The sequence below is a fragment of the Typha angustifolia genome, chromosome 12, assembly GCF_048772165.1.
Source record: "Typha angustifolia cultivar Huaian chromosome 12, ASM4877216v1, whole genome shotgun sequence".
NCBI lineage: Eukaryota > Viridiplantae > Streptophyta > Magnoliopsida > Poales > Typhaceae > Typha > Typha angustifolia.
In genome coordinates, this window is record NC_133250.1 from 10,701,902 (window position 1) to 10,837,148 (window position 135,247).

General features: G+C 37.8%; 21 protein-coding genes across 32 annotated transcripts; 10 read left to right on the top strand and 11 right to left on the bottom strand.

Annotated features, from left to right (window-relative positions):
* Positions 1-728: 728 nt before the first annotated feature.
* Positions 729-4,487, top strand: LOC140771662 (uncharacterized). The gene is made up of 4 exons (XM_073113246.1): positions 729-1,155; positions 1,334-2,530; positions 2,766-4,076; positions 4,152-4,487. The coding sequence occupies exons 3-4, from the start codon at positions 2,796-2,798 to the stop codon at positions 4,173-4,175; spliced, it is 1,305 nt and encodes a 434-aa protein (XP_072969347.1). The 5' UTR covers positions 729-1,155; positions 1,334-2,530; positions 2,766-2,795; the 3' UTR covers positions 4,176-4,487.
* Positions 4,488-5,598: 1,111 nt separating this feature from the next.
* LOC140771661 (protein RRC1-like) lies at positions 5,599-18,623 on the top strand. The gene is made up of 18 exons (XM_073113245.1): positions 5,599-5,715; positions 5,845-5,950; positions 6,048-6,183; positions 6,324-6,369; positions 10,369-10,423; positions 11,212-11,364; positions 11,715-11,834; positions 11,926-12,091; positions 13,499-13,611; positions 13,771-13,842; positions 14,450-14,671; positions 15,339-15,397; positions 15,577-15,661; positions 15,825-15,962; positions 16,151-16,375; positions 16,466-17,253; positions 17,356-17,531; positions 18,007-18,623. The coding sequence occupies exons 2-18, from the start codon at positions 5,891-5,893 to the stop codon at positions 18,267-18,269; spliced, it is 2,877 nt and encodes a 958-aa protein (XP_072969346.1). The 5' UTR covers positions 5,599-5,715; positions 5,845-5,890; the 3' UTR covers positions 18,270-18,623.
* A 408-nt stretch (positions 18,624-19,031) lies between these two features.
* LOC140771931 (uncharacterized) lies at positions 19,032-23,527 on the bottom strand. 2 transcript variants are annotated; one of them, XM_073113769.1, is made up of 6 exons: positions 23,283-23,527; positions 22,960-23,019; positions 20,712-21,881; positions 20,062-20,220; positions 19,696-19,968; positions 19,032-19,460 (listed from the first exon to the last, which is right to left on the bottom strand). In XM_073113769.1, the coding sequence occupies exons 3-6, from the start codon at positions 21,877-21,879 to the stop codon at positions 19,231-19,233; spliced, it is 1,830 nt and encodes a 609-aa protein (XP_072969870.1). In that variant the 5' UTR covers positions 21,880-21,881; positions 22,960-23,019; positions 23,283-23,527; the 3' UTR covers positions 19,032-19,230. The 2 variants fall into 2 exon arrangements, with proteins under 2 accessions (XP_072969870.1, XP_072969871.1); XM_073113770.1 differs by lacking the exon at positions 22,960-23,019.
* Positions 23,528-23,585: 58 nt separating this feature from the next.
* On the bottom strand, positions 23,586-33,512 carry LOC140771929 (uncharacterized). Of its 3 annotated transcripts, XR_012106237.1 has the most exons (15): positions 33,043-33,512; positions 32,253-32,321; positions 32,005-32,112; positions 31,809-31,874; positions 31,503-31,649; positions 31,090-31,137; positions 30,820-30,926; positions 29,219-29,290; positions 27,808-27,859; positions 26,607-27,217; positions 25,785-25,991; positions 25,564-25,684; positions 24,725-24,838; positions 24,388-24,446; positions 23,586-24,062 (listed from the first exon to the last, which is right to left on the bottom strand). XR_012106237.1 is itself a non-coding variant. In XM_073113768.1 (13 exons), exons 1-13 carry the CDS (start codon positions 33,403-33,405, stop codon positions 24,776-24,778), a joined length of 2,034 nt encoding a protein of 677 aa, XP_072969869.1. In that variant the 5' UTR covers positions 33,406-33,512; the 3' UTR covers positions 24,453-24,775. The 3 variants fall into 3 exon arrangements, 1 of the variants encoding a protein (XP_072969869.1); XR_012106236.1 differs by lacking the exon at positions 23,586-24,062 and having other exon boundaries at positions 24,108-24,446; XM_073113768.1 differs by lacking the exons at positions 23,586-24,062; positions 24,388-24,446 and having other exon boundaries at positions 24,453-24,838.
* Positions 33,513-34,146: 634 nt separating this feature from the next.
* Positions 34,147-37,507, bottom strand: LOC140771848 (uncharacterized). Its single transcript, XM_073113614.1, has 6 exons — positions 37,087-37,507; positions 36,328-36,591; positions 35,648-35,821; positions 35,464-35,570; positions 34,956-35,287; positions 34,147-34,836 (listed from the first exon to the last, which is right to left on the bottom strand). The coding sequence occupies exons 1-6, from the start codon at positions 37,243-37,245 to the stop codon at positions 34,268-34,270; spliced, it is 1,605 nt and encodes a 534-aa protein (XP_072969715.1). The 5' UTR covers positions 37,246-37,507; the 3' UTR covers positions 34,147-34,267.
* A 1,411-nt stretch (positions 37,508-38,918) lies between these two features.
* On the top strand, positions 38,919-40,699 carry LOC140771849 (aspartyl protease family protein At5g10770-like). Its single transcript, XM_073113615.1, has 2 exons — positions 38,919-39,215; positions 39,322-40,699. The coding sequence occupies exons 1-2, from the start codon at positions 39,020-39,022 to the stop codon at positions 40,593-40,595; spliced, it is 1,470 nt and encodes a 489-aa protein (XP_072969716.1). The 5' UTR covers positions 38,919-39,019; the 3' UTR covers positions 40,596-40,699.
* Positions 40,700-41,124: 425 nt separating this feature from the next.
* LOC140772136 (CMP-sialic acid transporter 2) lies at positions 41,125-45,973 on the top strand. The gene is made up of 15 exons (XM_073114054.1): positions 41,125-41,246; positions 41,769-41,832; positions 41,954-42,017; positions 42,121-42,232; positions 42,382-42,461; positions 43,198-43,273; positions 43,356-43,456; positions 43,774-43,845; positions 44,116-44,164; positions 44,251-44,292; positions 44,413-44,534; positions 44,651-44,710; positions 44,783-44,831; positions 45,282-45,376; positions 45,507-45,973. Exons 1-15 carry the CDS (start codon positions 41,220-41,222, stop codon positions 45,562-45,564), a joined length of 1,071 nt encoding a protein of 356 aa, XP_072970155.1. The 5' UTR covers positions 41,125-41,219; the 3' UTR covers positions 45,565-45,973.
* On the bottom strand, positions 45,592-49,279 carry LOC140772135 (nuclear pore complex protein NUP43). Its single transcript, XM_073114053.1, has 5 exons — positions 48,410-49,279; positions 47,910-47,979; positions 47,160-47,394; positions 46,651-46,724; positions 45,592-46,507 (listed from the first exon to the last, which is right to left on the bottom strand). The coding sequence occupies exons 1-5, from the start codon at positions 49,057-49,059 to the stop codon at positions 46,436-46,438; spliced, it is 1,101 nt and encodes a 366-aa protein (XP_072970154.1). The 5' UTR covers positions 49,060-49,279; the 3' UTR covers positions 45,592-46,435.
* A 611-nt stretch (positions 49,280-49,890) lies between these two features.
* Positions 49,891-52,838, top strand: LOC140772543 (uncharacterized). Its single transcript, XM_073114667.1, has one exon. It carries the CDS (start codon positions 50,002-50,004, stop codon positions 50,632-50,634), a length of 633 nt encoding a protein of 210 aa, XP_072970768.1. The 5' UTR covers positions 49,891-50,001; the 3' UTR covers positions 50,635-52,838.
* A 123-nt stretch (positions 52,839-52,961) lies between these two features.
* On the bottom strand, positions 52,962-54,706 carry LOC140772542 (probable GDP-L-fucose synthase 1). The gene is made up of 2 exons (XM_073114666.1): positions 54,222-54,706; positions 52,962-54,154 (listed from the first exon to the last, which is right to left on the bottom strand). Exons 1-2 carry the CDS (start codon positions 54,238-54,240, stop codon positions 53,187-53,189), a joined length of 987 nt encoding a protein of 328 aa, XP_072970767.1. The 5' UTR covers positions 54,241-54,706; the 3' UTR covers positions 52,962-53,186.
* Positions 54,707-54,845: 139 nt separating this feature from the next.
* LOC140772541 (uncharacterized) lies at positions 54,846-59,838 on the bottom strand. 7 transcript variants are annotated; one of them, XM_073114663.1, is made up of 16 exons: positions 59,439-59,838; positions 59,215-59,333; positions 58,633-58,913; positions 58,463-58,542; positions 58,290-58,390; positions 58,074-58,196; positions 57,386-57,455; positions 57,144-57,230; positions 56,970-57,035; positions 56,727-56,819; positions 56,579-56,635; positions 56,368-56,496; positions 56,188-56,278; positions 55,967-56,055; positions 55,360-55,553; positions 54,846-55,224 (listed from the first exon to the last, which is right to left on the bottom strand). In XM_073114663.1, the coding sequence occupies exons 3-16, from the start codon at positions 58,865-58,867 to the stop codon at positions 55,128-55,130; spliced, it is 1,512 nt and encodes a 503-aa protein (XP_072970764.1). In that variant the 5' UTR covers positions 58,868-58,913; positions 59,215-59,333; positions 59,439-59,838; the 3' UTR covers positions 54,846-55,127. The 7 variants fall into 7 exon arrangements, with proteins under 7 accessions (XP_072970764.1, XP_072970761.1, XP_072970765.1 ...); XM_073114660.1 differs by having other exon boundaries at positions 59,211-59,333; positions 59,439-59,837; XM_073114664.1 differs by lacking the exon at positions 59,215-59,333.
* A 307-nt stretch (positions 59,839-60,145) lies between these two features.
* Positions 60,146-75,094, bottom strand: LOC140772095 (tRNA ligase 1). Its single transcript, XM_073113989.1, has 27 exons — positions 74,812-75,094; positions 74,300-74,719; positions 73,710-73,760; positions 73,464-73,546; positions 73,265-73,364; positions 72,838-72,916; positions 72,156-72,279; positions 71,838-71,944; positions 71,596-71,724; positions 70,282-70,346; positions 70,028-70,192; positions 69,745-69,905; positions 69,568-69,599; positions 69,271-69,452; positions 67,982-68,061; positions 66,708-66,773; positions 66,299-66,588; positions 65,214-65,321; positions 63,878-63,975; positions 63,709-63,769; positions 63,020-63,096; positions 62,856-62,927; positions 62,689-62,765; positions 62,293-62,373; positions 62,107-62,209; positions 60,904-61,062; positions 60,146-60,828 (listed from the first exon to the last, which is right to left on the bottom strand). The coding sequence occupies exons 1-27, from the start codon at positions 74,962-74,964 to the stop codon at positions 60,424-60,426; spliced, it is 3,528 nt and encodes a 1,175-aa protein (XP_072970090.1). The 5' UTR covers positions 74,965-75,094; the 3' UTR covers positions 60,146-60,423.
* A 1,844-nt stretch (positions 75,095-76,938) lies between these two features.
* Positions 76,939-79,958, top strand: LOC140772731 (tetraspanin-7-like). Its single transcript, XM_073114939.1, has 2 exons — positions 76,939-77,559; positions 79,349-79,958. The coding sequence occupies exons 1-2, from the start codon at positions 77,059-77,061 to the stop codon at positions 79,652-79,654; spliced, it is 807 nt and encodes a 268-aa protein (XP_072971040.1). The 5' UTR covers positions 76,939-77,058; the 3' UTR covers positions 79,655-79,958.
* Positions 79,959-80,918: 960 nt separating this feature from the next.
* On the bottom strand, positions 80,919-84,412 carry LOC140772093 (very-long-chain aldehyde decarbonylase GL1-2-like). Its single transcript, XM_073113987.1, has 11 exons — positions 84,255-84,412; positions 83,946-84,160; positions 83,607-83,839; positions 83,298-83,517; positions 82,907-83,028; positions 82,385-82,641; positions 82,174-82,281; positions 81,833-82,039; positions 81,642-81,752; positions 81,394-81,567; positions 80,919-81,287 (listed from the first exon to the last, which is right to left on the bottom strand). The coding sequence occupies exons 1-11, from the start codon at positions 84,303-84,305 to the stop codon at positions 81,132-81,134; spliced, it is 1,854 nt and encodes a 617-aa protein (XP_072970088.1). The 5' UTR covers positions 84,306-84,412; the 3' UTR covers positions 80,919-81,131.
* Positions 84,413-95,360: 10,948 nt separating this feature from the next.
* On the bottom strand, positions 95,361-98,864 carry LOC140771736 (GCN5-related N-acetyltransferase 7, chloroplastic). The gene is made up of 5 exons (XM_073113382.1): positions 98,499-98,864; positions 97,775-97,930; positions 97,553-97,648; positions 96,818-96,938; positions 95,361-95,690 (listed from the first exon to the last, which is right to left on the bottom strand). Exons 1-5 carry the CDS (start codon positions 98,817-98,819, stop codon positions 95,530-95,532), a joined length of 855 nt encoding a protein of 284 aa, XP_072969483.1. The 5' UTR covers positions 98,820-98,864; the 3' UTR covers positions 95,361-95,529.
* A 598-nt stretch (positions 98,865-99,462) lies between these two features.
* Positions 99,463-103,005, bottom strand: LOC140771734 (tRNA-specific adenosine deaminase TAD3). Its single transcript, XM_073113380.1, has 9 exons — positions 102,787-103,005; positions 102,658-102,709; positions 102,486-102,559; positions 102,094-102,215; positions 101,760-101,842; positions 101,561-101,663; positions 100,550-101,014; positions 100,255-100,367; positions 99,463-100,033 (listed from the first exon to the last, which is right to left on the bottom strand). The coding sequence occupies exons 1-9, from the start codon at positions 102,845-102,847 to the stop codon at positions 99,871-99,873; spliced, it is 1,236 nt and encodes a 411-aa protein (XP_072969481.1). The 5' UTR covers positions 102,848-103,005; the 3' UTR covers positions 99,463-99,870.
* Positions 103,006-103,395: 390 nt separating this feature from the next.
* On the bottom strand, positions 103,396-106,254 carry LOC140771735 (glutamyl-tRNA reductase-binding protein, chloroplastic). Its single transcript, XM_073113381.1, has 5 exons — positions 105,757-106,254; positions 105,543-105,623; positions 105,159-105,263; positions 103,945-104,094; positions 103,396-103,769 (listed from the first exon to the last, which is right to left on the bottom strand). The coding sequence occupies exons 1-5, from the start codon at positions 106,165-106,167 to the stop codon at positions 103,545-103,547; spliced, it is 972 nt and encodes a 323-aa protein (XP_072969482.1). The 5' UTR covers positions 106,168-106,254; the 3' UTR covers positions 103,396-103,544.
* Positions 106,255-110,002: 3,748 nt separating this feature from the next.
* Positions 110,003-113,758, top strand: LOC140772631 (probable xyloglucan glycosyltransferase 5). Of its 2 annotated transcripts, none has more exons than XM_073114791.1 (6): positions 110,003-110,155; positions 110,378-111,534; positions 111,681-111,989; positions 112,071-112,361; positions 112,456-112,569; positions 112,651-113,758. In XM_073114791.1, exons 2-6 carry the CDS (start codon positions 110,791-110,793, stop codon positions 113,290-113,292), a joined length of 2,100 nt encoding a protein of 699 aa, XP_072970892.1. In that variant the 5' UTR covers positions 110,003-110,155; positions 110,378-110,790; the 3' UTR covers positions 113,293-113,758. The 2 variants fall into 2 exon arrangements, with proteins under 2 accessions (XP_072970892.1, XP_072970893.1); XM_073114792.1 differs by having other exon boundaries at positions 110,010-110,139.
* Positions 113,759-114,572: 814 nt separating this feature from the next.
* Positions 114,573-119,212, top strand: LOC140772620 (preprotein translocase subunit SCY1, chloroplastic). Its single transcript, XM_073114775.1, has 8 exons — positions 114,573-114,840; positions 115,535-115,704; positions 116,034-116,419; positions 116,577-116,876; positions 116,958-117,047; positions 117,934-118,057; positions 118,494-118,657; positions 118,770-119,212. Exons 1-8 carry the CDS (start codon positions 114,626-114,628, stop codon positions 118,995-118,997), a joined length of 1,677 nt encoding a protein of 558 aa, XP_072970876.1. The 5' UTR covers positions 114,573-114,625; the 3' UTR covers positions 118,998-119,212.
* A 244-nt stretch (positions 119,213-119,456) lies between these two features.
* Positions 119,457-121,666, top strand: LOC140772187 (protein transport protein Sec61 subunit gamma). Of its 2 annotated transcripts, XM_073114119.1 has the most exons (4): positions 119,462-119,488; positions 119,523-119,648; positions 119,792-119,907; positions 121,410-121,666. In XM_073114119.1, the coding sequence occupies exons 2-3, from the start codon at positions 119,555-119,557 to the stop codon at positions 119,905-119,907; spliced, it is 210 nt and encodes a 69-aa protein (XP_072970220.1). In that variant the 5' UTR covers positions 119,462-119,488; positions 119,523-119,554; the 3' UTR covers positions 121,410-121,666. The 2 variants fall into 2 exon arrangements, with proteins under 2 accessions (XP_072970219.1, XP_072970220.1); XM_073114118.1 differs by having other exon boundaries at positions 119,457-119,648.
* A 6,316-nt stretch (positions 121,667-127,982) lies between these two features.
* Positions 127,983-132,048, top strand: LOC140771738 (protein SMAX1-like). Its single transcript, XM_073113385.1, has 3 exons — positions 127,983-129,787; positions 129,877-130,168; positions 130,248-132,048. Exons 1-3 carry the CDS (start codon positions 128,553-128,555, stop codon positions 131,814-131,816), a joined length of 3,096 nt encoding a protein of 1,031 aa, XP_072969486.1. The 5' UTR covers positions 127,983-128,552; the 3' UTR covers positions 131,817-132,048.
* Positions 132,049-135,247: the final 3,199 nt, after the last annotated feature.

A 135,247-nucleotide genomic window follows, 5' to 3' on the forward strand; every position in this document is an offset into this window, starting at 1 on the left:
GAATTAAATTGTATAGTATTATTTACCCACAAAACATAGGTATCCCTTTTAGGACTCAAAATTCATAAAAAATTTGGTATTTATATACTATACTAATATTTTTTAAATATTTAATATATTAAACTCGTTTTTTTTTATTTTATATTGCTATGATACTCATTTTAGAACTAATTTTTATTCACGATTCGAATAAATAAATTTATGATAATAAAGTACTGTTTCAACTAAATTAATTTTACTATTAATTTATTATTAGTAATGTGTTGTCTCTGGTTAAAATTTAGTTTAAAAATAATAAAAATTTAGGTCCCGTGATATTTTCAACATGTGTACGACTAGGAAGACAAGTCCACACGCACATCGTTCAGAAAAAAAAGAGGAAGATCACCGAAAACGATGCATCATACTAGAAATCTGGCACCTGAAAATAACCCTCGGAACGACAGCACTCAACAAGATTATAATATTGTGATGACGTGCAAAAAGACAACAGACCTGCCCATTTGATAACCTTTATCGTTCACATTTATCTTGTCTGTTTTTCTTTTTACCCCAATTGATCTCTTTCTTGTCCCCGGTGTTGTCAGAAAGATGCCTAACTTTACTTAACTTACCACAGCCCTTGTAAGTAATTGACACTATTTGCCATTTCTTGTACACCAGGTAGCAGGGATCTTTTTGGTTGGTGCATGAGTAAAATGTGAACATTATACAAAATTAATGCTATCTGTTTCGATTAGAGAACAAAATCCTTCTATGAAAATAAAAGGGAACTTCTTCTCTCCTAGTGTCGGAGTACTGGAATTATCCACAATATATATACACATGACGAAAGGAGATGTTGGATGACATTATTCTGTTGCACATCAGAGAGCTAAGAATGAAGAATCCATATCAATTATGCTGCCAGTTGTTTCCGATGGCATCTTTCCCCACCAACTGCTACAGCCTACAGGGAAATTTCTATAAATCCTAGAGGCCGTGGCAACGTTTTGCATCATAAATTAACAGTCAATCTCCAGATGAAGGTGCTCAGTCTTCTCGAGTGTCTTCTCCTCATCCTCATACTTCAAGCAACCTGGTGCATAGCCAACCAAAGCACCAGCAATGAAGGAGTTCATCCACTGCCACAACACCAAGGCCAAGATCTGCAAGGTTAATGCTCTAACTCCATTGTCGTTCACAAAATATATAAATATCTGTTTTAAATTAGTCCGATCTTTAATCTTTAAGAAATAATATATATATATATATTATTGGTCAATCACTAAACGCTTATCATTTGAGTAGGACTATTTACTATAATTTGCTTAACTCTATTTGGTGCTTGTAGCAAGTGCCATTGGAGGAACTGACGAAAGAAAAGAGGAGAGAAGTATAAGCTTCTCACAGAAGACCGGTCACGGTGGAGGAAAAGGTGGGCGGGCTTCCGCCGGAGGCGGCAGCTCCGCCGCTCGCCCTCATACAAAAAGCAACAATGCGCAGCCTGCAGCTCAACCTTGGATACCCATCCTGGCGCAAATCATCGCCAATTCCATCATTGTCTCTATTTTTATTTATTGATGTCATTCGTTGCGAAATGGAACTTCCATACCATCCTAATACTGTAATGAGAGAGGGTGTCGGTTTGGTTTGATGAGAGTACGTGTGTTGGTGTTTTCTGGATATGATCTAATCAATTTAAATGAAGATTCGCATATAGTTATAGTTGGGGAAAAAGAAATTATCTATCAATTTAAATGGAGACCCATATCAAGAATAGAATATCTTTTATCATTTTGGGTAGTTCAAAATGCCTAACTTCCTGTATTTGATAACCTATTTGAGATGCTTAAGTTTCTTTTTCTGACGCATTGCTTGTGGAATCAACTTAAGTATATATAAACATATAAAGGGGTTGATTAGGCGACCAAGTAATTAGAGCAAAATTTTGACTCGGCTCGAATCTAAATCCTTTTTTGGGACCAGGGATAGTGATGCCTTCTGTTTGTGAATTGTCTTCAAAATAAGGACAACTAATGAAATAGCATTAATATAAATAAAGCCAGCTTATTTATTTATTTTTTGTTTTATTCACAGACTTGGATAATCCAAGCAGCAGCAATGCAGCATGGCCGACACCATGATTGACTCTAACAAAAGCTCTCTACGACGTGGTACGGCCCTATTGGCTCGTCGGCGCGTGCATGTGGATCCTCCGGCGTTCACGACCGTTGTTTCTTCGTAACACTATTTTGAAAAGAAGTTGATAAATGTACTCCTTCGTTACCCAAATCTACTTCCTATTAAAAGATCTCTCTCTAAATATATGGCGACAGAGAGAGATGACGGAGGACTCCATTGTCCACGAGGCTAAGTTTGGTGTCAATTTAGGGATCAGATTGTTTCTAAAAGCTGTCTTCCGAAGGTATTATTGTTCTCCTTTTCCGAGGAAAATTAAGAAGAAAACAAAAGAGGAAAAAGGAAAAGAAGGTTAATTTCTCATTGCGAAAATGGTTGGGGGTTCAATCGTCCAATTGATTCCACAAAGGTAGGATTTTAGAGCAATTAATGCAGCCTTTTACGAGGTTGGTGTTGCTGTTGTTTTCTTGCATTCAGGCCTCTTTTGATGTGAGATGCAATATTTTCTTGCTTGGCCGATGTGAAATCTTTCGCTCATTTACTCGTAGACCATCCTTTTTTGAGCTCATATTCCAGAGAGATCATATAAGAATCACAAGCTTTTCTTTTCGATAAAATTCTGAGGCCTTCTTGATCTCTTCTAGTGTTCCTCGGTGAATTGAAGCGGTTCTGCAATGGCTGAACGCGAGGTTATTGCTCTGAGGAAAGCCCTGCACGACCAATATCTTGCAGTGGAGAAGCTTCAAACTGAGATAGAGGAGGAAAGAAAAGCTTCAGCCTCTGGAACAAATGAAGCTCTTTCCATGATCCTTCGTCTCCAGGAAGAGAAGGCCATCGAGAAGATGGAAGCATCGCAATATAGAAGAATAGCCGAGGAAAAGATACGGCATGCTGAAGAAACTTCAAGGATTCTCAGGGAAGTTATATTTCAGAAAGAATTGGAGATCAATGCTTTCAGGTATCAAGTGCAGGCATATAACCAAAAGTTGCTCAACATCTTTGCTAAAGATCCATGGTTAACTACAAATAGCCTCTTTCTCGATAAGGCTAGCTTCGATTGTACTGTTAGAAGGAACATCTCTTTACCCACCGTCCGGTTGGAGCAATTGTGCTCTGAGATTAATGGCAATGACTACGCAGAGAAGCGATGCGAGAATTGCAAGGAAGGAAAATTGCAAGGCTTGTCTAGAAAATCTACATGGGAGCACATAGAAGGCAACAACAGAGTGAAAGACTGTATAAAACTCAAGGCGTTTGTGAACGACGACGTGTGCAAATTACCATCCAGAATAAGGTTGAATTGTGGAGAATTTTCTCGTTTACCGGCTGAAGCTAGATTTACTAAGAGACGTGATGGCTTTCCAATGCGTAGTAGTTCTTGTTTGGAAATGGATGCAGATAGTTATGTGCGCCCAGTCGACGTTCAAGACATATACGAAGGTCCCAAAAATAATTCGAACAAAGTGTCAAAAGAACTTATCTTGGAAGCTGAGGACTGCATGGAAATGCCTCATCCAATGTCTGAAAAAGCTACAAGCTACTTGTTAAGAGATCGAGACAAACTAGACAAGGGATCCACATATATTCGGCAGGGAAAGAGAGCATTCACACCAACCAAAGATGCTCAGTTGGAATCTCTTTCAGAGACTCCAGAACATAAGATTCGAAATGCCACAAAGCAAACTGATCTTGAACAAATCAAATTTCAGATGAAGCATCTTGAGGATGAAGTAAGAAAATTGCGACAAGTTCATTCTGAGAGAGAGAACAAACAATTGGATAACTTGATAGAAGTGAACACAAAGGTTGATATGACACAACAACATATACAGCAGCAGCAGCAACAACAAGTGCAAGAGATCTTAAGTTCCCCGCTAATACAATCCAATATGAAAGACAAACAGATCAGAAAAAGCCCTCCTCAGGATGACTACTTAATTACTAATTTTATAGAGGTATATCTTGTTATTTCTTCTTTGTTAGTCTAGTTTGTGCTTCTTCCTTGACAGTTCTTTTGCTTTAACAAGCAGGCAATGCTGTCGTTTTCGATTTGATACTCACCTTCAACTCCAAACTCACCTTCAAATGTGCTGAGACTTATACAGATTTCAAGATTGTGCTAAGAGCCTCCTTTCGGTTATCAGCGACGAGAACTTTATGACACTGAGAATAGACTCATTTTCTCTGGAAGAAATGAGAAATGCCATGGTCTAATTATGAGAAATTCATAATCTTTTTAGCTCCTTGAATTCTGTATCTGAATTGTAAATTATGTTCTTCGCTCTGTAATCTTCATGAAAGTATATGTTCAGAAAGATTCAGACTGCAAATTACTTTGATGACATCTTTAGAATTTTGAACTGTAATGCCTTGTAAATTCCATGATTTGTTTGACTGGATTTTCACTCGAATCGATCAATTTAAACGGCGAAAAATTCAACCAAGTGTAGATGATAAATAACAACAAAGATGATGCTCATTACCAAGTCTTTCTTACTATCTGCTATCAAATAGATGGATCTATTGGTACACACATTAAGTATCCAACTAAAAGAATGACCAAAAGTAGAAGAGATTTGTATTGATGCAAGACTTAATCTGACAAATTACTCAAGTATATTAAGAAAGCTATCATATCAGTCCTTAAATATAGAAGTCTTTGGATTTACTGGTGACAGAACTTATACATATGTATAGTGGAAGTATAAGAACTTGTGCATGTACTAAGTTTATTTATCATTTAGTGTTAATTCAACCTATCTATATAGTAATTATCCATTGAAAAATCTAATGACCGGTGGTTTTGACTTTTGAGGTATCACGAGCTAAATATGATAAATACCAATACAGTAGAGAGTATGATTGATAATAAAAACAAATTCCAAAGTGTTTTTAATAAATTCCCACTAAATTTTTTTAAAATATTACAATAGCTGCTACGTTCTCTAAAATATTATAATTACCGTTAAAATCTTTTGACTCTTTTAGAATTCCTATTATGATTAATTTTTAACAAAATATTTATACAATATTTCTGACATATTATTGTTAATATATTAATAATTAGAATATCCTTCTTTCTTGGATTTTAGAATATAATATATTTACCAGTAATTTTACCTGGCATAAAGTTTTTCATTTATTATAATGTTAGGTTAAAAAATATATAAAAATAGAATGTTCTTTTTGGTTCTAATCCTGAGAGTTAGATTGAACAAACATAATGTATTGGAGAATATAATGATTTGATTTTGGTTGTAATTATGATATTTTGAAGAAATAAAGTAGTAATGATGTTATTTTAACAATTTGTAAAAAAATTCCTAATATTTAATTAATAAATACTACTAGATATGTTATCAGATTCGGATGCGGATTTAGCAATCCGACCCGGTTTGCACGGCGGCTCCGACCTCCACGTTCACGTGCATAGCGGGTGCACGATATGACGTAATTCCACTTTTCATAAATTAAAAGAAAAATAGAAACTCGAGTGCCCTAGTACTTCTCTCTCCCTCCTTCGTCGTGCGCTCGAGAAACCCTAGAAGTTTCACCCCTTCGAAGCGATCGATACATCTCCAAACCAATCCCGAGGTGAAGTATTCGTTACGCTGCATTTCAAGCTTGTTGATGTTTTTTTTTTCGCGTTCATTTTTTCTTAATCTATTATCAAATGTTGGAATCTTGGTGGGAAAACCTAATTCTGAAGATTCGTCCTTTTAGGGTTCTTTTGAATCTTCTTATGGGTTGTTAGTCCTTCGGTGAGACGATGAGTTCGAAGAAGGTCCCATTTCATAGGCACAGGGAGGCCGAGGAGGCCAGGAAGAAAGTAAACTTCTACATTCTTTCGGTTTCTTTTATCTATTTAGTATAGGATGGTTCAATTTGTTTGTAACTTCTTTACTTTGGGATGTTGTGAATTGAAGAGGGAGGAGGATGAAGCTGCTCGGGTCTATGCGGAGTTCGTGGAGTCATTTAAGGGCGACAGCACGCCCGGGTCGAAGGCGTTCGTTCGGGGAGGGGTTATTGATCCGAACGAGAAGCTCAAGGCTAATTTAGAAGGTTAGTTTTAAGATTGGGTTTCCCAATTTCTAATTAGTGTGAGATTTAGTTGTTGTTTTTCATAATGGATGCATGAGTTTTTTTTCTTTATTGTTCGATTTAATAAAAAGATGGGCCTTTTATTCATTCGGCAATGGCAGGTGGAAAGTCCAAAGATGGTGTATCTGTTCCAAAGAAGGGAAGTAGGTAAATGAATGTACTTGATTCTTAAAAAATGGTATCTGGTGGTGCCCATATTCTACAGTTGGAATAAAGAGACTTATCATCAATTTTATCTGGCTATAATGCTAAATTGACCATGCTTTAAATGAAGCTTTTGGTGTTTTAGTTTGATATCAAAATTTATATCTGTATGTATAGATATATGGTTGCTTTCGAGTAGTGTATTTTAACGAATCAAGTTGTTAATTTATTCTCACTTCATTCATACTCATCTAGTGCAGCAGATGCTTTTGTTTCTGTTTGATCAAAGTTAAAGCAAGTAGTTGTTAAGGATACCTGTGACTGAGTTAATCCATTATCTTTGATGCTACACATTCTCTTGCCAATGTTCTTGACTTAAGATATAGGATTATCCACTAAGACCCTATCAATAATAGTGAATTAGTCGTAGACCTTCCTCAAACTTTAGTTTGATGAATTTTAGCACTGTATTCAGGGTGTCACATTGTCATATCAAAGTGCTGCCCTTCTGTGTTTCTACATGATCTGAGTGTTGTTTCAAAAGTTCAGCTTTCTTACACTATTTGTGAACAACAATTGATGAAATTTGAATTTTGTCAAAAAGGTTCAGCTCTTTTCAAATTTCCCTGTTCTTTCTCCATTTGTCATACAATCTCATGTAACTAAGCATTATACATTCTTTTCATTACAATGTTTGGACAATGAGAAACTGACTTTTTTTTTTTCAGATATAACTTTTTGATGCTTCTTACATTTCTTATTTGATTTGATATAAAATCACTAAATGGTCCGATTATATCACTCCATCTTTTTCTTGATTATGTATCACATTTCATTTAAGGCTATAGTTTTGGAGATCCAAGAATTTGAGGTAGTTTCTATTGATTGTGGGGTAATTCAAGAGGTAATCTTCGGACAGGACGGATTAAAATATTCCAGCCTATTACCACTTACTAGCTTGTGAGATATCAGATTTGGGTTGGGGATAACAACCCGAATGCAACCTGGTCGGGCTTATCAAAAATATTAGCAATATCACCAATAGGTTGAGCATAACGGGCTAGGCTTATGAAACAATTTTATTATCTTTCATAGGGAAACAGTATATCAAACTTTCTGTGTTGGACTAAACAACCATAGGAAGCGAGCGAGCATAATAGACTGGGACGGGTGGGCAAAGGCCTTAACTGTCCTTGCTTTTACTATTTCGGGTTCATGCATGGCTTAGCTCGTTAAAGTCGGATAGGTTTAGGCTAGGCGGGCTGAATGATCATGTCTAGATAATTATAAGTTATACTTATTGAAGAACAAAGAACTTTATCCTAATTGATTTTGATGAAAGGAGGAGATTACTTGGTGTGATATAAGACTTGACTCTTGGATCCTAGAGTTCATGATTAATGTTATGGAAATGATCTCTTTAGTACTGAGGGTAAGGTTGTGTACAACTTTTCTCTTTACACCATGCAAGAAAAGAGCCTCATGCATTCAAGTTACCTTATAATTGATAGCTAAAGCTTGCTGTATGGAGCATTGGCTCAAATTATTGTAATTGTTTTAACCATCAATTTTGGTGATCAAGTCCATATTCACTGATTAAGACTTAGATTAGGAAAAAGATGAGAAACAACAGTCACCTTCAAGAAGTCCACAGACAACCAGATAAAATAATCCAGCATTTGAACTTCTTAGGGGCAATGAATTCCCTAAGCTGCAAATTAAGCGGTAAACTCTAAACAGTGCAAGCAATCTTTGGTTGGTTAAAGCTTTTGAATAACCTCAGTTTTAGTGAGATGGATGCCGTTCTTATTTTGTTTCTAATGACCATATATTATTGGTGCAAATATCTGCGAAATAAAAGACCTTAAGTATCTGATGACTGTTGAAGGCATAAATGAGATAACAATCATATACCTGGAATTCCTTGGTGATCTGGTAAGATTCAAGTACCAAGCTGGAGAAGATTAAGTAGATGTGCTTGACTGTCTTGAGATCATGAGAACATGTCAGGGATGTACTGGAGGTGGCAGATTCAGCAAGAATTAATTTTAACAGACCATCACCGTCATTCATAAGATGCTGTCATGCTGGTTTAATAATTGCAAAAAATAAGGTCGCAATGTTTACTTGTATAATCAATTTAGTTGCTCTGGCTATTTTATGAGGCACCTCCATATGGATTCTACTTTTCCAAGTATCTCTTAATAATATTTTTAATGGACTATGAATTTAGCAAGTGCATTTTTTGGTAGGCACACTTGAAACTGCCATTAATAATAATTCATGCTGCATAGTGCTCGCCCTGCAATTGACAATCAGAAATTTTTAACTTTTAGTAAATTTTTCTGATGGTGATTAGCCTTTTGTTTGCCCTAAGGGAAGATATATAATGTTTTTCCTTTTTTGGGTACAGAGAGAAGTTGAAGGAAATATCTAGTATGAAAGAATAAGCTTGGGCTCTAGGTTTTATATGAGAAAGTGGAGATCTAGGAATATCAAGTGGAACTTCAAGATGCTATCTGAAAGTGACCTTAGTTTTGGACAACAAAGTATATACTATCTAAAGTTTCATGAAGATTTCAACCTTTTCTGTTTCTCGCTTAATTTATGCCAGCTTAGGAATTTGTGCAGCTTATCAATATTCTTAGATAATATGCAAAACAACTCTCTTGTAAAGCTAACAATCATATGACATATATCAAGGGATCTTGAAACTGAGAACAAAACATCAGATGTCACTGGACTTTGTTTATAACAAGTTTACAACCACTGTAACAGTTAGATTTTTCTGCATGCATTTGTTTTGAAGCATTGCTAATACTCCTGCATACACTGTTCATGGTTCTTCTGAACTTTGTGTTCAATTAATATCTTGCTTTTATAGGTTGCACTGTCCGAATAATTTATCTTTTCAAAACCTGATAGTTCTGCCGTCAATAATCACTTTCCTCATTAGCTGTTTGAGCTTTCTTTCTCATGCAGTGTATCTATGTTTTGACATTGGCCTACAATTTTTTATCAGGACTTAATAGCCACCACTGTGATTTACAAACAAACCTGCACTCATTATTTTAAGGCCAACATTTCCAAGCCACAAATTGGGTTTTGCCTATTTGATGCCCTTTTTCACCACCTGACCTCTCCAAGTCCATCTGCTTCTAATTTGTTTTTTTGTTTTTCCCTTTAACTAGTTCTTATTGAGAAAAGAACAGACAAGAGAATTGTATGGCATGAGAACAGAATTTATTGATATTATTCTGGCACTAATGACCATAAATATCTATTTCAGCTTTCCCAATAACATGGTACATCCTTATTTTCCATTATTAAAGGAACTGTAGTTTTTAACAGGAATTTGGTTTGCAAATTACTTTTGCTATTCATGATCGATCCTCTCTTAAGTATAGGACAGTAATTGCAACGTTATTTTTAATCTTATAACCCATTAAAGCAATATAATAAACACTTTAAGATTGCTGCCTCCTGATAATTAACTTGTATAAAGAGTAGTGTATCATTCATATTGTAACTTTAAATCTCTTCCTGAATAAGATTTGATCTCATCCTTCTGAGACATCTTTTTTTTTCTATTTTCAACATTGTTAAGGCCAAACAGTAACAGGGATAATGATCCCCTACTATTTCAACCCTTTCCTACACTTGGAAAATTTTCCATTTCTCCATTTGTTGTGGTGCACTCCTAAAGATGTCGACAACCTCATTCTGTCCACATCTCACTAGGATCCAACAATGTTCAGCATATCTTTTACATAGTCACACCTAAAACTGCCATGAAATTTCTGAAAAATGTAATTAAATTAAGATGTAAATAATATTAATTTATTGAACTTACACATATATCTGGACAAGGACTGAAAAGATATGTAGTTTGTAATGACTTTTTCTCTCTAGGTATAATGCTAGATGTTTATTGCGATATTTTTGGTTTAGTGATTAGTTGTCCAAATATATATCTAGTTGTCTAAAACGTCTCCTCACCAGGTATGTCCCTTCCTTCTTGCCACCTGCATCTCAAGGAAGAGAGCCTGAAAAAAAGGTTAGTATTTGTAGGCCGTTCTCTTTCACAATATTGATATAGGAAAATTGCGCCTTTGTTTTCTTTAAGAGTTATAAGCACACACGTCTATCTTGTACAATTGTTGGCATCATATCCTTGCACAACCTCTGCTTTCTTTCATACATTTATACAGTTGTTTAAAAGGGTATGATGTTCCAAAATATTATTTTGTTAGACATTTTATCTACTATTTAGATATTCTATCCAAAAAATTATGTTGTTAGATAATGTTCCAAAATATTATGTCTTTAGCTGAGTGAATGTATTTCACCAATTAAGGATATCTTTATTATTGAGAGAGGAGGATTTTTTACATAAGTGAGTGAGCGTTTCTAGTGCCCCAATCTTTTTTCACTTGATCTAGTTGTTTCTAAGGAATACAACCTAAATGGTAAATGGTTACATATTTTCCATCCTATGTGATCAATTATAGCCCTAGATAGAAATAATAAGCTGGATGTAGGTTATGGACAGGCCTTCACTTTTAATTTTGATGATAAAGTTATCCTTAACAGGTTGACATTTCTTTTCTTATTTCATATTCTTATATTATCAAAAGTTAACTGCTAATATAGTTCCGGAGAAATATCTAGTTCTTCTACTCATTCAATGATCAGATGCTACTTTTTAGGCATTAAAGGAATCAAAACACTTCTAATGTTTTGTTTCCTTTGGAATTTCATTCTGATACTGTCTGTGCTGTTAAATATTTATGGATACTTTTGAAGTTTCTGTGATTTTTCTCTCAAGCTTTTCTGTGATTGCAGAAGGAGGATGAGAAGCCAAAGGAGAAAGAAAAGGGGAAGACACGAGCCATTGATAAATTTTTGGAGGAGTTGAAATTTGAACAAGAGCAGCGGGAGAAGCGTAATCAGGAACGCGAACATTGGCGTGACGGGCGCCATACTGAGAACTCTGTTGTAAGTATATATTAGCATTACATTAAATTCCAGTGTCCTTTTGAGAAGATTAGAATTTCATTTGATTAAAGGTGGATTTTCAAAGGGGTCTTTTGGGAGAGCAAGTGAAATCATATTTTAAAGAGTATAAAAAATGGTAGTTTTTATGAGTAGTAGAAATCAGTTTGTTACCTAGATGTCAGAGTTTATTTCTCTATTAGTTATTAGTTTGACATTTATTCTTGGTTCAATTTTTACATTTATAGTCTGTTTCAGTCCTCTTTTCCATTTTTTTTACCTGATATTGTTGCAGTTATTACATTTTACAATGACTTTCTTTCTACTCCAATTGAGCGAGCTTCCTTATGCAGCCACCAAGCCGTTTTGATGAGCTGCCAGATGAGTTTGATCCAAGTGGAAAATTTGCAGGCTCATTTGATGACGGGGATCCCCAGACTACTAACTTATATGTTGGCAATCTCTCACCAAAGGTTCATGACTTCTTTGCAATTGTTTTATAATTTTTTTATCATATTTTTCAATTCTTTTGTAATGCTAACAGTTATATATTATTCTGGTTAGGTGGATGAAAATTTTCTTTTGAGGACATTTGGTAGGTTTGGTCCAATCGCCAGTGTGAAGATTATGTGGCCTCGCACGGAGGAGGAAAGAAGGCGGCAAAGGAATTGTGGTTTTGTTGCTTTTATGAATAGAGCAGATGGACAAGCTGCGAAGGATGAAATGCAAGGTTTGCTGAATCAGCTGTTATTGGCATGCATTAAAAAGATATCTTTAGCTACAAAATTTCATTATTCTTCTTCCTACAAGCTTTGGTAGTCCTATGCACCCCCTGTTAGGTGGATGAGTTCAGTACTAACTTTCTTTCTGGCTCTTCGGCGAGGACTTTGACAGAGAGTCACTTGTATTGGCAACCATGTTTTGTTATGAGTAGCTTGTATATAATTCATTACGAAACTAATTTGATATTGTTCATTCTGGAACAGTCATTTTTTTTTTCAATTTGTGAGATTGCGATGTGCATCTTTCAATGTAATACGATAATATCATAAGGTTCTAGCTTTTGTTGCCTGTTCTGGGATATTTGCTACTGAAAGTCACACAACCTTTCAAGTTCACTCTCTGATACAATCTTTGACATATCTAGCTGTTTGTCATCTTGTTTAAGAGATGCATTTATGTTTTCTATTGATTAAGACCTCCTTTTTGCATCTTTCGATGAGAAATGCATTGCCTGTTTCAGAGACCCTTCTATTTTATGGTTTTGTCTGGAGGTATATCTAATATGGCCAAAAACAAAAAACAAAAAAAGAAAGAGGAAAAAGGAAAAACTAGTCACTAGTGAAGATACTGCTATTCTTAAATGTGGCTCATGCACTTGCATATGCGGCCACATATGATTTTGCAGTCCCTATGTTGCCTTTGCATAGGACCAACCCACACAGGACTTGCATATGACTTATTGGAGCTGTTATATATTACTGGACATTTCTATGGATTTAAATTTCTCTCGTCCATGTTTCTCTTCAAGATCTTCTTTATTTCTTTTATTTTCTTACTTGCAATTGCATATAATTATCAGTTTTAATATCATTAAATATTGAATGCAAATGCACCCACATATGTGACCGCATAGTCGCATACCCATGTAGGTACCCACACGTGTGACCGCATAGTCACAACATATCTTGGCGACTCATTATTCCTGTGAAACATATTTTCTTTTGCCAAACTGGCAAGCTATACATTTGGGCTTGCAATTCATTTAGCATGAGAAGATTGATGGTTTAGTACATTTTCTGTAATGCAACTACATGATCATAATCATTATGTAGCTTGTTCTTATTAGTTGAAGCTAATGATGTGCAAATCAGCTGATTTCTTTTTTGCAATTTAGTGCTTATATGTTGGCATTTCTTTTTGCCATGTCATGCTGTGAGTAGTGCTGTGGTTTCTTTTTGTTAACATTAGCATGAGTAGTTGACTTCCATAGATCAGTAACTTAACCTATGGCCCCTCTGATCTTTCAAATTAAGTGCTGGTCTTTTTCCAAAGTGAAGGAGCAGAGCTGCGGTCTTGAATGTTGATTTGAAAATTTAGCTGTTGATGTTCATAACTGGGAAGATTTGTTTAACAGGTGTAGTTGTTTACGAATATGAATTGAAGATTGGATGGGGCAAATCTGTATCTCTTCCAGCACAGGCACTCCCTGCTCCTCCACCGGGACATATGGCGATCAGAAATAAGGAGGTTGGTTGACTCTTTCAAACTTTTTGATACATTTATTTTGTCCTTCTCATATTTCTTTCTACATTTGTTGTCAATTGACTGTTATATTTGTAATTTGCTGCAGTGTGATCCTCTTAGTGCGCTTTCTTTATTCTCAATGTTTTGTTTAATTTGGAACAGGGTGGTACAGTGATTATATCTGGACCTGATGCTGCACCTGTTACATCTGTTACAACTCAAAACTCAGAGTTGGTAAGCTTTCTTTGAACTTGGATTTTTGTTCAAAGCATGCTAGCTGAACAACATTTGACTAGTCAGCCATGTGGCCTGTTAGTAAGCGATGCATGTTACATGATATATCCAAGTATGGATATTGAGAATATTGTAACTGTCTCAAATTATTGGGAAAAATGCTTGGTTGATGATAATGGTTTAGAATAGTGGTTGGTTAAGTCATCTTTAGTCAGGTATATAATCATAGTTATTTTGTTAAATTATTTATCCATCTTTCATAAGCAAAAGTTACCTGGAAAGTTGTCTTTTTCTTTAACATAATTGAATATACCATGATCAGAATTTCCTGGTATAATGATGTTTATGTGTTTCTTCTATTTAAGTGTTTCCTTTTTTCAATCATGTGTACCACTACACCCCAACCACCAGTCACTTCAAGGCTATGCATTGTGCTGTTGCAATAATATTTCCAATATATTACTGTATACCATTATTTAGAAGATTAATATCATGACTGTCATTAGGTATACCTTTGTTTGAACATGCCCTGAATATTTGTAATATATAAAGTGGGGTGGACTAGCTATTTTATGCTAAAATTACTTGGTCTGTTTTTCTTCTCTAGGTGCTTACTCCAAATGTTCCGGATATAGTTGTTGTTCCTCCAGAGGATGGTCACCTTCAGCATGTGATTGACACAATGGCTTTGCATGTTCTTGATGGTGGATGCTCTTTTGAACAAGCTATAATGGAGAGAGGTCGTGGAAATCCACTTTTCAGTTTTTTGTTTGATCTCAGGTCACAAGAGCATACATACTATGTTTGGCGGCTATATTCATTTGCCCAGGTTTATATTGCCTATCTTACAGATCTACTTTTGTTTCAGGCTCTTCCAAATAGTATACAAAATCTTAAAATTCTACCCATACTTTATCCAAAACTGCTCCTAGCATTTATTTTTTTGCTTTGGAGCTTGTTTGGTTACTCTCTAATAGTTCCTTTTGAATCTTTAATCTTTTACACTGTAAACAATCCTCCCACTAACTTGGTAATGTTAAAATTGTTTGGCTACTATGATCTTAGCTTAGCTTTGATTTTTATGCCTATAAAACAGTTGTCACGGTCTTTGGTGGCCTAATCTTACCCCCTCTTCTAGAAAGAGTTCCATAATATGCTTTATTCTCATCCTGCCTTCATGGGCTCGAGTATTTCCATCAGATCTGCAGCAAACCCATACTTTCTATAACTTGATAGGAAAACACTTTATTGCAACTTAATGTTCCATGGACGAGAGGCGTGAACTAATTAACAGATATGCAAAATGAAATGGTCCCAAGCGAAATACCTTTGAGACGAATTGAAGTTGGGATTGGCAAGCTGGAAAACTGATGGCCATCTATGGTTTCATCATTTTTTGCCTCATGAGATATTTGTCAAAGTCGTACAGTAGGGGATCCTGAAAGGGTACTGCTATTCTACTTGCTGATTTGGTTGCTCCTTGCTGTTATCCACAGGGTGATACTCTTCAGAGATGGCGGACAGAGCCTTTCATCATGATTACAGGCAGTGGGAGGTAACCTACATTCAACACTATGTCTGCTTCCTGGATTCTCAGAGCACAGACTTGTTTAAGCTAGAAAGTTTGCTCCCCTATTATTTAATATTTGTTACATTCTGTTAATTAATTTTTAAGCATGTAGATTACTTGGGTACTGAAACTTTCTTTCTTATGTGCTCTTTTGCTATTCCTAGATGGATTCCACCATCTCTTCCACCTAGCAGAAGTCCTGAGCATGAGAAAGAATCTAGTACCACCTTTGCAGCTGGTAGAAGCAGGGTGAGCTGCTTATTAGTTCAAAGTTTTCTGTTCATGCGGCTGTAATTGATGTAGTTCCAGTTTGTTGTGTGATGCTTTTGAGATTTCATTAAATCTTTTTTTGACGTAATATGTGGTGAGGTTGCTCTCCTGCCAGTTTAAAGTGTTCTTCTCTGTTATACAGCGTGTTGAGTTGGAGCGTACATTAACGGATTCACAGCGAGATGAATTTGAAGATATGCTGCGTGCTCTGACATTAGAGAGAAGTCAGATAAAAGAAGCTATGGGATTTTCCTTAGATAATGCTGATGCAGCTGGTGAGGTAATCTGTTTATTTCTTCTATTGCTGTTGATTCTGAACACTTCTTGTACATATATCTGTATAATACACATTAAAAAGACAGATTCACTGACTGATGCAATGCAGACATATATGTACTTCTACATTCTTTTAGTGTATCTATCCTAGTACTCTTGCCTACTTTTTCTTTCTTTGTCATGCACTTCCAGATTGTTGAGGTTCTTACGGAATCTTTGACGCTTAAGGAAACGCCTATACCAACCAAGGTTGCAAGGCTTATGCTCGTATCTGACATCCTTCATAACAGTAGTGCTCCAGTGAAAAATGCTTCTGCTTACCGTACAAAGTTTGAGGCAACCCTGCCAGATATAATGGAAAGCTTCAATGACTTGTACCGCAGCATAACCGGAAGAATTACTGCTGAAGCCTTAAAGGTAACTCATATTAGTCTCTCTGGAAATGTAGTTAGGCTGTTTATTCTGTTCTCTTAAACATGTTGCATTTCTTTTGTGATTGCTGCACAGGAGCGAGTTTTGAAGGTCCTACAAGTATGGGCAGACTGGTTTCTTTTTTCAGATGCATATTTGAATGGTTTGAGAGCTACATTTCTTCGATCAAGTAACTCAGGTGTTATCCCGTTCCACTCAATATGTGGGGATGCACCTGAAGTTGATAATAAAACTAGCTCTGACGATACCAATGAAGGAGTTAAGCTTAATCAAGATGGTGCCTTAGCAATGGGGAAGGCAGCAGCAATGAAAGAGCTGTTAGGGCTTCCTCTTGCTGAACTTGAAAGGCGCTGCAGACACAACGGTCTATCACTATGTGGTGGAAGAAATATGATGGTTGCCAGGTTACTTAGCTTAGAGGAAGCAGAACGAGAGAGAGGCTATGAACGGGATGATATGAAATATGCACAAAGCCAGTTTTCTAGAAGTTCAAGAGATGACAACAATTTTAATCCTCATAATGCTAGACTAAGGGAAGTTGATATTGATCCAGACACAGGCTTAGCTGGAAGTAATCAGTATGGACAAGAAGGAATTAGAGCATATTCTAAACCCTCCGGTTCACCTGAACATGAGCCAGATACAAATGATATAGGAAAAAATGATCCTGTCTTAGTTTCCAAATGGAGTCGAGAGGATGATGTCAGTGATGATGAAGATAAAAAGAATGGTCGAGGTCTGGGCATAAGCTATTCATCTGGAAGTGATACTGCTGGTGATCTTGCAAAGAGTGATGATATAGAAGTAGCTACTGATAATGCCATTCATACTCATCCTGATAACATATTGAATGAGGAACATAGGTTGTCTTACTGCAACTAAATTATAGTATTTCTCGAATTTTCTTTTTGGCAGAAACTTTCTGTTATTTAATGACTAAGCAATCAACTTTATTTGGTTTACAGACAGAAATTAAGACGTCTTGAGATAGCTGTAATGGAATACCGTGAATCTCTTGAAGAGCGAGGACTCCGAAGTACTGAGGAAATTGAGAAGAAGGTGGCAATTTATCGCAAACGTCTTCAATCTGAATATGGCTTATCAGATTCTGGTGATGATGGGAATAACAGGTGCTCATCTGGTAAGTGGGGATTCCTTGTTGTTTAATGTTGTGAGTATGGTAGCATTTATTCTGTTAAGATTACGTATGGCAACTGTGCTATTTTAATGGTAAATCACAAGTTCAAGCCTTCAAGGTGATCTATATTTTTATTTGCTGAGGTTATCAGATAATTATTACTCAGGCCTTACTAATTTTAATTGATTTGTTAAATTTGGCTCCATTTTTGCATCCAACTTGTAGGGAATTGTAATATTTTCTCCTTTCCTTGTCCAGTCATATATGATCACATAAAAACAAACTTGTATTTCCTCCAATTTGGCTTGTTTAGCATGACCATTTTACCTCTGTTGCAGTACAAATAATTTAATAATCGAGATTTCTTGCTACTATCCCTTTTTGTGTTTGGTTGTGCATAAGCTATGACTTGTCTCACATTCCCCATTGTCTTAGAAATATGTGGTCTTTGAGAATTTATGCAAATTATTGACTGCAGAAAGGGCATCTTTGGAGAGGAAGGAGAAACGTGATGATGCTCGTGATTCCGCAAGGAAGCGCCGTCGTAGCCAAAGCCGAAGTCGCAGTCCTCAAAGGAAGTTGTCAGATAGAGATCGTCATCGTGAAAGGGAGAAGTCGCATGAGACAGAAAGCGGGAGAGAGAGAACTCGCGAGAAGAGTGGAAGTAGAGAGAGGGATGATTACCATGACAAGGAAAGAACCAGAGAGAGGGACAAGGATAGGAGGAGAAAGGGAAAATAAGCCATCCCAAAAAGTATTCTTGGCTTTTGGCAATATCTCTTTGTATGGGGGCTTTCAGATAATTTAACCGTAATCTTGTGGAGTTGGAGCCAGAATTCAACATTTCACATGGTTGAACGTGGAATTTGATGTATGAGGCCTTCAATTTTATTCGAAAAATTGGTGCTGGAACTAGGATCAGCTTGCAACGGAGGGAATTTAGGTCCTTGTTCAGAGTATGTAGAATGATACTCTTGTACCAACTCTGCTTTAAGACAAGGTATGAGTATGTTCTCTGGGAAGGATAAAGGGTTTGTGCCTGTTAATGTGGACGTTTTGTATTGTGATAAATCAATTAGCTATTATTTCCAAGCATTTGCAAGTCTGTTCTGCTCCTCAACCTTAAACGGTGCGCAGCTACTATGGGTGGACCTCTATTTTTCTCAACTAATGGTGGAAGTTTTTGTGGTAACCTTAAAATGAAAGAATTGTGGACAGAAGAATGTTTTTTTTCTCTTTTAGTGTCTTTGACTATTTTGGGTCGATTCATTGTCAATCGTGTAATGGCAGCATGTGTTCGTCAACTTCCATTTAGTTGTACATTATGTTACATTACGTGTGGCAGAATGAATGTAGAGATGGATTTTAAAAGCACCCCAAACAAAAAAATATAAAATAAAAAAAAATTGCCGAGCATCTTTGAGATGGTGAATTTTGCATGAATGGTAATCAAATAATAACCCATCAAACCGCACAGACAAAGACGAATCTTCTAGCCCGATACAATTTCTGATGAATCTATTAAATGTCTAGCTGTGAAGTTCTGTACAATTAGCAAAAATTCAAGCTCATTTCTATTCAGTTACCTATCCGAGATCCTTTGTAACTAAAAACGGCGAATATAAGAAGTAGAATGCCTTTCTCCAGGATCATGTACATCTTCAATGCAGAGTAAAGGTAAGAAGTCCTTGGACTTAGGAGCTCATCTGTTACTCGGAGCTTTATCTTCTGAACAGAAAAAACATGGAGGATCCTGACCTCGCTCTGGTGAACCAAAGATGCCTACCAAGCAATCATCGTGATAACAATGACCACAAGGTAAAATTGCACATTTTGGAAGGTTTTGATAACTGGAGCTAGACCCGTTCGGTCTGAGTCCAAGGTCAATGTTGCACAATTGGCACTTATGTCCAACCAGTTTAGGTAGAGGATCTGCAGAAATTCTTGGAATCAGCTTAGCATGCATGACAACAAGTAATTTCATGGATCAGTAGATACCTAGTATATTAATTCTTAACAACATTAGCAAATGCATAGTCCTAGTTTTCTATATGATTAAGCCACTGATTTCCTTATCTTTAATGCCCATGCTCATAGAGTGAACCTCATGAATGGGTATAGGAAATCAAAATGTTGGATTCCAGCACATGAATAAGCATTTACATACCTTCAGCTCTAATGTGATAGGTTGACACAAGCTGCTGTGAGGAGTGCGACGCTGATGGCGTCACCTCCTCAAGCCTTCGTCCTGGAACTTCAGTGTGTGGTGATTTTTGCAGAGCGCCGCCAGATTGATCGGTTGACACATACTGCTGTGAGGAGTGTGATGCTGGTGGCTTCATCTTCGCAAGCCTTTGCCCCGGAACTCTAGTGTATGGTGATTTTTGCAGTGCGCTGCCAGATCGATCGCGTGGGCTTTTGGTTGCTGTTTTTTGTGTATCTGCACGGGAGGTACATGATGCCACATCCTTGTTACAAAGTGCTCCATTTGGGATTTTGGTAGGTTAATAGAAGTTCTCCAGGTGATACATACTAGGTGTAGAAGAAGGATGAGATCTGATGCTTGGTTGCACAGTGTCTTTGGAGGATCCGAGTAGCAAAGAAATGGCATCGGTGATGCTGGTTTCTGGATTTGCTTCAGCAGGATGGCTAGACATGGCTGCTTGACCAGTGTGATGACTGCCAACTTGAACTGAAAAATGCACTGACAGCGTTAGCCTAGAGATCAAAAGAATGCAAATATCTTGTGTTTATAGTCTATGCAAATAATAGGATCTAAATCACACTGAAAGGAACAGAATCAAACTTGAAGCATTCAGTAAATGATTGAAGGGTACGAAAGCGACCCATCATCAAGTTTCAGAGGAAATTCTGTTGGTACCAAGTGTCCACATCAAATCTTCATAATAGCAATTAAGCAGCAGCTAGAGAAGTAATAGACCAGATCCATCTTAACTACTGCACTAGAGTAAATTAGTGAGGGTGCGAGTACAGATTATCTGTAAAGGACTTATCGTTGACATTAGTGCGTTGCATCTAGATTGGATTACTTTCTATTTCCAACAAGCTATGACCAAACATATTGGTTGTAAAGTTGTAACTTGTAAGTATAATGTATGTCACACAAGAAGATTACTCTGTGAAAGAAAGGATAAAAGAAGAAAGGTTTCAGCCTGAACATACCATACTGATCTGTCAAGTTGTAAGTACCAGAAGGCCCCATAGTTGGTGAAGGGTGCACAGAGCTTTGCCAAAGTGGTTCAGTTGACGTTCTAGCTGAAGATACAGTAGCAGAAGCCTTATTTATCAGCAGAGGTGCAGATAAATTCTGCCCATGAGAAGATGTCTGCATATCGGAGGGGATTGTATTATATCTGATCTGTGCACCCTGATGACTATCAGAAGATTGCAGACCAACAGTTCTATCATTTCCAGACCCAGTCTGCAATTGACTTGACCGTGGTCTATAATCTCGCCCAGTATGATAATATTGGAGCATACTGCCGCTGGTCGTGGAGGGAACATGAGAATGTTGCTCATTTGATCCAGCCAATTGAAATGCATTTCTATAATTTGATACTCCTTGTTGAGTGTTGGACAAAAATCTATGCAGTATGTTATCGACAGTACCATGATAAATTTGTCCATGAAATGGCAACATGCCTTGAGTCAATTGGAAAGCATTAGTGGGATTCCTTCCTTGACTTATGTTTCCCTGAGAATGTGTTTGCATGGCTGGACCTTGTTGATGCATTCCCCATAATGCATAACCTTGAAATTGTGGATGTACATTTAGATTATGTCGTGTCATCAGGATATTAGATGGCAATGCACCCCCACTACTGTCAGCACTATCTGACAATAGATGTCCAGAAAAAGCTTCATTATACTGCAATCTTCCAGGAATGATGCCCTCATAACCGCTAGGAAGGTTTTGGTGAACCCCCATACTTACAAGATTTTGAGATGCGGGCATGCCATATCTACCAGTGTGTTGGCTAGGCATGTGAGTTGATTGCATCACAAAAAGCCTAGGATCCAATGTTGCTTCATCCTGATAGTAACCTTGTGGTGTAGAGAAAACCTCAGCTGTTGTATTGGTAATGTATTCTTCATCAGTGTATTGGCTAAGTGATTGAGTTGATTGCATCACAGAAAGCCTAGAGTCAGACATTGCTTCAGCCTGATAGTTACCTTGTGATATAGAAGCCTCGGCTGTTGGCTCGATTATTGACTCTTCATTTTTACGACCACTTACATTCTCGTCATCATCAGCTGCAGTTGCATTTGGGTCAAATGCAGCCACTGACCAGTTGCCCTCCAGTAATTCTTTAACTTCCTTCTCCTTCATACCTGTAGACAATATAGCAATCAAACTTTGCCATCATACTATTCTATCCTTCTACAGTCCAAAATCTAGTAAAAAAGGGATATACTTACTGATGATGATGGTTAGAATAGATGAAAGAATTATCTTATGAACATGGAATATGAAATCCATAGGCAGGTCGGCGATATCTTTGAAGGGTATAATGACAGGATACTATTAACTATCAGTCTAAAGTCTAACTGAAGTTATAAAATTCAAAAGGAAGTAAGCTACAGAGAATTTGCACAAAAAGGAGGTGATGTTTAATCCAGTCAAACAAAAGGTGAAGTGCATAAAAGATCACCTAAATCTGTGCATCTTTTAATAAAACTTTTGGAGAGCTTTGAATTATGTCAAAGAAGAACTTCTTAAATTCCACGTCTATAAAACTATTAAGGCAAGTTACACTGTGCAAGACAGTCAACCAAAACAAAAGAAGGCCCATGATTCATAATTATCCTGTTAAAAAATAAAGTAATTTGTACTAGAAACTAAGGCGAGGTTTATGGTCAACAATAAGAGAAACATATTCACACGGAATCTAGAAATTTACTAAAACCTTGCGATAACTGGTGAATAAAAAACCAGGACCTCATCCAAATGAAGTGTCACTTATCACAAACATAAAATTAGTATAACCTTGTGTGGATGCGAATCTTGCCAACATAACCTAGTCATCTTCCCTAACAGGCCAACAGGGTAACTATAGATAGATTGCAATCAACACTCATGTTTCAAAAAACTCATTCTAAATTATGTTGATGTGTTAGATATTGTCACTCCAGTGCAAGTGCAACCAGAGATTATTTGCAATCCCTAATCAGAACTGCATGGCTACTGCATATAAATAGTTAATATATAAATTACTTCATCACTATAAAAGTAACTGTGCCATGCCATTTTGGATATCTAATAATTATTTTCTGAAACCAGAATGAAAGAGAGTCAAAATTAGAAATCCGGAAGAACTCTAATGTCTAAACAGATGCATTCACAAGATTCCAAGAAAGAACTCTACAGCAATAAAAATATCTTACTGATATAAAAGATGTAGATCCCAACCTGTTTATTCCAGAGGATTTCAGACTTATTGCATTGGAAACAAGGAAAACACCAGAATTCCTAATCGAGTAAAGAATCCCAATCAGCACATTTAGAATGCAAGCAGGCGTGATATATCGAATCAAGATATCATCTTTCCGCAAGAAAGCAAACGGAGAAAAGAAAAGAAGCAAACCCAAATCCCACTTCTCATAAATCGAGAGGCTTATTCTAATAAAGGCCAAATCCTCCACGATGCGACCGACAGCTCAAAACTGATGAAAGAGAGCCTAAAGCTGGTGCAAGAAACGAAAAAGGACACCACCGGAATCTAGCGATCATACCTTCTTGACGATGGCCGGAGAACCAAGAGATGCGCGAGAAATCGAAGGAGAACGGGGAGGAGATGGGGTTCTCCTCTCTGGCATTCAAATGAGGAGGAGGTGGGCTTTGGCGCTGGGAAGCATGGGTTTGCTATATACGGAAATATGCAGTGGAAGTGTTGAGCACCCACAAAGATGCAAGTGTTTTATGGTGAATTGACGAGCCTTTGCATGGTTTTGATGTCGAGGGTTTTTGCGTTTATACCCCCCCCCCCCCCCCCCCCCCCCCCCCTCTGACTCCTTTTCTTTCTTTCGTTCTTTTTTCCTTTTTCTTTTTGTGTATCGTACACACCTACTATAAATTTATTTATTTACGTTTTGATCCCTCAAAGCCCTTGTTCTTTTGCATAAATGTCCCTCAAGCTATAATTTTTGTAGAAACAGTCCGAGGGACTCTATCTACACAGAAAATAAGGATTTGCAATCACCAAATTCAGAGAGGTATAAATGCTAAAAAACACCAAACAAAAACGTTATTAGCGGCGAGTGACAGATGGGTTCGACGCGGTTCACGATAGATTCGTGCAGGTCGGGGAATTTGGCAAACGAAAAGCAAAAGGTGAGTGGTACGTGACGAGTTCGGAACATTAATCGCCAGTGAACGTGTCCAAAATTTGGTCCTAAAGCTGACAGGCTTATTTAAGTGGCAACGCAAACTTGACGCCTGTGAAGCTACGAACGAATGAAACTGGCATTCGTTTTGAGGCTGGGCTTGATTGACTTCGTCGAATACTTCCTAACCTGAACAAGGACGAGAGAAATTAATGTTGGCAAAGTAATACTAAAAATAATACTACGACATGATTTAGTGGCATCACAATGAACCCCAAGGTCTCTTTCCTGCACTAGAACAATGCTCTTATAGACACCGTTCTGATACATCCAGGGAATTAATTTATAAGCCAAGTAACTAATTAAAGACATGGTGGTGTAACCTATACACAATTGTAGAGCTTTGGGATCATTTCGTCAATAGGCCTCGCTGTGTCTGGGTTCCCAGGGAAGGAAAAAAAAATCTGGAAACTGACAATTGAATACAACCAAAAGGGAACAAAAAATCACGTACAATTTGATACGGTCTATGTACTGATTTGCTGGAACTTGTGGGTCTTGAAGAAGACAACACTGCAAATAGAACACTGTTAGCAAGACACAGAAGCATTATACATAACCATGATAATGACATGCACAGATTCTCATAAATTCGGAGCTGCATATTCCGAACCAACTCCTTTGCAGTTGATTTAAGCATATACAGGCTTTAATAAGTGCACATAAAATTATCTACAAAGATCTATCTTGAAAGAAAGACGATCAAACTGCTGCCATAAAGATCACTAGTTAAAGGATAATGCCTCTGAAAAAAGATAAGCATTGTATGATGCAAGTTCCAGGGTAATTACCTTAGAAATTTACAGGAGTAGTTAGTTGATGTTAATAATAGCTTCATGTTTTTAATCCCCACTTCTTAGCACCAGGCACCCGTCTTCACTAGAGATGCAAATCTCATCGACAACCTGCATTACCAACAGAACCATGAGATAAATATCAGGCATCTATTTTTATCTTTAACGATATAGCAAATGGTAAGTGAAAATAACATCTGGAGGTCAGAACGTATACGATAAACTATGCAACTGAATCAGGTATACCATAATGAGCAATCCCAATTATACTATTCCAACTGTCATCTAATACTTTTCAACTCTCAGAATTACTCAATTTCATCGCAATATTTGCATTTTAGATATGCACAAACTAGACATCTTACTATAAGTGATACTGTTTCCAAATATCACTATCAATATCACTATCAAGATTCATATCTGTAACTGGACACCTGCATATCCAGTTGCTACTAATATTTGTTGTTTCTTCTCTTTCATATTATTGTGATAGCAACTTCAGTTCATACTTTGTTTATTACATCATTAAGACTGTAAGAAACAAGTTATCCTTGAAAATGCAGCACAGTATGGCTACAATTATGATTAGATGCTGAATTAATCTTGTACTCATCCTCATATTCCATCTGGTCTGCCAGCCAATTACTATAACAGCTGGGCCTTATTTGAGATGCTAACTGATTAATTTGACTATTTTACCATACCCTGATTAGGGCCAACCCTGCTGAAAGAATATAAAACCAGTTATGACTAGCATAAGCATAAGTTAAAGTAATGGTGTGACTCTAGAAGTATAATCAATACATGCTTCCAAAAGAATGTGAGTATTTCCCAACCTGATTATACTCGGATTCGGTAATGACTCTTTTGAGAAAACGTGTAGCAGCTTGAGTTATTTCCTGCTTCTTTAACTTTGCATTGGGTCCTTTGTCGCGAAAAAGTTTAATGAAAACGTTTCTGTACATAAATAAGTAACAGATAAGTAAATGGATTGCAACTCATTTATTGGTGTGAGCTTTGGTGGGTTTATCTCTGCAAATATGGTGTTTCATCTAACCTCAATGAATCATTCTCCACAGGCTTCAGGACATACACACCATGGACGTAAACAGCAACTTGACTTATAACCGAGTGGAGCTCTGCTGGAGGGGCAGAAGCACCAATTGTTACGGCACTAACAAGTGCTTTACTTTTACCACTGTCCTTTGGAAGAGCAGATAGACGTTTTGCAAATTCCCGCAAATCTCGGATAATTGAGTTTAGGCTGCAACAAACATATAGATATATCTCCATAATCTTATAAGTTATCCATGGATAAGATATCAAAGTAGAGAGTAAATGAATATCAATTGCTTTATCAATATGACAGAACCTTGTTGCCCTACAGGATAAAATTGCATAACTAATAGTTATCATCAGAATGTTTGCTCTTCAAACCACCACAATTTCCTACAGTTAGATGTGAAACCAAAGATAAGACAGCTGATAATGGTAACAGATAAATTTCTGTTTACTTTAAGGGAAGAGGACTATGTTTTTGATGGGTAAGCAACTTAGATGCTTGTAAGGGTGCAGATTAATGTACTGGAATCTTCATTCAGTATCCAACTATCGTACTTATTTTTCTGTATAGGACTGCAAGTACAACTAAACACACTTTCTCTAGATTTTACAAACATGTAATAACCAGTTTTACTTTGAAGTTTGAAGATCCTCTGTCCAACAGCATAACTAATAAAGAAAAGAAGATACATGTTTACAAGCATTATAAGAATGCAAATAACTGGTCTAAAATGTAATGAGAACAACAAGAATAGAATGGATCAACAAGGCACCCTTAAAGAAAAGATATATCACCAGGAATAGCTATTAGCGTTACCTTCGAACTTTCTGATCCTTGAAAATTTTTGACAAAGCCTCTGGAAGAAACTTTCGAGTTTCAGCTGACATGACTTTGCTTGCTGTGCTCGCAGTTTCATCCCTATTTTTCTTTAGGTCAGGGTCAACCTTGTTTGCAGCTATGTTCTTGGACAAATTTGGGTTTAAGGAACTCTTGGTAACCAGGGATATATTTCTACAAACTCTACGTAAAGAATCTGTAATATACATCTCACGAGTTGACCAAGCACATTCTTGTTCCTTGACAATTTCAGGATAACGCTTTATAAAGGACAAATCTAAGGGCTCCTTGAATTTCCAATCTTTAAGCTCTGTCCTCGTGTGAGCCAATGGGCCCATTATACGTTTAATAGAATCAGAGTTTATTGCGAATGTCCTTAGCTGGGCAAGATTTATTGAATGGTTCTTGGTGAAAAGGAAAAGGATGTAGTCTCTAGCATGAACATCAATACCCTCATATAACAAAGAGCTTTTAGTAACCCATAATCCGCGCACTAAATCTGCCTGGACCTGAAGCACCTTCAGAACTTCTTGTACTGAGTTGGTTGGAGCAAGATGCATGAGAGCATCAAATCGATTCACTTCAGAAACCTGAATATGAGGTTAGGAATATACAGCATTAGATTTTAGCAATGTTCTTAAAATTCCAACATCAAACTTTAGTACTGAATGCATGTAACTAGTTCTCCATAAGTTGAGAGAGGGACAGAGTATGACTGTACTCCAAATAAAAGTCAGGAAACGATTTAAATTGAGAACTAAAAGAATAATATGATAACAACATTACAGTAAATTAGGTATTGCAATCACCTACAAAGGTGCTCAATTGGATGCATACTTGGTAACACATTGTATATAACTATGTATGACCTTCAATAATCATAAAGTTATACATTTGAATATCGTAACTTTCAAGTGGCATATGTTCAAATTCTAGACCTTTGGATGTGTACGAACAAAAATATTGAACTTGAAGGGTACATTTGCATTCTTTTTATTTTCTTTTTTTACTTTCTGACAGCTATATGGATATAAGAACTTGCACACAAAGACGGAAATCCTAGACACTAAACAGAAAGACAAGTGAAACAAGTAAGTGTATGATTATGCACATTTGTGTACAAGCAATTGAAAGGTGTGCAATAAATACAGCTCTATGTAAATTGAAGCAGTGTAACAACCTCAGTAAGCCATTTCTTCAGCCGCTGTTCCAAGGTAAGTGACAGCAACAACCTGTACAGTAATAGTAACTACATCCGATTACTGAAACTGAAGGAAGCAAAAATATTCTACTGCCAATTGTAGGAAGAAATTCATTTTACAGATAAAAAGGGTAAGGCAAGAAAAATAGATTGGAAATTCCCAACATTTTTTAAGAAGAATATTCTAGTAATATATGGTTTAAAAAAATAAGAGCAAGTCATGTTCACAACTATATATACATGAAAACTAACATTGGTAAAAAAACCTTAAAGATCATTCAAAACAGTGTGACAAGTGGTAGCAATGTTCTTACCTTTCTGATACACAATAAAGTAAGAATTCAGCCACAACTGAATCTAAAAATGTAAACCTTTGCCGATAAAAAGGGCATCACAAGAAATAATAGATGTTAATAAAAATGGCCAAGATACCACAACTTGTTCTAGAAGAATATTCTAGAAGCACATGGTCAAAAAGAATAAGAGCAAATCATGTTCAAGAGTATAAAAACTGGGAAAAAAAATCTATTAACAGGAATCTTTAAAGGCATATAAAGAAATTGTAACAAATAGCAGCAATGTCCTCACACTTTCAGTAAATATCATTTAGGAGTTCAATCACACCTAAATTAAAAAAGGTAACCACAATCAAATCCCGTGTCAAACTATCTTCATCCACAATCTTACAGTAGATATCTAGGTAAAAACAAGAGGAGAGTGAAGATCCTGAAATGTGACGAAATTAGATGTGTCATTAGTAGCAGAATAAAAAGTTCCACTAACGACAGCCTAGCTACCAGATAGACCATATATATTTCCATCAGAGTTTCTTTCAATACAACCTCGAACATAAACTGAGACATGAACCTGTATGCTTCCAAGATTACAACTTAGGACTGGTGTCACGAATAAAGATGCACTGCATAAGAAATGAGAACAATTCAAGTTCTTTGAACTCAATTTGAACCCAGTAATGATTCAATCCCAGGGCACAACAATGAAATCATCTGACATACTTAGCATACTTAAACCCAATAAAAAAAACATATTTAGCATATTTAAGTTAGATACTACTACACTAGTACTTCATGTGGTTGTTCTGCTATCAGGTTTTACATTACTTGTCCATATAAAACCTAAATTACATAAGCTTTTAGAACATGCTTGTTGCTTCTGCTGGAAAAATGTTCTGTGTGGATTAACATCACAAAGGTCCTGGGCTCTTGGCCACCTCGACCATACAGAAAATCATAATTAAGCTGAAACATCCATTGAGCAATTAATGTAATCAATTAAAATGCTCCATGGGCATTTCAGCACTTGGTAAACTGAACAATCATACACTAAGATAATTGACAAGAAGGGCAAAAGAATCAAAATAACACTGCACCTTCTTGGAGGGCGTCTATTTTTCTTCATATCAGTTGACATTCCAGGGCACAACGAGATAACATAATCAGACCTGTCGAAATTGACCACATATTAGTACTTATTGAGAGAAGAAAACTTAGACCAAAAAATATATCAGGAATATTATGCAATAGAACAAATTCTTAAAATGGATTAGTTAAGTAGCATGGTTAGAACTGGTAGGGGGTTGGCTATCAAAAGAAATAAAATGAGAATCGGAAATGCCTGACATGCTAACCAAGACCAAAAGTTCAGGGAGAATTTAGCAATATTTTTTTAAGTTTTGCGGGAAAAAGGAGATGAACAACTGGTTGGTTATGTGGGTTGTGGTTCCGATTTGGAATGTGTGGTTGGAAAGAAACAATCAAATTTTTATGGATAAGTCTAAATCCTAGGAAATTATTCAACATAAAATAACAGTTGTGTTCCTTTGCTGGGCAAGGCTGCAAGGAGAGGATGCGGCTAAAAGAGCAAAAAAAACTAGTTCAGCAGGTGGATGTGGTGATGTTGGACTAACTAGAGAATTTTAATCTTTTGCTTACTATTTAATTGGGATTGTTGTACTCTTTAATCTCTGACTTACAATGTTGTACTAGTGTGTGGTGGTTGTTTGTGTGTTTTAAACTCTGTTAAGTTAGTTTATGTTCTGATGGTAACCCCTAGTGGTGTTGGGGGTGTCTAAGTGTTGCTTTGCCTTTTCGGTTAACAATGCAGGGATATATGCGGTTTTGTTTTAGGGCTATGTACTAACTATTTCATATGCTCTAAAGTTGTAAGGGTGGTTGTGTTTGATTGTTTCAATGAAACAAGGCTTTTGCCTTTTGTCAAAAAAAAAAAAAAAGCAATATCACCAATAAAAATCTAAGCCCCCATTCACTTAAGAAATAATTTTTTCTTAATTTTAAATACAACTCCTAATTTCAAAATAACAGCTAAACACTATAATAATCACATTCTAAAATATAAATATTATTCATCAAAATTATATTTTATACCACACACTAACTCAATTACTAATTTACTCTTAATATTTATCCTATCAACTTACTTTATATCAAATCAAAGAGTATTCGCGATTATTTTATAAAAATAAAACATCTTTATATCATATCAAAGATAATTATTACACTTTTATTCTAGAATATAAGTAAAAATAAGAATAGTTATTCCTAAAATAAAGACCTCATTTTAGAAATAACAAAAATGAATATCTATTCTAAAATTGACCTTATTCTTAAAGTAAACGAGGCTTAAATGAACAAACATCTACCTAAATTTTTGAATTGCTACATAGAGAAGAAGAACAAAATAGGTGATAAGAGACAGTAATAACATATATTAGCAAAAATGTCCCACCTCACGACAAAGCATATCATAAAATAAGAGACAATATAAGTCTATAACCATGGTAATCATAATTCATTAATAGGTTGAGTAACTTCGAGGTTTATAAACAGTTTTGAATAAAGAAGATTAAAATGGGTATTTAATAAAAGTTTTCTTAATGCAAACCTCATATATAACTCAAGAATATTCTTCTTCTGCAGATAACATTTAAAAACAAGCTAGTTAGAAGCTTACGGCTCCATTGAGAAGTCTATATGCTTATTCTTGTTTGCAGCCATTTGTTGGTGGTATCTGGCTGAAAAGGCACTATCGGTTCCATGGTACTCAAGTGAAATCCAAGGCTGCAGATTTCAAGAAAGCTATAGAATAAACTTCACCAAATGAAAATATCATAATCTTGAGATTAATACATAATAAGAAACATTCAAATCAGGAATGGATCACTTGAGAATATAGAAGGCGTAATTTATTACATCTGAAGAAGTTTGGTGTATTCTTTCTAACCTCAGAATCATCTGCGCTTATATTTGAATCCGGTGAAACAATCTTCCCCTGTTGAAATAAAAAAGTAATTACTTAAGCATATACAAGGTGTAACTTACTAAATCTAAGGAAACAACAAAAATGCATCAAACACTGTTCTACAAACAAATATGCGGTTATATCTATAAATATACATGTTTAAAAAGTTAAACTTCCTCCTTACAAATATCATAAAGAAAATTTTGTAAAACTTTCGAAGTCAAAGAACAAAGCTTGCCTCAGCGATGTGGCTCTATACTAGGTTATAGTAAACAAACTAGATGAAACAGCTTAGGATGAAACAATGTGAAGACAATCAGTATAGGAAATAAGCATCTTTTGCTCAAGTGAAGAAGCAAAGGTCATCAAAATGGTGAAAGCAAATGAGAGCTTACCACCCTAGCAGATGGCTTTATCAATTCATCAACACCATCATCAACCTCTACACTTTGCACATTCTGCTTCCTCTTTTGTGGCTCACCATCTCCATTGGTCATTTTTGGAAGAAGTCGCACCATTGCTTGAATAGGATTCAAGTGAATCTGCAAGATGAATGAACAGGAAAAGTTCAAAACATCCATCTAACATAAGTTGTAACTGAACCATAAAAACTTTTAGTAGGTCCTAAGTAGATAACAAAATGTTAATGGAAGAGAGAGGATCAAAGAAGAAAATGTATTTGAGTCAGTAATAGAACTTACCTGGTTCCCTTTCATAATCCCAACAGCATAGTTTGTTATTGAAGGTGCCTTGGATGAGGATAATGTCTAGAAAAGTCAAAGGATGAAGACATCAGATAAAAGAAAAGGTTAGCACATAATATGGAATGTTATTCATCACATAAATTTATTCATATGTACTACAATATCCGTTGCAAATAATAGACAGCACATTAACCTGCTTTTGTAATCTCAAAGTCTCAGCCACCTCCTGGTCAAAATTTTCACTGTCTACGTCAACACTTAGGTCAACTTCAATTTTTGATTGCTTAGGCTTCACACGCACCTGAAACAAGAATAATTTAGTTCACTGTGGAAGTGCAAGCGTGCAACATTTCCACATCAAGGAACATGCACATGCACATTTACAAATGGAAATTTATACATACAAAATACACACACATCACATATTGTCTTTCCACGTACCTCTTCACATCTTTCATTTAATTCATAGGGACGCCAAGATGGCCTAAGCATGTACTGCATAACATACAGCTGCAAAAAGGAATTATCAGTGAGGGGAACCAATGTAACCATCAATGACATATTTATCAAAAAGACGCAGAATCCACAACAAGCATATGGCCAAGAACCAAAAGGAATACAATAAGTGGCTGATAAACAGACTCCATAAAATTGGAGCTGATGTACAATAAACATCTTCAAAAATAAAAGAAGAGTATCGAAGAGCAATAGTTATTTTTTCTTTTCTTCTTAGGTTATAGGAGAAATGAAACTTAAACCTACTAGTTAGAACTTAGAAGGGAAGAGAAGAGAGACAAAGAACAAAATGCATGTGAGGCAAGAGCCAAAAACGGCAAAGGACAGAAGTAACTTAACGCACTTCCCCCTCACCCAATAGACGTCCAAGTCGAGGAAGAAGAATGACCTTGGGACAGAAATACCTTTCTTCTTTTTCGTAATACAAAGAGAGAATCTAACTTTTTGCTCCTTCAGTTCTTTCCTCTCCTCTAAAATCAACGAGCAGATTCACTTCCTCTCGTCCATTTCTCTTTCCAATTTTCTTTATCCAAACAAAGCGTCAGCATCAATAGATACCCGAGTATATTTACATTCATATATTTATTTCCGCAATCTCCTACTACCCAAGAAAAGAATTTGAACACAAGAATTGTTTTGTACGATATCAAAAAGATATTCCACACTAACGCCGCCTATTAATCAAACATAAATAGTCAAGAAGCGAGTCTCTTACCTGAGTGTCGTCATCAAGTGGCGCCGGAGTAAAGAACATGTCGATCTCCCGCACCACTGAGTCCTCATCCACCTCATCATCGGCTTCCATCTCGCTGTCGTTCGCTGTTGTCGCCGCACAGGGAGGCGGAGCTACGGGGGAGGGATCGACGGACATGGGAACGGAGGTTTCCGGGTCAGCCTTAGATTTAGGGCTAGGGTTAAGGTTAGGGCTAGAGGAGGTAGCAGGAGGAGTGAGGACGACATCGGGCTTGACGAGCTTGCCCTTGAGCTTGGGGCGGAATCGAGAAGGGGCGGCAGCGGGCCGAAGGGATGAGGAGACGTCGGCGGCGGAGAGGTCGAGGTCGTCGCCGTCGTCCGCCATGGCAGCTCGGGCCCGAGAATGATTCTTTTCTTTAAACCCTGCGGAGGATAGATTGGAAATAATACGGCGGGAGGGGAAGATGAGAGGGAAGCAGCTCTAATGTCTAATTCGGGTATTTACTCAACTCTTGCTTTCGGCACGTACTATTCACGTGCTATGTGGGAAGCGGATCCGATAACTAGCGTATGTGTTGTGCATATCCACTTACCTGGAGATGAGTCAGAGAGAAGTATGTATAAACTTGATTTCATAATTATGATGTGAAGTAGAGAAATCTATATATAAGATATCTTTAGGATAGTAATTATAATCACTTTTTAAACCAAGATAATTTAATAGCTTCCTTTTAATCGGATCGGGTCAGTTCTCAATCAGGTTCTATATCATACAACAAGCTTTTTACACAGCGATCTATACTACTATAGCAAATATATATCAGTATATTTCATGTATATATGCACACTTAAAAAGAAAAATATGAGAATGAGAATAGGCGAAGATTTGAACGAATACAGTTAGAATCGTTAGATAAATATATATAATTGATGCATTACAATGCACCTCACTATACGCTTAAATTGACTTGCACACTGCACCCAATCCCAATCCCCAGAATAGAGAGTTCATCGTGACTAGTTAAAATAAAAAAATCCCTCCAAGTGTGAATCAGATTCGATAGTTCAATTCAGACGAGTAAAAGGAACATCTGAAGGACTATTCTCACATCAACAAAGAGAAAAGAAAGCTCGAAACAGAGAACATAATCTGATGACCTTCTATTGAGTATGCTGACGACGCCCCTACATTTTTATTTACACCAAACCACGAACAGAGAGGGGAGAAAGACCTTCACAATGAAATCCTACATGTAATTTTGTCTGTTATGCATTTTCTCATCCTGGTTTTCAACATCTTCAGCAATATCTATAAGAAATTGAGGGAGGGAAGCAATGCGAGGGAGATTCATCAGAAGCTCCCCAAATGATTCATTCCTTGAGAAGCGCCATGGCTGCTGGGATTCAGATGCATCATTAGACTCTCCATTTAAAGCCGCAGCTCCAACAGCCGGCTTTCTATTGGATATATCAGCACTATTGCCATCTTCACCTCCTGCATGGTTAGCATCTTTCTGAATGAGAGAGCAAAGAGAATTGACCCTTGACATGAGAGATTTTTCATCTGCAGCAGTAGTGATGTGGGAGTCACTGAGGAGGTACTGCGCGAGATCATCTAACATTTCTTTGCTTGATAAACTTTCACCAGATAGTTGCTCATGCCCTAGATTCATCTGCTCGGAAATGTGATTCATGAAGTCGCTTATGGAAATGGATGGCCGAAGTTTAGGTATTTTGAATTGACCACAGTGACTACGGTCCTTCAGGATTTTGCCTCCAGCTGACATATTTTCTTTCATTATCTCAGTGCCCATTACTGGAACAAGAAAACAAATAAACTTACATCAGTCAAAAATAAAATTCCATCACAAATTTGGAATATTAACTGTATCATGTCACAACAGGGATGAACCTAAGTGACGGTTTGCAATTTACCTGATCTAGGTGGATGATTTTGTGGCATGACATTTGGTGTCCTATCGCCAGAATCCTGTAATTCAATCTTTGCACAACTTGATGACATAGTGTGCAGTGTGCCCAAGTCTTGGAATCCTTTCTCTTGTGATGGACAACCATTTCTCATATTGTCAAAACCATGACACTTAGGTCCCTCGTGGTCTTCAAAAACAGAACACCTTGGCTGAAAGTATGGGTTCTCCAATATAATATTTGGATGTAGACTTAATGAATATAGACGAGGGTCACACTGGAGCAGCTTCTCAAAATGCTTGTTTAACAAGTCTTGTGGACACTGAAGAAAATGCCTCCTGAAAACAATTATTCTACAAATGTTAATGTCTTAATGGATGAAATATTGACAATCACTTCACGATAGTAAAATAGTCGAGAAATATGAATCAGTACGAAGTCCCAAAATTATAGCTTATGTTGATAACCATTATTGTTCTCAAGTTGTTGTTAAGACAGCATTTACTATAAATACCTGTGTATGCTTGCTTGTCCACCGGTAAAATCTGAAGTTGCCTGCCACAAAGTATGCTTCCTAGGCTGTGGATTTGTCTCTCTAAAGAAAAGTGGTTGCCTACCCAGCTAATCAGAACAAGAAAAAAGATATCAGAAGAACAAAATTGACGTATTAAAGAAGTTACTATGAGAAAATAAATTACCACTATATCCAAGGTACTGGCCCCATTTTCTGGGCAAGTTGCCTTCAGAGCTGTGATGTCAGACCATTGTATTTCAATCTTGTTCTTAAGACCACCATCAAGAACTTCCCAAACAAGTTTACGCTTAGCAAAATAGAATTTTGCTACCAAATCACCTTCATATATTGATGTACACTGTCACAAAGAGATAAGAGTTAGTCACACAAGATACCATTTCTGACATTATCTACTTAAACAAAAATTGGAGTTTCTTATTTGATCTACATTATATGTTGGCTTATCTCATCCTGTCAATCTGCAGGATCTTAACTAATAATTAACAAATAAGGACTTGCCTATCCCAGATGCAGACAACTTAACTGTTGGACACTGTTAAAAGGTTGACAATTTCCAGAAAGTTTAATACTAGATAGCTCATGATAAAGTTATGTTTAATAATTAAAACATGATGCCCGACTTTCCTTCTACTTCCATCTGATATGTTCTTTTGTTATGACTGGAAAATTTCATACCAAACATTTTTTTCTCTTCGCAACAGAATGCAAAATTCGTCTATGAAACTGAAACAATTCAAGTACTGTAATGATATCTGTTACATAAGTGTCCAACTGAGAAAGCACATAACTTGGGAAAGAAGCAAAAATAAAAATTCCAACAGAGATATATAGTGTGCAAGTTACCTCCCAATCCCCAATCCTCAAGAGGGAAGCAGGAAAATTTGCAGCCTTCAACTTTTCAGAAGTACCAAAACCACCGGAGGACCTAGCATCCTGTGTTTTCCCAGAGCTATCGTTCTCACCTCCCATGGTGCAATTTGCAGCAGCAGAGCTCCCTTGAGAAATCCCCATTTGAATCAAATCCACTAAAGATGGGCTTTTCCTCAGCCGTAAACCCAAAGGGCTAGGTTCATTAAGCAAATCATAATGGGCTGCCTGAGAAGGGACCTGCTTATACAAAAGATAAATATACAACACCACGAGGGTGAATTAGGATTAGCAGATGAAGCCTCTCAAACTAAGAAAACAGAACAACAACTTACACTCAAAACTAACTAGTTATTCATGTGTTATTCTACTCTACTGTAGATCAACAACAAGCCCAATTAAAGAGGAAAGTCGATTACCAGAACTTCATTATATCCATTTTATGACTAAAATTACGGGGGTAAGATTTGGGCCCATTCCAATTTCCAAGCTCTCTCACTGGTAACAAAGTAAAATTCACAATCGAAAATGCTAAGGAAAAATACTAAATTTGCAACGTAATTTCCATTCGAACGCCAAGGACTCATATTTCTCCTATTGGCAAACCACTAAAATAAAGTATTGGAAAAAATAAATCTAAAAAAGAATAACAAACGTATCGCAAATATCTTGACACTTTCGCGCGAAAAAAAAAAACGAACATAAATTCAAAAAAAGCGAGGGAGAGAGATTTACTAGTTGCGAAGGAGAGGTGAACTTGGGCCTCTTGTTGAACGGGCCATACTCATCATCTAACGCATCCTCAACCTCCAACTTCACCTTCGCCGCCGCCGCCGATTTCGGCGGCATCTCATAACCCAATCGTATATTCCCAATACTCCGATATTGGACCATCGAGAAACACGAAGCGAACAGCGACGACGTCAAAACTCAAGACCGAACAATAATAAGGTAGAACAACCCTTACAAAAATCACCTTCCACTTTCCCCTCGGCGGATAAGAAATCCAACCAAACCCTAACCCTAGGCCTAATTTGAGAAAGCCCGAATCGAAAAAGGAAGGGACGGGAAGCCGGAAGCCGGAAGCCGGAAGTCGGAAGACACTGCCGTCGGAGGAATCGAGAGCGAGACGGTATAAAAGAGAGAGCGAAACGGATGATTTCTTTCTCTTTGAGGATTTAATAATTGTTTGTATTTAATAAAGATTTCACACGTGCCAATTGGATGGTACCCTAGTGGCGTTGGTGTTATTACGTTACTGCCCATGAGTTGGATCCGTAAATACGTAGATCCTAATTTTTTAATAGACTTACGAGTGTTTAATCTATATAAACTAGAAAACTCTTTTTAAATACATTGGATAAAAATAAACCATAATAAATTAAAACTATGCACATATATTAACCTAACATAATCTAATTCAATATCTAAGTTTAGCAAAATATTAGTTGACATCTTTTAATCAGTTTTGATATTCAGATTCATGGAGAAACAGTTATGCTCTTATACAAGTCTCTTATCTAATTTTCTAATATATTTACTTATTTTTTTAAGATATTATTAATTATATCATAAGTTGTTCTTATAAAGCTTTACGTTATGAATTATCACGTTAGGTAGGAATTATGGTGGTAAGATTCTCCAAGCTAATTGGATTAATCTAAACATTCTCTCCGTGCTTCGTAAATCTGTTGTACGAGCAAATCCTCGTTATTGACTCGATCAATTAACGGTGGCGAATCTGTAATTTTATTTTGTCAAAGGGGTGATAAGGAAAAGAAGAAGAGTAGTACGTCGGCATAGATGACCCCCGGCACGTGCCAAAAGAACGCGTCGTCACGGTGGACCAATTCAGCGAATCTTCTCGTTGACGCCGCCCACTGGAGAGATCAGGGATTGGCTGGGAGCAAACACGTGGTGGCACCAGAAGAAGGCGGCGAAGAAGCGGTTGCCACGTTTGCGATGAGCTGGATGCCAATGTAGCTTGTGGATAATGTTCAGATCAAGTTGGGAAACTAATAAGAGAGAAATATGAATTTAAATTACACTATAGATTAAATTACATTGTAAATACACATGTAATCTCGTCTATTTTGATATCTAATTGTTTAGTTTTTCTCTCTGTTGTTTATCCATAGATATTCATTGATAAAAATTATGAATGTAAATCATATGTAAATTTTGAGATTAATATTTAATAAATTTTCTTCCAGAAAATTTTGAAGGGTTGGCCTAGAGTAGTCCGGCCTACATATGAGAGGACTAGGTTGGTTGTGATTAACTTACTGAACCATAATCTACGGAAAAGAAGAATAGAAAAATAGGTGAAGAATTTTCAAGAAAAAGACAAAAGAAAAGGCAAACAGCTACTAGATTGCCAATGCCTTCTCTCTTTCCCCATGAATCACGGGACTAGCGATTTGTAGCAGTGGACATAGAACCAAAGTAAGAGAGCAAGAAGCTTTAGCTGAGTCTGGCTTGAGGACATGCCCGTGAATCCTTCAATAATTCCTCATGCACAAATGCTTCCAAAGAGCCAGCCATCCTTCTTTTGTTCTCATCCCAAACTCCACTTCACCTAAGAATCTACTCGTCCTCTAAAATTCCCTTTCACTCTTCTCTCTCCCTCTCTAGCTACCACATTCCATCTTCCAAAGAGTACTCTGCAATGGTGGGAGCAACCACCCCTCTTTCTTCTCCTTCACACTCCATGCTTCGCCATCTTCTTCTAATCCCTCTCCTTCTCGCTGTCGTCGCCGCAGACGGCGGCTTTCGCCGTCTCGAAGAGAAGAAAGTTGTAACTCTGCATCAGCTGCAATGGGGAGAGAAGGGTCCTTCTCTAATCAACTCTCCACAAATATCAAGTAATTCTCATATTATAACTAGCTAAACTACTATTAACAGTTCATGTCTTCCTTTTCTTGCTTTTTTTTCTCCTTTTGGTTGCTAATTATAACTTACATACTGCAGGAAGAAAGACTCATGCAACAGTGCTAGAAATGAAGCAACACTCTCAGCTGCCACGGCGAAGCGCGAACGCCGAGGACTACCCTCAGATGCTCCTCGTCTCCGATGAAGCCCGAGCTTCATCTATACAGTCCCGGATCAAACACTTTGTTCGCCATAAAATCCATCCGGACGCATCTGAAATACGTGTCCCTCTTAACTCAGGTGTCAGTCTTCAGACCCTCAACTACGTCACCACCGTCGCCGTCGGCGGAAAGAGCATGACAGTGATCGTCGACACAGGCAGTGACCTCACCTGGGTCCAATGCAAACCCTGCTTCTACTGCTACAACCAGCAAGACCCCATCTTCGAGCCATCAGCCTCGTCGTCGTACCAATCCATTCCCTGCAACTCCTCAACATGCAATGCTATGCTCCAAGCAGCAACTGGTAGCTCAGGAGTTTGTGGCATGGACAGATCAAGCTGCTACTATGCACTCAGCTATGGAGATGGCTCATACACCCGTGGTGTATTAGCGAAGGAAAGGCTAACTCTCGGTGAGGCCAACGTCGAACAATTTGTGTTCGGCTGCGGCCGGAGCAACCGCGGCCTCTTCGGAGGGACTTCTGGCCTGATGGGCCTCGGAAGGACTCAACTTTCTTTGATTTCTCAAACATCTGATCGATTTGGAGGAGTGTTCTCCTACTGTTTGCCGACGAGATTGTACAACTCATCAGGCTCCCTAGTCCTTGGCAGCGACACTTCTGCTTACAAGAACTCCTCACCAATTGCATACACTAGAATGATAGCAGACCCTGAGCAGCCACCCTTCTACTTCCTCAACCTCACCGGCGCGAGCGTCGGCGGCCTCGGCGTCGAGGCTCCCGGGTTCGGCAACGGCAAGATTCTGATCGATTCCGGCACGGTGATCACGCGGCTACCGCCGTCGGTCTACAAGGTTATAAAGGAGGAGTTTGTCAGGCAATTCGTCGGCTACCCTTCGGCGCCGGCGTTTTCGATCCTCGACACATGCTTCAACTTGTCTAGCTATGAAGAAGTGAAGGTCCCAACATTGAGGCTAAGATTCGAGGGGGATGTGGAGATGAGTGTGGATGCCACTGGGATCTTCTACTTTGCTAAGAAGGATGCTTCCCAAGTTTGCTTGGCAATTGCAAGCCTTTCTTATGAAGACCAAGCGGGGATTATAGGCAACTATCAGCAGAAGAATCAAAGGGTAGTTTACGATACCTTTGGATCAAGGCTGGGGTTTGCCGAAGAGGCATGCAACTATAGTTGATGAAGAATATCTTTGTTCTAGCAATATATATCTTTACTAATTATTCTGTCATTGTTCAAGCTCTCTCAAGCTACTTGTTTTCCTTTATATAGTCTGGAATTTTCTATATTCGCACCCTGTACTTTGTATTTATTACATTTATACCCTATCTTTTGAATAATGTTAAGGATTTTTTTTTCAAAATTTCGCACCATATATTGTTTGTTTGTTTTTTTTATCGGAGTAGGGAGCATATCGGAAAACTATTTATTTATTTTTTAAAAAGTGATGGAGTAGGATGTATTTAAGAAATGGCAAATATAGGGGTGCTTAAGGATGAATTTTGATGCAAGGGTCGAATCAGAAAATGTGACAAACGCATGGTGTAAATCGCGATAATGACTTGTGGCGTGAAACTTAAAAAGTCACTTTAATATGATGGATAACCGTAAATTGGAAAGATATGAGGTGTTAAATGCAAATTTATAGAAAGACGTGTCGAGACTTTATTCGCTCTCAATGTCCTCTGCCTGTTTCCTATATGGTAGCTAGCGGATGAAAGAGGAGTCGGTGATGGCGTTATAAACCCAAAGAGCCAAATAGTGGAAGATTTCGATCTCTCGCCACTCTCACCGCAGTTGGAAGATGGAGTACAGAAGAGTCAAAGATCAGGTAAGTGAGATCTCTCCCTTCTTAATTTCTCCACTCATTTCGTCATTTCTTCTCTAAATCTTTACAATCACACCCAACAGAGTAAAAGATCTTAACGTCCTCGTTCCTCTGATCTCCTCGGATCTACAAGAGGGGTTTTAGTGAACCCTATCTACTCTCTACCTTGGATTCGTGTTGCTTTGAGTTGTTGCTGTTCTGTGATTCTGATGCGCGTCGTGATCTGCTTTGATTGTTTACATTACAGCCATTCTGAATTATGCACATTATAAATTGCAAGTTTGGAATAATTTTGGAGTTGGATACCTTCCTATCGTAGTTTGGGATAGTTCGATCCTGTAGCAATGTCTGCCATTTTATTTCTCCAGCTATAAAATAATGTCAAGTTTAAGTACATTTTTATCTTCCAATCTGTCATTTGTGCTGAGGAGGTCATGGAGTCACATAAGGAGCCAAGTTGTTGGCGAAAATTTCTTTTGAGTTGAGACTTAGTGTGCTAAATGTATTGTGTTGCATTATATGTAGGACAACTATGATGATGCATCTCAAAAGGATATAGAAAGTGTTCATGGGAAGCCTCTTTCGGGCGGTAAGTTTCACTGAGAATAATCTTATATTCATGAATTACTGGCCAATGGAGAAGTTGTTGTATTTAATTCTCAGCTCCTATTTCTTATCCTGGTCCATTTTATTGCTTTTCCGCATTGCAGTTGCAACGAGTAATTTACCCAGCTCTGGTGGCGTCTTGGCAAAAAAATCTAGCTGGAGGCTAAAGTAAGAGATACCGTTGAGTGTTCAGCACTCACGATATGGTTCATAAGCAGGAAAATATAGAATTACAATCTGATATCATGCTTCCAAATTATCATCATGGCAGGTCGGTTGTTACAATTGCGTTGACATTGCTAACAAGTTCTCAGGCAATATTGATTGTGTGGTCTAAAAGAGCTGGAAAGTATGAATACAGTGTCACAACCGCAAATTTTTCGGTGAGGGAATTGTAATCTAATTTCAGAGAATGGCATATGATAAATAGAAGTTTGCAAGGAAGGATTTTTGTATTGATAAGTGAAGTTAGAAGTCTCTTCTAGTTTTCTGAGTGGCTTAATCTGCTGTCTGTTTCTTTCCTTCTGACTAGGTAGAGGCTTTAAAATGTGCGTTTTCACTTGCTGCTCTATTACGAATTTGGAAAAGTCAAGGTGTTACAGATGACAACAGGTACATCTTCTTTAATTGCACATCTTCGTTCCTAATTACCAACCTTGTGTGAGGGAAGGATAGGCATTGGAACAACATTTGATATGTAAAGATCAAGATGCTCACTCAATCTCTCTTAACTCTTTCGCGTTATCATCTTGTTGATGCTAATTGAAAAAATAACTAATTTATCAAGGCTTGAAGCATCCCAATTTGAAGAGCATTTACAAAAGCCATTTAATCTTTTCTTTTTGTTAAACTGTACTTATATTCTAGTATTGAAGTTAGGACTTAGGAGCAACGTTTTTGAAGTATCTTCCTTGCAATTACCAATGCTTGGGCAAATGGCCTTCTCTATTTCATCTCCAGGGTAGTAAAGAGATTGCCTTTTGAATTGCACAGATGAGTTCTGCCCGGGCAAACTCCGCCACTTTAAAAACTCCCTTTTTCTGTTCAACATTTTGAAAGTTGATAGTTATGATTCTATCAGAAAGAAGGGGAGGGTCACAGGGAGGGGAAACCTAACCCTTGTGTTCCTGGGATTAAGATTGAGAAAATGTTTGCTGCAACAATCCTTATTGGTTTCTTAAGCTTGCCGAGATGTGCTTTGAACCATGTAAGAGGTCTTTTTAAGATATTATTGTATATGTTGACAAGAGTAATCTGGTGCAATCCAGATACAGATATTTGACTAAAATAGTATAATCACATTCTTAAGTACCCTAGATTCTTATACCTTCTCACCCATTACTTCCAGGTTAAGTACATCATTTGATGAAGTTAGTGTGTATCCTATTCCTGCAGTACTCTACCTTGTAAAGAACTTACTACAGGTACTTTCCTTTCTGCTGAATATTATAATGATAAAATAATGAATATTTGACCAATTTCAATTTTATTATTTCCTCTTGCTAGTATTACATCTTTGCATATGTGGATGCCCCAGCTTACCAGATTCTGAAGAACTTCAATATTATCAGCACTGGCATCTTATACCGTATCATCCTTAAAAAAAAGTAAGAAATTATTATTTATTGTTTGATAAAAGCTACTTTTCTTACTCTTTCTGTTAAATGCTGGTAACCATTTATCTGGAGGAGTATTGTAGCTTGCACCTAAAGAAGTACTGATGAAGGCAAATTTATGTTTGTCTTTTTTGTAGTTTTAGTCATTAACTAGTTTTTTAAGTTTTTATCTGGAATGTCATTAACTTTGTTTGTAGTTAATAATGTTAAATGAATGTCATCTATTTTCTTTTAGTAGGAGTAAGATCTCTTGCCATCATAACATGACTAATAGTTAACGACTTTCCATGTCATTTATTTTGTTTCAGGTTAAGTGAAATACAATGGGCGGCTTTTATTCTCTTATGCGCCGGATGCACAACTGCTCAGCTTACCTCCTCGTAAGATGTATATGTTCAATTATATGGTCTTTTAGTGTACAATTCTTTTAGAACTTGGAATGTATAAAAGAGAATTTGCTCAAATTTTGCATAAACTGCAAAATGCTACTGTCAGGGCACAGAAGAGGAAGTGTTTTACTTTTCCTTTTTCTCAAGTATAGACATGAGGGTTCCTTTCTTCTGTATCTATTGCAGCTTTGTGAATATTTTCTTTTATTTTTATATAGTTACATCCCAGTCACTAACCTAAATCTTTTATCTTTCATGCAGTTCTGACCGCGTTCTTCAAACTCCTTTTCAAGGTTGGGTAATGGCAATTGTGAGTTCTGCTTTCATTGAACACTTTCCAGCCATCTGTTTTTTGTAAATTGGTATAGTGATAGCTGCACATAATCCCTTTCTCAGGTCATGGCACTTCTTAGTGGCTTTGCTGGGGTATACACAGAGGTAGTTCTATTCAATATAAGTTGTTCTCTGTTTCTCCTCCCTTGTAATGTCAAATGATGCGTGCAGTCACTATAAGCTCCTATTCATGGTCAGAACAATATCCAATTTTGCAAAATGCAGGCTATTATGAAGAAGCGTCCTTCAAGAAATATCAATGTGCAGAACTTTTGGCTCTACATCTTTGGAGTGCTCTTCAATCTAATTGCAATTTGTGTGCAGGATTATGATGATGTCATGAACAAGTAAAATTCAAAAGTTCCTTTTAGAATTTTTTACTTATTTAAATTGACCATCTCATTAAGAGGACCCTGGGGACTTATTATATTCATTTGACATTAATTTTGCTTTTGACATTCAGAGGCTTCTTTCACGGCTATTCATTTATTACGGTCTTGATGATTCTGAACCATGCACTCAGGTATTTTTATTTAAAACTTATTGCTCTAAATTTTATTTACTTCATATATTCTAAATTATGACTTATATGCAGTGGCATTGCTGTATCCATGGTAATGAAATATGCTGATAATATTGTCAAGGTAAGCATAACTTCAATTGCAGCCAGTTATATATATCACTTGAATGATGTTTGTAGTTCATAGTTATAAATTTAAAATAGCACAAGGTACCACATTGCCCAGTATTTAGAAAATTATGTGTCAAGGTGGGTGTGCTTTTATAATTTGTCATATGCTATTTAGAATTCTATGAGACTTTGGGCTGAAGAGTGGAGCCACTGAAATTGCTGAAAACCAAGATTTCAAAAGCCCAAACAGACTGACACAGATTGATAAATCACAAATCTTTCTCTATGGAAATGAGTTACATTTCCATAATCAGAAAGAACTTTCAAACATGACTTGCACTTGACCATAAGATATTATTCATCTCAATTACTAAATGTTATTAGTAAGCCCAGTGAATTGTTCTTGTTGAAGTTGAACTTCCGATTTCAGTTTCCTAACCATTTAGATGTATGTGATTCACAGGTGTACTCCACTTCAGTGGCAATGCTGCTGACAGCTGTTGTATCAGTGTTTCTCTTTCGCTTCCATCTCTCACTTGCATTCTTTCTTGGATCGACGTAAGTAACCAAAAAGCTCAATTTCACAAATGTTCATTCTCCATCTTCATACATTATTATCTAAACCAAAATCAACATCCTTGTATTCTTGATGGAAATAAACTGAAGTTAATTGCATCTTTGTTTTTAGGGTTGTCTCTGTCTCGATATATCTCCATTCGATCGGGAAGCCTCAACCACAAAAATAAGTTTCAACACTGATGAGTGCTCTCCCACACGTATTAAGGCTGAGGCTAACCCGCCGGCAGATATATACAGTGAAAACACTTGGTGGTACCATAACAGTTTGCAACTATATGCCCGAATGTTGCCCACGAGCTCAATTTATCTCAGATGCATCAAACACAGTGGTGGACAAGTCGGGACTAGTGTTCCATTTTCTAACAATCAGCCCTTCCACGTAGAAGCTGTTGGGGTTTCCTTTTCCTTTTCTATTTGACATGATTTGTTGTTTCTGATTGATCATAATTGGCGATGTGATTCTTTCCTTTTTGCTTTGCCTTCTTTTGTTTGAGACAACGTCCATGAACGACTAATTTGACTTGGACCTAAGCAAATGATTTTGATCATTGTTTATCATATTCCATCGTTCATATAGTCAGTATATGTTCAGGCTTATGTAGCAAAATGAAATGTGATGGATCGCATCTGGATTGCAAGTAGGGCAATTGTTTCGGTAGGTGTGATCGAGGATTGCCATGCAGGCAGGGCGTCTACATGGAAGGATCTTGCTGCATTATGATGTACCGGATTTTTTTTTCCACAAGATTTCAGTGTTAATCCCTAATCTTTTGAACCAACTGGAGTTCTCTAATAGGAAGAATAACAAAGTTGACCTAAATCTAGACGACAGCAAAAGCTGCATCATCTGCTGAAGTGCAATAACAATACAAAGTGATTTACTGAAGCAAGCAATATATCTGACAATTTTTTGGTAAGAACCCATATGTTGCAAGATTTGCTGTTCCAGGTAATACATTCTTCATGTCATAATGGATAAATCTTCTCCTGTGCACAACACAACCTCCATGTCATATTGAACAAAAACTGGACATCAAATTACATAACCATTGCATCTCTTCCACGCATTAACAAGCCTATGCTTTCCCACTCCAGACCACAAACCACATCCTGTAAGAGATTTCAGGCGTCAAATATTGAATGCACTATATACTAGGAAAAAAATCTTTCTTACTCTCATCCCAAGAAACCAGAAATATAAAAGGTAACTTCTTTGAAGTATGACAGTTTGAACTATTCATCTTAGAACTTACTGATGGATTTTGAGGATCAATATCGAAGGTATTGATAGCACAAGGCTCAGCTAGTAGTTCAGTGGGGGTTTCACCTGTTAGAAGAAAAAAGTATTAGGCACAGTTTCATCGCATTAGAGGGAGATATTGTTAGAATAGCACCATTAAAGAAAAGGAAAATTAAAATAACCCAGAGGTTCTTTATTAGTTTGCCACAACAAACAACTAAAGCTTTGTAAATTACAACACAAAATCTGGAAAGTATTACAACTGATGAAGGAGCATAAGCATCATCATATGCTAAAGAAATGAATAATGCTGATATCTGCACTGACAACTTCCACACTTAACATGCAACTTTCTTTCCTAAACTCTCTTAACCTGGATCTCTCCCTCATATGAATCTAGTATTAAGCATGGGTAAGAAGTATACTTTACATCTTCCAGGAAGTAATGATTTCCTAACCAAGAATAACTTTAGGAAAAGAATTAGCAGATGTCGCATCATAATCTATTCAGACATAGCATACCTTGCTCTAGGACCGCAAGGATCCCATCTTCTGAACACATCATAACAGGTAATAACTTTGTCGAAGGAGCTGAGGTAATCCCAGATGATTGACTGTAGCTGTCATACTGAACCTCCCAAACTTCACTCTCAGAGACAGATTGCACTCTTCCATTAAGACCAACTCCAGAAAGAAGGATTGGCTGCTGCTCCCAACGACGATCCCAAGCAAATATTGTTCCAGAAGAGCCTCCTACCTTCAGACATTTAGATAAGCACCATATCAAGAACATACCATGATATCAAGATACTCTTTTAAAACCTTCTAATTTGAAAGGCATATCAGAAAAAATATATTCTGAATTCCAGACTTCATGCTTAAAATACACGTTCATCTTTTCAACCATTGTCATCCCTCTCCATCAAGATCTATAAACAATTAACTACATTTACTAATATTCTAAAATTTGCAAGTGAAAAAAAGGCATGTTCAACTGCATCTGTGACCCTTCTAAGAGTTTCTGCTCACGCTAGCATACCAATGCATATGTATGTATCCATAAAGCTATCAAATCTATATATATGAAAAATATGAGTAGTCACACTAGCATGTAAAGACAAAACTGTCTGTCATCTTGTTTCCACAAGGAGTTGCCAACAACAATTGATATGAAACAAACAAGAAGATAAAGTTAATATATCCAACATATGACATCAGATTCCAGAAATTGCTCCCTGAGACTGAGATGAATTACAGTAGTAGTGATCTTACCAGACATATATGCTTTCTTGATGGATGAATATCAATAGAATGCACCATTCGGGTCACACTATCTCGGCCCCTGCAACATTAGCAGGTATACTAAAATTAATACCAGTATAAGATATTTTCTTGAGCAAAGGGAAAAAAATAATAGTTAGACAGGGACACATGGTTGCTATATATCAACCGGAAAAACCAGATATATACTTTAGAATAACATGGGTTCATAATTATAGATGTTTAATTCTGTACAAATGGAAATGAGACAGAGACATCAACAAAGTCAATGCAGATTCACAATTTTCCTCGTTAAAGTCCCCAATCAATGTAGGTGGTAAGAACGCAATTTAAAGCCAAACACCTCCTACTGTCCTAAAGAATCATAGTCGAAGAGAGACTTGGATAGTCAAATTGAAAATTATCAACAAAATGGCATCTGAAACCTCCTACTTTCCTAAAAATCAGATCTTTACCACTTAGAAGATACCCTTAACACCAATTCAACTCACCAGCTACCCTTGAACTGTGACACCAACCCTCCAGGCTTCCTCTGATCCCACCACTGAACTCCGAACCCCACACCGCCAGTCGCAAATTCCACCACCGACCCCCACCTAGCTGCCGTATACGACGCCAACCCCCGGCTCTCATGCACCCTCTTGTAGTCCACCCCGGTCTCGCCTACACTCACAAGATTCACCCTCCCGTCCTCACCAGCGGTGACACAATCCCTTCCATCGGTCTGGAGATCGATTGCTTGGATCACCCCGGAGTGGAACGACCGGTCTCCAGCGATGGAGAGCTCGGAGACGACGGCGCCATTGACGGGGTCGAGGAAAAGGAGGTGGAGAGATCCGTCGAGAGTGGAAGCGGCGGCGAGGGGCTTCTGGGGGTTGGGGGAGACGCGGAGGGAGGAAATGGGGGAGGGTAAGGAGAAAGAGGAGCGGAGATGGAGGAGAGGTGAGTTAGTGTTAGGATTAGGGTCAGGATTTGGGGGTTGGAGGGAGTGGATCTCGAGGGAGGAGGAGGAAGCGTCGGGGTCATCGACTGCGGCGGCGACGAGGCGGTCGAAGGCAGAGACGGAGGGCAGCCACCGCACGGAAGTGATGGCTTTGGACTGGGGGTACCGGTGGAAGAGGAGGTTTCCGGATTCCTCCATGGCTGGAGCTTTGAGCTAGGGTTTAGGGTTTGAGGAAGCCAGAGGAGGGAGGGAAGGATAGCTTTCTTTGAAAGAGGGTGCTTGGGGTACGTGGCGGCGAAAGACGTGGATACGGAGATCTCGCTGTTCTGCCGACGTAGGGAGAAATGCATCCCATAGCTACAGTCGAAATGGATCGGACTTAGGAAGTGATCATGCCGGTAGGTATTTTCCCCGCCAGAGGCTATAGATACAATTCTAGCACTTTGTTTAACAGTTCGACGGTGTGATTGACTTAGAAAAATAATTTAACATACGACGACTTAAATTTTACTATAATTAAATCATCGAGCATAATTTTTCTAAATTTTTTATAATATTCTTCTTCAATCCAAGATGAATAAAATGTTAAGCTAAATATAACTCTCCATTTCAAAAAGAAAAGAAAGTTACAATAAAATCACTGGGCAATAACGAGAGATGCAGGTCCATAATGCAACAGTTTGGTATAATAGTTTAATAACTATTGGTTTTTGAAGCAAAAATAACTCTTTGATATTTCAGCTTAGTACATGAACTGATCAGCCAGGCTAGGTTTAGTAGGGCTTGTGATCTAGTAATCTATTATTCAGTGTGTTTGTATTCATAGAGAGTTAAGTTAGACTTATATCTAATTTATATTTAGTGCATAAAAAATGATTCATGAGAGGATCCAAATTTCATCCAATAATAAACCGGGTCAGCGGTTACAATCGGATCCATTTTTGGAAATCCCGAACCCGATATGTAGCTCCGCCCCTTACTTTAGCGGGTTATCGGTTCCGTTTCTCACCAAGTATAACATCCAATCCAAATCCTCCATGGTTTCTGCGCCATTTACTGAATTCGCCGCTTAGTCGAAACCCTAGTTTTCGTCTTCCTCTCTCTCTTGCCTTCTCTCTCGCATAGAGACAGCGAGAGGAGATGAGGGTGGTGACGGGAACCGTGGTGTCGTCGTCGCGCGTCTCGCTCTCCAAGGCAGCTGTCATCCTAGCCCGCTTCGCCGACGCGGACACGGCGGCGCCGCTCGAAGTAGCCGCCTACGTCCGGCGCGCCTCCGCCGCATTCGACGAGCTGGCCGACTTCCACCAAGAGATCAAGCTCTCCCGGAAGCGAGCGGAGTCCGAGACCTACAAGGAGGAGCACAGCGAGGAGGAGAAGAAGAGGAAGAAGAAGAAGAGGAAGAGGGGGGCGGAGGGCGAGGAAAGGAGCAATCTTAGTGATGGCGGGATTGCAAAGAGAGAAATTGGAGTCGGGGGTGATGGAAACTTGGTAATGGAGAATGAGAGGAGGAAGAAGAAGAGGAAGGAGGCCAAGGAGGACGAAAGGTATGGTTTTGAAGTGAAAGAGGAGAATAATGGTAGAGTGGAAGAAGAAAGGCATGAAGAGAGGAAAAAGAAGAAGAAGAAGAAAGGGGATTTAGATGAGGAGGAAAGATATACGTATAAGAAGAATAAGAACTATTTGGATATAGGAAAAGAACAGGAGGAATTGGTTGACCAAAGTGAGCAGCATAAGAAGAAGAAGAAAAGAAAGAAATCTGAAGCAGAAGATTAATGGACTAAAGTTTGTTTTTTATTTCCACTGCTAATTCTTCACAAAGATATTGACCACATTTGAGGAGAATCATCTTCTGTTGGCAACTGGAAGTCTGATCCTGCCATTTTTGTTTCTCCTTTCGTTTCACAAAGCGAATCGAGGAGTTGAGCTCGATTTTTCAAATGTTCAATGAAGGTTTTCGGTTTGCGATTGAGGCATTGATGCTGAATTTTCCAAAACCTTCAAGGTGAGGTTTGTATTATGTTGGATTAGAAATTTTGTAACATTAGAGAAGCTTATTGTTCTTAGTTTCAAATACCATGTTTATCATACAATGACATTATCATGCTGAAATTTAGTGTCATCTTTACCAATGCTCTTGACAACTTGTTTATCTTCCTTGTTTTGAAAGGTGTTGTCACTTGATGTATTATTAGTTATTCTTTGTGAATTGTGAGTGTTGGCCAAGACATGTGATTTCTTCTAATTGTTCAAAGCAGTCAAGCATATATTTTTCTAGCAGAATGTAAGTGACATCATGTGTATCTCTGATATTGAATGTATTCTACCGAATTCAGATAGGTGCGAACGTGTATTTCATCATTGATGAATATTATCTTCTTCTACAATAGAATCCTGTAGACTTTGGTAAATTTCACTGAATGTATGATTGTGGTTCATTAAGATGTACAACTCACAGATACAACTTATGATATGTCTGTTCTTGACTCCCTATCATATCAAGCTTGTTCCCTTTGGAATTGTCTAGCTCCAGCAAGTGCACAATTTTCGGTATTTAGCATTGAAATGCTTGTTTAGCTGCCTGATATCAACTTTGAAGAGACTGTTGCATCCAAGGCAAAGATGACTTCAAGTACAGTGCTCATTAAGCAATTGCTCTATAGCTGGATTTTGTGAAAAGGCCTCTCTATCAGCTCAACATGAATGCCTTTCTTTACTATGGTAATCAGGGGGATGTTATCATTCCCTTTGTAATACTGCTTGTTATTTTTGCTTCTTCACCTGCTGTGGTATTATACAATCTACATGAGTTTGATTAAAAATATTTCTGATGTGTTATAAGAGAAATGAGAATTTAATGGTGTCGCGTATTTTATTGCATAGAATCTCGAATAATCAGTATTCTGTGAAGAAAGATCTTGATGCCTTTACTAGCTATTCAAACTTGATACACTTCCTTCAGGTATTCTATTATATCACCAGAGACGGGCATGAGATAGAGCAGAGCAGGAAGGAAGTTGGGATCCGCAGTGCCCTTCTCGTAAACAGTACATACAATAATTTGTCAAGTGATAAAAGGATCTCACTTGTTACATTTGCTACATCTCAAATATCATCTCTATTGTTTATAAAATAGATTACCCAATTCAAGTTTTGTTTGAACAAAAGTGCAGGTTATAGATCAATGCGTTCAATCTAATGAAGGCAAAACAATATCCAAGAAAGATAAAACCAGCGAAATCCTATAAAAATAACCATACAACGGTGACTGAATAATGGTACAAAAAGAGGGCACATATATTAGTAGATTAGAGATAGAGAAAATACATATAATTTGTCAAGAAAAATACATAAAAAGACGGCTCGACCCTACATTGCGAACATGCTGTCTGGAACAAACAATGATCTGAAAAGGCACGACTTGCATTCAAAGAAGAATTTTCTTGTAAACCTAGAATATATGTAATAGATGGAGACTATCAGACAACTATAATTTTGTCGACGAAGCAGTAGCCCTTGTGAGAAATGATAATGTATAGAACAAATACAAGTAGTGGCAGAGAAAGAAATCTGTCGTTTCCAAATACAAGAGTGGAAGCCACATAGCAAAATTATTCTCAAGTAAATGATTATGAGTGGGTTGGGAAAGAAATCTGTCGTTTCCAAATAGGACTACATTGAAGATAGGAAGATGTTTTTGATTAAGAGCAATAGATTAGGACTTAGGAGTTCCTGAATATTAAACTCCAGCAAAATTGAGAAGCTGTCACAACTGAATTCGGATTCTCCGTAGTATCCACATTGCTCGATAGATTAATGAAACAGATAGCTAACAATGAGAGAGTATTTAAAAGGAACATTTGATGTCAGTGATTCCATGAAGAAAACTCAGTAATGCAGCCAATAGAGCAAGCAGAATGAAAGTTTTTAACCAGTATCATCATCATCCCCTAAAATTGGACAAACCGAAATTGTTCGAGCCATGATTGGGATCCAAAGAAGTCATCTTTCCTACTATTTCTAAACATATATAGGGGGAAAAGAGCTATTTTTGACCAGAATCTCAAATCAAAAGCTTTGCAAATATGAAGAACACCATTCCATTTCTTTTGGCCAAATGAGACTATTTTATTGCTAGTAAAGGTCCAACAATTTACGCGACATTACAAACTCATCCAGGCTAGGAGATATTTAAAACAAAGAGCTCCACCTTCAAAGTACCCCCAAGTAATAAAACAACAACAACAACAACAACATCAACAACAGAGATGCCACAATCAAATAAAACGCAGGGGAAAAGAGGAAAGAAACAGAGTTACTTACTCCCCTTATTGCGGCTTTGCGACGTTCTCTACATACCACTTGTATGTCTCGACGAGCCCGTCCTTGAGCGGAACCTTGGGCGTCCATCCCATGGTAGCTATCTTGGAGCTATCCATGAGCTTCCTCGGCGTCCCGTCCGGCTTGGTCGAATCCCAGACGAGCTGCCCCTGGAACCCTACCACCTCCTTGACCATCTCAGCAAGCTCCTTAATGGTGACCTCACTCCCACTCCCAACGTTCACATGCTCCAGCCCTGAGTACTTATCCATCAGGAAGATTACCCCATCAGCAAGATCATCTACATGGAGGAACTCACGGAGAGGAGATCCCGTTCCCCAGACAACGACTTCTTTAGCGCCGGAGACCTTTGCCTCGTGGAACCGGCGGATTAGGGCAGGGAGGACGTGGGAATTCTCAGGGTGGAAGTTATCCTGGGGGCCGTAGAGGTTGGTAGGCATGGCGGAGATGGCGTCGAGGCCATGCTGGATCCGGTACGCCTGGCACATCTTGATCCCGGCGATCTTAGCCACAGCGTACCACTCATTGGTGGGCTCGAGTGGCCCCGAGAGCAGCGCCGACTCCGGGATCGGCTGCGGCGCGAGCTTGGGGTAGATACAGGAGGATCCGAGGAAGAGGAGCTTCTTCACGGAGCCGGATTTGAGCGCGGCGTCGATAACGTTGGTCTGGATCTGGAGGTTGGCGGCGATGAAGTCAGCGGGGAAGGTGGAGTTGGCGTGGATGCCGCCGACCTTGGCGGCGGCGAGGATGACATAGCGGGGCTGCTCGGCGGCGAAGAAGGCCTCGACGGCGGACTGCCGGGTAAGGTCGAGCTCCGCGTGGGAGCGGACGAGGAGGTTGGAGAAACCGAGGGAGATAAGGCGACGGTGGATGGCGGAGCCGACGAGGCCGCGGTGGCCCGCGAGGAAAACCTTCGCGGATTTGTCGGAGACGAAGGAGCCGATCGACGAGGAGTCTGGAAAAGAAGAGAGGGGGTTACGGCTAGGACTTGTAGGGTTTTGAGGGTTTCTAGGGTTTCTTACCTGAGTCGAGAGTTCCCATTCTGGAAGGAGGACGAGAACGACGACAGCGATGGATTTTTTTAGAGCAGAAGACGACTCCTTTTTTTCAATCCCCAGAGGATATAAATATAGAGAAAGGAGAGGGGAAGGCGTTGTAAGCACGTACATCGCACGTGACTGGATCACATTCTGGTGCGAATTTTCGTGCCATGGGAGTCGCGAGTTTGTGACTCGCATCATCATGCATGTGACAGTGCGCATGATCCGATAAAATTAAGATTATAATTATTATTTTTTCCTCCTTCTTAACTAAGTTTGATGTTGAAATTTAATTGCATTGAGATCTCAAAATAATTGTTTATGTTAGAGGCTCTTAAAACAGTTGACTATTGTTAATTAGAAATCAAGTATAGATATATTATTAATAAAAAAAAACTAGAGTTATTTATATGAATGGACATTTTTCACATATAAAATAGAATAGGGTGACAACATTTGTTTCAAAAATTACATGCACTAGCTAGTTAGTTTCAAGTAAAAATAGCAAACAATAATGTCTCCTTCTCTGAGAATGGAGGATTTTTTGAGTTTTTTTTAAGACATTTATGATGGTATAAGAAAAGAAATAAGTTGGCTTCTCAAAGAGAAAAAATAACACATGAAACAGTGTTGACTTCTTCTTTTTCCTCTCTCTAGAATAATTTGACAACTGTGATCAGATTCAAAATGCAATAAGGAAGGCTAGAGTTCTTTTTTGGTTTATTTGAATCATATCAAATACAATACTTCTTTTGACAAAGTCTCCAAATAGTATTTTGTAAGGTGTAAAGATCAAGCCCACATGGTATTATTAGTGAACAAGATCTCGAATTGACTGCAGTGTGGTTGATATATTTGAAGGTTTTTTTTTTTACCTAAAACTGCTTATCATGCTTGCAATGCATCACTGTCATCTGCTTGCGAGGACTTCTGCGAGTTGGCTTCATGCTGTTCTAAATACTCTCTACTATTCATTTCCGTTAATCTGTGGAAAAGAATAAATAGCAACAGTAAGAGATCTAAAGCAGATGAAATTTCATTGGGGATCTTGCAGGTGTTGCAGGGAGGAGAGGTCTGATCCTTTTATGCATTCCAAAGAATTTGGAAGAAGCAATTGTACCTACTAATCGTACGGTCCTTGGCGAATCCTAGCTCATTGTCGATACAGAGGTCAAGGTCATCTCCTTTCTGCGACCGTGAAGATGATCTAGGAGAAAACTTATGGGCATCAGCCACTGTCATAATCCTCTCAAATAACTCGACTGGAGATGCTTCTGCTGTGCATAACAATCTGGCCTTGTTCTCATACATCACCTGTGAAAAGAGCACAGATAGAGATTCGTCAGACAAAAGTGCATCAGGAAACTTATAAAAGCCTGTAAATTGCTCATCTATCATCACTGTTTAATACTCATCACACATAGGAAATATGAATGATGTTCTCTAGAGAAGCCATCCACACAGAATTATATGGAGTACTTGAAGAATGCCGTGAGAAAATTGGACCGGCGTCAGCTGAGAATTTTGCCAATTGGTCTGTACAACATACTGTATATGTATGATATATGCCACTAAAAGCTTCAAAGTTTCCATTTGATATTCTCAATTACCAAAAGTAACCTGATCTTCAATTCCATACCAAAATAAGCTATCTTCTTAGTATGCAGAAACAAAAATAAATAAATAAAAATAAAAAGGTTGGCAGGAAGAATAAGATCAATACACACATCAACCAATGTGACGAATCGATAAGCTGCAGTTCGATTGTGAAGCCCAAACTTGGGGATGCCTTCAAGTGCCAGCGTATGAAAGTTTTCTGCACAGCATAATTATCTCCATCACAATAAAGCATGAAAGCAAGAGATAACATGATTTGCAGCAACAAGTTCCATAATAGCTGAAAAATATGATATCTTATCCTTCACTCACAAAAGGACAGAGGACTCACTAAACAATCCAAAGTAGTCTGCTGCTCCTAAAGGTTTGTCACACAGATCTTCAAAAGGAAAATATGCACAACCATTTGCTCCCAGGGGGACCTAAAAGAATATTTTCTGGTTCATTTACTGTAGCATGAAAACCTTAGTGAACATGCTTAATCCCATCGGATAATTTATTTTGTAAGAACCTGCAATTGACGTCCCATGACAACTTCCACAACTTCAGGTTGAGGTTTGTCCTGTCCTACTAACAAATGAAATTTCTCCTTGAGAAATCCGTTGTTCTGATTTCCAATAAAATAGAAGCCTTGCTCAGCCTGCAGAAATTAAAAGAAAAATTCGACGGTGAAAGCTTAAATGGCAGTAAAACAAGGTTCTAATCTTTTACAGCAAACTCACTGAACCCAATTTTCGATAGTCTAGTGAAGAGCCAATTGCATGAGCTACACATCTTTCCTGCATTGGCAGTTCCAACAAATTCACCAGAGGATAAAAGAAACATAAAAGGAAAATAAAGAAATGGGAATAACCATAAGAAGCTGAGCACCTTTAATGTTTCAATGAAAGGTAAAAAAAGGTCCCGTTGTAAGCCACCTTCATAAAGCTGATCCGGAGCACGATTTGAAGTGGAGATTAGAACCTATAGGTACATAATAACATGTGGACAAAAGAAGAAACCAAAGTAAAAGAAGTAAATCAAAGGTTAATGCAATTTTTAGTGCAAAATCAGAAAGCACGTTAACCTAAAAGAGAAAGGAAAGGTTAGAACCAAGAGCACTGATAATCATACGATGCCTTTGCTGAACAGATGCCGAAATAGCCGGTTCAAAATCAATGCATCAGCAACATCAGTGACCTGCAAAATAAATATGTCAAAATCAATGTCAACAACCAACAGCATGAAGCTAATAATGCAAAGTCTGCCAAGACAAGAACAGGACCTACAGGTTTGTATTAGACATACCATAAACTCATCAAGACATAACAGCACAGACTCATCTGATATCTCTGCTGCAACAACCTCAAGTGGATCCGCCACCCCTTTATGCATCTAGGAATCCACAATTATGACCAAGAATGTACATGGAACATATTATAGATTAAAAATAATCTCGGAAAAATAACATCTGAAGGAGAAAGAAGGAAAAGTTGCAAGTCTCTGAGCTTGATCAAAGTGTGCCACAGGTAATATCGAACTAATCATACCTGAAGGCGGCTATGTACATTCAACATAAAGTCATGAAAATGAATACGCTTTTTCCTCCAATTAGATGGCCTGCATAATGTGAATCAGATAATTGAATATGACAAAATCATGGACAGCACAAGGAAAATGCGTTAACATTATAGTATTATTATTGTCTGATTTACAAGATACACTATGAACAAAAAATACCATGATATTTTTTATGAACTCTAACTACTAGAAACAACAAGGAGTCTTGCACCTTCTCAATGATGGGCGACAATTATATTGATCCTCTGATGAAGTTTTTATCTCTTAGTTAAAGGTCACCAACCTATTACAACTTTAGATCCAGTCAAGTCAATGTAACTTCCAACCAATATTTAATGTATATGAAAATAACAGACCTAATAAGAAGCCAGACAGGCAGACATTTTTTTTTTCATGCAAGTCCTGAAAAACAGTCAATTTACTAAGGATTTTTAAAGAAACTCAACATGAGGACATTTTTTAGGAACCTTACATACCGTGTTAAACTTTAATAACCCTTACTTCTTCACACTGCTTATAAAGAGACAGAAGATTACTTCTTGCAGAGACATTATGGCCTGCTATCTACAGATTCTGACTACCACTTTTGATAAGATATGCATTACACATATTTCAAAGAAAAAGCATCTTGAAGAACCGATCTCTTAATGCACTTACAATTGCTCGTAAAATAAATCCATAAGCATCGTTTTTCCTGTGCCTACTCCTCCATATAGATATAGCCCTTTCACTGGTGAATATGAAGATTGGGAAATGAGACGAGACCATAACCACCGGCTTCTGCTAACCGATTAACCAGACGTATTACACCAAGCATAATAAACAAGAACAAAGATAGCAGGGCACCCTGCTAACAAAGACTGAATCACTTACCTTCCATCTTTCCTAGATGATTTATATCTATCCAATTGGCAGCTATCTTCATGTTCAACAAGCTGTTCATAGAGTCTTTGCAATACTTGAAGCGTGTCAAGCTGAATCATCAGTTAAAAGTAAGGAAATGATATACAGAAAAATAACTAGAGTTTGAACTGCCATGTCCAGACCTGAAAGTTGTCGCCGTCGACAAGATCTCCCGATGCAATTCTCCTCTCATATTCCACCAGTGGACCAGCTCTTTCAACACCTGGAGCAGATGTATACCAAAGAGAACTTGTCAACACAAAGATAAGAGCTCAAAACAATTCAACACATTAAGATAATCTAAGACGAAGACCTCTATTTGAATCATCAGTTGAAGTGGTGGAAAGAGCCCTCAAGAAAACCATATTCTGGCTCGTATATCTACTGATTTCTCTGTCTCGACATGGCTCGTGTGATGAATAAGATACTGAATTGTTTAATGCCAGAGCTTTTCGGCTTCTTCCCAGTACATCCATTGAAATCTCTTCCTCACAAAACCAAGAGAAGTTTCGAACTTGCCGTTGAAGAGATCGGGCTAAAAATCTCATCTTAACCGATCTACAGTCGATCTATCCTCAAATAACACTACTCAACCTAAAAGGCACCAACAAGAAGAGATCAGGATCTCCAAGTTCCTGCATCAGAAGCCTTCAGAATCCAATATATATAAGAAGAAAAAAATCCAAACTTTTACGAGTGGATAGCCAATGATTCTAAAAGTCCAAAAGCAAGTAATCAAACCCAAAAGGGAGCTCGCGATGTCCACCAAAGTTAACAAAAGCAAAAAAATTTAGCACACATCACCATCCGATTTCTCCACGAATTCACGGCAAAGAAGGCAAAGAAGCAGAGGAAAAAAAAAAGAAACTAAAAATGAGACCAGGAATATACCGACCAGACTTCCCTAACTCGACTCTCTAGAAAAGCTCGGAATTGACCGCGATTATGGAGCTCCGCGGCGGCTGGAACCAGTGTTGGAGGGGTGAGGAGTAGGTGGCGTTTCTCTCTCCAAGTCTTTCTCGCCGAGGAGGGGAAAGGTGATGACTTTATTCTTGTCATTATTATAGAATAATAGAGTACGAAATAAGGGGTTAAAAAAAGGAGAGATCACGAGCGCACCGCGAAAAAGTGGCGCAACGACCGATAATTCGGTTCTCGGGGATGTGGGAAGCGGGGATCGGATGCCGCCGCGCTTTTGCGGAGGTCGAGGAGGAGAACGGACGGACGGAGATGAGGAGGAGAACGGACGGACGGAGATGAGGAGGAAAACGGACGGACGGAGATGAGGAGGAGAACAGAGGCCGACGGATCGTACGGCGGGGAGTTTCGAGGGATGAAGCCGCAGTGCCGGTCGGACTCATGCGCACTTCTCGGGGAAAGTGGAGATGACACGTGGGAAGTGAGCTGGATGTGGTGTTCTTTACTACACAGGATACAGCCATGGAAGCCATTAATATCTGATTCGTTTTTCTTCTTTTTTTCCATTTTCTTTCTATGATCAGATTCAAATGTGCATATATATACATCTCGTAGACTACGTGTCCTCTCTCTACGTGTACTTAGCTTTAACCATTTGTTAGTGTGTATATATATATATTAAATCACTAAAAACACCTTATTTTCTTAAGCTAGTTTTAGAGATTTGGTAGAATACAAATATACAATGACAGACTTAAAAATAGTAAATATATAGGGTGTAAACTGCAATAGATGCCCTATATACGAAATCTTTTAACCATAGCTTGCAAATAGCATTGAAACAATTGATATTGCAATTCAACAAATAAAATGGGATGCAGGTGCACATGCAGTTGAATGGTAGATAGTAAGTAGCAAACGATTGTGCATTAAATTAACATGTAATGATAAAAGAGACATTTTTACAGAGGGGTAAAGAAAAAAGAAACAACACATCAGAAAACATGAATCGATCTTTCTTTCCAAGAAGAAAAGATCGTAACATCATAAATATTATTCTGTTCTCTGATACCCTAGAAAATCCCTCACAAACTCGGCGGCTATTGAGGTGAAGGGAATAGGGTCATCATTTTTCTAGAACTTGATTTCAGCTCAACTTAGGAAAGATACAAAGCCGGGTGGAAAATCAATAAAAATTTAGAACTCCAGGTATGGTAACCGGAGGATCAATTGCTAGTCTTGTTGCTTTACCTTCGGAGACCAACTGCGGAAGTGTATTGGCTTCCTTTGGCGGTACACCCGGGGCCGTCCAGATGGTAGCATGAGGCCACTCATTTTTGGAACTTATGTTTTCCCCGTCCACAGATCCAAGCCGCACTTCTAGAGCAGCCGTCTTGTCAGAGAAGTATAATGCGGTGAATTCTACAGGGACCTCCTGCTCGAGATGGATGCCATAGCTAGCAACCGCTGCGACGCCATGACTCCTTTTGTGGGCCAGAGTTACATGAACCTTTTTCAGATTGTTCTCCATGTTCGTCTCTTGAAGGAAATCTTTAGCTTTGGAATCGTTCTTGGCCAACTGTTGTTTCACCTGAAAGATCCCAGAGAGATGTTAGTTGAAATACAAAAATTCGACCAAAGATCAAAGAAAAGCCCGACTGATTACCTTATCCAGGAGGCTTACTATTTCTACTGGAGGCAATGTGACAGCAGCAAAAACAATGTTACCAAATTTCCTTTTCTCAGAGTCTGGTGTTTTATGTTCACCTTTTGCAACATCCTTCAACTGCTCCAAAACTCGTTTGACAGCAAAGTCAAAAGGAACCTGAGGATGCACAAATTTTAAGGATCAACTAGTTAATTACCTCAGCAGCCAAAAGAGTTTTCTCTTTTACTCGCCAAAGTAATGGTTTCATGATTACAGATACTTCCTATGATACAAAACAATATTTACAAATCTCAAATCATAATGTCATATAGAGCACTCTTGAGATGACAAACTATGTCACCAATTGAGAAATGCATTTAAAAGTGGCTCACCACAAAAATATACTGTGAAACAAAGAAAGACAATGAAGCCAAAATGAGAGGCCCGACTGAGAATTAAGACTCATTCTTGAGGAAGCCTAATGGCTCTACTAGTTACAGGGAAGTGGACCATCTTAATATAATGATCATTAGGAGTTACAGTGTTTCATCTATGTTCAAGTTCCCGATTTATTTTAAGCCCAAAAGAGTACTCTTCTGTTCATGGGGTCAGCTATCTACCAAACTTACTATTGGGTAATGATGTAGCTTCCTTATGATTTCTTTCTTCTTTATTTTATGCTCCACTTAGAACAGAGTGGAGATGATTTGCAAACTGAAGTTTTGAACCCTTTTTGTTCATTATACCCAAGAAAAAACATTAAAAATAAGCAAAGGATAATTAACCTATATGTTTCTCCAGAGTTAAGTAGGACAAACTTTCTTGTTTTTATTCCTGCTTTTCTGGATGGCAGGTGCCATAAGGCATTTATAGGTACTTGTACACAAAATAAAAGAATACCAAGCTGCTATTTATATGAAGTTTACAAAATGGACTTTCATATGAAGATGAAGCAAGCTAACACATAAACTTAAACAATATCGTGACAGTTCATGTGCACTTCTGTGTAACCATAGAAAGAGAAAGTGAACCACTTATAGTGAGAAGGTTCACTTCTTTTTTAACAGAGACTCCTAAACATAATAAGCCTAGTACTTCCGAAAAAGCACTTGTGTATATTGCTCAGTAGTTTTATATGGATCCAGGATACATTTGGAATATTAAGTGTTGGGCCAAAATTATATTAAGGAACTAAATAGTGAACCAAAGATAAAAACCTACTTGAATTGCATTAAGGTGATCGGCATTTCCAAACAAGACTTCCCGCAGCCTTTTCTCCCATCGAGCCCATTCTTTTGCATATGATCCTTTTGAAGGTTCCAGTCTGTGTTGAAATTGTTCATTAAAATAAAGTACAATACAAATAAAACAACTTGAAATACATGTTAGATATTGGATACCTCATACCTTCCATGCTTGTTTTGGTGAAGTCTAAAAAGACTTATGCCTTCCTCCAGAATAGTCTTCACAGGATCAGGTAGTGAGTCCCTATTGTTAGCAAAGAACAGTTATGTATAATTCTTAATCTAACAAAGGGAAAAGGTAGGATATATTTGCAGTGTTGATGACTCGTTCTTTTTCTAACTGGATGATTAAATTATCCTTCTTTGCTAACATAATAATCACTTGAAGTATACTATACCTGCAACAGGTCTTTATTGAAATATAACATATATTTACATTTACCAGCTTTGTATAGAAACACATCAATTGGAAAAAAAGCACATAAAATCATTTGGTAAAACTGCATTAGAAAAAGAATAATATCAGAATTCAGAAAGAAACAAAAAACTAAAGTTATACCTATCAGGCTTCAGCAAAGGCATTTTGACTAGTGAGCCAAAACGTTCGTATAGTTCACTCTCAAATTCTCTGCGGTTCTGAAAAGCATATGTATTATGAGCTCGACAAAGGTACCAAGATGATGAAATAACATGAAACTTCACCATAATAAAGTCTGTATAGCATACCTTGCCATCATAAAGGTGGTAAAACATTAGAAGAACATAGCCAACATTGGGAGATGCCTTGTCCAGATTTCCCTTTTATAAGTAGAGCAAACAGGTTGAGATAAAAGATAGAAAATAAGTGACCTAATATTCTCACTAGACAGTAGACCAGAGTTTAAAAATACCGGATGATTATCCCGTTGAAGTACACGGAATATGAAAACAGCCAGTGCATCAAGAGAAAATGGATTTGAATCAGTTCCTGAACACACAAAATCACTGATAAGAGAAATTGAACTGGAAAAGGAGTGTTAAACAATCCAAGAAGAATAGCTTCTAAATTTTTGTGCTTTAATAGGTGTAGTGCAAATCTAGGAATTGTTTTTCTATGAAGCTGTTTCTGTAACAGGGTTGGTCACAGCCAAAATATGATATCACTTAAATCTTTCATAATAGCTGATCACTGCTACATGCATCAGCCATTCATAAAATCAGTTCATCCATTTGATTCATCCTGATTCAATCTGATTCAGGCAACCAAACAGCCACCTAGTGAAGAAATATCAAATACAACAATATATCACTTTTTAATTCATAAAACTAAACTCCTTAAAGAGGCCTCTGACTGATATACTACTTCGCGACTATTGAGGAAACAAAATGTAGAAAGTGTAGCAAATAATGAGAAGAAATAGCACTATCATATCTCCTTGAATTAGGACCATAAAACTCCAGATTTTCCCAAAACCTTTCAGTTAGATGGCAATCCAATCTCAACAGTTTATTGAAGGACTTCAAGTTCAGGAATTCTGTAAAAAGACTAATCGATGAATCTGGAAACTGCCAAAATATTAGATCATGTAACATTAAGCACCTTCAGATTCAGGAACAACAGGAATGGCAGAGGCTTGAGTACGCCGGCACATATCCTCAATCTGCAACAAGGAAAAAGAAAGAAATATCCATTACCGTGATACTGCAAATTACAAAAATCCTAACAAGAATACTAGTTGTAATTATCAAATCAAAGAATGAAACAATACCTGCCTCCATACTTCTTCGTTTGGTGCATTTTTATCAGCTAGTGTTATAGCATATGGTTTCTTCTTTCGTTCATCAGCAACCTTTTGCCAATATCTTCCTGGAAAGATCCCCACAGTAAAGAAAAACAAAATTCAGTATCAAATGAACTGATTACCCTACTAAAGTTTTCTCTTCTTAAATCAATGATAGAGAGACTTGCACCCATTCTCATTAGTTCATCCACTGTCTATTTAAGTCTATGCCATCAAACAGTTTGTCTTCTACAATATCAAAAAGCATGAGTAGAAAGAAAATGTAAGTATGCAACACGATCTGATCGTTCTTATAAGCAACCAGTGACCAAAAAGTGAACTAATTAACCATAGGATACAGCATAGCCCATAGAGCATTCAAATTGGAGAAATGTTAAATTGTCTCGATTTTAAGAATTCTAAAATAACATCAGAATTCAACAGCTTGTATTTTTCACATGTTTGGTCTATAATAGAATTTAGCAGAACAGAACTACTTACTCTATTTGTTTCTCTCAATTAGATGAATAGGCGAAAATTAGAAAATTATTTCTTGGAAACCTTCTTAGTGATCTGGGCTTCTATCACATGCTCTACTACATGTTTTGGATTGACAGAAACAAGTCCTCAATCCGCAGAAAATATGTCATCTTAAAAGACATGAAGCTTTCATTATTATGAATCTATGATTATATTTAGATGTGTGTAAGTGTGTTTATGTCTAGATTGCATATATACAAATATGATGTATTGTATCATACACATAAAAGTATACATACATATAATATGAAAGAGAGCCTTAAATATTTTTGTTATAGTACAATGTAAAACTCAATGTAAAACTCATATGGAAGTAATACTTTCAGATGAAAAGAGCACAAACTTATGAATGTTGTACTTGCAGATAGTACATCTTGTTGACGGTAGATAGAATAAACAATTACCAAAAGAGGCTAACATTTTACTAGAGAACAGTTGAACATCTATTCTGATATCATAATATTTGTTTTCTTTTAACAGCTTGCCACGTCTTCACCAAATCCTTACTGAAGTCCTATTTCATTTGCCTAACCATATGCTGTGTCCATGACATTTGCAATTGTGTGAACACCAAAAAGAACAATTATATATGTATCTAAAGATATATCCAATTACTCAGGTGATTTGGAGAAATAAGTTGGCAACTTGGCATGATGAAAGAAGAGTAACTATTTTTCTGTTGTACAGACTAGTAGTTATCTCTTGCCCAATGCAACAGACATTCTGATTTTTTTTTTTTTGGACAAAACATTCTGGAATTAGAATTGATGAATACCAAACAAACCTTTAATAAGATCCCCCATTAGGCTATGCAGAGGGCGGTTATCACCAAGGCCTCCAGGAGTGCTCAGTATTTCTTTACATAGAGCTGATTTGGCGCAGCCAGGTATGCCTGAAAAGGAAGTTACAGAGTTAAATGCGATGTGAGAAGAATTTAAAACGAAATAGAATGTGAATGTTGAGAAATTTTTGCATGAAAACTAATTAGGACTAATGACATTAAAAAAGAAATAGAAAATTTCCCAAGGAGAAATCCACAATAAGACATTGAAAGCATAGAGTGTTAGTGGCTTAGTGGGACATGTAATAAACAATAAGATCCTGTACAGAAGCATTCTTAAGCATGGGATTATATGGCAACTAAGATCACAAGGTCTAAAGAGTACATACGAATTTGTCATCACAAAGTCAGCTCACTGTGTACCATTAGCACATATCGAATACCTATATGGAGGCACAATATAAGGTGTCACGGCACCCTTGTACTGCAATATTCGTCTAACAAGCAGTACAGCTAGATATGAGGTACTGCTGCAGATGCATTGGTGCTATGACACTGTTAATTACACATTTAAGTTCCTATTCAAGGCAATTTAGTGAATTTACAGCATAAGAAATTATGAAGCAAATCATGTCAACATTGAGAATTCTGGTCTGGACAACAGTCGTCTCTCTCTACAACCACCGTGTCCAAAGAGTTGATGATGTGTAACAAGAGAAGAAATGATTTAAAGGGAGATTCAAGCTCCACAACCCAGGGTTGGAATCAAAAGTATTTCCCTTTCCTACCTAATGTACTTGCTATGAATGTATTTAGTATGAAGTAAGCAATCTAAATATCCCATTCTTCCATTAAAACAAATAATGCCAAATTAACAGATGAACAGAATACAGCCAACTGATGAGATTGTGAGTGAACTCAACAGAACAGCTAGCAATCTGAATACACATAATCTTTAGTCATTCGGCAGAAATGACAGCCACATTTTCAAAAGGGAAAACTTACTATTAAAATTTCGTGCAAATATTAAAACTGTAAAGTGCAGCTAAATCCCAATGGAAGCCATAGCATTGAACAGTGGGATTTACCGGGGAAAAATATAATGAGCCCCTCATCTTTTGGAACCACATCCCTGGCTGCAGGAGCAGGACTTACAGGTGACACTTCCTTCTCAGGCTGAAGATCACCCTCTTCATCTCTATCACCCAAAATAATGGCCAAGAAATTTTCTGCTCTAACTAAGTTACCAGCGGATCCTACCAAAACCTGGTTCTCAGGACTGCGTTTTGCATATTGCTCAAGAAATGGCTCAGCTTCACTAAGATATGTTGATGATGACAGCTGCTTGTTTCCATACTTCCTACGAATATAGACAGCCCTAAAAGTGGAAAGACCTTAATAAGTTGAAGGTCAAAAAGCACCAAGTCTGTTTAAACAGGGAACAAAGCCATATAAAAGAAGAAAATTTATCTAATACGAGGAAAAGCTAACAATTACCACTCATCCAACATTTTGCTAAGTTCCCTCTGCTTGTTAGGTGATGTTCCCCAATTTTTCATCTGCCTGTCAATATAAATAAAATGGATTATGATTGATCTTTATTGTAACTAGATATATGTATAGCAGCAAGTATGAATGTGACCCATAAGGCTCAAAAGAAACATGATAACTCCAGCACAAAAGAAATCAACTTCACATTGTTGTCCTATTAACTGTGACTTTGCCAAGCATTTGGTTCTTTCATTTAGATGCGATTGTTTTAAAACCAAGTGGAACAGAGCATACCTCAAGATAGAGGGCAAGGCGATCCATAATCATCAACAAAGAGGAAGGCTTAAGGCTTAGATTAGAGTGAACCCCGTGGAGAACTTCCAACTTAATGCCTAGCCTCTCATCTTAGATAAAACAGAAAATATAACTAGACTTCGCTTAGGTCCTGCCTAAATGGACTCCTTAACATCTCATATCATATTTTAATATGTAGATTGACTTTGAAATTCAAAATTATTGTGCATGTTAATGAATTAATGGATTTGAATAGCTTAATATAGTTCTTAACAGGAATACATTAATATATTGTTTAGATTGTAGGTATTAGATTTAAATTCTTAACTATTATTTTTGTATTTGTTTATTTTTAAATTGTCTTGAATTCTGGTGCCCATCTAGACACCTATCTAGCACGTAAGCGCTACATGATTCCTTGTTCGCCCATCTACAACCTACAGTTTTTTAAAACCTTGGAAGCAAGCAATCAAGTCTTTATTGCCTCTCTACAGTGGAAACGAAAAGTCAGTTTTCCTAAGAACTACATAGAGGTTTGTACTTTGTAGTTCATATGATGGTAGTGGCAAGAGTAAGGTCCATTGTTTGAATCCCATTGACATACATGAAATTCTGAAATATGATATTAATGACATAGTTATAGTAGAATCCCAGGAACAATATATAGAATGTAATCTACAAACAGCATATCTCTAAGCAAGACCAGTATCTCTATAGTGTAAAAGTTTAAATTATTGATATTTTTAATTATGAAGAAGAAGAGAAGTCAACTAGATATGCACTTCTAGTGAGGCTACCATAATTTAATCAGTATAAGGAAATTAAGAATCACATTTGTCCAGAATGACATACTGAAAAGTAACTCCCACAAGATAGATCATTCAAGAAAGCAGAGTCAAGAAATGCTTAAAGTAGTAAAATAGAAAAGTCCATTTCCACAAAAAAAAGCTGCCATAATAGTTAATTTCATAAGATTAAATGCATACCTCAGGTAATAAGTTTTATAAGCTGATGGGCCATCCTTAAATAGTACTGACAAACCATTTCGTATTAAAAATGTTCGTAACTGTGAAGTAAGAACAAGCAGTTAAATAATAAAAAAAAAAATTATGGTGCCAATAATTACCATGAGTAGAAGTCATTTTTATCAATCATTAATCACTTTAAAGTGCAACAGCATAAGGATGAATCCCCAAATAGAAGGATCAACATGAAGTTACTCATGTAGGTATAGTGAAGGACCAACTAGAATAAAATTACAACCAAAATCCACCATTAATAGATTTGTCATCTATCAGTAACCAGTCTTGCAGAGCAATGTCCTTTGATTTATCTACTGATGACTAGGAAAAACATAATTCAGTATTCAATGTCACATAATGATAATTGTAGTCACCATGAGGGCAACTTTCCCCTTGTCAGCCAACCATTGTTAATGTCTAACTAGAAGGTAACAATTAAAATTGAACTGGATCAACATCTGTTATTTCCTTCAATCTGTTTCTTTATTTTCTCATGAATATGTCCGTAGAATTGTCCAGCATTTTACTATATACATGATCTGACGAGAAGCACCAGTTCATCTTACATAAGAAGCAAAAAGAAGAGAAGAATCGATGTTACAAAGTACATGAAGTCAATATATTTGCACTGAGTTTAAAAGTACAAACTACTAACAGTGAGAATGCATTGCCCTTTGCTAAAAAGTAAAAGCATAATCAAGAATCAGGTTCGCACCTCACAAATTTATTTCCTTGCTCTAAATGGTATCTCACAAAAGCAACAAGGCTATTAAAGCCTATAAATAAAAAGCATTCATTTGATAAGACAACTAAGATGGATCACTAATCAGCAAATGACAATCTACTATAGGAAAAATTAATATTGGTAAACTGTCTAAGCAAAATGTTTCAAATTGAATACCCTTAAAGGCTATCGAAAATACAAGGGTGATGTCAAGATTCAGTAACAAAAAATAATTTCAACATTATATTATTATTAGACTATTGCAAATAATTCATGCAAGCTTAAGGGATGGATCTAAAATACTAAAGGATCAGAGAAGGCCATTAGAATCAATGGTGGCTCAAGTACTAGAAAAATTTTTGGTAGATAAGTGATCCACTGGTTCTGAGCAAAACCAACTCCTAAGGTGTCATTACAAAGTTCTTTCAATTCCAGAGATACATAACATACATCATACTGAAAGGAAGTATATGAGTTTGTTACTGCAACTACATTTCTCTGGGAATTGCATTATAGGAGCAAATCGTACCTTGTATGTCAGAAATTTCAATTTGACCATCAGATTTGCATCCTCATCAGCTAGACCATCTGTTTCTAAAGAATTAGGATCAGAAGCACCGTTGATACTTTTTAGCAGAGAATAACTGTCTTTTGTAAGTTCAGCAGCCTTCTCTTTGTTCACCTTGAACACATTTATGTCAACAAAGAACCCTAGCATGAAAAAATACAGTTTCTTAAAGGAAAAGATAACAAAAGCTGGTAAAGATAGGAAACCTTATTTCCAAAACTGGTGCAAAAAAACTTGTGAGGGAAAAGAATTTCTTACCCCTGTACAACGGCCATAATCCTCGGTTTCTCCTATAAGTATAACGAAAAATTTAGAATACAAAGTAGTACGGCTTTGTACAATTGAAACTTGACAAAGTAGGTAAGAAGTTCTGCATTATATCTTAAGCAGAAAAAATGACTATAAAATCAAGTGAACTTATTTGATATGACAAACCTCATCTCTTGTTGATATCGTCGAAAAACAGAATCACTATGGACATGTATAACCATCTTATAATATAAATCATCTTTTGAGACACAATCAGTTTTGTGGAAATTGTAGTAACACTTAAAAGCAGCAGGGAAATGCCTCTGTCTCATCAAACGGACCATCTCCTGTTGCAATTTATTATAAAAAAATTATTGGCCAATGTTGGTAATAAGATCATGAGAAAAAAACTTATTTCTTTATAAATCAACAGACATTCAAAACAAGATAGGCAAAAGCTGCTCCATACCTGCAGTTTCATGGTTGCATAGTCTGTAGGATGAGCTAGTAAAAATTTAGAAAGAACCGACCTATCAGCGTTCCTAGAATTAACGCCAACTTCACCACTCCCAAACCAATCAGACTGGTGTGGGCACATAGAAGTCCCAACCTTGTCAAGAAGTGCTTTAATTTGCTGCAGAAATATCGAACATATCGAGATATGATGAAACGAGTGCAAACTATGGCCAAGCAAAGAGCACCAAGAAAGGATATGTAGCTTGCCTGCTTTTCATCAGACCTGTTAGCAGCACAAATTTCACGCAGACTTGGTCCTAAATCATGGTCAACTGGAAACAAGAAAAAGTCAAAAGATTTAAGGATAATCATATATAACGGAATTCAATCCATGCCACATATAACAATGAAAACTTATAGAGAAACAACTTTCGATTTTGCACATGTTTCCATTTTCATCACTTCATCCGCTACTTCTGAGATTGAATATGGACATGATAATTCTTGGAAATGAAGCAAGAAAAATCTGGAATACGGCTAATTGTGATTATCATTGATTCTTTACTATTTATGCAAATAGGGAAATGAAATTCCAGATGAGAAATTAGAAGAAGAATTTCATAAGCAGATTCTTTCCTTTGGTGTCCATCTCTTGGCTCGCCTCTTTCCAATATCCACTAAGAATGAAATATTAGTTACTCTCGAAAAGATCTATATGAGTCAGAAAAAACTGAGGAAAAGAACAGAACATCTAGACCAGCCTCAATATAAGAACTCTCCCATGAATAAGTCTTATCAATAAACCAAAGTAACATAATACTAATGTCAATGATCTTCCCAACCCAGTTAATGTTTTAAAAATCTATCAAATACCTCTATGACATGGTTATCACTAAATTTGAAAGCAGAGAGCACGAAGAACAAGACACCAGTATCCAAATTGAAATTCCCCTAACAATACTTTTCTGCAAAGAACATAATTACTAGTAGAGCACATATAGTATGCAGCAACACTATAAGGGTCTTGTGACAGAATAAGAGATTTCAAAGAGACAAAAAGAAGACATAAGAAATCTAAGAAAGAAAAGTAGAAAAAGAAATTATGACTTTTCATTTGAAAGGGACATTACCAGGATAAAGCATTTTCCTCCAATATATATTGACTTAAAGTTAACAATAATTACAGGAACACGTACTTGATATCAATCCACTCAATGGTTTCTGCTAGTACTAATGAGAGGATATCATCAATCTCATCATTATATTTCCCTTCTTATGTTCTAGATCTATACTTCCCCTTGATTATCTGCTATTACAAATGTTTACACTTCCCATTGATTATCCACTATATATATGTCTACTCAATCATGTTACAATTCAGGTTAAGGCAACAAAATTAACTCCATAGAAATGGTGACGAATGGAAAAACTCTGATCCATTCTCATTGAGAATAATTATAAATACATGTATAATTATAGGGTAGGTTATCCCTCAGGTACAACATAGGAGTATATACATTAACAAAAATAAAACTTAAACACATCCATAAATAAGTTGGAATGCTAACTTCAATGTCATACCTCTATCTGATGGAGGTGGAGGGAAATCTCTCAGGACATTCTCCATGTGTACTGAGCTATCACGGCTTACAATACGAGCAACCAAACCTTCTAGTATCTCACCTTGCACCTTTGTGTGATCTTTCGAACCTGTAGGCAAACCAACAGGGCAAATAGTTCCTATTAGTTTTCCAAAGTCATTTCTAAACAGAGCAGAGTTCAGCATAATTTAAAAAAAAATGCAAAATTTTAGTCTGCATTACCAGGTACAGAGATATCAGCTACTTCATCAAGAGCTCTGCATACAGGTGTTGCAGTTCCTTCTTCACACAATGCATCATAGGCAGCAAAAAATGAGGCAGCAGATTTCCTAGAGTAAGAGAGAAATTATTTTAGAATATTATACCAGTTACACTACAAAGTAACCGTAAGCAAAGGAAATGAGGCCTTGAAAAGTGGTAGAATCATAGAAAGTAGGCACCTCATAATGTAAGAACCAAAAGAAAGATGCCTTTTTTTAAGTTCTAAAGATGAATTCATACAGCAAATCTGTGTATATCAACAAGTCACCAAGTGGTCACCTTGTTGAGAACAACCAGACATAATTTGTTGGTAGGCGCCATTTCCTACAAAATGCAATTAGTTCTGGAGTGGAGTAAAACTTTGGCTTGCCATGACCCAGTTCTGTTACTGCTGTCACCACAACTGCACCCAAACAATAGGAAGGAGAGTATCATGAGATTATTAAATCTACTAGTTCCAAGGACAAGCGAAGTACAATGAGAGAAAGATCAATAATGAATACAACAAGAAAAAACAATGTTGAAAATATGTTCCTGACAGGATCAGAGTGGGCTCTGTTCACTTAATGGTATTAATCATGATACAGGTAAAGTGGTCAAAATAACACAAATATACTTTCTAGAAGAAATATAACAGTCTTACTTAAGCTGTTGCATTTAAAGGACTCAAATTTTTTATAATTACTCACTTGATGTTTTTATTTTTTATTTTTTTGGCTTATACAGTATTGAATAAGATACATTTATGATTGAATCAAATTCAAATATAATAAGCAAAAGTTGAACATCAAGAAAAATTTTATGGCAAAAGATGATAAAATTTTGTGAGTTCAACTAACACTAATGACCCTTCAACTCAGATCTGCAGTAGGTGACATCAAATAGGAAAAAAAAAAAAGATTAGTGAGGATATACTTTCCAGACAGAAATAATATTAGTCGAAGAAAGGGAATGCTCATACCATAATCATCTTTGGGTCGTTGTCCATGATCCCCTAAAACAGCAGTGACCAGCTCCATTGAGATACATACTCGATTTTTCTAGTAAAGAAAAACATATTAAATCAGCTGCCTTCTGGCAATAACTACAAACTTAGGAAGGAAATACTAAGAAGAACTCAATTGTGGCTTCATATGTGAACAAAAAGAAATAGAATATAATGTCAATCCTCCAGCAAGATATGTGATTGTTTGTATTTTAATCAGAAGGAAGCAAACAGTAGTTGCACAAGGGGGGGCAGAGTGGGAACTGCGTGAATGTAAAGAGCACGTAAATCATGCCTCTTGCCATCTTTCGGTAACAAGGCAATATACATTTTAGAATTTGATTCACTGGAAATCTATACAGACAGAAAAGAACTGCTATACCGATAAAAAGAAATGGACTACCTCAAGAAACTCATTAAACTCTGTTTGCATTCTTGGTGCCTCCTTGCCCCATGCCTCATGAAACATGCGCCCCAAGACAAAAACACCAACTGCAGTGTATCTACGGCACAGTATTATACTCTTAGGAACATCCTGGTGCATACTCATGAACATTTAACTTCAGGAAAACATAAAACAGGACAATAATTGGCAGCCATACATGTTTCCAAAGCTATTTTTTGCATATGCACCGCCCACATGACCAGCATACATAAAAAGAGATCCCGAGTGTTTAAGTGAGACCTGCAGAAATCCAATCAGCAGAGAGAATGATAATAGATCATTACAAACGAGTATTGTCTGCACCCATAAGAATCTGTGTACATTCATAATAATTCTAGAGATACCCACAGAGAAAATACAAGCAAGAGAAAATCTAAAGAAATAAACTAATATGGAAATGTACCTCTATGGTAGCCTGGCCATGCGAGACCATCTCAATCATTCGTGTTCTAATCTGCCAGAGAGATAGTCAGTGGATTCATTGTCAATGGCCTACAGTATCAGTCTAACATATGACATATGGCATACAATTTGATTGGATAAACCTTCAAAAGAAGCAAATTCATTGATGCAAAAGATGGGAAAGACGTCAAAATGTGGCACAGATAAACACAGGGTAAAATAAAGTAGTACTACGTCTGAAATTCCAGCCACTTTACATTAGACAGGATGAAACTAAATAAAGAAAACTCACCTTTGATGAGTTCCATGTGGCTAATTTTAGTATAATTTTTTGGAAATTTACTTCATGAACGCTCTTTCTTATATTAGAAGAGACTGGAAGCAATGAGAAAACATCAAACCATCAGACAAAACCTTTATCTAGTTCATCACCAACGTATTTGATCTTTTATGACGTTTTCCGTAATTGAACACATTCAACTAATCCTAAGTCCAAAAATGAATTATTTCCTCAAAGAAACCATCATCCCTCTTAAATACACCACAATAAAATCTTCAATAACGGAAGAAAAATCTTAATAATAATAATACCTCTTGGTCCGACTTCTCGTTCTCAAACTTAGGGTAGAACGTGGCCCTAATCTGCGCCTGGCCAAAGGTATTATTATCCACAATGAAATCATCCCCAAGAGGCCCCTTGAACAGCTTCGTCAACCGGCTCGTCCCCGCCTCCTCTTCCACCACCGCCGAGCTCCCACTCGTGTCCGTAGCCGCCGCCTCCACTGGCGCCGCAACCGCGCTACCACTGGCCGTCACGTAAGTCTTCGGCTTCCAGACCCCCTTCTGATGGCCTCCTCCTCTCTCCGCGCCGCCGGAATGCATCGGCAGCTGCGGCCGCGGACCAACGTTCTCCGCGAGGCTCATCCTGGAGATCCCATCGGTGACCTCGGCCTGCACCGATCGGCTGCCCTTCTCCTTCCATTGCTGCTGCTCCTTGATCGCGTGCTTTCCCTAAGGTAGATACAACGAGAAACGAGGATTAGTAGCGTAAAGATAAGGATTAGAGTTAAAGTTAGAGTTAGAGTTAGGTTCAGGGGAAGTACTCGGTGGGGCATGGGAGAAGAAGAGGTGGTGGAAGAGAAAGAGCGGCGAAGAGGGAGGAAGGAGGAAGAGGGGAATGGAGAAGGGAAGCGAAGAGCCAAGAGGGCGAAGAGGAGCCGCTTTTGCGAGAAGGAAGAAGGAGAAGGAGGAGGCATGTAAGTACAAATTAGTGGGTTTTTGATCGGGGTTGGTCTTCGTCCGTCCGTCGGTCCTTCTGCACGTTTCGGGAAGCCGGAAGAGGTGGGAATCGCGGTTTGGATGCCGCCGCGTTTTTGGCGGCGAATGAGAGCGCCCAACAGGCCAACAGGCAAGAGCGACGGATTGGATCGTGCGGCTTGTCTGGGCTCCAACTCCTTTCTCAGAGCCCAGCCCAATAAAATACCAAAGCCCAGCTCTATCTTTTTACTCTCCCTCCTTATGTTCAACCAAACGTAACTCTCTTTTCTCCTCGATGATTAGTACTACGGATAATTCTATTTAAACCCATTGAACTAAATAATTTCTCACATATAGTCCTTGATTCTAAAAGCTTTTTAGTACAGAGGACTATATAATTACTTTCTTTTTCTTAGTCCAAAATGATATATATGAATTTTTTTGTTAGTTTAGAGGAATATACATGGGCAATAAAAAAATTTAGGAAATAGATATGTAAAACAGTAATAATTTAGAAAATCTAAGTTCGTTATCAATTTTTCTCATTGTTACACGTGTATTTTCTCCTCTATAATCTAAAATGAGGTAAATCTATCAATAATACTCTGCCTTTTACTTTTAGGATAATTCATAATTTACCATATGAATATTTTATCTTTTTGACTCCTATATTTTTATTTTTAATACATAAAAACAACTCAAGTTAATATCACCCTAATAAAGATAACATAACATTTTGGTTACTTTCAAAATTAAATTTTAAAATATCTAAAACATTTCTCATTTGATTTCAAAGTTACTTTCAAAATCAAAGTATAATTACCTATATACATATATATATAAGGCATTTTAAGCAAAGTGTTTTGGATAAATTTTTCTCCAAATTTAAATCTCCACTGTCACGTCTATTAAATGTCCTTTTATTACATCTCTGCCATTTGGAAGATAGCCGTTATGGGAAAGTGATGGTATGAGCCACGTGGCAGAAGCTGTTTGAATTGCCCCTTGCTTACCGCAGCCCGGCCCGACCCAGTATTGGACCATAATGCCATTCATTTATTGTGTTTAATTTTTTAATTATTGTACTTAATTTGACTTTTGTGTAAATTTAATCATCCAATTCACCTTGCTGGTTTTTTAATTTATCTTTTCCTTTCCATGAAAAATAATGGAAACATAGAAATTCTACATATGACTTTTGGAATATTAAATATTTTAGTCAAATTAAATGACATCGTGGTAAACCACTAACGACTAATTGAGCTCATCAATTAATGGCTACATTTTCTGATGGCTGCCAAGTGTCAATATATCCTGACATTTTTGAAGTAAATTTATAGCAGCTAGCTGTCAATTTAAATTCAAAACCTTATTCCCAATATTAACATTTGTTAACATAGACGACAGGAGGATAAATAAAAGACTAAATATTTAGTAGCAGAGAAAAATCTTTTCAATATATTTTAAAAATATCATTTGATACATAGAATTATTTTAGTCTCTAAAATTATCATATTATTAATTTAAATTTTATATTAATAATATTGTATTATTTATTATTTATTATTATTTAGACCCTATTATATTAATAGTTATTATTCGACTCCTTTTGTTTTACTTCACAGTAATTTACAGAATAAATAATATTTAGTTAAAAAGATAAAAATAGCTCCTATTTAATTATAAAAAATTAATTCTTATTTTATCTTTTGCCTAATCTTCAAAACTTCCTCGAGGTATTAAAGTGATAGTATATATATATTCTTTGTAGAAAAGCTAATATTATTATTATTATTTTATTTAATATGAGTGCTTTGTTTTAATTACATTAAATATAAAATATGGGGTCATATAATAAAAATGGTGATAATAAAGAAATAAAAATTTAAAGTGCTTCTGGTAAATATTCCAAAAAGGAATACATAAAATATTTTAAAGATGCCCCAAGAATACTTTTTTACTTTATTCTCGCGCACAAAGGCGTTTGGCTTTCTCGAATCTATACTCGTCTCCTTCCTCTCTCTCCCGTAACGCCCACTTCTTCTCTCTCTAGATCCAGTGCTCCGCTTACTGCTCACTTCCCTTCGACTGCCATGGTTCGATTCAGCAACAACCTCCTCGGCATTCTCAACGTTGTCACCCTCCTCCTCTCCATCCCCATCCTCTCCGGCGGCATCTGGCTCTCCCACCGCGCCGCCACCGACTGCGAGCGCTTCCTCGAGAGGCCTATCATCGCCCTTGGTGTCTTCCTCCTCCTCGTCTCCCTTGCCGGCATTGCCGGCGCTTGCTGCGGCGCATCCTGCATCCTCTGGATCTACCTCTTCGTCATGTTCATCCTCATCGTCCTTCTCTTCTGCTTCACCGTCTTCGCCTTCGCCGTCACCAACAAAGGAGCCGGGTGGGTCGTGTCTGGCCGTGGGTACAAGGAATATCGACTTGGGGATTACTCGAATTGGCTGCAGAAGAGGGTGAATAATGTCGATAACTGGAGAAGGATCAAGAGCTGCCTCCAGGACGGGAAGGTGTGCAATAGCCTGCAGGAGAAGAATCAGACACTGGATCAGTTTATTAATGGAAATCTATCGCCGATTCAGGTGAGTGTGAGTTGATGGGTCTTCAAGGTGCGATTTTGGGAAGTGAGCCTTGTTGATTTGGTCGATTTTTGGGTTTTTAATTGGAAATCTGTGGTTTTGGAAGATGTTCTTGTTTTCTTTGGCGAAACGTTTGGTTTTCTGGATCTTAGTAACTCTTTAGTTATCTCTATCTGTCTTACTCGTTCTTGCCTGTTTCTTCTGATGGGTCATCGAAAGATGCGATCTTTCGAAGTCTTTGTTGATTTGGTCGATTTCTGGAATTTTGATAGGCGATCGCTTTTTTTTTTCTTAGCATAAAGTTTTTTCTTTTGGTTGTATTTTAAATTGGAAATTTGGTTCTCGTGCGTTTCTTGATTATCTTTTTTCCCATCCGTATTCTTTACTGGGTTTTATTTTAATACGATTCTTGAACTTATTATTACTTTTTTTTTCTTCGCATAACTCATAGTTTATGGTTTGCATGTCATGGCTTCTTCATTAGTTTAATCAATCCTTTTACCTTGGGGACTCTGCCATATACTTTCTTAAATTTTGTTGTCTACAAATAAATGAGTTCTAACCTTCGTCGAGATATTTGTTACGGAATAATTTTGTTGGTTCTCGTAATTTGGATCTCTTACTCGTACTTGTAAAATGCTGCTATAGAAAAAATAAATCTAAACTTTCTTTTCCATGTTGTGCTGCCCGTTTGTCTGAACACGAGTGCTTGTTTTCTCTGCAACATTTTGCTTGCAAGTCCCTGACATTTGGTTAATTGATCGATATGCATGTTAAGGTTTTTGTACATATATTAAAGAGATGGTTCTTTTCATCTTCTTTTCTCTCCTTCCATTTGAAAACATCATTGAGTATCTTTGCATAGTTTTTGTACATAGTTGTTGTAATTTACTTATGATGCTTTTTAATTTTTTTTCTTCATAAAGTCTAGATTGGTCAATGGTCAGTTTTATTTAAGTTCCATATCAAAGACTGGATTAATGGGTACCACTTCTAGTCATATTTCATGTGATGTTCATCACTCAGATTTTGCTAATATAGAATTCAATTGCAAACTTTCAGTGCCTCAAATATGGCTTATCTATGAATTAATTTTATTCTTCGGAGCTGGTTTGCTGATTGTGCCACCTTATTTACCGAGCAGTCTTTTTTTCCTACTTGAAAAGATGTGAAATTTTGGAGTTTTATTCGGATTTGTTCTTCTTATTCATAATTACTAAAAGTATCAAGAGTCACATTACTTTCCTTACACATGCAAACCATGATTTTTATTCGCCTGAGGAACTTGTAGCTTGGTTCTCTTTCTCTACCTGGTCAACTGTAGGCCTGTTTTAGCAATAGTTTATTTGCATCTGATCTGTAAGTAATTAAAAGGCTAATTTCGAACTCATCCTACTTAACAGCTGTTAGGTATTATATTAGATATCTTAGTAGTTTAAATTATTTCAAATGGTATTCAATGCCCATGTGCTTGGGTTCTCTTATCCGTTATGCTGCTTTTTGTCTTTTGGTTGAGATCATGCTGGCCTTTTTCTTACAGCACAGTTGATCACAAGGAAATGGATGCTATTTTATGAAATACTTTGTTAATGGACTATTTAAATTAGATATAAGATTAGTTTCATACTCATGTATGCTGTTTATGGCCTTATAACTACTCTAATCCATGCCAGAGACTATTGCATCTTCAGTTTTTTCCCCCCCTTTACCTCATATTGCATTTCAGTATCACTGACATCTCTTTTGGAAGTCATAGTTACATTTCTCTACCTTGTATATTTTGTTTATGCAGTCTGGATGTTGCAAGCCTCCCACTGCATGTAACTTCACCTACACAAGCGAAACTGTTTGGGTTAAACCTGCTGATTTTAACTCTACTGATATCCCCGACTGCAATACATGGTCGAACGATCAAAGTGCCCTCTGCTATGACTGCCAATCTTGCAAGGCTGGGGTGCTTGCCAACCTCAAGAATGACTGGAAGAAGGTCGCGATTGTCAACATCATCTTCCTCATCTTCCTCATTATCGTCTATTCTATTGGATGTTGCGCCTTCAGGAACAACAGGCGAGACAACTCGTACCCAGGGTGGAAATGAGATCTGTTTACTGGGTGATTTGTTTGGCCAATCTTCTTTCTGCTGCCCTGTATATCCTGTGCTCAAACTCTCATCTTTTGAGCATTAGTTAGCCTACGTACTTGGTTGCAGGGACTTCATGTCATTGCATGTTATGTTTGCTTGCTTACTAGACGATGTAATGTCTCTCTGGCATAGCTGTACTTACATAGTTTACTATGGATTGATGTTTTCGCTGTCTGTGATGTCCATTAGTGATGGATACTTCCTGCTCTTGGGTGTTTTCAACAGCTTATAATTGGGTTACATTTTATTGTTTGGATAAGGTGACTTGGACTTGCAATATACTTTAAACTTTGTTGTTCTGCGACTCATTGAAAGCTTCTATAACTTTCTATCATGGAGTAGAAGAATGGCTACACTTTTGGCCTTGAAGCACATAGTTTGATTATTTGGACTATAAAATCTGTGGTGGATTTGGTACTATAGCCTGCTTCCATATACTCTCTGTTCCAGAATTAGGTATTACTATGTTATGCTGGCTTGAAGTTTGTAGCCCATGTCCTTGTTGCTTCATAGGGATATTTCTGATGGTGATTGGGGAGAAGCAGGGCAGTGATAAACGAGAACAGCAAATGAGCTTCTTAAGAAGATAATAAGTAGATTATTGAGTGATTATGCGGCATACCAGGTCCCCATTATTAAGCACTGTGAAGTGTTGTACCTTATTTAGCATTCAGCGGGCAGAGTATTATTTGCCGAGTGGAGATATTTCTACTGTCTTATTGTAATGCTCAAACTAAGGGGAAGTGATATTTACCGAGTTTGACAGAGCAATTATAAGTAAATTACAACAACTATGTCCATACACACCAACAAATATATGCAGGGGTGTTTCTGTCATTATAGAGAATCTTTGACGTCATAATCATTGAGAACAAGAACAGAGTGTTCTGATTAAGCCCAAACTGTTCATTGTTCAACTGCTCATCTTCAGAGAGAACTAATCATTGGGCACAAAAGAGATTGCAGACATGTAGTGTTAACAAAATGAACGAAAGCATAGCTGTCCTTTTCTCCTTTTCATTCACCTACTCTTCTCTCATGCTAGTCTGTTCTACTTCTTTTGCAATTTTATTTTATTTTCCTTATTTTAACAAAAATAATCAAGTTTAAACCTACTCTTTTTTAAAAAGTAACTGTTCGTCCTTCTCTGCATTTTGAACAGAGAAACATCAGTATTGTGTTATCTGGAGCTTAAACTCAGAGAGAGAAAGATATGCAATTTGCATACAATTTTAATACATGTATATAAGTTGTAACAAGCGAGATTGGGCTACAGCATGCGATACTTGTGATGGTAGCATCAAGCATACTCTTCTGCAACAAATGTAATAAGTAATTCTTCATTTTCCAGTACAAATATATGTATGTATATATATATATATACCCCTACTTGAGAGCTACTTTTCTGTTTTCTTCTTCAAATGCTTGTTCCTCACACTGGTATTAGTCCATGCTTCATTGCAGCATTCCAGACAATATCAATCCGGTCGACATCGATAGCACCGACCTCGTGGTGCGTCCAGCCTTCCAGGCAATGGACGACGCCACCGGCATGACAAGCGTGGACGACACCGCGATCCACTGTGTACTGTTCCATTGCATCAGAAAAGAGTAGCACATGTATTTAGTCAATTTATGTATTCATCTGGACCTCAATAGAAGAAGTTAATGGAGGGGTAAGAGAGTGTGTTCACCTCACATACTCCTAGTCCTTGGACATCCTTAGGGAGCTTCATGGCAGCCAGCTTTCCATAGGTGCAGTCTCTTCTGAAGCTGATGATTGGAGGGACGACGAATTGGTGGAAGTGCGTGCCCGGTGGGGCCCACCTCTGCTCCCTCGGCGACAACCATTTTCCAACAAGCCATATCTAATAAGATTATTTTTGTTAGAATTTAATTTCATCAAGATCATGAAATTGATTGTGCTAGCTGATGTACATACCTTGCAATTTTTTGCTGCTTGATACTTTGTAACTTGTGCAAGATACTGTTGATACTCTGCAGGGGCTTCCTTCTGAATATTTTGAAATCTTTCTGCTGATAGAGTCAACATCTGCAAAGTATCATTGATCAGACACACACACACACACATATATATATATACAAAGTGGTGATTCAAATGAGTGTTCTTACCAAGACTTTGATCTTTTTCCTGCAAAGGTACAGAGCAATGGCTCTTCCAAGCTTGGATGTAGCTCCAGTGAGGAAGACTTCTTGCACATTGCTTGGGATTTCATTGAGGATAACTGCTGCTGTTAAGGTGTTTCCATGGACCACTCTCACTCTCAGATCTGGGTGCTTGTTTACAAAGAGAGTTCCACCTCCATTTAGTGCTTCATTCTGTAACAAAAGGTATTCTTACTATTACTTTAAACTTGTATTCCTCTTAGCTACTTATATCATGATAAATGACAATCACATATCACAAGATTTTAGAGCATAGTAACAAGTTGGTCTCTTAAGTCTTAACTAACCTTGTTTAATGCTGCAAGACTAAGTACCTTGACTCCAATCTTATCTGCTCTTAGTATCGCTAGCTCGATCTGTGCATTGATGCCATCTCTAGCAAATGGCAAGAAATACTGCGATCGAGCGTATGATAATCGTAAACCAGTAGTTATAAGCTATAACTTGCAAGCATTCATCAAGGAAGTTATATAAAGGCATAAGGAATCAACCACAAACCTGAAATCCATATCTAGGAACTGTCCATGTTTGATGCAGTCTACCCCTTAGGTTGTAGAAGGTGACCAAGAAGGTCTTGGACAAAGCCCACATGAGGAGCATGCATACGAAAGCACCAGGCCAAAGTGACAGTAGAAATAGGTTAGCTGCAAATGGCATTGAGCTGACTGATCGAAAGATGAATGGCACATGCAGGGAGGAGATTACGTCGACCACATGAGCGAGGAATACAAAATCAGGAACTTGGTCATTTTTACCTAGATCAGCAGCATGGCATAATTTTCGTTATGTACTGTGTAAAAAACAAGCATAAGATGAACACCAACTAAAAGTAATCTTCTGTAACCAATGGTTATAGGATAGATGCAGTCGAGAGTTTTTTAAGTAATCTATGCTATGATCAAATTTCAGGTTATGAATAAGTTAGAATCATAATCTTTCAATTGATCAGCTTAGTGGCTGAGAACTGTTCACTGCAATTTAGAGCTTCTTTTTATTCATGTATGCCAAGTTCCCTGATACCTGAACTTATCTCCTTCTGCAACTCCCAGGACTTGACATTGAGTGTCCCTCCCAATGCATCAAACAGAGGCATAAAGAGGCAGAAGTTGGAGTTCTTCTCCTTGTGATGAAGGGTGTGATACCTGCATACACAAACAGCTACTTCAATTGCACATTTCTCAGTGTTTTAGCCCAAGTATGCAGGTAAATGCATGAGTTTTGACAAAGAAAATTTGATCCCAGTAGCATGAAAAATCCAGCAGTGCCAATAAATTTCTACCTTTTTAGCACTAGAATCATGTTCATTTTATGAATGTCCACATCCATATATATTTGGTTATAGATTATGAAATATAACTACATATATGATATATGCATGTGAACAAGTGTGAGCAAAAGTATGGTCACTCACACAGGGCTATAAATGAGGTATTTAAGCACTGGAATGGCCTCAAACACCTTATGATGGAACACCTCCACATTGCTATGACCCATGCACCTCATGAAGTCAAATATGATGATGTGGCTATATAGCAAGCCAATAGAACCAGATCCAATCAAGAAGGCTCCAAGAATTGGACCACCCATTACCAATGTCAGAATGATGTGCTCTAAAGGTGTAGCAAATCCAGCTAACCATATCAAAGAAAACAAAAATTAAGAGGATTACACAACAGTGCATCATTTCAAAAGGATGGTGGTGGTGTTTAGTTCTCTATACCTGTGAAGGGCTGCAGAACTGCAGAGGAGTGGTGAATCCTATGGTAATGAGTGAAGAGAAAACCTTTATGTAAGCATCTATGCACCAAATAGAACAGTGGCTCCGAGAGACCCACATGGAGGATTAGAGCAACAATGCATCCTCTTATGTCCCAGAGTGGGAGGTCGCCCAAGGATGGCATTATATTCAAGAACATGACTCCAATGAAAGCTTGCAGGATGAGAAAGTTATCCCTGGAGGAGAGAGATTGAGAGAGAGATAAAGTTAAGATTTGATCAAATACATAACAACTTTGGTCCCAAGCTAAAGGTGTTCGATGAAATGCATGCAGTGGTCTACCAGTCCCACTCTTCGTCGATCTGCTTGAAGTCGACGCCATCTTTGATCACCCTGCGTCGCCGAGTTAAGAAGAGCATGTTGCTGAAGGAGAACCAGAGCTGGTGAACTAGTCCTCTTAGGCCACAGAGGATTAAGAGGTGAAGGTACCAAGTCTCTACTATCCCTTCTCTCCATGAGTGCACAGCCTTGGCTACAAGAGGCCCATATAAGAGATACTGCACTCAAAACCAACAACTGAATCAGATACTTATCCATTTAGCCTTGCCATATGTAACCTAGTGGTATAGTCACATGCAAAGAACTCCATGCCTTGTATTTGCCAAAGCTATCCCAAGGCCACGAAGACAAAGGAGGAGCCATTTCTTCTTCTTCCACCCTGAGACAGATAGCTTTCTTGTCTTGTGAAATGAGTAGTTCACTCTTTATATAATGTGTATGTGCGTTAGAGGTAACGTATATGAAAAGGAGATGGACAATAGATATATAGAATGAAGAAAGAAGAGTAACTTTTCTTATTGCTTTGTCTTGACTCAATGTAGCAAAAGCCCATACGAATGGTGCTGACCATCTTAAGATCACAAGCATTAAAAATTGCACCTCACATTCACTACTCTTCGACGTAGGCTTGTCAGTCAACATATCACGAGGGTGACACCCAAGATACCCTTCTGTGTGAATTAAGAGGAAGATCTTCTCCCCAGTTCATACATATCACACACATAGCTGGCCTTAGTGGCTGCTATTTTTTTCTTGAAATTATATTGGCCACCTAATTTATGTAGGAATAACCTACCATCTTAGTCTCCACTTGGTTTCTTGATCAGGGAGTCTTAATGCCTTATATTATTCTTGTTTTGACCTCCTAACTAGAGTAAATAAATCTCACCAAACCGGTATTATCGGGTTTTTCTTTTCGCGCGGATGATTGGCCTAGATGTCTATAATGCCTTCAACTTGTCGTTTTAGTATATCTTTTTTAATTTTGGAATAAATCAGCATTACATTAGCTTATCCTACTGTAGCGACCAAGAACAAATTGTGCTTAATGGATAAAAATTTTTGCACTTATGAACAAATAATAGTGTATTTATATATCTGCCACTTCTTTTTTCTCTCTTTCTTTTTCAGTGTAGGGCCTTCAGAGATTGAGAGCTTGAATCACATCCAACCAGTCACTTGTTGATGCAATTTGAGAATATGCATTGCTAAAAAGTTCGATCACCTCACGAAACAGTGAAATTAAATATAGATATAAATGCCGGCCACTCACAAGAAGATCAGTTAGAACAGGTAAGCTGTCTTAGTTAAGGAAGATAACATAAATGCTGCCTATTTTCTACAAAATAAAAGATTAGATCAGATATTAGTAAAAGTTCTTATAAACGAGTTCTTCTGCAAGATGTGTGTATTCCAGTTAGAAAGCTGACACAATTAAATTGAGAATAAAATCTTGAACACGGTGGTCCTTGTATCTAGAGTTGACTGAGAAATACCTCTTAAAAACATAGCAGGTTAGCTGATCTACCTCATCAACATACCTTCTAACATTTCTTTAGTTTTAAAAATATTATTTCAATTTCTTACATGTCAAGTCTAAGTTATTCTGATACTACCATAAGGCGTCACGTAATCTTACGATTATAGATAAGCATTTAGATAAGGAGATATACTTAGACAAGACTTCAGATTATCTACACATCTTTTTCGTGTACTTCACAAGACTTCTAAATCCTAAAGCTCGCTAGGATTTGTTCAAGGAGTGCATACTATCTATCTAAATAGGAAGTAATGAATACCAGCCATGCTAGTGGCTTTATATTTATCAAACAATACTACTTCCGATGATGAATGCCACCAGGAGACTTCACAAATAATTTGATGATGACGATAATTGGAGTGCAAGTAAGTTTAACAGCAACAGAGCATGTGTGTGTGAGAGAGAGAGAAAGGATTAGGATTGACCCCAATTCAGTTTTGCGTTTTGATGGGTAGAGGTAACTCCAGTTGTGCCAGAAAGCTTTAATTAGCGAGATAAGAGTTTAATAGAAAGTTGTGATCAATCATGTGAATAATGGTCTTTAGAATGTCTATTGGCAGTTTCGTATTCTGAGAAATAAGTAGCTCAAATTAAGTTATTGGTTCCAATTCTATTAAATTAGAATGTCTATCTAATGTTTCTGACCCTATTGCAATTAGCACGTTAAATTAGGAAGAGAGTGGTTAAACCAAGTCTATTTTATGAACATATGATTAGAATACCAAAGATGTAATTTTGTAGCAGGATATTAGCTTAAGATTTTGATGTTGGCTTCGGCTCCTGTCATGCTTACTTTGATGCAGGAGCCATTATTGAAGTAGTTGTTTGTTGAATTATTTTTCAATATCATCACTTGAATGCAGTAGTTGGTTCCTCAAGTGGGCCAGGTCATTAATTTGAAGTTTAGTCCAAATCCTTGACAAATTCAAACATTCCGTGGACAAAGTGTAGGATAATAATTAATGACATCAAGCAACATCTCAACTTTAATTATTACTAAACCATAATATATTGGTTTCAGATTAGGCACAGTTTGTTGCCTTGTTCATGTTGTGTTTTGCCAAATTGTCTACAGACCTTCAGATGTCAAGACACACTCCTCTACCATACATTTTATTAATCATGTTTTCTAAGAAAGATAATATCTCTGTGGCTTCTCCATAAGAAGTTCAGATAAGATGAACCTATAAAATTATGACTAAGCATGTCATCTTAATTTTCTTGATCATTTAATGCACCAGAGTTTTATCAAAAATCTCATAAATCTTATCCAGAACTATTCTAATCTTCGGACACGCTGAAACTGAACACATCTGGAGCTGAACGTAAGTCTGAACTTTTCGGAGTATTATTTACAACTGATCTAAGAGCAAGAAATTACTTAACTTGAGTATGTGGTAACTCAAACAGTTTGTCAAAACATATGCTTCAGCATTTATTCATTTTGTGGAGAGTGAATTGACAAATTCTTTTGTTGTTGGAGCTGTCAACTCCTAACTGCAAGACTAACTGCAAGACAGATAATAATTGAGTTCATAAGTAGAAAGAAGGTGTAATACGGAGGCATTAGCAGACCTAAGACCTACTTCTTCTCTTCTCATAGAATACAAGTCAAATGCTTATAAAACAAACTTAACTCTAGAAGTAGTTGGTTAGTTTGTTCACACCGAACATGACTTCAAATCAGTCTGCATTTATTCCTCTATTCAATGCTTATAAAACAAACTTAACTCTAGAAGTAGTTGGCTAGTTTGGTCACACTGAACATGACTTCAAAATCAGTCTGCATTTATTCCTTTATTCGATTTCAGTTTTTATCATAGACCTCCCCTGAGATTTGCAGCTATTATAAAGATCCTTGTGGTTTTCTACGATAACTAAGTTTTTTACGGTTTGCAATTCTTAGAATTACTTCTTACGGTTTCAAGCCGCAGTGAATGATCCTTACTTACTTGCTGATATTGGTGAGAATCATAATGACAGCTCCACAAGATAGTGCAGGACAAACTAATCCACTGTTAGAGTTAAAATTCCACTTCAAGGAGTACACTCTTAATGTCAAAACCCAAAACAATCCATTGGTATTTGCCAAAATTTCATTCAAATTCTTTCTGTTAGTTAAAGAGGCAGCTAGATTTGATTATGACTGCATTGTCTTGTTCAAACTGTGCTGCAACTATGTTGGCTTATTATCTGCTTCAGTGTTGTCCTTATACAGTTAAGACTTATTGCAACATACTGATGAATTCCAGCTCACTATGCTATAACGAGTTCAGTTGCCGGACAACTAACCAAAACTGGCAGAACAGGCAATGCATGAGGATTATCACAGAAAAGTTGGCCGCCAATAGCGACGATACAATCTTAAATAGACAATAAGATAACTCAATGCCATTCAAATTTCTTCCATTTCTCAGGGATCCCTCTGCATATAATTTGCTTGTATTACATAAATCATTCTCCAGACTGGTTTTGTTGTGTTTGTCCCCATTACAGATTGGCTCATTCTGTGGACAGTCTAAGCACTAGTTCAGTTGCCCCAAGTCTAATTATTCCCAACTGTTGCCTTTGTAGAGAATAGATTGCCTTACTACAATTGCTATTTGATTTAAGTGTCATGAAGTAATATATATCTTTAATATGTTCTGCTATTTGATCTTCACAATTTTCTATCTTCGTACTGATACAAGCTAAATTATCGTAGTTGAATCTACTTGGATCGGTTGCATCTTAGTTGCCCTTAATGGTCGGATAAGTGCAGAAATTAACTTACTTTTTTAATGGAGATTAGAGAGTATGGTTTGAGGAAGAGATAGAGGGAAGAGAAGGAGGCTAGAGGCTAGTAGAGACCGAACCAGTAGAAGATAGTGACACGGTTGCAAAGGAGGGAGGTGGAAGGAGGGTGGCCAATGCTTAGAAATAGAGATAGAAAGAGATAGGGGATGGCAAACAAATAATCCGTCATAATAAAATTAAGGTTACACTCCACATATTTACAAAAACAAATCTTAGACTGACTCAAATACAAACTCGATCAACTAATGTAACTTGATTAACTCAAGTCGAACTCAGTTTCACAATACATATCATAACTCGAGTAAAACAATTAATTGACTTGATCAGACCAAATTAATGAACTAATATGTTGATTTCAACAGGTGCCTGAGTATATGCTCAACTGAAATAATAGCTGCCAAAAAGAATGTAAATGGCTAAATTAGATAAATATGTTCGACCATATAAGCTCTATGAGTCTTATCACATATTATTTCTGGATTGAACTTGGAACACGTCAGAAAAATTGGCAGTATCGCTATATTTTCTGTGGATTATATCATGGACAGACAAATGGTTTTAGATCTAGCAACTTGATCGATTTTTTTGTCTCATAAAGGTAAATTTAAAGATTTAAAGTTACATGAGGCACATAGGCCACTTGAGCTGTAATAACTTGCAGAAGAATCATATTGTTGCTATGACTATGAGAGATGCTCCTGTAGACGGTTGGTATAAAGTGAGTTTGGTATTCCTACTGTAAAGCTTATTATGGATAGGCTGATGTTCCTTTCAAGGGCCATTTTCAGACCTTTCTTAAAAGTTAAATCGTGTATCACCTTTTTATTTTTCCTTTAAGGAAACTGAGGAAAGATAAAGGAGACAGCATGGTGAAAATAACTTCTTTTTATCCCCCTCCCCCCCCTAACAGTAAACAATTTCACACATTCTGACACATCTTTCCATCACATTCATATTTTGATACATGGGGACCTTTCTTTCCACTAGGATATTAATTTCATATGCATGAGGGTAGACTTTGGTAGTTATTAAAGATTCAAGTCTGACAATGGCAACTTTCAATTTGGAAGTGAAAAAGATGAAAGCAATACAATATTCATTCGATAAGAACAACCAAAAATTTACACCACATCAGATGGGTCTCCTCCAGTTTTTTCTGTTAGAGCCCTTCTACACTGCTACCATATTTTGCGGAGATAGCATGCTTAGGAACTCAACCACAGATAACATCCTTTGCATGTTACACTTACACTGTAATCCATGAGAGGCCTTGATCTTTGTATTAAGAAAACACTTCCCCTGGTTGAGAAGTTCCCTGATTTTTCCACCAAATGAAGCTTCTCTGTTTATTAAAACAAAAACAATAGTAAGAAGACAATATTCATCCAAAGTATACTTGATTACTTGAAAACTAAAGTTTATGCTATATACCAGCACTTTGAAACAGCAGTGGCTTTCAAGAGACATTGCATTAGATCCACCTGCGCTTGAAGGGAGACAACATAGTCTACAGCCTCATTTAGTAAAGAGAATCCATGCAAGGACTCACCACCTGGAATAAGCCTTTTCAGCACTTGGGTCCTTCTCTTCACCACATTCCTAGCCAGTACACTTGTTGGCAAACCATTGGATGCATGTACAAAATTCCTTCTCCTTTCGTTGCACCACCTATAGGACCTCCTCAAGATCCTCTTGCTTCTTTGGATCTTGTAAGAGGTGTTTGGTAAACTCCCATACTTCTTCCCTAGGATGGACCTCAAGAGGGCTTGGTTTTGCTCCTCCTTTGAGAGGTCAGTGATGAGGGCATGAGTCCATTTAGTGCTGCCTCTTGCTAATGCCATGGCAGCATTGGCTGAGAGCTTGATGGCATTCTTTCTTTTCTGGACACCCATGCTCTTGGATGACAAGCTAGCTAGTTGGAGACCAAAGATCATGTGCTTGAAGAAGGCCTGCCTGAATTTGGTTGTACTTTGCATGGTTGTGAACCTGTGATTTGGAATGCTAGGTAAGAAGAAGAAAGGTTGCTTTGCTTAATTTGTATATATATATATATATATATAGAGAGAGAGAGAGAGAGAGAGAGAGAGAGAGAGAGAGAGAGAGAGAGGGCAAAGTAGCTTATATAGGAAGAAGTCAAAAGTTGGTTCTGCTCAAGAGCACTGCATGTGGCCTAAACTGTTGCATGTGGATTTATCTCAACTAAAGTCTAATAAATCTATCCACTTTCTCCCTTTTTTTTATTTCTCTTAATTTCCAATTCTTTTCTTCTATACAAACTAGTCACTGAACATCACATCAATCAAATATTTTCTTTTCCATCTGACATATTTGATGATGTGATGTCTGATGGGAAAAGAAATCCATAAAAAAATCTTTTCAATTTCTTTGGCAATCTTTATGATGGATTGCCAAATCTTTCAGCAATTGATAAAAAAAGTTTTAGAAACAGTTTCAGCTTATTTATCATCTAACCTTGAACTGCAAATTTGTTGCCTTCCAAAGGAAAACAGAGGGTTTGATCTCTAATCTGCAATGGTTGTACTGAAATTATATGCATTTGGAATCCAAGTTTGAAGTAATCTTTCAAAGCATAACAAAATCTTTTGGAAGAGGATGGAGTGAAAAAAATCAAAGATAAAGAAATAAAAGATTGAAGAAGTTTTTGGGTCATTGATAAGGGGTTAAGAAGCTGGCTGGCTCCTTGGGAAGAGACAGAGCACATGCATCCACATGGTGCTCAAAAGACCCACTTGATCACCAAAAAAGAAATGGAGCTCCAATATATCCTGATCATATGTTTAGAATTATGTCAACCTCTAAGGACTTACAAAGGCTTTGAAACTTCTATGTACTTAGAGGAACTTTTAATTAGATTATGTATCCTTTGAAAAGCCCCTCCACTTTATGATATTATATAAGATTAAATATATTTTAACCTTCCTTTGTTTTGGACTAAAATTAATTTGCCCAAACTTTATCCTAAAAGACCTTAAAATTTATTGGAACATGAATCATCTTATCCTCTGAATCTATATTTTGTATTACTAAGTCACTCTTAAATTTTTTTCTTAAAATTGATTTTTTTTATAAAATTAAAACAAGGTTATTTTAAGTCATTTTGTCATATTAATTAAGGATGCATAATAATACAAAACAAAATTTACATGGGCAAAATAATTTTGAACCAAAATCTAGAGGAATAAAATATATTTAACTCTATTTCATAATAGAAAGTTGAATAAGTACAGTCTCTGGGGTTTGAAGTTGACAAAATGATGGATGTATATTGATGTTATATAATATATTTACTCCTCCTCCCTTCCCTCACAATTGAGTGGTGGGAAAGATGGATTGGCAGGATCTAGGAAACATGGTAATGGCTGTGGGGTCTATTACTTTCTCTTTTTTTTCTTCTACCATGGTTGGCCTTGAGCAAAGAAGAGTGTAAGATCACATGGTGTCCACATAGGGGTTTATGGTCTCTGGAGCTCCACATGAGACTCATTGCTATGCCTTTCTTACCCTTAGACTCTCTCTATGATCTTTATATATATTTTTCTTCTTTTGAATGATTACTTATCCTTCTCGTCTAGGATATTAATGCAATGTGGTGCTTGTATAGATGTAAGGCATTATCATTGTGCCCCATTTGAGCTATGCTAACATGAAAATAATGGAGAAGTTGATAAAATACATAAAGCATAGCAAGTTTCTTTACAATGGTCATCAATTGGAGACAAGGAACAGGGAAAGATGAACAACTCCACATATAGATAGATTGTCATGAAATCCTCCAGTTCTTTCTGATCTTGGTCACAAGTGCAGCACATTGATTTGCTTCCAAGACAACAATGGATTAGTATCAAGTTCTTTGCACTATTTTAGGAGCACGGTCTCCAAGAAAATGATGGATTGCATGAGCACCTAAACTAATATGAGCATATGATAGACTTATGCATAAGTTCATCCAGTGAATGCTACATATGTTACACATTGTACTATGTTTCTTGGAGCTGACTATAATCATATGTTCCTATTAGGGTGCCCTAAACATGTGGACACATGGATGGGCTCCTCTGTCTCAGCAAAGGCATACAGCCATAAGCAAGGAATCATTGAAGATTTGGAGTACAAGAGACCCTTTAAACATTTCATGCCCTAAATCTGGGTACTTCTTGGAAGTTTTGTCACACTAATCAGGGACTTTGGATGTATCTTTTAGTCCTTATGTGTGTGTTTTCCATATAGTGCTGATTTAGAAAAGGTAGCTCGTTTTGAAATCAAAAGCCAAATTGCCCTTTAAATTACTCTTTCTAATATTACTTCCCCTTGAAACAGGGGAGTCTTGTCAGCTTCTTGCATGCCTAACAGAACATGTTTCTCAAATTATGCTTAACAGTACCAGAGATGTCCTACAATGCTACAAGATGATTTGAGTTGGATAAGTTTTATTATGTCAGTATATATATCTTATATAAGAAGCCAACCATTAGCCACTTGTAAATCTTCATGACTTTTACTTCCACACATTAACACATTCAATCTCAATTTGAATAAAAAACCATTGTTAATGTTCTAAGTACGCCATGGTTAAATTGCCCAGTCATAATTAATTATGTCATCTCTCATTTGATAACTTACAATACATGTCTAAAATTCCATTGCTGAAACCAAAAGAAGGCTACTTTTAACACTATGGATTATTGCTTCCTGAGGACACACCACAAACTAGAAGCACTAAAACTGGGAAACCACTAAATACTTGAGCAAAAGATAGACTATGCAAGCTGGTTATCTAACTCCAGCATGCAGACTGCAATGACTCGGGCAGTATTCTCCTTATTCCATTTTTCTCTTCTATTTGCTTGCAAAAATTGTAGGGTGGAATTCAAGAAGTCGACCGCAATCCTCTTCAGATTGGCAAGACATTCAGTAAACTTGATAGACCAATTGATCTAACTATTTGCCAACCTATATCTCTGTTAGTTGCATATAAGAACAGTCAGTTGATTCTCTTCTCAAATTTTGTATATATGTAATACATGCAAAAGAAACTGAGAACCAAGCAAGGTCCTTCTTTAAGACATTGATAGATACTGAGAGATAATTATTCTACAAACCATAGAAATCTGAGAGAGCCTTTAGAACATTCACTTGCATCTCTAGAAAGGAAATGTAATCGGTTGTCGTATAAAGCAATGCTTCTATGTCTGCATTTCGCGCATCGGAACTATACTCTTGAGCTTCCTAAGTTTCCTTAGAACTAGATAAGGAGCTACCTCCTCCACCTTCTTCTTCTCCCTTAGGTGCACCACTCTTCTAGTTCCCTTACTCATGGAGAGGAAGGGAATTCCAATCTTTAGAGGTCTAATCATGAGAATGAGAGGAGATAGACAGGGAATATTGAGAAACAAGAGGATATAACTGGGCATGGTCGCATGGGTATAATAGATACAACAAGATCTAACTTAAGAGCAATTTTCAAAGTTCATCTGCAAATTCTATTGTAAAAGATAATATAAGATGACCTTGATCTATGGTAAGTAAGGCTAGTTAAAAAGCATTATGTTACACCCTCCTACAGTTAATATGTCAGACTTCTTTGTCAGTTGCCACATTGAAAAGGATGGATAACTGATTTATGTTCTTCAGTTGTATTCAATTCACATACTATTTGATAACAATAGTAAAAATCTTATGTTTGCAACGTCGCCTTTACTGCAGAACAGTGCATACTATGTTTACCAGTAAACATAAAGCTGTCTTCTTCTCTTGTTTCTTTCTTTCACATGCAATGGAGGGAAGAGGGGGACCCTCCATTCACATGTTGGTCACACTCTTTCTCTATGCATTTAACTCAAGTTCATGGAATTAGTTTCCAAGACTCCCATGAACTGCTTCTTCTACTGTGCTTGTGCTAGGCCTGGTTTGCAAGAGAAGGGCCAATATGATCCTTAAAGACTGTTGCCCTAATTCACCCAAAGTTCACTGCTAGAAAGCAAAACCCCTTGTGCAATTACTGCACATAATCTTTGTTCTACAGTCCACTTCAGACACTAACATCATTTCATTAATATGCAAGTAAGGATAGTGCTGACTCGAAGGCTAAGAATTGGAATAAATTCCGAGATAATTACATCTAGACTTCTTAACACATTAGCCCATTTAACTATGTAAAAATGACGAACATCGCTTTCAGTAGTTATCCGTTAGATTTTTCCGTTAAAATTTCTATGCTATCAATCTTACCAGATATCTGATCAGCCAACAAAATGGGCTTTAGAATTGGATGACATCTCTATTTCCTGTCTCTGTTTATCCCACTTGTCATTTGTGGTTACATACTTATATCACAGTCGAATGCTCTGGTGCTTAAAGAACCCACTGCTTCTTGCAGTCCAAACCCCACAGAATCAGCAGAGGCTAAATCTTGCAGGTAGATCATCTTCTCAAATGTCGATCTCTCATCCCATACTTCCTATAGGAAGAATAATTATACTACCTTAAACTCTCCTCTTCCTAACGATAACGAGGAAGAGGATGCCTAGGATTGTGACATAATATCATCAAAATTCTTCACCAAGATGTGAACCATGTTACAAATGGGCAAGTAGTCACATGGTTTCAAACAAAACAAGCCCAGGAGAGCTGGTACTGACCTGATCCAGGATTGTAATGACTTGTCCTTGCTGTGGGTCTGATGCATTGCTGTGATCTGGTCAAACTTTTTGTCATTTGGTGACAAAAAGCAAGAATAAACAAGAGGAAAACCTTATAGCACACGTAATCTGGTCCAGTGGAACAAGTCTTTCATATAACTTGTTCACGGGAAAAACCCAATGCAACTACACCCAACACCCAATAAATTTCTCTTATCTTATTTCTCTAAAGTGTCTACTATTCTTGCTTTCCGGATAGTTTAACGTCAGTTGAATCCGGACGTGTTGCTTACTGTATGCAAAGGTTTGCATTTGTGAAAAAAATTAACTATTGCTGCCAAGTGAAGACCTGCATGTCCTAGTTATGCTTGTTTTCTATAATTCACATTTCATTGCCTACTTCGTGCTGGTCATCTCAAGGGAAGCAAGAAAAAGGTACGAGTAACATTGTATAAGTACTTCAATCAGAAGTGAAAAAAAATATTATACATAAGAGTTTAAGACCCAATACCTGAGGCTTGAGATTGGGCTTTACATATCAAGATGAGGAAAGTCAAAGAATGCAAAATAGGATTTATTTTAGCTTACAAGGTTATTTTTTTAAATCAGCCCAAAGGAGAAATCGTCGAGGTCGACCAAGGAATCTAGCTCGCCAAGCAGGTTCTTCATCTTCATAAATAAATCCACTCTTCTGGTACAACTTCTGGGCTGCTTTGTTGTCCACAGCAACATGAACATATAGATCAGTTATGCCTGGAAACATGTTTGCAAATATCAAACATGAATACTGATAACTAAAATTGGAAGTCTAATATCAACTGTTTACACAAGAATGAAAGTTCAATCAGTCAAATTATTGGCTAATCTGAATCTAATCTTAGATGATTTGAAAACTAAGTGTACCCTAGGCGCTCAACATTTTATTCTATCGTTCCCTATATAATCTGGTGCCAAGAGTACATGTACAAAGTTCCAGGGAATTATTAATGGCATACCATTCTCAGTCATAGAACTTCTCACCCTATAGAGGATTCATATATTCTAGAGAGACATTTGCAATCTTTTGAAAAATTGAACTCAAGTTTCTAGAAAGAGATTTGCATTCTAGTGGATTCATGCAACCTCAAAGAAGAGTCATGAGACACCTAAGGACCAGTAGGCCATCCACCAGTGTTGCCAATGGTTCCAGTGTAGGATTGTTGCTCCTGTACTAAAATCCTAAGTTCATAGTCATCATAAACTATCCACCTGGGTACTGATCGAGGATTTTGTTGTGCCAGGAAACGGGCCATCACTCGTGCAGGGATGGCATGGGCAACTAATCTTAGAAAGTTTGCCAAGGTTGAAAGGGCAGTAAGGCAATTCCTTGGATTTGCTATAGAGATATCCATTAATCAATCAGCAATCACAAATTTTGACCACTGAAAGTGCTTCCAGTAAGCAAATCTAGAACTTGCTCACCTAGTCAATGGAGAATACAAACATAAAAAACCTGTTATTCCTAAGGTATCACCTTAAGATAACCATTTTGCTGCTGACATGCTACTATGTTGATTCTGACTGATTGAATTGGCATCAAGTGATAATTTCTCCTCTAGATTCTTGAAGTCGGAGTCAAGATTTTTGAAGCATTTGCTACACTCTCAAATTATAATTTTATATAAATACATAATGGCTTCAGGTCGAGGTCATTCTTGCTGACTTTTGACTCACTATAACTTATTTGTGCAACTAAAAATTGACAAGAAGCCTAAGCTTTCAAACATAATTGTTTTCTCCTATTTTCCAAATAACATACAAGAACAACCATGCCAGAAATGCCAAGTGACTGGCCATGACGATCAAAATATTGGATTAAGATAAGCAGAAGAAGTAACCACCCCATTCACGAGCAATTTCCTTGGATTTGGCAACCAATGAGAATCCCAAGCCATTTCTCTGAATTTCCTTAGCAACACATACATTGCTTAGATATGCCCTCATGATATTGCCACCATTTACCTGTTAATATTGATCAACTGTAAACAGCTATTACTAGAACTTTCAAATTAAATATAGAGAAATAACGTCAGAAAGAGAAAGGAGAGAAGAAGTAGCTGCACATCTGACCTTATATAGAGTATAATTTTCACAGTTGACCAATTTCATGGTTTGTAGCATGAATAACATATAAGAATCAGAAGATAAAAATCACCTCGGTGTGAAATAGTTAATTTCTTGACTACTTGTGATTACTTATTGCAAGTAAACTAAAATCCATTCCACTACAACACACGAAGTTAGAAAATGACAGACAAGCCTGCAACAGTAATTTCCTAACTACAAACAACAAGATAAGATTTCTCATGCAAATATACAGTAAGTTGATCCACGAGAATTCCTGGTACAATTCTTATAAGCTTGATCTTTCACATACCTAAATGTGTCATAAAAGCAGGATGGTGCAACAATTGTGGCTTCACATTGGAACAGCATTATATTAAATAATGAGTACAATGAGATATTAATTAGTTTATATGATCATAAGAAATTTAGGCCGATTTACACTGCTCCATTCATGCAAATTATCATCTCTGTTTATGTCTTATCATGGAAAAGGAATGAGATAAGAGTACCTCAGGTCTCTTTCCGGTCAACTCGTCTGCCAGTGAAAGACATTGATTAAGATCTAAAGTCCCAACAACTAATTTGTCCTGTCCATCCTCAGAAAACTGCATATTCAGAGATACCAACTTAAGAGAATTGTACATTCCTGGGGTATCATCTAGACATCAAGCTGTATTTGCATTAGCTATCAAAATGCTGAAAAAGTGGAATTCCATGTGAATAATAAGTACCTTACATGCGGAAGACAGATCATCTGCTAAGCCCAAGTATGGCGATAATGGAAGTGTGGCATTTATACAAGAAACCCTTTTAAATCCTATCCTCTTCCCAGAAATGCGATCCTTTAATGCTTCAAACTCCCGCTCCGCTAGAGCATTTCTATGATCCTAACAGAACTTGACAACAAACACATACCATCAATACTCAATAGATGCAATTCTAGTCAGTAGTTATTCAGCAAAGTGCAAAATACAACTCTACCATTAAGAACCTTAACTAGACCATCTTATATTCTTATGCCATACGAGAAAGCATCACATGATGTGCACAAATAAACTGCCAAGAATTGGAATCACAGTGAAGGGAAACATGGAGTCATGAACATGACAGTTTAAATAACTAAAGTTCTAAATATCGTCAAATGACAAACCATTCTAAAGGTATATGTTAGTAATCGAAGCGTTTATTCTCTTTTGTATTAATATTAATATAATGTAAAGATCCATTCTTCATTGGTTCTTAGAAAAAAAAATGGTATTTTTAGCTTTCCCAGAAAAAGTCTACAAACAATTGTGATCCGTTGACTGTGGGGCAAAAGAAAAAAAGGACCCCGTCATATATCTAAACAATTTTGTACTCAATCACAGATGCCAGATCACTTCTTCCAACCCAACAAACAATATAAAGATCAAGAAATATGCACATAATGTAAAGCCTGATCATAAGAAGGCTCACCTCGACGCCGCAAGATTCGCGGAACTCGTAGAAGGTGCGGAACCGGAGGCGGACGGCGGCCCACAGCTCCTCCTCCGACCAGAACTCCCTCACGGCGAAGGAACTCACATCCAAGGCTAGGGCTTCTCGCTCGCAGAGGTGGGAGGAAGCGCGGCCGACGCCGCCGCGCCCGGGGGAGGAGATCAGATGAGCACATCGGAGCCTTCTCGGGGTAGAAGAGATTAGGGGGGTCCGGGGAGTTCTGAAATTCGCGCGAAGGAGGAGGTGGTCGGACGAGAAGCGTGCGGACGATGTAACAACGGATGAGGAGAGCAGCGCCATCGACTCTGCTTTGCGTTCCTTTCCTCCATGGCTACGAAGGATCGAGTTTTAAATGGTGAGGTAGGTATAGATTCTCGCGGGAGATGGTTAATAGTGAGGTAGAAGCAATATTAACCGTTAGATTAAGTGCGTCGATGAGATTTCTGCGGTAGAGATGGGGCGTAGTCGGGTAGTTGGGAGTGGCCGCGGGATACGGGATTCATTATATCCTCTTCTTTGTTTGTGTGGTAGTTGTGGCCAGCCAGCCACAGCCAGGCACCAAAATGCAAAAAAACGAAATACAATTTTCCATTCGCACCCTATGTTTATGTTAATTATAGTTGACACTTTACACTTTACACTCTGTCTTTTCACTATATCGACTTGGACCCTATAATTTTTAATAAATACAAATACGATAATCTTCCCACCTATATTTACAACTTTTCATTTCAGACCCTGAGTTATACGTTATTACACCGTATCTTTTCGCTATCTTCAGTTTGAACCCTATATTTTTAGTAAATACAAAAACCATCCTGTTTCCACTAATATTTTCGTATTTGCCATTGGACTTTACTGAAAAAACACCCTGATTTATCTGTGATTAAATGAAGAATGCAAAGGTTGAGTTAGAAACAGAGAAAAGATGATAAACCACAAGAAACACATAATCTAGGGTGCAATATAAAAAGAATTCCTTTACAATAATAACTGGTACTGTTGCATGTAATTCGTGATCATTCAGAAACCTGAATAATTTTCTGAGCAAGAACAGGTCGCAAAACAATGAAGATGTTGGATGACAAACACCACGAGAATTTTTGAGTAAGTATGTCAAATAGCAGTGTCAGCAACATAATTTAAGCCTGTGAAAGAGCTACAAGTGTGCACAAGATTTTGCTCTTTAGAACAATTAGAGCAGTGAGATTTTGAAGCCTCCTGCTCTCAAGATCAGAGTGAAATTGCTAGATATAAAATATGGCATGCCTTAAGAAGAATGCTGACCAAGAATTATTGCCGTGTTGATTCTCTCTCGTTGTAAGAATGCATTGACCCAATAACATCTATGTCATGAAGGGTTGTCAGGTATCAAAATCCTGAACACAGAGTAGTGGTGATTCAAGCTTTTCTCTCCATGCAGTCTGTGGACACTGCCAAGAGCACCAGCATTTGGGTTTGGGAAGGCATAGAAGATGCGCCGGATTCTTTGGTGAACAAGCGCCATGGCACACCTTCAATTAGGAAAATTTGTACATATCAAGAACATATGCGAATCTCAAAGTGACAAAATAATGGTTCTAATACTGCAGAAAATGCACATGTCTGTAGATTGCCCATGCTTTCACTTATTATTTTCTCTTGTCTAATTTTCTATGTAGGGGACACGGCCTTGACAAACAATGAGACGCTAGAATGTTTCTCTGGATATGCTGAAAGACAGTTGCAAACTTACATTGTACAAGGCTCCCACACAAGGTAAATATCAAAACCAGTGCATAGATAAGGCCGCGTTGCTTCAGAAGACAAATCACTGTTGCAAGCTTCCGACGCCACGCCTATCTTATTCTGAAATTAATACATATAGGTAACAGAAGGAAAATTCCAACAACTGAAGTTCAATGAGAAAAATAAGACGATAACTTTAACAGAAAAAGAAACCATTCAAGTCCCTAATCTTTACTACATAGGATATAACTTAGTAGCCTGAGAAAAATAAGACAGATCGGAAGTAGAAGGTTGAAGTTTACCTCTAACATCTCTGTCTTCTGTCGTTTCGCCGGACTATTATTGGCATTAAGCTGTGAATCATCATTTGAATTTGAGCTAGGGAATAACTGCATATCCCTCACTGCAGCTCTGTCAATAGCAACTAGAGCAGCATGCCTCAAAGGATGCCACGATATATTGCTCGCACAGTTTATTGAATCCTGATTGTATGGCTTTTGTTTCAACCATCCCCAAGGATTAAGACAGGCAACTTCAGCATATGAACGATTGCATTCATGATGTGAAATCTTTGCAGAAAAGGGTTCTACAGTGTTTGCTAGTATGTTTGCCTTGGTTACAGAAGAGGCAATATCTGTTGCCCCTTCAGCACAGAGATATTCTGAGTTGTTTTCCTCTGAGGAAGAAGGTAGTGAACATATTTGATCACTAGCTTTTGCAATAATGTGCCTGCTCAGTGGATCGACTATGACAGCAGCATTTGTTACCTGAAATATAAAAAGGACTTAAACTGAGTGCAAACACGAATGAGTATATTCTACATGGAACAAGGAATAGCTGTATTTTAGTTAGCTAAAGGTACTCGTGATTCTAGAAGTTGATGAGCTGAAATGATTCAAATACATTTGGAATTTTCTTAGGGGAAAAATGCATCCACTCTGACAAACTTTTGCTTGATTATATTAAGGAATATCTAAGATTGATAATTATATATTGCGATTGATCATATTACATTTCGAAATCTTCCGTGCCAAAGGGACTAGCTCTACAGCATATGACCCCAACTTGTCCTTCCATGGAGGAAAGAACATGGTTAAACTTCATCATAAGTCAAAATTGTACAGAAAAGAGAAGCCATGGTTAAAGAAGAAACAAGCATATGTATTACGGAAAACCAACAGTCTAATCATTGTAAGGCAAAAACTTAGTCCTTGATTCACCATCACATAATTAGGAGGTGAAACCGGAATTTAATGATTGATTGACATACATAGGCAAATGCAGCAGGAGTATGAAGCATTACATCAACATGCCTTATCACCACAATAGCTCAGCTTTGTCAGTTGAAAAGCCATCTTCATGTAACTGTAGATAGATTGAGATTCCTCTTCACTAAATCCAGATATACCTTCTAAACTGTCAGAATTACAGGGGAAAAAAAACAATCAGGGAAGGTATAAACAACGATACTAAATATAAACACCAGCTAATAAAACAGTCGCGAGGTCAAACTTGGTTGGCGGATGGTATGATGTTGGCCAAAGCTTGCACTGTTCTTCCCATTCTTCTTTTGACATAGCAGCAAACTGGGCAACCTACAAGAAATTTCCAGCATGAATAATTTTCTCACATAAGAAGAATCTCTAAGATATGCATGATTTTATTGATAGACATTCTAAGCATAAAAAACCATGAGCCTACGGCATAAATATTAATTCAGAAACCTGATTTGTTTTTTTTTTCATGGTAGAACTACAGATCCATTCTCACCCAAGAAAGATTCTACTTCACCTTCACTAATTAAATATAAGGAAAAGAATTCAAGAAGGAAAGAAGGGCTGCTCACTTTTGCACTGAAAGGACTCAATTGGTAAGCATTCACAAGCTGAAGTATATCACTCGGTATGGCCTCTGCAGGATTTTCATGTTCACTGGAAAGGCATAAGATAACCGATAATTCAACTTTTCCTGCCAAGAAAATCAACGGTTAAAATAGTTTAGAAACCAATTGATTAATGTATATAACCCAAATAGCAAAGAGTAAAGAAATGGAGAGTAAAAAAAAAAAGAAATGTAGCAGTGACAAAACAAATTGAAAAGAAACCACCATTTCTGTTCAATGTAAATAATCATTCTTCTGCTAGAATTATCGACAACGAGAGTGTGCAAACGAATAGCATTTACGAAAAACGAAGAACAAATTTGCTTCCTTTTATTTTTCGAAAAGAAAAGTCGCACCTTCGGAAGTTGTTGTCCTCCGCACTCGCTTAACATGGCGAAGATTCTCAAGTTGGAATACCTGATTCAACTTCCTAATCAACCAAAAATAGGACAAAACCGATCATAGCAAATCCCAAAGAAAGAACATTTCATCAAACAATATCATGACTTGCAGCAACCAAATCACTACCTCACTAGTGTGTTCGCTAGATTCGGCTCGATCTTGGCAGCTAGTACATCAACTGCAAGGAGTAACTACCAATCAAACTGAGTCCTTACGAAATAGGAGGAGGAAGAGGAGGAGGAGGAGATGTTATACCAGTAGATTGTTCGAGAGAGGAAGAAGGCTTCCCAGGGACGTGAAGGATTTCCCACGCCATGGCTTCTCTCGGGCTACGCCTCCACGCTGGAGCAGGAGAAAGGCTTACGTTGCTCTCGCGGAGAAGCGGCCAGTTACTAGGGTTTTTCGGAGGCGAAGAGTGGGTAGACTTGAGCGCGGATGGTGGGCCGGATCGGGTTTGGACCCAATCGGATTCCCGGCCCGACCCGTTTACAAATAAACGAGAAATATAGATAGTGGATTAGTGGATAAGTTGGCAATTATTGCAACATAAGTGCAACTATAGCATAGGATTAGCAATTATGCTTATGTAAATCTACAACCAGTAACCAATAAAATTATCATTCAGAAGTTAAACTCGATTGTTTCATGTCTTTAATGTGATCAGAATATCAGACGGTGCAATTAAGATGTAACATTTTTTTCCAGCATAATTTTGTTTTCATATTAAATTGTAGTGCTTTCACTTGAGAAAGAATAGTAGACAGACAACTTTTAACTCTAGACAAGGGATCCAGAACTTTTGATGATTCATTATTTTGATGCTGTCACAAAATGATTGAGAGTTTCATCGCCACTCTTGCAAAGTACACAAAGAACATAAGTAGTGAAATTAGATTCATGAAAGCCGTGATACAAAACGTAGAAAAAATTGCGGTGTTTCACTCATTTAATCACAAACAATGGTAGACCTCTGAATCAAAATACAACAGCCAAAAAGGAACATACACACCCATCTATCTAATCTTCTTCAAACCCTCTACCTTCTGAAAGTCGGGAACGGCATAGTTCTTTTCAACCTCCCATGCGAGATGAGACATCGAATTGAAAGATGATTTCACTCCCTTCTCATCTGTGACTTCTCTAGGGAAAGGGATTCGGACTGCAAACAATCCTTCGTTGGAATATAAATGCATGTCAAACCCTAGCCTATCAACCCAAATCATCTTTGCATCCATCACCTGCAATCGTAAGTGATACACCAAAGATTAGCTTGTGCACATTATGGATCACTAAAGCTCTACATGGAATTCTGAATTCATTCAAGTATTACCTGCAAATTAATTAAATAATATCTTTCCAACTAGTTTAAGCAACATGTTAATTTCATTGAAGGAATACAAATGGTTTCAATACCTGAAAACCTGATTCCACATAGACATGGCATAATCGCTGGACATCTTCAGCATGTCTAGAATTCATTTCTTCGACAATCTTTTCAGCAAAGTTGCGAAGAGGATCAGGTTCTGCACTTATGTATTCTGATGATGGTACCCAAATTCCATCCTGGAAAGAAAATCATGATGATTCGCGAAAGGTGTTTAGAAACTCAAGTGTAACTACTCATATGTTTCCCAGTCAACAGCATCAACCATCATGCTAAGAGATCAAGACAAATTGAGAACCATCAAATGGTCCTGTGAAAAGAAGACATGCATCAAATATGTGGCAGGTAAAATCTTCCTGTCACAAGATGTATAGGTTCTGTAGGCAGGACTCTCAAATCCGTTCCATCAAATAGAGAAACTGAGAACTATATATTTTCTGATGCTAGACCTTATAAATGATGTAATATAGTTTCAAAAAAAAAAAAAGACAGGCAACAATAAAATCTTGCATCTACAACATTTCTAGCTTTTCAACAAATGCAGTGAATCTGTCAAGTAAACATCTGTGCCATGTAGATCGGGCCACAACATGAGAAGAACTAAAATAAAGTCTCAAACAAACTAAAAGGATCCACAAATCCACAACCAAACCATTAGCAGGAAATCAACACAAAGTTGCCATCAAAATCCAGCCAAAGGCTTATTATCGCACGAGTCAATATTGCCTCATGGAAACCTAGAATAACCAAAAGTTCTTCTAGATGGGAATATCAAATGCAACCAAACATCATAAATGTCAAATTCAGGCTTATTGGCAATTATCAATGAGAAGATGGCTTCAACTTGAGGCAATTAACAAATACAGAAAGAAAGTTTACGTAGAGACTAATAACAAGAAATAAAAGCCACTAGATCATAACACATAATACTCATCAATAACAATGATTAAGGAGATTGATTCATAGAAAGTAGAGAGACCACCATACATTATATCACATGTTTTGACATTACTTAATCAAGTTCTTATAGCTTATATTATTAATTCTCCTAACTCTGTTCAACAAGTACTTTATTGAATAATGAACATGTTAGCATGAAATTAAATGTCATACTGTATAATATTGCATCGCCCATACCATATGACTTGTTATGCATTAACACTTTGCAAGCTTCAATAAATTAAAAGAGCAGAGATGTAGACTTCAAAAATATTAAAGCTTATAACTATGATAACAATCCTACCTCCTTAAAATCTTCCATGTGAAATATGCGCTCCACAGAAATCAAATACACAAGGTCTTGATCTACCTCTTCCCCAAACTTCTTTTCCCATTTTGTGCGAAGCTTCTGCAAGATATAATGCAATAAAGAGATCCTTAAGTTGAAAGACATCAAAGTAGGCAATGTTATAAATTTTGTGCTAATGAGAGAGAAACAAAAACAGATTTAAGTTGGACATAATGTTTTGTTGCCCGAGGACTATCTATTATGAATCAAATTGAAGTACAAGAACATCTACCATGTCGACAATTTGATAAATTTCAGTAACTATGTGCAATGTTAAACATGAATTCTTGTAAGCTAACAACTCTCGGCAAAACGAATATCCAATATGAAAATTATCACCTTCAAAAGCAACCCATCACTGGCTTTAGTCACGTTACCCATCAAGGTACACTGGGGCGTTCTCGAGCCACTCTGCTCAAACTGTTGCCATCACAAAACTACATTAATCATTAAAAACTCTTAACTTTACAACAATTAACGAAATTGGCAATTCTAAAAGTACCAACACCCAGCAAAATCCAATCTTTAGGCCAAAAGAAAACAAACTCAGTACCTCGACATGGAAACTGGATCTCCCATCGACCGCAAACAACCTATCGGGATGGTTAAGGCATAGAGCAGGGGTGCCCTCGGCATCGACGACGAAGCGTGCACCTACACCGAGCGGCCAGCCGTCCTGGGTCAAAGTGGAGAGTGTTCCGGTGGGAGATAGCTCCATGATGGTCCTGGAAATCTCGGCAGGGGAAAGCTTCGTCTTGGGCTCTCCTCTTGCCACGGGCGCCTCGGTAGAAACGGCTTGGAGAGAGCATCGGGGGAGGCGGAGAGAGGAGGAGAAGGCATGGGAGTGGAATCTGGGAAGTGGGTATTGTCGGGGAGGGAGGAAATGAGACTTCTTGGAGAAGGAGAGGGTTGGCGGAGCAGAAGGGAAGGAAGGAGAGACGAGGGTATGAGGAAGGGGAGGCATAGCGCGGTGGGAAGAGAGAGAGAGAGAGAGAGAGAGAGAGAGAGATGGAAAGAATTTTAGGAGCAATTGGAGTTTGGATCAGGAAGAGATGAGATTAGTTCGGAGTCAAAACTTATAACTTTATCTATTTCTTTTCTTCTTCTTCTGCATGGGAAAATTTATACTTATTTTGTTCTTATTATGATTCATGTCATATAAGAAAAAGGAGTTAAATATAATTTATTTTAACAAAGGAGAGAGGCTCCCTGCAATAAAAATAACATGTAGGTGATAATTGCACCAAAAAAATTTATTATAATAACAAATAAATATAGAAATTGTTCTAATAAAGAAATATAGATGTAGAACTTAATCCATTAAGAGCCCATATAATAAATGGGCTTTTCTTCTCATCAGAGTAGGCTGCACCTTGGGCTTAATTAACCTTGTTGACAATTCTTAATCTTGGAATGCACAATAACCTTGAGTAGTTTAAATACAAATTATGAATAATTATATTTAAACCTCTTAAAATATTGCTCATCTTTACATAAACCTCCTAAATTTAGAGGAAAGAAAAAGAGAGATAAATTGAGAACAAAATTATCACTTAATATTTATTTATTTTTATCCACATTATAAACTAGTCTAAGGAGTGAGACATAGTTAAAAGAATCACAACAAACTAGAATTTTATGAATTAATCTTTAAAATTAAATGTATCTAGGTGTATTTTTTAAATAAATAATGTGGGCTTGAGTAGGTCTAAGATTCAAATTTTATTATTTATCTTAGAAAATAAGTTAAGACATAATATATATTTATACAAAATTACAAATATTAATAAAGATAACTTTATTACAATTTAAATTGATTTCATACCCTCAATTATGAGGTAGTAGTACTCTATAGGGGAACAATAAATTTTATTTATTATTATTTTCATAGTGGCATTATTCAATATTTTTTGAATGTAACATCACATAAAGTTCATTTACATTTCATGACATAATTGGCACCCCCCCCCCAGCCACATTGATTGGGTCAGAGATTTTTGCTTCCCATGAGTAATGCCCCCCCTTCACAAGTTGAGTTCTGGTGCCTTAATAATCGTGCTAGCTATTTTGGCCTAAACTTTATGGAAATGAATAAATTATATATATATATAAGAAAAAAAAACCTAGGTGTTAGGATTGGATCTAGATTTATATATCAATGAATGGCGAATCTTGATGACCTAGCATGGCTTGTCTGCTAATCCGAAGACCACCACATTCTCATTCGGTTAGAACTACGATATTAAGTCTCACGGGGGAAATTTCTTTTGCCGCTAATTAGGTCATAAAAAAAGTACAAAACAGTGGAATTGGGTTTCTCTATTTTATCCGGTAACATTATAAATTTTATCTCTCTATTAGATCCAAAGCATGCTGAATAGAAACAGAATTCTTATATTGAATTGCGTGCTAGATCATGTGATCATAATTATTTATTCCAAGGAATCTAGAAATGGTGATCCCTAACTATCACATTGGAGGAAAACAACAAGGTAAACTAATCTTGTTCGGAGTTGACCAATCTTAGATCACAATCTTTGATCTCTTAGGCATTAAATCTATAGCTGTGAACTCTGTTTTTCTTCCTCGAGCCCTCGAAAATTGAAATCCATGTGGTAATTAATGAAGCCAGGTATGTGATTAGTTAGACAATCTTATGGCCACTCTGTCTCAACTATTTGATTGGTCTTCAGATGCTTGTGTTATTGTCGGTGGCTTAATCTAACCCAAATATTAGCATTTACAAAGATGATAGGAGGAGATTTAAATGTCATTTATAGTTGGTCAACAGGTTAAGGGTAATGAAAGATGAACACTAATAAAATTTTAACTTCAAAGCTTTCACCCCTGTGAATTTTCTTTATAGCTCTATTGTTTTATTTCATTTTACTCCCTTTAATATCTAATTTGATTTCGTTATATTTAAATCTCATAATTGAAAAAAAGAAAGAAAGATTAAAGGGGGATAATTTTGATATTTATGGGTTCATATTGGATCCGATAAAGTGGCAACTTTACAAAATAGGCCAAGGCTTTTCTGCGAATTACCATCCCAGACCCGGGTGTTTGGGATTTCGCATAAAAGCCCAAGATCCAGCAGTCCAACACGCTGCTGCTTCCTGGATCCTCCTAAGATCGCACGGAACTCCACGCTACAGTGCCCGGCCACGTGTCGCGGATGTCAATACACGAGCCGTGGGCCCCATAAACCTGCCACGTCACCCCCTCCACGGGCCACGCCGAGGCATCCATCTCATGGCCATGTCTGGCCGCGGTTCCCTTCTGTCGGTGGCCTCCTCCTCGGCAAAGGATCGCCGATTCGCTTCTCCCCCGCGGGGCCCACCAGGTCCACAGCTCCGTTTGCTTCCGACCCTGGTCAACGAGTAATTGACCCCACGCCCCCTTGCAAGAGATGCCGAGGAATATGCCATCTCTCTTTTAATTAATTAATTAATTTTTTTTTTTTTTTTTAAAAGTTTCTAATCTCTTACACAAATAACGTAATTCTCTGGGGGGGTGTAAATCCCAAATTAGCCATGAGAGAATCTAGGCGACACCACCAGCGAATCACATCCCTTCTTTATCATTTATAGTATCATTCTTCCCATGATTGGATGGAAAAAATATTACTTTTTTGTTATCCCAAAGATACCCAGAATTAATTATTGGCTTTGGCTCTTGCTTAAACACAATGGTGGATTTAATCCTTTCAGTAAGTGGAGTTGTGTTAGGAGAACACCATGAATAAACTTTGAGGGAGAAAAGAAAGGTTCTTTGGATGATCAATGGCTGCTGCACTGTAAGTAACCTTATTGCAGAAATTAAAATTTCTTTTTCAACGTCTGAGAAGGACTCAGACAAATATTCTAAGAAGAAAAGTTTTGATCAAAATAGGAAGACAAATTTATTTATTTTAAAAAAGAAGAAGGATGAAGAGTTGAATCATGTGCAATATTGTGCATTGGATTCGCATCTATAAATAATTTATCATTTAGTTACATATGTCAAGATTATTGACCAAGTTCTGATTTGCTCCTTGGACCATTAATGGATCTTTATTTTAAAGTCTTGTCGATAAATAAAATCATAAATTATATTTTAATTTTGTATCATTTTTACCCTATTAATAAAAAAAGTTGACATATGCACCTCGTGAGTTATCTAATTAGATTATTAAGCTCTCTCCATTAGAAATTTTTATTAAAAATTTAGCAAATTAATTAGCTGGACAAAAATGCTTTTACTTTTTCTTTGTTTTTACTCGTTAGAAGTCAATTTTGAAGGAATTCAAAGAAATTATTGTAAAAGGGAATAAGGGTAATTTTGTCCATTGATTAAATTGGTCAAAAATTTAAAATTATTTTTATTATAATTTGTAATGAAATCTAGACAAAGAACTTAGTGATATATTTAAATAATTTAGGAACGTACCCGTCTACTTTTTCTTTTCTTGAGGGACTGCAATAATTGAGAGGATTAGAGTGTAATTAATCTTTTATTTATTATTATCTTTGTTACACAAATTTAGTAGTAATCTTTGTTAAATCTTTCCAAGGAAAAGAGGGTAGTTAATAAGAGGAAAAGAAAAAAAAGAGAGCAAAGTTAAAGTAAAGAAAAAGGAATGTTCTGACTCATAGCAATGTATCCATCTGTCCATCTGCTAGCTTTGCTGCTGGTAAAAGCCTTGAATTTTAAGCCATTGGCTGGTTGGCCCCTTGCATACTTTTCACTGTAGACTACTACTAATTACTCAATCTTAAGATAAAATTATCTCTATAATGTACTCATCTTCTTGGTTAGGCCCTACTGGTACTCTCTCTTTCTCTCTCTCTCTCTCTACATTTATATATGGTTGGGAGCAGCTCAAAGCTCCAAAACAGTGCAGTGTCCCCTGGCATCTCTCCTCTTGGATCTGAAGCACAAAGAAATCACACAGGTGGCTGCATTCCACTGTAAAGTTCCATCCTTTAGCGCTTCTCAAATAAATTTTAGTTCCTTCTTGCTTTGTTTGTTTATCTGATCTTATCCATGTTAGGTAGCAAACCCTCAGGTGGGTTTATTGTAGTATCACCACTTTTGTCTTCTCCGTCAACCATTTCTTGATGCTTCCAGGATTTTGTTTCTCTTGTGAGAAATTTGATTGGGTGCTATTTTGTTTGGTTTCCTGTGGACAGCCCAGGGAGGGAAAGGAAAAGGAGGTGGAAGGAAAGAGAATCACATTAATCCCGTGGTAAGATCTGTAGAGGTTGGTGGAGAAAGGTAGGAGGATTTCATTGCCCAGAGCTACTGTATAATGCCCACATGCTCTGGAGCTTTACAACTGAAGATACCTTTCCTCAAAGTGCTGTCTTTGGGGAGCAGAACCCTAGTGCAAGGTCATTTTGTTCGCTCCCTCTTGCTCTTCCTTTGCTGCATTTTGTCTCCAATGTTGTAGTCTCAAGTGAATAATTAGTTCCTGGTAGAAAGATCTGATTTTGATGTGGGAGATCGAGGGTTCCTTGATTCTATAATCTGGGTTGTTGAGGTTTGGAGGAAATTTCGAGGTTTTAGCTTCTGAGTGGCTTATCCTAGCTTAGAAAGGTCTCAAATGGCTCCTCCAAGCCTGGATCTTTCAAATTGGTGGGGAAAGGACACTAGAAAGGGCACACCTGTCGTTGTAAAAATGGAGAACCCGAACTACTCTCTTGTTGAGATTGATGGCCCTGAGATTGCTGCCTTCCAGCCTATGGACAAGGGCCGTGGGAAAAACGCAAAGCAGTTCACTTGGGTCTTGCTCCTTCGGGCGCATCGAGCAGTGGGGTGCGTTGCTTGGATGGGGGCTGGCTTCTGGGCACTTCTCGGAGCCATCAAGAAGAGGCTGATCCATCACCGGGAAGTTTCCACAGAGAGCGATAAGTCTGGCAAAGGCAAGCTACTGTTTAGGTTCCTGAAAGGATTCTTGTTGCTCTCACTAGCTATACTTGCTTTTGAGATGATTGCCTACTGGAATGGGTGGCATTTCCAAAAGCCCAAACTGCACTTACCGGAGAATTTCCACATTCCGGAGACTCAAGAGATCCGAGGGTGGATGCACACTGCCTACCTGTCATGGCTTTCTTTCAGAGCTGACTACATTGCCTACCCGATTCAGGTCTTGTCAAACTTCTGCGTCGTTCTTTTCATGATACAGTCGCTAGATAGACTGGTGTTGTGCCTAGGATGCTTCTGGATTAAGTTCAAGAAGATCAAACCTAGGATTGAGGGTGATCCTTTCAAGTCGGACGATGTCGAAGGTTCAGCAAGTGAGTACCCTATGGTTCTAGTCCAGATTCCGATGTGCAATGAGAGGGAGGTAAGCTCCTAAGCTGCATAACTATGACTCTAGTCTCATATGTTATTATATTTGTTGTGAGATTTGAAGTGTCCTATCTGGTGTCTTATTTCAGAATGCTGTTCCTTAGAATGTATTTCAGGTCTTAAAGTTTGAATGTATTTCAGGTCTACGAGCAATCAATTTCTGCTGTCTGCCAGATTGATTGGCCGAAAGATCATTTGCTAATTCAAGTGTTAGATGACTCAGATGATGAAACTATTCAACTTTTGATTAAATCAGAGGTATCCAAGTGGAGTCAACGTGGTGTAAACATTGTCTATCGACATCGGTTGGTTCGAACTGGCTATAAAGCAGGGAATCTTAAATCTGCCATGAGCTGTGACTATGTCAAGGATTATGAATTTGTCGTCATATTTGATGCCGATTTCCAACCAAACCCTGATTTCCTTAAACTAACGATTCCACATTTTAAGGTGATAATATTTTCCTACGAAGGTTCATAGAAACCTGCTTAAATATTCCACTACACTAATTATGCATTATTCATGATGCAGGGAAATCCTGATCTTGGGCTAGTTCAAGCACGCTGGAGTTTTGTGAATAAGGATGAAAATCTATTAACCCGTCTTCAGTACATCAATTTATGCTTTCACTTTGAAGTGGAGCAGCAGGTTAATGGAGTTTTCCTGAATTTCTTTGGCTTTAACGGAACTGCTGGTGTTTGGAGAATCAAAGCATTAGAGGACTCTGGGGGTTGGCTTGAGAGAACTACTGTGGAGGACATGGACATTGCTGTTCGCGCTCATCTCAATGGTTGGAAGTTCATCTTCCTAAATGATGTCAAGGTGCACATCTTGGTACATCAGCCTTGGGAACATTTATAAGTTAGATACTCAGATCTGGAAGTTTTTAATTATTTGTTCTGAATGTGACTGCTAGGTTCTCTGTGAATTGCCTGAATCTTACGAAGCTTACCGGAAACAGCAACATCGGTGGCATTCCGGCCCAATGCATCTTTTTCGTCTATGTCTTCCTGCCATCATAACTTCTAAGGTCTGTCATCTTTTATAAGTACTTGTGATATTCCTTTCTTGCTATAGATGTTACTGAAGAACCTACTAATAATTTATGCAGATATCCATATGGAAGAAGGCAAATTTAGTCCTGCTCTTTTTCCTCCTGAGGAAGTTGATCCTTCCCTTTTATTCTTTCACATTATTTTGTGTCATACTGCCTCTTACTATGTTTGTTCCCGAGGCTGAATTACCGCTTTGGGTGATCTGCTATGTGCCTGTTCTAATGTCCTTTCTCAATATTCTACCAGCACCGAAATCTTTCCCCTTTATTGTCCCTTATCTGCTCTTCGAGAACACCATGTCAGTCACCAAGTTCAATGCAATGGTCTCTGGACTGTTCCAATTGGGGAGTTCATATGAATGGATTGTTACTAAAAAAGCTGGAAGGTCATCAGAATCTGATCTTTTGGCAGCAGAAGAGAGGGACTTGAAGCCTGTAAACCATCCTCAGATCCTTAGAGGGGTTTCTGATAGCGAACTCGTCGAGCTGAGTAAGTTGAAAGAACAACAAGACGCAGCAACTCCTGTCAAAAAGGCCAATAAGATATACATGAAGGAGCTGGCTCTCGCTCTTCTCCTACTCACTGCTGCCGTCCGCAGTCTTTTATCTGCTCAAGGAATTCACTTCTACTTCCTCCTATTCCAAGGTGTGACCTTCCTTGTAGTTGGTCTTGATCTGATCGGCGAGCAGATCAGTTGATACTAGAAGGAGAATGGAAGGTGGAAATTGTTCTCTGTTTGCATCACACAAGCTGCCTTTCTATGGGAAAAAAGAGAGTTATATGCATGGACAGAATATTGACTACATATCTCGTAAGTATCCATATTGAATTCATTCTTCAGCTTCGTTCGCAGTGAGGGAGGACGGCAGCTCCCACAGAAATAAGAAAGTCAATCCATTTAGAGTTATGATAGGTTTATTTTCATCTCTTTCTTCTTTCTCGATTCAATCTGTTACACAAATGCTGTTCTCTTTAAGTTAGTGTTATCAAAGATGACTGCTACTTGGTGCAAATTGGAATCAACTATGTACTAGTAGAATAATGAACCAAGGTGGTATGCATAAAAGGCAAAGGGGTTTACTTCTTGTTTTCCCACTCAATATACTGAAACTATGTAACAGTTATCTGGGTATTTAATTTATTCAGTCCATCTTAAAGTTGGAAGAGATACTCTGTGGTTCTGTGCTCATTGTTCAGTCCTAGTGGTTTCCTTGTGGCTTTATTTCCAACTGTGGCATTCAATTAATGAAGGCAGTGTGATCACAATAGAAACAGACATGCCATTGGATACTTGCATGATGGCTGAGATCATATACATTATATAACTTGCAAAAAATCTAGTTGATGACAATGAAATGAATAATTAGCTATAGTTTTCATCCACTTGCCTAATGATTGTGCCACTAAGAAAATATAAGTATAAAAAGAATGCAGAGTGTTAAACTGGAGATTTTTACATAATTACCACTACATTCTTTATTAAAATTACTACTATTATGATTAATGTTTTCAAGAATATTCCTAATAGATTATTATTAAAGTTAATAAAAACATATAAATGATTTTTCCCTCTTTGAAGTTTAGAATATAAATTTGATTAAAAATTATTATCTCACATAAAATAAGATATAGTTTTTTTTGGATCTAAAATACATTTTAATCATGATTTAGTTAGATTTAACTAATGGAATAATATTTTTGAAAGAGCACAATAATTTTAAAAGTAATAATATTTTGAAAGTTTTAAAGCTTCCAACTGAATAATGTTTGGATGATTTATGTCGGATCAAACTATACAGCGGCTTATCGGATCCATTTCTCGCGCCCAATTCAATCTAATTCTACGTATCACCCTCACCAACGGATAGGCTGAGATGATGACTATTCCTCCAATGGTGCGTGATCGTTGTCGTATAAGACGTTCTATGCGGACATTCGGATGAGATGATCCTCGTCAATATCCCCTACCCACACAATCCTAGCATTTTTATTTGGAAGCAGAGAAGGGGAAGAGGAGCAGTGTGCGACATCATGCTCTTATCTGTGCGGGAACCTCCTCTCTCCTCTTCTCATGGCTTTCTTCCGCGCTCTTCCTTCTCTTCTTCTCGTCTTCGAGCTCTTCCCGCCTCCTCGAGGCCGCTGAGGCGGTTCATCAAGGCCTCCTCTTTGGTGGAGAGAGGACTCAGAAAAGGACCCACTTGGAAATCTCTCCTCCAGTTTGATTCCAATGGTAGCAGTAGTGGAAGGTGCGTTTGTTTGGCCTTTTTTCCAGTTGGGTTTTCTTCTCTATCGTTAAAACTTGAGATTTGGGCGAAAATTTATTTTCGGTAGCTGTAATGAGTGTATTCGAATAATATTGGACAGGAATCTAGTGGTAGGTGAGGGGGAACTAATGAAAGTTTCTTAATGTGGGAAATGACGTTGACACCAAGGACAATTAGGATTTGGTGGGGGGGAGTAACTAGAAGAACGATTTTGGCAACTTTACTGGGGGCACTATTCGAGGAAATTTTGTAGGTTGAAAGAATATTGGGAAAGAAAAAAAGGCAATGAGAAAAATGGTAGGAATGATGGTGAGTATGAGAAGTACTGTGGTACACTAATGGCATGTTATTTGCAGAGGCACCTAAAGCTTGTATTTTTTGATTGGGAGATAATAAGGATGCAATTTTTTTTAAAGAATTTTGAATAGTGGTTAAATTCTGTTGTAGCTATCGTATAGTGCCCGTGATTAGTTGGCAAACTCTTATGTTGTAGCTATCGTATGGTGTTTCACATTTGGGCTTCTACATCTTAACTTTTCCAACATCAAAGAGTATGGAATACATAGAAATTCACTTGCCCTCTTATTTGCGCCGGCATTATTGGAATCAAGTTTTTATGTCAATATTTAGTTTTGATATTTCATAGTTTGGCACCTGGCTGATTTATCCCTTGCAGATGTGATCAACAAACCATTGGCTCTGATTTTGATCCTTTGGGTCTTAACAAGGATACTTCTTCGGGTTTTGATGCTGCAGTAGGGAGTGTTCTTCATTTCTTCTCTCAAGCATTTGAAAGTACATCAAGTTCCAAAAGGGATAAATCTCCACTTAATCGAGGAGTAGCAGGTCTGTTTTGTTCTACAATTAGATCAAAATGTTCAACAATTATGACCCAGGATATTTGATTAAAATAAGAACTTTTGGCAAAGTAGCAAGCGATAGTTCTGCTTTATTCTGTTTCCTATCATGACAATCTATATGGGAGGGGATCCAGCTTTGAAGTTGGAAGAATACTGTTGTTAAACTTCTCAGAATCATGATCCATGGAATTGGAAACATAGAGAATTGATAGAGAATATATGCTTAATGGGAACACCCATCTATTAGTCAAGCATTAAACAACTGTCATCCAAAACTTCCAGTAATTTAATTGACATTTATGTTTTCTATGGCAGCTGCAATTGAGGATAGTTCCATTGACATTGGCGATTTCTTCAAAGGTCCTCTACCTGGCAAGTTCCTGATGCTCTTGGGATATTTAACTTTATCTCGACTTGGAGTATATGTACCTTTAGGTGGAGTAAACAGAGAAGCATTTGTTGGTAATTTGGACCAGAATAGTCTGTTAAGCACTTTAGATTCATTTTCTGGCGGTGGCATTGGTAGGCTTGGAATCTGCTCGCTTGGTATTGTTCCGTTTATCAACGCACAAATTGTGTTTCAGCTTCTTGCTCAGATATACCCTAAATTGCAAGATCTTCAGAAGAGAGAGGGAGAAGCAGGCAGAAAGAAAATTCTTCAATATACACGTTATGCTTCAGTAGGATTTGCAATAGTCCAGGTAAAACACTAAAACTTTCCCATCTCAGTGACGCATTTTGCATAAAAATAATTTAGTTGCCCAATGTTTATTTTTCCTGTTGCTCCTGTGGATTTGGCTATAACTTGTAATCTTGATGATATATGAAGATTCCTGTTACTTTCTGCTTTCATCGCAGGCTATTGGACAAGTACTTTATCTTCGTCCATATGTAAGTGACTTCAGCACAGAATGGGTTCTTTCTTCGGTGACATTGTTGACACTTGGTTCAGTATTTACTACTTTCATTGGGGAAAGGATATCTGACCTGAAACTTGGAAACGGGACGTCCCTTCTTATATTCACTAGCATTATATCATATTTGCCAGCTTCATTTGGACGAACATTTGCACAAGCGTTTCAAGATGGAAATTACATAGGACTTGCCACAATTATGTTCTCATTTTTCCTGTTAGTTCTTGGAATTGTATATGTACAAGTAAGTGAACTTCTTTATTTTGTACAATTACTTGGATTTTAATTTTTAATGTGCTAATAAACGTCAGATGAAGGATCTCAGGAAGCTGAGAGGAAAATACCACTCAACTATGCTTCAAGATATAGCAGCAGAAGTGGAGGCCCCCAAAGATCAGCCTATCTTCCTTTCAAGGTTTGTAATCTTTTCTTGCACATGTTACTCAAAGTGTGAAGAATTGTTACTTATTTTTGAGATGCAGTTTAGAGTGTTTAGTTGCAGGGATCTGCATCAAGCTAATTGTATGGTCTAAGAGTTTTGCATGAAAAGTTCCATTTGGTAATTTAATTATTGAAGAGACTATTTGGAATGAAATTTCCATGTGCACATGACTAACTTTTGACTATATCATATAAAATTTGTGCAGCTATTTACCAAAACTGATACTTATCATAATATTGGTAATGCCCTTCATAATCATGATAGCTAATTAACCAAAATTTACCATATGACTCAGTTCTTCATACAAGCATCAATTTTCAGAAACTTGAAAGTTGAAATCTACTTTACTAATTTTATTCTGTTGTGGGGCTTGCAAACACATACTAGATCATTTTGGTAATACTCTAATTATAAGCAACCAAGCAACTAAATGGCAGATTGTCAGCATGTACATGTTAAGGATACTCACATAATGATTGACTTGATAAGACTTTGGTTTATATACACATGCATATTTAACAAACTAGAAATTGCAGCATAAGTTCTGTTGGTCTTTTGCAGCTATTTATGTGGCCTTCAACTTAATGTCTACTGGATGCAAGGTAGAAAGCATCCATGATGAAATGGTTATTAATTTCAATTGGCTTACATGATCATAAACCTTCAAAGCCAATTTTAGATATCAAGTTGGTGACTGAATGAAGAACTCAGTTATTTAATAAACGGAAGAGTCATTTCTGACGTCATATAATCATACATTCATACTATCATTTCTCAACTTTTCAAGATAATTTTGATCTGGATATGTTTTACTTCAAGTTCAATAATTGTACTATTCTCACTAACATATTTTAATCAGGTTAATAGTTCTGGGGTGATGCCCATCATATTTTCCACATCTTCAATGGCTTTGCCTGGTACACTGGCACGGTTCACTGGTGTAGCTGCTCTGAAAAGTGCTGCAGTTGCTTTAAACCCAGGAGGTACTTATCTGAAATTTTTAATCCATTGGATCTCTTTTAGAGAAGCAGAAACCAAGTCCTTTTTTATTCGTGGATCTTATAATTCACAGTTATATCTTCTTGCGTTGGAAACTCCCATTCTTATCAGTAGAATGGATGTCTATTTTGATGTCTCATGCTGAATTTGAATACTTATAAGAAGCTAATTCTAATGCCCAACTTTTGGTCCTGATGGAATAGCTTATGTTTCCTAAAACCGATATGATCCCTGCTGTCCCTTCATTGATTTATGAAATCACAGCTATTCAGCAAAAGACTTAACTCTGTATTACATGAGACATGTTAAAAGTAAGTTTGGTGATAATTTTGACCATTCAAATAATAGTTAACAATTATAGCATCTAATGTTGCAATATCTCTTTTCCAAGGTTGTCTCTCAGCTGATTATTTCTTTCAGGTGCTTTATACCTTCCGACGAATATATTGCTTATAGCTTTCTTTAACTACTACTACACATTTCTTCAATTGGATCCTGATGATGTAAGCGAGCAATTGAAGCGCCAAGGTGCTTCAATACCACTTGTCCGACCTGGAAAAAGCACCGCTGCTTTTCTTAAAACAGTAAGTAGCTTCCTTTATTAATCTCACTCTTGTTCCATGCTCTAGATTTTCTCTCATCTGTCTCCTTATTGTCTTGAAAGATGAAATGCTCTATGATTTTTATGCTTCTTAGGTTCTTAGCCGGATATCAGTTCTCGGCTCCGCTTTTCTGGCAGTGCTGGCTGCTGGCCCAGCTGTAATCGAGCAAACCACCCATTTAACTGCGTTTCGAGGTTTTGCTGGAACATCTGTGCTAATCCTCGTCGGGTGTGCAACCGATACTGCAAGAAAAGTTCAGGCAGAAATAATTTCTCAGAAGTACAAGAACATTGAGTTCTATGACATCAATCGTGGCCCGTGAACGAGCTCAAGAATTTTTTTTCTCTTTCTCTGCCCCTTTGATGTGGAGTTTATTTGGTGGCTTCAGTAGAATTAGCTCAAGAATTTTGTCTCCTTATTATATATTTTTTTGTATGCAATGTAAATAAAAAAATGGTTAAGAATTATTATTTGTTGACCATCACCATTTTGGTTTTTCTTTTTTTATTAACGAGTTTTGAGATGTCATCCGTTCCATATGTCAGAAAGATTAACTATAATGTGTTATTTAGGGGAGATTTTTATTTTTTATTTTTAAAAACAGGGGGTTGAGACTTGAGTCGTCGTGATTCGTGAATGATAGAATTGTAGGGTGTGAATTGTTCTATCGTAGGAAAAAGTAGGGTTTGCAAATATAAGGCCCGACCCGACCCGACCCGACCCGTTAAGCTCTTTATTTTACTCCTCCTAAACTACGAAGTTGCGGCTTTTTCTCTCGTCTCTTCTCGATCAAGATCCAAGCGTTTCGTCGCGCTCTCTCTCTCTCTCTCTCTCTCTCTCTCTCTCTCTCTCTCTCTCTCTCTCTCCCTTCCGATCGACATGGATGCGGTCGATTCCGTCGTCGATCCCTTGAGGGAGTTCGCCAAGGACAGCGTCCGCCTCGTCAAGAGATGCCACAAGCCGGATCGCAAAGGTTGGCCGTCCGATCTCTCTTTCTTCTCCTCCCTCGTGTTCTGTATCTCGTGAGATGGATCTACGGGATGTCTTCCCGTTTATTGACATGTGTGATGTTTGTTGCTTCGATTCTGATGGGAAATTTTAAATTTGATGCGATAGAGTTCACGAAGGTGGCGGCCCGCACGGCGATTGGGTTCGTGGTGATGGGATTCGTTGGATTTTTCGTGAAGCTTATCTTTATCCCGATTAATAATATCATCGTCGGATCTGGTTAGGTAAGGCCTCCTGATAAGGTGTTTCTTAATCTTTGTTTCTCTCTTGTGGAAAATTTGATTTCCAAAAGCATTGCAATTGTAATCGTGACGAAATCCAAGGTTACGTATCATCTTCTAGGTTACACATTTAGCGTCCTTTTCTTGCGGTATAATTGAATAATTAGATCCAAGTATACCCCTTTAACGGTATTGAGAGAGCAGTGGTATGCCTTGCCAAGTCTCAACCATGTTCGAGTTGGAAGTTAGGAAATTTAAAGAAAGTTCCTTAGGATATAATAATAATCTCTTTATCCTAGATTTTGGTTTCTCTTCCTATTTCTCGTATTGGTCTGATCTTTTGTCACAAATGTAGTTCTTATGAATGGCAATAAATCCAGAAAATTTTGTGAGAAATGATCTAGCCATTTTGGGAGAAAATTGAAACTCTGGTTCTGATAAGCAAAAATTTTCCACTTGGTTTTCATCTTTACTTGATTTCTGATTTGTGAATTTTACATTGTTTCAATAGTTTCACCATATCACATCATATGGGTGATTTAGATGTGTGGTTTGCAAGTCACGATGGATCAATTTTTGAGAAAAAATGGAGTATCTTTTTTTACTGTAAGAGAATTGAATTCGTAAGCCAACTCACCAATCTTGGCTAGTGAGTTGGCTGAGCTGGCTAAGTCGACTAATCAAGCATGGCAGCACTAGTCCTTGACAGGCTGAGTATAGGTGCATAGTTCATGTAGATAGTGGATCCTTGATCCCTCAGTGTCTTTGAGTCTTTCTGTCACTTTAAAACGATCAAGTGTTGATTATACCCTCTGTGATTTTTGACTATGTATGAGGTGAAGTAACTAATGTTCAGCTACTTTAGCATGCTTCCTATGACCATGAGGGACTCTGACTCATTATCTCCTAGGGAACCTCTGAGTTTTACTAAATTGTTTGCACTTCATATTGGCGTTTTCTTTGTGTAATTGACTCAGTTAAAAAAACTGTTAATATTTCACTATTTTTTTAGATTAGACTAATATGAGAAATTTGATTACTCTTCAATTATGTTGTTGTCATCCATGCAAGGATATGGGTAGCTTTAGGGTTGCTCTACATGCATAATAAATGCATGTAGAACTTTGTATTATTCATTTTGCCTGTACTGTTTCTCCATGTGGGTTTATCCCATCTATGCTTCAGCTTTCTTAGAAAGCTGTATTGATGCTGATATCAGGCCATTTGAAGGGACTGGATATAAACGGAATTTGAGCAAGCAGAAGCTTAACTCTAACTTCGTTGTGGTGTTTCTTAAACATAACATGCACATAGCTTTTGTTTGACTTTCATAGGAATCTCACTTTATCTTGTAAACCTGTCTGGCGTTTTATCTTTATCTTTATGGTTGAAATTACATATAGTATGTCAGTATGATAGTTTCTTGTATCTGTTTGCTTTGGTTCGTTTGACATTGATTATGATATGATCAGCTAAGCTCAAGTCTTCATCTGATTTTGTTGCAGGGCGTAGGCTAATCTGAGCATCAAGGGGAATGGGGACAAGCACTCACTTGTAGACATTAGATGTTATTGACGTTAGAGGAACATCCCTGGATACATTCTCTTTCAAGACACTATTTCCTTCTTTCTCTGCTTTGTGGATTGTACTTCTATGCTTTCAAATCCCATGTTTTCTAAATATTAGAAACGGTTCGTTCCCCTTGGCATGGTTAATTTGTCCTCTTATAATAATTATATGCCAAAATTTTCATTTAGTTTTCTGTCTTCTAGCTACAAAATTGTGGTTCTGTCAACTAATCTTTCTTGAAACTAGTTTCTTGTGGTAAATTTAATGCCTAATCGGTGGGCTTTCAATACTATTAGCACTCCAGGTGTCCCTGGAAACAGTTAATCTTACGAGGATTTTACATCCAAAGAAATTGCTGCTAGGCCTATTTTCGAAGCTCTCTTGTTGTTGGGCTTGGGTTTGGCCAGATCGTGTGAAACCCAAAGGCCCATATCATCTCGTTGTTTATTTCAAGAGCAGGTTGGTAAAAATGTTTATTTTTTTTAAAATCTAATTAAGTTTCATTTGGAGATGTATACTTCATACAATTCGAAAATGTCAACAAAGTTGAACAATTTGCATCATTTATGTTTTGAATCCAAGCATTAAATGACGCTCTTATATGTGAATGAAGCCTTGCTGTAATTAATATTTCACAATTCAAGTAGCTCAGATGGTGGAGGAGCATCAAGTTTGCCAAATTTGAAATTTTGGTGCGCCTTGCTTTTAAATTGGATTCTAATAGGATTGTCCTGCTGCTTAAACAGAATGCCTTTTGGATTTTACAATTCAAAAACACACGCATATATAATATTTATATATATACTCGTGATTAGGAGGTCAGTCTTTATCCATCCTAAGCATTAAATGGAACGAAAGTAAAAAAAAAAAGAAGCCAATATATACATATATATATATTGCAGACACTGTAAGAACATCATGGTGGTCTTCAATTTGACACGACTAACTACGACATACTGTAGTGCGAAAGTGGTGATCAACTTGTTCAATGTACTACTAGCCTATTGGTCATGTGTTTAAAATCTTTACGCGTTTTTGTACGTTATTCTAGCTGGATTGGATTAAGCCCATGATTTGATTTTTAATATGAGGTTGTACCTCTTTCTTTTTCCCTACTATTTAGGTTTGTGTTCAATTTTTACTTGAATTCCAGATTTAATGCTTCTATTTGCCTAAAGAAAATAAGGGTTATTGTGAAGAAACTTAGAGCTACCAATCCAACCTATAGTTTTTGTTTTGCCTCATGGAATAAAGCCCTAAATATAAGAGGAAAAAGTATCATGTTGGAGGAAATACAAGTTCAAACAAAGAGGAGGGAGACTTTTTTGGCCATTTCTTTTAGGAGTTATTGTCACTAGTAGCTCACATACAATGCACTGACCTTTTCCTTTTCCTCAATAGATGATGGCTCATAATTCATCCTCCCCTATTTATGGCTATGGATGATGGATGGTCACTCATATTAGAGTTGCCCCCATCCACATGCCATGAAGTTGGACCATTGGTGCTTTCGCATAGGGATGTGATTCCTCTCCTACAATGGTGGACCACACACACACACACACACACACACACACACACACAAAATTATCCTCATCAAAACTTATCCTCCAAAATACAAACAAAACAAAGTCTTAAACTTTATAGGCCTCATTTATTCTCAATAATAACGTGGGTCTTGCACATCAAGATAAGGGGTCCTCATGATAGTCCTTTTTCCACATTTAATGCGTGGGGTAAAGCATCAGCTTCTTGCTTTTTTATTTGTTTCATTTGCTTCTTTCAACACTAGCTTTCATCTTCTCATGATTCTCATCCATCACATTCACCACTACTTCTGTGTTTCCTTTTATTTTCTTTCACACCAATGTACTAATCCCTTCTTTTAGGGCCTGGGAAGTTTCCCTCAATATTCCACAATACTAGGGTCATATTTATATAGGCCCTAATGTTTATAATGGGAAGTGATATTATTCGAGCAAGACGTGACAGGGATATGACAAACTGAATTTATATGAATAAATCGTTTTGTACATTGATGATGATGATTGTGAGGTGAAAGAAAAATTACCAAGAGTTGATAAGTTGCCATATTATTCTTACTACTTTATATTTATGAAGTGTTTGTAAATATAGTATTATTACCCAATTTATATATGGAAAAACTATCTTTTAAGTTGCCACCATCCTACTACTTGAGATTGAAGCACATATGGGGCCTATGGAGCATTAAGCTTGTGAAATAAATGTCCCTAATCTTTCCATTATTTATTAACTGTGTTTGTGTGTGTATATATATATATATATATATATATATATACAGCAGTGAAAGAAGTCCTCTCTCTCTCTCTCTCTATATATATATATCTGTACAGCAGTGAAAGAAGTCATCTCTTTTGGCTTTTGAAAGTGGAAGGGTGTTCTATTGTTGGTAAGCTTTAAGGAATCCTAAGCCACAAAAGCTTTGAGGAGGCAGAGAGCTTTATTTTTTTACAAAGAAGCAAGCCTTTTGGAAAGCATCCCCACTTCCATTTGTTTTCTTTAAAGAAACCTAACTCATTATTCCTCAAGGAATGATTGGCCTTTCTCCTACTTGCAATTGGTGCATCAAATTTTATGAACACAAGTAATAAGTTTCTTCCTCTAATAAGAATTGACTAATCTGAATTTGACACTTGGATGTGCTTGAATGGATCAAAGATTTAGGGGTTGAAAGGTGCTAAAGGTATGATAAAGTATTATTAGTTCGTCGTCTAATTGTTTAAGTTTTTAGAACAGTTGATTATTTAACATGGTATCAGAGTTTTTTGATTTGTTTAATGCGATGTGAGGGCTGCAAAAGGGAGTAATAATTTGAAGAAAAGAATAGAAAAAAGAGATGGCAAAAGGGGATTCTTCAAAAGTATCCATAAAGGCAAGGGGAGTTGGGGAGAGATGAGGTCTGTGTGGCTTTTAGGCAGGGAAGATGAAAAGTTAATGCACACCAATGATGCTTTAGAGTTGTGGATTTGGTAGAGACAAAGATGATGAGAGTTCTCAAGTAATCTTCAACTACAACCTTCAAAGTCCAAAGCAAACAACCACTGCCATGGCTGCTTTTGTAAAGGGAAGTGTTACATGAACACATGATGTTGAAGAACTCACTCTTATCTTCGTACATATTCCTCCTCTTTTTCTTTTCTTTTTTTCCCTTCTACTCCTTTCTTTTGTAGAGAGAGAGAGAGAGAGAGAGAGAGAGAGAGAGAGAGAGACAAGACTACATGGGATGTGTCATTATTCCTTAGACTTTAATCTTGTGAGTTGATTGAAGGATTTCTTTTACTTTGTTCATTTCTCATTATTTTGTTTTGGCTCTTGTTTCTATTCCATCCATATATATATATATATATATATATATAGACTTGAAGATCTTCTCTCATGTGCCTGATATGTATAGTTATCTACCCAAGAACCTCCACTTTTTAAGGAATAAATAAAAGGAAACTATCTGGTTTATCCTGTAACTTATTCTCAAAAGAGAGGGAGAGAAGCTGAAAAGGGCTCTTTGGTTTCAGAATAATGGTGGATTCCTGCTTTATTACACCTTTTAAGTAGTTTTAACCAGACAACTTTTGGTCTTATTCTCAGGGTCCTTTTCTTTTGCAAACAACTACTTACTTTTGATCCATTCTGAAGAAATGCACCAGAAAATATTCAATATTTTTTTTATATAAATATAAAAGGAGGAGTCAACTTAGGTTTTCTGCAATATGTCGAAAATGTCAAAATTTCAAATTCAAATTTTTATCCCAACTTCATGTTATATTAAAAATAATTCTTACACTATTGTTCTATGATCATAAGTATCTCAAAGTTAAAAGAGGAGGGATGGTATAAAAATAATAGTAAATGAGAGTAATCACAAGCACACACACGTACTCATACAAACCAAGAAGACCTAATTGCATGCAATGCTCCGCGTGTTCCTCCTTTTTTTTTCTTTCTTTCTTTCTTCCTTTCTCTTGTATTTTGCTTTCAATTCTAAGAAAATGTGGGAAGAACTACACCTTGACCCACTAGGATCCAATAAATATCAATTGCTGGATTGCAGCTTGTCGTACATGTAAATTTGACTAACAAACTTCATCAAATATTACTTCTTTTACTTTTTAATCCTTTGCATCCAATTTTTCGTAGAAAATAAAAGGTATATTTACGGTGCGCGCAACTAGTATCGTATCGACGTGCAAAAGCCGTAACACCGGTTCCGAGAAGAACTCTTCTAGAATACATTTAAAACTCGTGTGTTTTCTTCTTTTACTTTTTAATCCTTTGCATCTAATTTTCGTAGAAAATAAAAAGTATATTTACTGTGGGTGCAGCTAGTATCGTATCGATGTACAAAAGTCATAACACCGGTTCTGAGAAGAACTCTTCTAGAATACATTTAAAACTCATGTGTTTTCTTCTTTTACTTTTTAATCCTTAACCGTAGGCGTAACTAGTATCTAGTATCTAGTATCGTATCGATGTGTAAAAGCTTCTAAGAAGAACCCTTCTGGAATACATTTAAAACTCGTGTGTTTACTTCAATTACCTAACCAGTCAGTAGCCTTATTAATCTCATGGTATATTGAACTCAAATATATATATATATATATATGCAGTCTTTAAAAAGGGGAGCCACATACTGGGGCGTTGGGTTGAGACCTTTCATGGTGTTCACGAGGGGCGATGAGTTATTGTCAACCTCAAATAAGTATATGATTGTATCTCAAATCTTTGAGGACGGAGACTTCAGTAGTTATTCCTTAAAAAAAGAAAATTTTTTAAATGACATCCTATATTTTTATTATTTCCTGACGAGCCATTCTTTTTTCAGATAATTTTCAAACAAAAGAGTTAAAATATTCTAAATACCTAGATTACCCCATTTTTCATCTCCAATGTTAGAGCGAAATATGGTTAATATCAATTAGTGAGAATAACATATGATATATAAAAATTATACAGGGAGTTATTTAAGAAATTTCCTTTTAAAATAAAAATAGAAGTAAAGTTTATGTAAGAAGGGTAGAAATTTAATCGTGTCTTTTACTTAAAAGTAAAAGGAAAATTCGAGAAAACACGTAAAAGTGAAGGGAGGAGGGATACTGTGTTATGGTGTATGAGAGGAATAATTTATGATGATTGACGGCGACGATTTAGTCGTTCGTAGCCGACTTTAAATACTCGAAAAGGAGTGCAAAGAAAATTTTATCTCTTTAGACATGATAAAAAGGTAGAGAGAGAAAGATGGCGACGTCTAACTAATTTCTTTTTATTATTATTTATTAATCCCTTCGCATCCCATCCCATGATCTTGATCATGGTTTTTCTATTTCCTTAAAAAGGAGTTGTTTGATATTTCTACCTCCTCTCTCTCTCCTTCTTCCTCGTCGCTTAGAATTGCACGTCTTTTGACCAAAAAAGAAAAGAAAATAAATGATTGTTCGGTTAGAAGATTAGGGTTAGGGTTTGGCTCAATCTCACGACTCACTTAAAATTTCATGTATATAACCTAGCTCAATTGTTCCGATAGTACAGAGCTTTGACTAGATAACTTATTATTTCAGCTAGATTTGATATGTCTGTCTCTATATTGTTCGACCAATGTCTAATTTATAAACTCTCAAAATAATAATAATAATAATAAAGTCAAATAGACACTTTAACAAATGCATTGCACAATAGAGCCCACCGACTTTTTAATACGGTAGCCAAACTGATAAAGACATGAAGCTCTTCTTCTTCTTATTATTATTTTTAAAAAAAATATTAACTAACAGGAGGACAGCAGGAGTCTTTCAAACAGGAGAGAATGTATGGATAGCAAGATGGGAGGAATGGATATGAAAGAAGAGATTTTATTTAATTAGCAAGGTAGAGACCACAAATAATAATAATAATTATCATAATAATAATAATTATTATTATGGCTTGTAACGGTGACAGTCAAATAAAGAATTGGGGGGAGAGAGGGGGGTGGGGAAAAGGCGAAATCCGTGCGGTGGTGGGCTTTTTAAGGGGCAGTTGGTTGGTGGCGTTGCGTGTGAGGAAGAAAGTATAAGAGAAAAAGATTGGAGTCAAGAGTCGGTCAGCACTTAGCTTGATAAGATTGAATGAATGAGAGAGAAGAATAGAGATTAGCAACTAGTTATATACCCTATATATATATATATATATATATATAATTTGTTTTTAAAAAAAAGGAGTTGTTGAAAAGTATGTGAGAGAAACTAGTGCATAATGTCATTATGGTTTGAAATGGGAACTTGCAAGTGAGTAGAAAGTAACTTTGGATACAAAATGGATTATATATATATATATATATATATTTACATCAGTGCTAGGTATGAATCAGATGGTCTCGTTTACATCAGCTTATTGTTATTTTTGTTTATTTTTGACGTGATTATTATTGTCAAAGAGTGGGGAGGTTTTTTGTTTGGGATGGGTATAAATTTTGTTTCTCAGGGAAAAAGGAGTCAACATGCAAATAATATGTGAGAAGGTATGAGATGGAAGGAGGGTTTTCGTAATAAGGTAAAAGAGTTGGCACTGAGATGCAAAATTTCCGTTGAGAGAAGGAGTACCATAAACAGTGGGGGAGAGAGAGAGAGAGAGAGAGAGAGAGAAAGAAGGCTTTTGTCTCTCAGAACTCCAACCCCCATGTTCCCAAAATCCTTCCTTTTCCCCAAGGAATCCAAACATATTCTCTAAAACCGATCCCTCTCTTTCTCTCTCTACGATCCCAAATCCCACTTCTCTTCTCTCTCTCTCTCTCTCTCTCTCTCTTCAAAAACAAACACTGCAGGATAAGAGAGGAGAAGAAGATTCTATCCCCCCACCCTACTTCCATCGTTCTCTCTCTCTCTCTCTCTTTTCTATCCTTCCTTCTTCTATACTCTGTATGCGAATTCCCTTCAAATCGGACTAGATAAAGGGAAATTATCAATTGGGTGCTGCTCAAATCTCTGGGAAATAGAAGAAATTGGCAAAAAGTTGCGATTTTGATGCAATTTAACGCGTCAAATCGGTGAAAAGTTTTGATCTTTACCATGAGGACGGCGTTGAGCACGATCCAGCAGACGCTGACGGCTGAGGCGGCGTCGGTTCTGACCAACTCCATCGCCGACGCGTCGCGCCGCCACCACGGGCAGACGACGCCGCTCCACGTGGCGGCCACCCTCCTCGCCGCCCCTTCCGGACTCCTCCGTCAAGCTTGCGCGCGCTCCCACCCCAACTCTTCCCACCCCCTCCAGTGCCGCGCTCTCGAGCTCTGCTTCTCCGTGGCTCTCGACCGCCTCCCTTCGACCAGCTCTGGCGGAGGCGGCGGCGCTCCGCCGCAGTCGCCGCCGCTGTCGAATGCGCTCGTGGCGGCGCTGAAGCGTGCGCAGGCGCACCAGAGACGCGGCTGTCCGGAGACGCAGCAGCAGCCTCTCCTCGCCGTCAAGGTTGAGTTAGAACAGCTCGTGCTCTCGATTCTCGACGACCCTTCTGTGAGCCGCGTCATGCGAGAAGCCTCCTTCTCCTCCACCGCTGTCAAATCCACCATCGAGCAATCCCTCTCCTCCTCCTCCTCGACCACGTCCACCACCACCACCACCCAATCCCCTGTTCTGCCCAATTTGCCTAGTTCGCGCAATCTCTACCTCAACCCTCGCCTCCAACCGCAGAAAGGCGTCGCCTTTGGAGGCGACTCGCAGAAGAGAGAGGACGAGGTGAGGAAGGTGGTGGAGATCATGCTGAGATCCAAGAAACGGAACCCAATCCTCGTCGGCGACTCCGATCCGGGCGCCGTCTTAAAGGAGGTGGTCCGCAAGATCGAATCAGGGGATGCGCCGCCCCCCCTCTGCGCCGCCCAAGTCGTCTCCTTGGAGACGGAATTCGCCTCCGTTTCCGACAAATCTCAGATTCCTGCGCGAATTCAAGAACTCGGCAGCTCGATCGATGCCCGGATCGGCGACCGCGGAGTCGTTCTCAATCTCGGCGATCTGAAGTGGCTGGTGGAGGCCCCCGGGACGGCCGGAGCTTTATCAGCGTCGGGTCCGATACAGCCGCACTCGCCGGTCGTGTCGGAATCGGGGCGGGCGGCGGTCGGGGAGATGGGGAGGCTTCTGAAGAGATTCAACGGCGAAGGTAATAGTAGCCGCGGCTCGCTGTGGTTAGTGGGTACTGCGACATGCGCGACGTATCTCCGGTGTCAGGTCTACCACCCGGCAATGGAGAACGATTGGGACCTCCAGGCCGTGCCGATAGCCGCCAGGGCCCCGCTCGGCAATATGTTCTCAAGGTAGCTGGATCCACTTGTTATCAATTTAGTCGTATAAATTTCTCTGATTAGAACTTGTAGAGATGAAGTGCTGTCGTATTGAATTGTAGGCTTGGAGGTAATGGAATCCTTAGTAGCTCGGTAGAGACGCTGGCCCCGATGAAAGGCTTCGCGGCCATGGGCGCCGCCGCGATGCCCTTGAGGCGGCCGCCACTGCTCGAGAGCACGGTGACATCGACGACTTCGACCCGGGCCGCCGCCATGTGCCAGCTTTGCACAGGGAGCTACGAGCGAGAATTGGCGAAGATCTCCGCCGAGGAAGCCGAAAAATCCTCCTCCAAGCCTCACTGGCTGCAGCTCGGAACTCTCGGCAATGGCACCGCCGCCTCTGATCAGCTTCAGGTCTGTGTCTTCTACCTCCCACCTTAATTACTATACGAAGACCAAAGTTGTTGATGTTAGAATGATGCCATTCTTGTAGGTCAAGGAGCAAGAGATGAAGAAGAGCTCCGAAGAGCTTCAGAAGAAATGGCGCGAAGCTTGCTCCTGCCTCCACCCCGGCTTCCATTCTCCGGCGATCTCGATGCCTTCGGCCATGCTAACTGCTCCCAAGTTAGCACTCGGTAATAAGGGCGGTGTTACTACCCTTCAGATGAATACTACCTGGGAGAAGCCTTCACCGAATTCATCACTAGAGAGGCCTAAGACCCCCCCTCCTGGGAGCCCTGTGAAGACCGACCTAGTTCTCGGGCACACCAACTCCGGCGAATCGCCTCCTGAGAAGCCGCAGAATGACGACTACCTGGGTTGCGCTCAGGATAAGCTCTCTGATCAGCAGAAGGCTAAGGTTGCTGGAATTTCTGATATAGAGTCATTCAAGAGGCTGTTCAAAGGACTCAGTGAGAAGGTAAGCTGGCAGCCGGATGCTGCTTCTTCGATTGCCGCTGTCGTCATGCAATGCAAGTCTGGCAATGGAAAAACGCGTACCGTCGGATCTAAATGCGGCTCTTGGCTTCTGTTTGTCGGCGCCGACAAGGTCGGGAAGAGGAAGATGGCCACTGCTTTGTCCGAGCTTGTTTGTGGCTCCAGCCCAGTTGTAGTTAAGTTCTCCGGTGACAGTGGAGAGGCAAATATGGGATTTTGGGGGAAGACCTCTTTAGACCGGGTTGTGGAAGCTGTTCGACGGAATCCGTTCTCGTTGGTCGTTCTCGAGGACATTGATCGAGCAGATGCACTTGTTCGCGGGAAGATCAAGCGTGCGATGGAGAGGGGCCGCTTACCGGACTCCCACGGCCGGGAGGTTAGCCTGGGGAGCGTCATATTCATTCTCACTGCTAGTTGGTTGCCAGAGGAGCTAAACAGATCTCATGAATCATTGATTCAGTCCGAGGAGAAGATATTGGATTCAGCTAATTCTAGTTGGCAATTGGAACTTTCGGCTGGAGAAAGGCCCGTCAAACATCGAGCTGATTGGCTCAGCGACGATGATCGGCCGATGACAAAGCCAAGGAAGGACTCTGCAGGCAGCTTGGGCCTATCCCTTGACCTAAATTTGGCCGTCGGGGTAGAGGATGAATCTGGAGAGGGTTCTCGGAACTCGAGTGACCTCACGGTGGAGCACGAGCATGAGAAGGGACGGCTTACGATCAAGTGTTTGATGTCGTCCCCGGTTGGCGAATTGTTGGAGCTAGTTGATGACGCAATCGTCTTCCGGCCAGTGGATTTCAGACCATTGAGGAAGGAAGTGGTAGAATGCATCTCATCCAAATCTGAAGCTATAATGGGCACCGGGCGTTCAGTGAGGGTCGACGATGATGCCCTTGATCGAATAATTGGCGCGGTATGGCTCACCGGAGTTGAATTCGAGGAATGGGCGGCAAAAGTTCTGGTTCCATCTATCAAACAATTGAAGGGCAATCTAAACTCCCAAGACCGACAGGCGGTCCTCCGCCTATCCTTATCGAGAAACGGGGAGCCCCAGAAGAGGGGAAGTGGCACGGATGGGCGAGGGCTACCGACAACCGTGGCGATCATCGTTGATCGATTGTAGATATGTAAACTAGAGGAGAGTTTCTTAAGTTACCAAATAGAAATGCAAGTGAGATTAAGATAGAATTTTAACACCCATATGATTTGTATCTTGGGGGAGATAATTACACTGTGTTCTTTAAGATTCTTTTTTTTTTTTTTCCTTTTCTTTTCTGTAGTTATTGGAGAAATTTACTCTCTTAGAATGGAATCAGCAAAGATCTTGTTGTCAGGCATATGTGTAGATGCTTCTTCCATTGAGGCCCATCTTGCTATCTTCTAGTACTATGTTTGGAATGTTGTAAAGGGCTTTAGGTTGATTAGATTGTTGAGATCTATCTATCAATCTATCCAAACTACTACTTTGTTTGTGGTCCCACCAATAGACAAAGCTTAAAAACACTCAAATCGAATTGGAAACATTCCATTCTTGACTAGCTTATTAGAGTGAACAGGGGATTTGATCCCCTAAGTTGGCTCCATTATAATCCCAACCCTTTTAATGACACTGTTCGGTGATCCATCCAATTTTTTAAATGCCAAATGTGCATTTTATTATCATTTTCCATCTGCCACGTTTCGGCACCGCGTTGGCTGACGTGGATTTGTCTTTATTATTATGTGCCTTATCAACTCTTTTGTTTTTTTTATTAACCCACAAGTCAAGTTGGACCTTTTTTAGTTTTTCAAATCTTAAATTCCTATTTTAAATTTTATATATTATTTTTATAATTTCTATTTAAGAGGGATTAATATTTAAATTAGAGGTTTCCCTACACCCAGCCCAATAGACCCAAATCCACTGCATCAAAATTAAATCCAAATTGGAAGAAGAACCACACTAGATTCACCCACTCATATTATATATACCAGCTGGGCCCCATTAACAATGCAAACCCACGTGTCACGGCGTGAAAGCCACGTGGGTCAGCCGACGTGGCGTCTTCTGGTGTCGATTCACCTCGGGACTCGGCGATGTCGGCAGAAGACGTAATGGAGTTGCCGATTGCATACCGTTACTGCGACCGGGGCTGCACGCGATCCACTCCCGCGTGGTCTTGATATTACCCCTTTTTTTTTTCTTTAATTTTTATTTAAAAAATTAAATACAACTTGCTAATATATTGTTTAAATTAATCTTGAATTGGCGAGAGCTTAAAGAAAAAAAAGAACCCACTAATCTTAAGCAACAAGTTACCATGAGATGCTAAAGAGGCTAGCAGTCTCTTGTCTCTTTATTTAATCTCCCATTAATCCCCTACTTAGGCTAACAAATCTTGTAGTAAAAAGGGCATTTATGGGAGCTTGATGAGCATAATAGTAAGTTTGGTCTCGTGTCCAATTCCATACTATATTTTAATTGGAACAGTGTATAGTATAAAGATTTTATCCATGAGGCTTTGTCTCCATCAAGACACGCACTTAGCGGAAGATGGTAGGTTGTTTGGAATGGAATGGAATGGAATGGATAGCACCCACCTCAAGAACAAGAGACTAGGAGTTCATTTATAATATAGTTGAACTACAGGGTTTTGTTTATAATTTTGTGGTATAGAAAGAAAGATGATAATGACGACTATAGGTTGTAATTATAATAGTTAAAATATAAGGTTGGATTTGTAAAAAAATTTATAATTATTTAATTTATGAGCCAATAAAGCTAAGTTGCCCAGAGATCTTTTATGACAATGTTGCAAGGGGACAGGTGTCAGACAACATCGCCTTTTAGCACATTCAGAGCATTTAAATCTTCAGGGTTTGGTGTCCTCCAATCCATCGGTCAAAATCTAACCCCCCCCCCCTCCACACACAGTTATATAAAGAGAGAGAGAGAGAGAAAGAGGGTCCTTTTTATAAAAAAGTTAGAGGGTGTATATCTCAGTTCACACCCTAGATTATCAGTATTTTCTATTGGTGCCCTTGCCTAGGGGCTTTCCCCTTCTAAAAAGAAAAGGAGGAAAAAGTCAAAAGACAAAGGAGGAGAAGAAAAAAAAAAGAAGTGAATTTTGTTCGTCTTTACAGGGACAATGTTGTCATTCTCTGCATACAAACATGACACAACCCCCAGGCACTGCTCCGTGAGGATCACTACCCAGTATCCATCAAGTGGTTTCTTTGGCAGGAGGCTAAAAAGTCATCCATTATTTATTGCGAATGAGCAAAGATACTGGAAACTCTACAAAGTGGCAAAGGCATCTTAATGACCCCATGTCCTCTTCTCTCTCTCTCTCTCTCTCTCTCTTCCCATATTATATATAAGTCTTTTTTTTTAATTAAATAAAATCCACATATGTTTGAATTATCTTTACAACTGGAAGTATAGAAATTCCTATGACTTGTGAGAGAAAGACAATATATATTACACTGAGAGCTGCTGAGTGTGGTCTGGAAGGTACGAAGGGAGGGAGAGGAGGAGGAGGAGGAGGGGGAGAGGAGGAGCAAAAGCAGCCAAAATGGCAGTGCCGTGAGAGGTAAAGCAAGCATGGAGGTTTGAACTTTGGAGAGAGGAGTAGTGACCACTCGATCAATGAATGAATGCATCTATCTATAAAGGGGGAGGGAGGAGTAGTTGTAAAGGCAGCCAACACGCAAAAGTCTAAAAAGGTTGATGCCTTTCATACGAGACAAAGCTTCCAAAAGACTTATCAAAGTGAAAAGGAGAGGAGGACCCACTTGCAACTGCAGTCCATGTGCTTCCATTCATTGCCTTTTTTTTCTTTTTTTCTTTTTTTCTTTTTTTCTTCCCTTCTTCTTCTTCTTCTTCTTCTTCTTCTTCTTCTTCTTCTTCTTCTTCTTCTCATCTCCTAAGCTTTAGCTTTTCTTATCTTTCACACTGCATGGGAAATAAATTTGAGTACGACGCTTCTCTAGCTCCCAGCTTCATGTATATCTTCATTTTTTGGTTTTAGAGAAAGATAAAGAGTACTATTTAGGGAGGGAAAAAGAGAGTAATATTTGTATTATTCTTGCTGATGATGATTATATATATATATATATATATCTATTTGGTACAGTGATGTAGAAAATGGATTTGTTTAATTTTGAATGTTTTAGAGAAAAGAAAAGTAAGTTAGCATAATCAAATTGTATTCGAGATTCTAAAGCTAATAAATGACAGAGGTTCATGCACAGAAGTACAGTTAGTCTTTTATTTCCTCATTAGACAGGAAAAATTTAGGCAGATTTGACTTTGTAGAAGGAATGGCTGAGAGTCTAAAAGACTTTTGAGGGTAAGACAACCTAGGAGGACTCTTGGTGCTGGTGGGCACCCTGAAGGAGAAGGCAATGGTAAGCTTTTGTGTGATAAGCCTGGAAGAAGGCAAGATCGATGTCATCTCGTGAGATGCTTCCAAGGCCACTTTAACTACCATCAGAATCCAGAACTACCCACTTTCCATGACTCACTTTAATTTCTTCCCCATCTTTTGAGTGGCATTTTGACTACTTTAATCC

Coding starts and splice junctions, on each gene's coding strand:
- LOC140771662 (XM_073113246.1), top strand. CDS start 2,796: ATGGCTGAACGCGAGGTTATTGCTCTGAGGAAAGCCCTGCACGACCAA. Junction 4,077..4,151: donor TAATTACTAATTTTATAGAG/GTATATCTTGTT, acceptor TTTAACAAGCAG/GCAATGCTGTCGTTTTCGAT.
- LOC140771661 (XM_073113245.1), top strand. CDS start 5,891: ATGAGTTCGAAGAAGGTCCCATTTCATAGGCACAGGGAGGCCGAGGAG. Junction 13,612..13,770: donor TGGCGATCAGAAATAAGGAG/GTTGGTTGACTC, acceptor AATTTGGAACAG/GGTGGTACAGTGATTATATC. Junction 15,963..16,150: donor ATGCTGATGCAGCTGGTGAG/GTAATCTGTTTA, acceptor ATGCACTTCCAG/ATTGTTGAGGTTCTTACGGA.
- LOC140771931 (XM_073113770.1), bottom strand. CDS start 21,879: ATGAAGGAGAAGGAAGTTAAAGAATTACTGGAGGGCAACTGGTCAGTG. Junction 19,969..20,061: donor TCATCCTTCTTCTACACCTA/GTATGTATCACC, acceptor CCTCCCGTGCAG/ATACACAAAAAACAGCAACC. Junction 19,461..19,695: donor CTATCACATTAGAGCTGAAG/GTATGTAAATGC, acceptor GAATTTCTGCAG/ATCCTCTACCTAAACTGGTT.
- LOC140771929 (XM_073113768.1), bottom strand. CDS start 33,405: ATGGCGGACGACGGCGACGACCTCGACCTCTCCGCCGCCGACGTCTCC. Junction 31,138..31,502: donor TAAAGCCATCTGCTAGGGTG/GTAAGCTCTCAT, acceptor TTATTTCAACAG/GGGAAGATTGTTTCACCGGA. Junction 25,685..25,784: donor GTGGAGAATGATTCATTGAG/GTTAGATGAAAC, acceptor ATTTATGTACAG/AAACGTTTTCATTAAACTTT.
- LOC140771848 (XM_073113614.1), bottom strand. CDS start 37,245: ATGGTCCAATATCGGAGTATTGGGAATATACGATTGGGTTATGAGATG. Junction 36,592..37,086: donor TCACCTCTCCTTCGCAACTA/GTAAATCTCTCT, acceptor TTGTATAAGCAG/GTCCCTTCTCAGGCAGCCCA. Junction 35,571..35,647: donor CCAGTACCTTGGATATAGTG/GTAATTTATTTT, acceptor TGTTCTGATTAG/CTGGGTAGGCAACCACTTTT.
- LOC140771849 (XM_073113615.1), top strand. CDS start 39,020: ATGGTGGGAGCAACCACCCCTCTTTCTTCTCCTTCACACTCCATGCTT. Junction 39,216..39,321: donor CAACTCTCCACAAATATCAA/GTAATTCTCATA, acceptor TACATACTGCAG/GAAGAAAGACTCATGCAACA.
- LOC140772136 (XM_073114054.1), top strand. CDS start 41,220: ATGGAGTACAGAAGAGTCAAAGATCAG. Junction 42,462..43,197: donor GGTGTTACAGATGACAACAG/GTACATCTTCTT, acceptor CATTACTTCCAG/GTTAAGTACATCATTTGATG. Junction 45,377..45,506: donor GCATTCTTTCTTGGATCGAC/GTAAGTAACCAA, acceptor CTTTGTTTTTAG/GGTTGTCTCTGTCTCGATAT.
- LOC140772135 (XM_073114053.1), bottom strand. CDS start 49,059: ATGGAGGAATCCGGAAACCTCCTCTTCCACCGGTACCCCCAGTCCAAA. Junction 47,395..47,909: donor CAAGAAAGCATATATGTCTG/GTAAGATCACTA, acceptor AAATGTCTGAAG/GTAGGAGGCTCTTCTGGAAC. Junction 46,725..47,159: donor CCTTGCGGTCCTAGAGCAAG/GTATGCTATGTC, acceptor TTCTTCTAACAG/GTGAAACCCCCACTGAACTA.
- LOC140772543 (XM_073114667.1), top strand. CDS start 50,002: ATGAGGGTGGTGACGGGAACCGTGGTGTCGTCGTCGCGCGTCTCGCTC.
- LOC140772541 (XM_073114664.1), bottom strand. CDS start 58,867: ATGAGATTTTTAGCCCGATCTCTTCAACGGCAAGTTCGAAACTTCTCT. Junction 57,456..58,073: donor GATTTATTTTACGAGCAATT/GTAAGTGCATTA, acceptor CACATTATGCAG/GCCATCTAATTGGAGGAAAA. Junction 56,279..56,367: donor TCATGGGACGTCAATTGCAG/GTTCTTACAAAA, acceptor ATATTCTTTTAG/GTCCCCCTGGGAGCAAATGG.
- LOC140772095 (XM_073113989.1), bottom strand. CDS start 74,964: ATGCCTCCTCCTTCTCCTTCTTCCTTCTCGCAAAAGCGGCTCCTCTTC. Junction 72,280..72,837: donor ACGACCCAAAGATGATTATG/GTATGAGCATTC, acceptor GTTTGGGTGCAG/TTGTGGTGACAGCAGTAACA. Junction 63,097..63,708: donor TGTTGTTCCTGAATCTGAAG/GTGCTTAATGTT, acceptor TTGTGTGTTCAG/GAACTGATTCAAATCCATTT.
- LOC140772731 (XM_073114939.1), top strand. CDS start 77,059: ATGGTTCGATTCAGCAACAACCTCCTCGGCATTCTCAACGTTGTCACC. Junction 77,560..79,348: donor GAAATCTATCGCCGATTCAG/GTGAGTGTGAGT, acceptor TTGTTTATGCAG/TCTGGATGTTGCAAGCCTCC.
- LOC140772093 (XM_073113987.1), bottom strand. CDS start 84,305: ATGGCTCCTCCTTTGTCTTCGTGGCCTTGGGATAGCTTTGGCAAATAC. Junction 83,518..83,606: donor AGTTCTGCAGCCCTTCACAG/GTATAGAGAACT, acceptor TGATATGGTTAG/CTGGATTTGCTACACCTTTA. Junction 81,568..81,641: donor AAGCAGCAAAAAATTGCAAG/GTATGTACATCA, acceptor TAATCTTATTAG/ATATGGCTTGTTGGAAAATG.
- LOC140771736 (XM_073113382.1), bottom strand. CDS start 98,819: ATGGCGCTGCTCTCCTCATCCGTTGTTACATCGTCCGCACGCTTCTCG. Junction 97,931..98,498: donor GCGAATCTTGCGGCGTCGAG/GTGAGCCTTCTT, acceptor AAGTTCTGTTAG/GATCATAGAAATGCTCTAGC. Junction 96,939..97,552: donor TGACCGGAAAGAGACCTGAG/GTACTCTTATCT, acceptor CAATATTAACAG/GTAAATGGTGGCAATATCAT.
- LOC140771734 (XM_073113380.1), bottom strand. CDS start 102,847: ATGGCGTGGGAAATCCTTCACGTCCCTGGGAAGCCTTCTTCCTCTCTC. Junction 101,843..102,093: donor TGAGTCCTTTCAGTGCAAAA/GTGAGCAGCCCT, acceptor AATTTCTTGTAG/GTTGCCCAGTTTGCTGCTAT. Junction 100,034..100,254: donor GTGTGGGAGCCTTGTACAAT/GTAAGTTTGCAA, acceptor TCCTAATTGAAG/GTGTGCCATGGCGCTTGTTC.
- LOC140771735 (XM_073113381.1), bottom strand. CDS start 106,167: ATGCCTCCCCTTCCTCATACCCTCGTCTCTCCTTCCTTCCCTTCTGCT. Junction 105,624..105,756: donor GATCCAGTTTCCATGTCGAG/GTACTGAGTTTG, acceptor TGATGGCAACAG/TTTGAGCAGAGTGGCTCGAG. Junction 103,770..103,944: donor ATGTGGAATCAGGTTTTCAG/GTATTGAAACCA, acceptor TTACGATTGCAG/GTGATGGATGCAAAGATGAT.
- LOC140772631 (XM_073114791.1), top strand. CDS start 110,791: ATGGCTCCTCCAAGCCTGGATCTTTCAAATTGGTGGGGAAAGGACACT. Junction 111,990..112,070: donor TAACGATTCCACATTTTAAG/GTGATAATATTT, acceptor TTCATGATGCAG/GGAAATCCTGATCTTGGGCT. Junction 112,362..112,455: donor TCTTCCTAAATGATGTCAAG/GTGCACATCTTG, acceptor TGTGACTGCTAG/GTTCTCTGTGAATTGCCTGA.
- LOC140772620 (XM_073114775.1), top strand. CDS start 114,626: ATGCTCTTATCTGTGCGGGAACCTCCTCTCTCCTCTTCTCATGGCTTT. Junction 114,841..115,534: donor AATGGTAGCAGTAGTGGAAG/GTGCGTTTGTTT, acceptor TATCCCTTGCAG/ATGTGATCAACAAACCATTG. Junction 117,048..117,933: donor CAGCCTATCTTCCTTTCAAG/GTTTGTAATCTT, acceptor TATTTTAATCAG/GTTAATAGTTCTGGGGTGAT.
- LOC140772187 (XM_073114118.1), top strand. CDS start 119,555: ATGGATGCGGTCGATTCCGTCGTCGATCCCTTGAGGGAGTTCGCCAAG. Junction 119,649..119,791: donor CCACAAGCCGGATCGCAAAG/GTTGGCCGTCCG, acceptor TTGATGCGATAG/AGTTCACGAAGGTGGCGGCC.
- LOC140771738 (XM_073113385.1), top strand. CDS start 128,553: ATGAGGACGGCGTTGAGCACGATCCAGCAGACGCTGACGGCTGAGGCG. Junction 129,788..129,876: donor CTCGGCAATATGTTCTCAAG/GTAGCTGGATCC, acceptor ATTGAATTGTAG/GCTTGGAGGTAATGGAATCC. Junction 130,169..130,247: donor CCGCCTCTGATCAGCTTCAG/GTCTGTGTCTTC, acceptor CCATTCTTGTAG/GTCAAGGAGCAAGAGATGAA.